The sequence below is a fragment of the Sinohyriopsis cumingii genome, chromosome 6 (genome assembly GCF_028554795.1).
Source record: "Sinohyriopsis cumingii isolate HCF-2022 chromosome 6, ASM2855479v2, whole genome shotgun sequence".
Taxonomy (NCBI): Eukaryota; Metazoa; Mollusca; class Bivalvia; order Unionida; family Unionidae; genus Sinohyriopsis; species Sinohyriopsis cumingii.
Genome location: NC_142966.1, coordinates 39,686,502 through 39,808,397, shown reverse-complemented (window position 1 = coordinate 39,808,397; position 121,896 = coordinate 39,686,502). Strand labels below are relative to the sequence as shown.

Here is a 121,896-nt window from a genome sequence, read left to right as displayed (position 1 = left end):
CAATACTATTTAACTGTGCATTCGGTCTAGACAATACTACTAATTATCTGTGCATTCAGTCTAGACAATACTACTATTTAAATGTGCATTAAGTCTAGACAATACTATTTAACTGTGCATTCGGTCTAGACAATACTATTTAAATGTGCATTCAGTCTAGACAATACTACTATTTAACTGTGCATTCAGTCTAGACAATACTATTTAATTGTGCATTCAGTCTAGACAATACTATTTAACTGTGCATTCAGTCTAGACAATACTACTATTTAAATGTGCATTAAGTCTAGACAATACTACTATTTAAATGTGCATTAAGTCTAGACAATACTACTATTTAAATGTGCATTAAGTCTAGACAATACTATTTAACTGTGCATTCGGTCTAGACAATACTACTAATTATCTGTGCATTAAGTCTAGACAATACTACTATTTAAATGTGCATTAAGTCTAGACAATACTATTTAACTGTGCATTCAGTCTAGACAATACTACTAATTAAATGTGCATTAAGTCTAGACAATACTACTATTTAAATGTGCATTAAGTCTAGATAATACTATTTAACTGTGCATTCGGTCTAGACAATACTACTAATTATCTGTGCATTCAGTCTAGACAATACTACTATTTAAATGTGCATTAAGTCTAAACAATACTACTATTTAAATGTGCATTAAGTCTAGACAATACTATCTAACTGTGCATTCAGTCTAGACAATACTACTAATTAAATGTGCATTAAGTCTAGACAATACTATTTAACTGTGCATTCGGTCTAGACAATACTACTAATTATCTGTGCATTCAGTCTAGACAATACTACTATTTAAATGTGCATTAAGTCTAGACAATACTACTATTTAAATGTGCATTAAGTCTAGACAATACTATTTAACTGTGCATTCAGTCAAGACAATACTATTTAAATGTGCATTCAGTCTAGACAATACTATTTAATTGTGCATTCAGTCTAGACAATGCTACTATTTAACTGTGCATTCAGTCTAGACAATACTACTAATTAACTGTGCATTCAGTCTAGACAATACTACTATTTAACTGTGCATTCAGGCTAGACAATACTATTTAACTGTGCATTCGGTCTAGACAATACTACTATTGAACTGTGCATTCAGTCTAGACAATACTACTATTTAACTGTGCATTCAGGCTAGACAATACTACTAATTAACAGCATGGGCACATCACATTGGCAAAGTTAATTCAGCTTTTCCTGGTAACTAAGGAAAGTGGAATCCTGGTTCAGGTAGGTGGTGATAAATTCTGGGAAATCCCTCTTTGTGACTATTATTTCAAACATTTCTGCTGCAGTTTGTAACTGCTGATAATCGTCTGATTTGATGAATTGGCTTCCTTGCTCCTGGGACCAGTACTGTTCTTTTACTACCTCACTCACCAAATTGTGTACAGTTGCCATGGTAACAACTTCGTCACTGTCTTCAATCCTAGCCCTGTGTCTAACCCACTGCCAAACCTAGTCAAGAAAATAATACACACTGTACAGGAATATCATTACCCACTCATATGACTGATAAATCTTGCAGTTGTGTGGCCTTAAATAATACACACTGTACAGGAATATCATTACCCACTCATATGACTGATAAATCTTGTAGTTGTGTGGCCTTAAATAATACACACTGTACAGGAATATCATTACCCATTCATATGACTGATAAATCTTGTAGTTGTGTGGCCTTAAATAATACACACTGTACAGGAATATCATTACCCACTCATATGACTGATAAATCTTGTAGTTGTGTGGCCTTAAATAATACACACTGTACAGGAATATCATTACCCACTCATATGACTGATAAATCTTGCTGTTGTAAAATAATATGATTACTCATAATGGATTTCCTTGTCTTGGCGTCTGTCACATCACAAACTGTATTAATCTATGATGGAACAAACCTTGAGATCCCACAGGACATAGACCTACTAAATGGTACATCAGAAATTGTATTAATCTATGATGGAACAAACTTTGAGATCCCACAGGACATTGACCTACTAACTGGAACAAACCATGAGATCCCACAGGACATAGACCTACTAACTGGAACAAACCATGAGATCCCACAGGACATAGACCTACTAAATGGAACAAACCTTGAGATCCCACATGACACAGACCTACTAACTGGTACATCACAAACTGTATTATTTTATGATGCAACAAATCTTGAGATCCCACAGGACATAGACCTACTAACTGGTACAACACAAATTGTATTAATCTATGATGGAACAAACCTTGAGATCCCACAGGACCTATATCTACTAACTGGTACATCAGAAACTTAACTGTATCTTGTAAACTGCAAAATTACAAGGTTTTAATTTCACATATCTTTACTTTATTTGAAATTCAAAAGGTAATTTACTGATATTTAGAGACTCCCTGTTTGTTGACTCCACATATTATTCAGGTAAAAAATAAAACTTTAACACCAATCTAACTCTAGGGTTACAGACAGACAGACAAGCAATCAAATGGAAAATCAATCAATCTGTCAAGATTCCATCAACCCCAACTCAAGAATAATACCAAACTTATTACATTGTCCAGATTCTGTCAAGGTAGGCTCAACAAAAGTACCAAACTGATTACAATATCATACATGTCAACCCCCTGCGAGGTATAAGTATGATTATTGCTATTTTAAGTGGCAAAAAAGCAAATTAGGGTGTAAAAAGTGTAATCTATATATTTCATGCCAGAATAACTGAACCAGTGAAAATTATATTTATTTTTACTAGTAACCTGGTTCTGCAGCTGGTCAAAATTTTTGTCACAAAGAGCAAAATGAATTAGAATCAGAATACAAACACAAACTATACTGAAAAAGCATAAATATTCAGCACTCACTTTCATTAGTCTACATGTGCAACTTTCACTGAATGATTGTGAACTGGAATTTTATCATGAACATGATCATGTGCTCAGCTTGCTGCATTACATTACTCTCATATTCGTCTTCTAAAGTTTGTAATGTGGTGTTAATTTTTCCTTTTATCTGATCTGAAATATTTTGAAGTTTGAAAGATCCATGTGCTCTAACATTTTCCATCACTTTATATCCACAAATCACACCATAAAGCATTTTGATGTATAGACTGGTCCACTTCCTAACTAGCTAGACAATGTAATGAATCTGTAATACAAAGTTCAAATTTGAAGAAACCAATCTGTTTTCTTGGAAACTGATCATATACAGTTGCTATAAATAGCAAATAAGGAAAGTACTCTTACACTATTCTTATGCATTAGTCATCTTTTCAAGACTATTCTCAAAATTTTTAGTGGAATTAATGAGATGACAATAAAAATGATCAAAACAACTTTTTATTGCTTTACTTTTATTTATTTGTTAATGTATCAAAAAAGTGTAATCCATATACATGCCAGTGTACAAAATAATTTGGTGAAAAAATGCATAACAATTATGCCAAAAGCATACTGGTTGGCATGTATGCATTGTCAAGATTCTTTCAACTGAGGCAGACTAAAAAAAACTGACATTAATGATCACTACATCAAGCTTCTGTCAAGGAAGGCTTGACAAATCTATGAAATAATAATGAACATAATGTGAAGAGCTTCAAAACTGGAAGCAATGAGGTCCAAATTGTTTCCTTATGTTTTTAAGTATTTTTTAGTTTTTCAAGCTCACGGACAAGAGAATGTTTTATTTGGTGACTATGACACTCATTTGAGTTATCTGAGTGATCAGTGTTGGAGTTATTGAAGATTTAATTTATTTATAAATCTATAAATAAGTACTAGTTGCTCTAAAATTGGTTTCATCCTTCATGGTGAATTTAAAGATTACAACACAGCTCTCCATCATTATAAGGCAGTTTATTCTAATGTGATTCCAGATACAATTTAGTGGTGTAATAGACCCCACAACCCAAATCACAACCATTTTATCATAATATGGGTTGAAAGAAGACAAGGTGAATCTTAGTGTTATACCATTATTTCTTTTTCAAAATACTATTATTTAATAAACTTTTATTTTCTCCATAATATCACAGTTCCATATCTTACAATATTCTCAGTATACTGTGGTTCCAAGCATATTGCAGTTTTGACACATAACATGGTCAGCATTTCAACTAACTTAATTACCATATGTGCACATGATACAAAAAGTCCATGTATATAAAGGAGAATGAATGTTATCAAGTGAAAGACTTTTTTCAGTCACAGTGATATTTATATTTCATCTTTTGACCCTTAAATCAATAGGATTCTTCCTTACCCAAAATGCATGTGATCCACAAAGTTTGGTCAAGGTATGTAGTGTAGAACTCATTTTATCGTTTTAGTTACTTATGGTCGTTGACCTTTAGACTCCACAATCAATATAATTCTTCCTTATCTCTTGTGTACATCATGCATAAAGTATGGTAACTTTAGATGTTGGAGAAACTGAGTTATTGTGTGGAACTAAACTGGTAACAGATGGACTTAAAGAAAAACAGATGGACTGACTAATGAGCAAACAAACAGAGGGATGAACAGACAAAATCATTACATAACACGTTCTTCCATACCAAAATAGGCTTACCAAAATAGTCTGTGCTTTATAACATGGCATATCAATGTCGTCATTCCAACATTTCAAAGATATGTGTGAAAATGCTTGTCACAAGGACAAGCAATATTTAAAATGCACTTGAGTTCTGTTAAATTAACATAAACAAAACTAGAAAGAATTTGTTCAAACTTGTATGCAGCTTATTTTACCTGTCATTGTAACTGAGCATGTATGCTTATTTTATTTGACACTGGAACCAGACATTTCATAAAAAAGATTCATGACCTATTAGTTTTTACAAATTCAATTAAAAACTGGTACAAAATACTGTAATAAGATACTGGTTATTATTTTATGTACTATTAATTAAAACTGAATTAGCATTTAAAATGTAATGCATTTAAAAAGCAAGATGTCTAGCGGACAAGCACCTGGAAAACAAATTTTCTGCTCACAAACAAGCCCTGTAAATTAAACCTTGTTTGTGATAATGATATATGTTACCATGGAGATATAACACCTTGTTTGTGATAATGATATATGTCACCATGGCAATATAAAACTTTGTCATAATGATATATGTTACCATAGAGATATGGCTTGTGTTTTTTCTCACCTGTGATCTGGAAATCTCTGCAGTTGCTGAATCTTCCACTGTCCCATTTAAGTAGAAATGTCCTTGTCCTGGTCAACAAAACAAACATTAATACAGCTTCAAAAAATGTACAGTAAATAATACAGTCTCAAACAAAATGTACTACACTGAATAATACAGATGCAAACAAAATATACATTGAATTATACAGCTGAAAACAAAATGTACATTGAATAATATAGATACAAACAAAATATACACTGAATAATACAGCTGAAAACAAAATGTACATTGAATACAGCTGTAAACAAAATGTACATGTACACTGAATAATACAGATACAAACAAAATATACAATTTGAATAATACAGCTAAAAACAAAATGTACATTGAATACAACTGCAAACAAAATATACATTGAATAATCCAGCTGAAAACAAAATGTACAGTGAATAATAGATACAAACAAAATATACATTGAATAATACAGATACAAACAAAATGTACATTGAATTCAACTGCAAACAAAATATACATTGAATTTTGCAACTAAAAACAAAATGTATACTGAATAATACAGATACAAACAAAATATACATTGAATAATACACATGAAAATGAAATATACATTGAACAATACAGATACAAACAAAATACACGATGAACAATACAGATACAAACAAAATGTACATTTAATAATACAGGTACAAACAAATTATACATTGAATAATACAGGTACAAACAAAATATACATTGAATAATACAGATGCAAACAAAATGTACACTGAATACAACTGCAAACAAAATATATGTTGAACAATGCAGATACAAACAAAATATACGTTGAACAATGCAGATACAAACAAAATAAACATTGAATAATACAGATGCAAACAAAATGTACATTGAACAATACAGCTAAAAACAAAATGTACATTGAACAATGCAAAGAAAATATAAACTGAACAATACAGCTGCAAACAAAATGTACATTGAATAGAGCTGAAAACAAAATATACATTAAATAATACAGCTGCAAACAAAATGTACATTGAATACAACTGCAAACAAAATGTACATTAAATAATACAGCTAAAAACAAAATATACATTGACTAATACAGATGCAAACAAAATATACATTGAATACAACTGCAAACAAAATGTATATTGAATAATACTGGTGAAAACAAAATATACATTGACTAATACAGCTGCAAACAAATGTACATTGAATAATACAACTGCAAACAAAATGTACATTCATTAATGATGCTGCAAATAACATGTACATTCATTAATGATGCTGCAAACAAAATATACATCGAATAATACAGCTGAAAACAAAATGTGCATTGAATACAGCTGTAAACAAAATATGCAGTGAATAATACAGCTGCAAACAAATATACATTGAATAATACAGCTGCAAGCAAAATGTACATTCATTAATGATGCTGCAAACAAAATATCCTTTTATTTTTTGTTTGTTGTTGTTGTGGGGTTTAACGCTTTTTTCAGCACACAATAGGCTATGCATGGTGGCCAGTATTAATGGTGGAGGAAGAACCCAGGAAAACCCTGGGAAGAACCACAGACCCTCGAGAAGCTACTGGCAAGCTTTCTCACATACCCACATTGGCCGAATCCTAGACTCGAACCCACACAGACAGAGGTGAGATGGCAGTGATCCATAATGGAGAGCGATTTAGACTGCTTGGCCACTCAGGGCTCCTATCCTTTTATTAATACAGTTGCAAACAAAATATCCATTTGTTAATACAGCTGCCAACAAAATGTACAAATCATTAATACAGTTGCAAACAAAATATTGCACTTTTGAGATTTCCAGACCTTCCAGTGCTAACAAGACCTTAGTAAGGGAGTCAATACTTTTCTTAAGTTAGACCAATTTTCAGTGAGGTGTAATAAAATAACATGTACTGCCATTGTCAAATTGGAAAATATGCATTTCTAAGGATCAGATATGCAATCTAAGGCAGCATTATGTTCAAGTAAGAAGTTCATAAATTACATGAATGTTGCCATTTTGTTTCACTTTCAGAACTGACCCCATTTTAGTGGAAATTCCTGCTTATAGGCTGTAAAACTACTATTAGAACAATTTCATCATTTGATTTAAGGACTACTTTGACTGGTTAAATATTGTTTAGAAAACTGGATGTTTGCAATTTTATTTAATGCATAGCTTTAGTATGAAACATTTATACGTGTCTCGGGGTTTCCCATCCCTTGGCCGGAAATGCATGTATAAGTGAAAGGGATGGAGAGAGTGGTGTTAGCAATTTATATATGCATCTCTGTGGATACAAGGCTATTTTTAGCATCACATATATGAGTTAATGACAGCTAGTTCAGTCTCAGAAACTGCAGTTCCAGACCCTATCACAGTCAATGGCATATTGCTAGATCTTTTTTTATTACACATGAAGGTGACAATGATATCTCCTGCCATGAACGATGATCAAAACATGACTAGATGACAAATAAATGCAATCGTTGTCTTTTCTGCTTTTTTTAAAAACAACTCCAAGAATCTGAAATTTTGTTTGCATGCTGATTGTTTTGAACTTTTATAGAGGATGATCGTCCCTTTTGCCTTCGGCATGTTTTTATCTGTTGCATTATATTTTTGATAATGCCATAATATAAAAGTAAAAGCTTAATGATACAGACAATCTGTATGACAATGGACAGATTAAAGCAAACAAGGTATTATGTGAAGTTAGACTGGTTTCCTGACCATCTCCACCAAATCTAATATGAAAACCCAGACCCAAACCAGACACAGACAATCAGAATTTGATCACAATGAACCTATTCTCATATTTTTAAAAATTATTTTAGAAGTCCGTATTTTATGGGTCATTTTAATAAGACTTATGGTCAAATCAAGAGAGTTGGTAGGTCTGCCTTTCAGCCTAATCTGCAATGTCTAGCAATAAAGCTGTGTCCCTAATTTAATGCAAATCTATCACTGCAAACTGATGTAAACCTATACTGCACACAATCCCATGTTCTCTTTTCATGTCAATATTACATCTAACACAAAACAATATTTACCTTAAATATTCACTCATATTTTCCAAATTTATTTATTGATTTGCCCACGATCGATGCTGTTGCCATTAAATTGTTTCTAATTAATATCAGAGAATAATTTTTCCTGTGCTTTGAAAATATATTCCATATTGTTTTTAATTTTTTTCCATCTGTACCAAAACCTTACTGTCCCTGTATTCTAAAATCTATAAAAGTTTGACACAAGGATGATCCTTTGATAAGAACATTAGACTATTATACTGTGCTGTTCTTGTGGTGATCATAGAATGCCAGCCAAAAATTATGAGTAAGACCACTCTATGCTATGATATTTCGTAAAAAGAATGTGTTGTTATCATGAATACCGAACTTACAATTGGAAAAACACAATTCTTGTCAAACATCCTTTTCTTTTCTTAAGGAAAATCATTTGTGAAATGTTGGAATATTTGACTTTGTACCTTGAAGGGACTGACATTCAACTGTCCAAAAGGAATGTCCAAGAATTTAAGATAAGACCATCTGCTGAGTGTTGATATCATGCTGGATATTCTTGAGATTTTCAAATAAGCCACTGTGAAAGGACTACTGGATGTAAGACTGCTACTATTTTCATGTACGACAGACTTGACACAATTAAAAGACTTTTGCTGAAACTAGTATGTGCACATGATTCAGAAGAATTAGGAACACAATTTCCAGTATATTAAATGAATGTGGCAGCCATATTTAAGGAAAGATTGGCATCATTTTCATCCAAGACCAATTAGATATCATAGTCTGTCTTCTGGTGAAACCTGATGTTAATGTGACTCTATGTTTAGGAAGAACAGCAATAACTAGATTTTCAAGATGGCTGCCATACTGCCATACTGGATGGTAGATCAGCACCATTTTCATTTAGTACCAAGCAGACATCACAAGTCTTCTGGTGAAAACACAATGTTGATGTGAATTTTCATCTAGGAGGAGTAGGAATAAAATGGTCAAGATAGGCACTATGTTGGCCATATGGAATATTAGATTGGCACAATTTTTATTTAAGACCAACTGGACACTGTATGAAGTCTTCCAGTGAAAACACAAAGCTGATATGACTTTCCATTCAAAAGGAGTAATAAGATTTTCAAGATGGCTACTGTAGTGACCATATTGGAAGTCAGATCTGCACCTATTTATTTGGGACAAAACTGGACATCATAAAAAGTCTTGTATCGAAAACCCCATGTTGATAAGGCCCATCCATTCTGGTAGAGTAGTGATAATAAGATGGCTACTATGGTGAACTATTTTAATTTAGGACCAACTAGAAATGATAAGAGGTCTTCTGATGAAAATGGCATGACTTTCTGTCAAGGAGAAGAAATGATAATGTGATTTTCAAGATGGCAGCCATGGTGGCAATATTGGATGACAGATCTGCACCATTTTCATTTAGGACCAACTAGACATCATGAAAAGTCTTTTATTGAAAACCCCATGTTGATATGAAATACATTTGTTCAGAAGCAGTAATGATAACAAGAAATATAAAGATGATTACTGTGGTGGCAATGCTGGTTGTCTGAAGAGCACTATTTCCATTTCATTTCATTTTTACGGCAATTCTTCAAATAGATCAGAATGAGTAGTGAAAACAGATGGACATAATATGACAGAAAATAAGGTCATCCCATAAGCTCTTCTGGTTTGTGACCCGTAAAGAAGAAGTCAGGGAACCAAATTCTTTTGAAGTCTCATCAATTTAAAGATGTATACCATATTTGGTTCAAATCCCATAATTTCCATAAAAGCTGTTGTAAAAACCAAACAGATGACTGATGGTTTGACTACTTCTAGAGCTCTGACAACGTCATCAAGCGGCACCCTTATAAAGGAGAAAAACATGATAAAAGTCACACTTACCCCTAAGCCAGGCCTGAATGAATAGAATTCCCACTGTAATATTGTGCTTAAGTCCTGCCATAGTCACACTGCCCTGAAAAATTTAAGAGACAAATGTTTAGAGTGAAAATTATTTTCTCATAACCCTTCAACACTGTTTTTGAAGCCTTTCACAAATCAGCAACAACAAAATAATGCTCAAAGAAGGATGTTGATGCAAAAGTTTTTGAGAAAGGAAATCTGTACTAAAATGTTACAAATTGTATTTTGTCTGCGACAACAATTTTCAAATTAAACCCAAACTCACCAGTACGAAACTGAAGCCAAAACGTCTTAAAAGTGCTGACATTAACACTGGAAAATTGATGCCCATTTGTTGTATTACCATAAAGGCTTGACGATAATGGAGACATAAATACCTACATGTACATACTGAAATAAAGTGAAAAAGGATTTACATCTATATTGTCTGATATAGGCATAGCCTAACTGAAGTTTGGGGATAGCAGCCCTGTATTTGAGAATTTTGAGATCTTAAGATATGATATTTTAATCTGCAAATCAAATTTACCTGTGGCATATACATTCTCTACTAAATACCTTAATTAGAGGAATAAAACCAACTGTTTACAAATGGATGAATGTACAATGTAACTAATACAGGGTTCCACCAACTTCAACAGGAACAGCCCTAATAAGTAAAGGAAACAAGGAACACATCTTTGGCAGTAGGGGTTGGTGAGATAAATAAACCAGAATCTGACCTGTTTACCAGAGTGAGAATTATCCTATTAAAGTTTGTGCCATATCAACAGGAAGAAATCTGAACATGCCAGTCTTATGTTTGTAAATACCATAGAATTAGCTTTTGAAACACCTTCCTTATAAATAACAAAACAAAAAAGAAATTGGGATAAAGAATAATTTCTCCATATTCAGTCTTTATTTACACAAACTTCTTCAGGTATTCCATTCTATACTTCTGTAAAGGAGAGAGAGAGAGAGAGAGAATCTGGCTTTGAGACACAGATATACAGGCTAAGAGAGAGGACATAAAACAAACAGAAAAAGACAGACAAAAACTTACAGATGGCTTTTTCAGCAAATCTGAAGCCCCAACAATAACATCTGATTTTGTAACTAGCCACTGGTTGTCATTTGGTGCAAGTTTTTTGAAAAGCTGAAACAAATTGTTGATTAAATATTAGAAATAATCTTAACAGTTTTATGGCACATATATAATGACTGCAGAAAAAAATGATTTAATTTAAACATGAAATAACAAAATGATATTAATTACTGAAAATGCTATTGTTAAATGTTTTAAAATTAGAATATACTGAAAATGACAAATAAACAATAAATAAACTACACTTAAAGCCAAATCATTAATGAAACCTAAAGAACTGATTCCATTATAAAAATTTGTACGTACCTCTTGTGCTGGTTTGACAAGTCGAATGTCATATACCATGAATCCATCCACCCCTGCTTCGACCTCATTCTGCTTGGCACTGAAATTGATATAACATTTCTATCTTTAAAAAGTTATCATGTATCGACCCTTTACCTCAGCCTGTTGCTGTGTAGGCAGATGATACATATGTACCACATGATAATTTATGTACCACATAATATACATGTACCACATAATATACATGTACCACATAATGTACATGTACCACATAATATACATGTACCACATAATGTACATGTACCACATAATATACATGTACCACATGATAATTTATGTACCACATAATATACATTTATCACATAATATACATGTACCAAAGTCATACAGTGCAGTGTGCTATAAACAGAACACCTGTTACCTATATGATCTGATACACAAAGGACTGCCTGTTAAATTTTTATAACAGTTTAGTATTTGTTTAGTTCAACATCAATTTCAACTGTTTTACATTTCTTGTACAGATCTATTATCTAAAGAAAGGTTCAAGAATAAAATTTGATCTTTATAGTTGCACAATTTTTTTAAGGAAGAATTATTTATGTGCTTTAGAATCTTGAGAGAACTCATTCACCATCAAGTCAGTGAAGCAGTGTGTTCAACATTAGCCGACATTTCTCAACCTCGAAATCTAGTTAAATGTCTATGCTTACATTATTAAATCATCTGAATTTGATGAATTATCAAAACTTAGTGTTGCCTATATTGACAACAGAGCCAAGATCTGACAAGATTTCATATTCATAATTATCAAAACTTAGTGTTGCCTACATTGACAACAGAGCCAAGATCTGACAAGATTTCATATTCATAATTATCAAAACTTAGTGTTGCCTACATTGACAACAGAGCCAAGATCTGACAAGATTTCATATTCATAATTATCAAAACTTAGTGTTGCCAACATTGACAACAGAGCCAAGATCTGACAAGATTTCATATTCATAATTATCAAAACTTAGTGTTGCCAACATTGACAACAGAGCCAAGATCTGACAAGATTTCATATTCATAATCATCAAAACTTAGTGTTGCCTACATCGACAACAGAGCCAAGATCTGACAAGATTTCATATTCATAATTATCAAAACTTAGTGTTGCCTACATTGACAACAGAGCCAAGATCTGACAAGATTTCATATTCATACTTATCAAAACTTAGTGTTGCCTACATTGACACCAGAACCAAAATCTGACAAGATTTCATATTCATAATGATCCAAACTAAAGAAATTAGTAATAAACAAAATCCACTGGCCTCCATTTAGGAAAGTGGATAATTTGTTACTTTAAATAGCACAATACTGTCAGTAAGAAAACCAGCTCAAAATGGCTGATGTTTACAATAGGCAGCCAAACAAGCTTCCATGCAGATGGTGCAGAGGCATCCAAACATACCGGCATGCAAATAGTTACAGGTGTCCACAAGTGCTTCCAAGAGAATGGAGTAGAGGCATCAAAATTTAAGTGCTTTCATGAAGTATAGGGTTAAGTTATAACAATAGTACAGTGAACCACACCTAATAACCTTTGTTTAATAGTCTTCCATGCCAATTTCTTCCTTACCTTAACTGTAAGCCATCAACAAAGTTTGGTTTAAATCTGATTAAAACATCACCCTCAATTTAATCGTGCATTTCTTCGACCAACCAACCAGTCAACGATGTGCACATAGCTTGTCTACTCAATAGCATAACATTTCAATCAACTGATGAATCAACAGTACACACACACTCACACAAACAGTCACACACACACACATACACACACACACACACACACACACACACATATATATATATATATATATATATATATATATATATATATATATATATATTATTTCTCACACTGAGTGGTATGAAAATAGCAGGTGGCCAAATCTGTCATATCCTGATAGCTGTCATACTCATGCACATTATTATTTTTTATGATTTTATTGTTTTATCTTCAGTTTCCTTCTCATTTATTGATGCATTCTCAAAATTTGGCCCAGCAGAAAATCAATGGAAATATCAGAATAGTCAACTTCCTAAGGTTTTAAATTAATTATACACTGTGTCTACAAACATAGGAATTTCTTTATTTTTGTCACCATTTACATTTCTAAGTCTTCAGATCTTATAAGTTCCTTTGCAGCTTTTGTATTGTTTCAAATACATTATATTTGTACAAAGCAATTTGTGTTTTGTTCTAACTAATTTATAATGTCTGCTTGCTTGACACATACTTTGTTTGAATCTGTTGCTCATTAGTAGACCTTTTTGGCTAGGTGCAATTTTTTCCCACAATTCTACATTATTTACTGAACCATAATAGGTAACTTGTAGATTTTGCGTTTTTGTAAAGACTTGTATGTAAAAGATAATCTGCACTTCTAAGAAATACTGAAATGATTTTACCAACAATACTATTTATTGATTCCTTTATTTTGCCCTTTCAAGTACCTTATTCTATTATTTGTGAATTCTGTCTATGGAGGCTCTAACAATAATACTATGAAGATTTGGCTTTTGCCTATGATCTACTTTATGTCATTATTCCCAGGCATTGATACATATTTACAAGATTAAATTGATTTATCTAGGTAGTCTGAGTCAAAAAACTCATTCCATCAATGCTAAACAAGTAATTAGCTAAATCTAAATTAGTACTGATTAATAATCTTCTCTTAACATTTAGAATGTTTTTTAAATCATTCTTTTACCAAAGTACCTGATGACTTTCTGCATCACAGGATCATACTGTGGGTGATTCTCAGATGGGGGCAGCAATAAGGCAGCCATACCTCCTGTTGCATGGCAACTGCGCTTGTGGCATGTTTTTATCACCAGGTTCATGTAGCTCTTTAGGAAATCTCTTTCCATGGATACATACTTGTTACGATCAGGAAGAACAAATTCTGGTCTGTGACCTGTATAGAAAATAAAAACAATTGGTGCATTGGATTCTTCGATGTGTGTAAAACACTTAGGGAAAATTGATCCAGTGCAACCAAAACCAGCATATCTATGAATTCATAAGCTAATAATTTCAAATTTGTTTTGCACATGCCCATCAAGCTTTTACCATTACAAAAATAAAAGGATTCCATATCAACTTTAGTAGGAAATATGAAATCCTGTAGTTTTCCTTGCTGTCCAATGGATTGCCACAACAGTAGATAAACAGATTTAAGTGCCACATCCACTGAGAGAGAGTAAATAAAAAGTTTGGGTACTGTGACCATGATTGAGAGAGAGTAAATAAAAAGTTTGGGTACTGTGACCATGACTGAAAGAGAGTAAATAAAAAGTTTGGGTACTGTGACCATGACTGAGAGAGAGTAAATAAAAAGTTTGGGTACTGTGACCATGACTGAGAGAGAGTAAATAAAAAGTCTGAGTTCTGTGACCATGACTGAGAGAGAGAGTAAATAAAATGTTTGGGTACTGTGACCATGACTGAGAGAGAGTAAATAAAAAGTTTGGGTACTGTGACCATGATTGAGAGACATTCATTAGACATATATAAATATTACAATCTCCATTCAGTTTCACAAGATGATGAATCCAGCAGCTGCTGTTGATAATGAAAAGATTTGACATGCAAGAGTGTCATTTTCATTCAAGAGTGGCATGCAAGAGTGTCATTTTCATTCAAGACTGACAAGGCAATATCAAGAAGTCTTCTGCTGAAAACCCAATGTCACCTGACTTTCCGTTTAGGAGGATTTACAAGATTTTCAGGAAGGCAGCTATTTTTGAGGTCAGATCAACATAATTTTCCTTCAAAACTAATTAGATATCATACTTAGTCTTCTGGTAAAATTGCCATGCCAAGATGACATTCCATGTTGGAGTAGTAGCAAAACAAAATTTTCAGGATGGCTACCAGTGGCCATGTTGGTGTCAAACTGGCACCATTTTTCACTTAGGACCAACTAGACACTGTAAGAAGCCTTTCTGTGAAAACATGGAGTTGATATGATCATCCACACAGGTGGAGTAGTAATACAAGTATTTTCAAGGTTTCCACTGTGGTTGCCATATTGGATGTCTGGATGGCACCATTTTTAATTAGGACCAACTAGACATCATACTAATTCCAGTGAGAATCCCATGTTGATATAAATTTCCATTCATGAGAAGTAGTTATAACAAGATTTTCAAGCTGGCTGCTATGGTAGCCATACTGAACATCAGTACTATTTTCAACATTTTCAATTAGGACCAACTGGACATCTTATGAAATCAATGAGTGTAAGCCCAATGTTGATACATCCTTCCATTCAGGAGGGGTAGCTATAACAAGATTTTCAAGATGGCAGCTGTTGCATATTGATGTCTGAGCAGCAACATATTTTATTTAGGACTGATTAATCCTTTGGATGAATGTGTATGTTTTATATCAAGAAGCAGCAATAACAAACTTGTGCAAAAAAGTGTACAGATGTCAGACAATGGACAACAGGCCATCCATAAGCTCTTCTGGAGCTAAAAATAGAATTGTCACAGATGAATGAAAAATGTAATACAGAAAAGCACCTTAGATCCCAATGATTACTTATTAAATTACTATGGCAACAGTCAACCTTTATCACAATACCTTAAACACCTATATAACAGAACAATAAAATGTAGAAATAATTAAATTTTTCATAACAGTGAGTAAACCTGATGTATATCCATAAATGAACACAATTAAAATAGAAACATAAACGTATTATCAAGTTTATCTGTTAATAATCAAGATAATGTTATGCAATATATTGGTTATCTTTTTATTGTTATGCCATATCATGAGTTATCTTCTAATTGTTAAGCCATCTCATGGGTTATCTTCTAATTGTTATGCCATCTCATGGGTTATCTTCTAATTGTTATGCCATCTCATGGGTTATCTTCTAATTGTTATGCCATATAACTGGTCATCTTGTTACTGTTATGTCATACAATGGGTTATCTTGTTACTGTTATGTCATATAATGGGTTATCTTTTTATTTCTATGCCATATAATGGTTTATCTTCTAACTGTTATGATATATAATTGGTTATCTTCTTATTGTTATGCCATATAATTGGTTATCTTGTTACTGTTATGTCATACAATGGGTTATCTTGTTACTGTTATGTCATACAATGGGTTATCTTGTTACTGTTATGTCATATAACGGGTTATCTTCTAATTGTTATGCCACAAAATGAGTTATCTTCTTATTGGTATGCCATATAATTGGTTTAGTTTCTAACTGTTCTGTCATATAATGGTTTATCTTCTATTTGTTATGCCATAAAATGAGTTATCTTCTTATTCTTATGCCATACAATGGGTTATCTTCCAACTTATCCCACATTAGCACAATAGAATTCATGTTCTACATTGGCCAACACAATCATACACATATAGGAATTTGAGAACATATGCATCTTCTACATTCATGGCAGATCATAAGAAAATACAGTAACTGACAAAGAAAGAACTTTTATGTATGTGGTGAAATTTTCAAAAAAATTGGCAGATTAATTACACATATTTATGTTTCATATGTCACACAATGAAATATTTTACAGGTGTCCAAACTGCTTGTACAAAATCAAATATGATGTGTCAATAACAGTGATTTAAAAAGTTCTTGGTGTATTCATAAATAACAATCTTACTTGGTCTATTCACATAACATGTTTCAAAATAGGTTAATTGTTATCTTTGGCTACTGAGGAAAATCAAAACATACATTCCTTTTTGGTACAGGGTCATCTTCTATAAAAGTTGTTATTGTTGCTGTTGTGGGGTTTAACGCCATTTTCAGCACATGACTTTTATAAAAGTTATATTCAGCCATATCTGGACTAATTTAATGTAATTTGGGGTAATACCTCTAATTCAAACATAAGAACACTTAAGATTCCAAAAGAGGGCTTGCCATTTAATTCTTGATCAATGTATAGACAATTTCCAGGATGCAATGAATAATATAAAGATTATAACAAAACATGAAAGTAAATTTCTTAGCAAGGCTGAATTGATGTATACAGTATCCAGAAAAACCATTCCTGTCTATCTAAGCAATATCTTTCACCAAAGAGATGCTGATAGTACTCCAAATTTAAGGTCCATAAGAAGTAAAAGTTACATTATACCAAAGCCAAAGAAGGAATTGTTCAAAAAAGTTTTCAATATACCGGTCCACTGGTATGGAACAACATTCCCAGTGACATAAGTTTGGCTCATAGCAATTCTTCTTTTCATAATCAGTGTCTCAAATGGATGAAATCTTTCGACAATTGAATAGTTCTAGTAAAACAAATACCGACTGCTTTTCTGTGGTTTTTGCATCATTTTCACAGTTGAATTCTTCAATGTTGGATGATATTTTATATTTTATTTATGTTTATGTGTTCACAGATGCCTGTGCATATGTTCCAGGCTTGATACTATGATGAAATCTTTCGACAATTGAATAGTTCTAGTAAAACAAATACCGACTGCTTTTCTGTGGTTTTCGCATCATTTTCACAGTTGAATTCTTCAATGTTGGATGATATTTTATATTTTATTTATGTTTATGTGTTCACAGATGCCTGTGCATATGTTCCAGGCTTGATACTATGATTTTTAAAATCACTGAATTATTTAGTGTCAAGTCAGATTCTTCATATCATGTTGTATATACTGTATATGTTATACATCACAGATAGAAGGCCTCAAGGTAGATTAGTTCTGTAACTAATTGAGTTACCTTATCTAAATAAAGTCTTTATTATTATTATTATTATTATTATTATTAAATATTATTATTATAAATATTTGCGAATAAGATACATAGATAGACAGAAAGATGGAGATAGAGAGATAGCCCACCAAACTTGTTGATTAAGGAAGCACAGTAGTCCCAGATTCCACAGTTAAGCCCCATTGTGTGGTGACGAAGCTCAAACAATATTTCTTCCATCTCAAATGAGGCTAGCACATTCTCAATCAAAACACATGCTTTTGTACAGCCGTATGGCAGAGAAAGCTAGAATAAAAAGCATATTCTTGATATATAAAAGCTTGCATATTTATTTAAACAAAATTAAAAATATTTTGATTCTAAAAAATGGATATACTGCATACAATTTTTTTTATCAAATGAAATAAAACTGTTGCATATATACTCAACAGCAAACACATCAGTGATCTATTTCATCAATTTAACCCTTGACCTCATAGAGCATAGTTACAAAGTGCAGCACGCTATAAACAGAGCACCTGTTACCTATTCAACTCCATATGCATAGGCCTGCCTGTGAACTGTTAAGCAATGTAGTGTATGTTACGTTTAACAACAATTTTAACCTTTTTACATTTTTGGTACACATCTATTATTTGTGGAGAAATTTAAGAGTAAAGTCCGATTGTTATAGCTGTGTAATTATTTTTCACGGAAGAATTTTGTATGTGCTTTAAAATCTTGAGAGAACTCATTCACTGTCAAGTCAGTGAGATAGTGTGACCAACCGTAGCTGCCATTTTTCATACACGAAATTTACAAATTTTTTGTCTGCATCTACATCACTAAGTCATCTGAATTTGATAATTTATAAAAGCTAATTGCTGCCTACATCAATATCAGAGCCTTTACCTAAGTTATTGAATCTTTCGTAGTTGTGATTCTAATGATGAAAACTTCGTAAGTACTGAATGAAATCCGTGACCTCCCTTTTAGAGAGGGGAGATTATGAACCAGTTACTTTAAATAGCAGATATCGACCAGAGCATAAACAGTGACCACATGATCTTACGTAACTGTCATTCGCAGAAATGAATGTAGTATTTAATAAGGGGTTTTCCCCGAAGGTGGCGCTATGAAAACCGGCTTAAAATGGCTGATGTTTACAGCAGACGTCAAAAGGCGCTTCCATGCAAATGGAGTAGAGATGTCAAAAGGTGCTTCTATGCAAATGGAGTAGAGGTGTCCAAAGGCGCTTGCATGAGGTAAAGGGTTAAACAAAAACACAAACAAATAAGGAACTCATATTTTAACAAAGCTTCTTTGATGAATGAAAAGAATGGAAATAGGTCATATTTCAATGAAAATGGGAATAGAAATAAAGGACATTTAAATGGGCAATTGATAAAAGTTCAAGGTGCAAAAATTTCCTTTCCTTTCACTATGAAGTATATTAGTTTCATGTAATCTGCATTGTCTAGTAATGGGCTCTCATATAATCCTACATGTTATGCAGAACTACTCATATAATCCTACATGTTATGCAGAAATACTCATAAAATCCTACATGTTATACAGAACTACTCATATAATCCTATATGTTATGCAGAGAACTACTCATATAATCCTACATGTTATGCAGAACTACTCATATAATCCTACATGTTATGCAGAAATACTCATATAATCCTACATGTTATACAGATATAATCCTACATGTTATGCAGAAATACTCATATAATCCTACATATTATGCAGAACTACTCATATAATCCTACATGTTATGCAGAAATACTCATATAATCCTACATGTTATACAGATATAATCCTACATGTTATACAGAGCTACTCATATAATCCTACATGTTATACAGAACTATTCATATAATCCTACATGTTATGCAGAAATACTCATATAATCCTACATGTTATACAGAACTACTCATATAATCCTATGTTATACAGAACTATTCACATAATCCTACATGTTATGCAGAACTACTCACATAATCCTACATGTTATCCAGAACTACACATATAATCCTACATGTTATGCAGAACTACTCATATAATCCTACATGTTATGCAGAACTACTCATATAATCCTATATGTTATGCAGAACTACTCATATAATCCTATATGTTATGCAAAGAACTACTCATATAATCCTACATGTTATGCAGAACTGTTCATATAATCCAACATGTTATACAGAACTACTCATATAATCCTACATGCTATGCAGAAATACTCATATAATCCTACATGTTATGCAGAACTACTCATATAATCCTATATGTTATGCAGAACCACTCATATAATCCTATATGTTATGCAGAGAACTACTCATATAATCCTACATGTTATGCAGAACTGTTCATATAATCCAACATGTTATGCAGAACTACTCATATAATCCTACATGTTATACAGAACTACACATATAATCCTACATGTTATGCAGAACTACTCATATAATCCTACATGTTATACAGAACTATTCATATAATCCAACATTTTATACAGAACTACTCATAAAATCCTACATGTTATGCAGAACTACTCATAAAATCCTACATGTTATACAGAACTACTCATATAATCCTACATGTTATACGGTTATAATCCTACATGTTATGCAGAACTACTCATATAATCCTACATGTTATGCAGAACTACTCATATAACCCTACATGTTATGCAGAAATACTCATATAATCCTACATGTTATACAGAACTACTCATATAATCCTACGTTATACAGAACTACACATATAATCCTACATGTTATGCAGAACTCCTCATATAATCCTACATGTTATGCAGAAATACTCATATAATCCTACATGTTATGCAGAACTACTCATATAATCCTATATGTTATGCAGAACCACTCATATAATCCTATATGTCATGCAGAGAACTACTCATATAATCCTACATGTTATGCAGAACTGTTCATATAATCCAACATGTTATGCAGAACTACTCATATAATCCTACATGTTATACAGAACTACACATATAATCCTACATGTTATGCAGAACTACTCATATAATCCTACATGTTATACAGAACTATTCATATACTCCAACATGTTATACAGAACTACTCATATAATCCTACATGTTATGCAGAACTACTCATAAAATCCTACATGTTATACAGAACTACTCATATAATCCTACATGTTATGCAGAACTACTCATATAATCCTACATGTTATACAGAACTACTCATATAATCCTACATGTTATACGGATATAATCCTACATGTTATGCAGAACTACTCATATAATCCTACATGTTATGCAGAACTACTCATATAATCCTACATGTTATGCAGAAATACTCATATAATCCTACATGTTATACAGAACTACTCATATAATTCTACGTTATACAGAACTATTCACATAATCCTACATGTTATGCAGAACTACTCACATAATTCTACATGTTATACAGAACTACACATATAATCCTACATGTTATGCAGAACTACTCATATAATCCTACATGTTATGCAGAAATACTCATATAATCCTACATGTTATGCAGAACTACTCATATAATCCAATATGTTATGCAGAACTACTCATATAATCCTATATGTTCTGCAGAGAACTACTCATATAATCCTACATGTTATGCAGAACTGTTCATATAATCCAACATGTTATGCAGAACTACTCATATAATCCTACATGTTATACAGAACTACACATATAATCCTACATGTTATGCAGAACTACTCATATAATCCTACATGTTATACAGAACTATTCATATAATCCAACATGTTATACAGAACTACTCATATAATCCTACATGTTATGCAGAACTACTCATATAATCCTACATGTTATGCAGAACTACTCATATAATCCTACATGTTATACAGAACTATTCATATAATCCAACATGTTATACAGAACTACTCATATAATCCTACATGTTATGCAGAACTACTCATAAAATCCTACATGTTATACAGAACTACTCATATAATCCTACATGTTATACGGATATAATCCTACATGTTATGCAGAACTACTCATATAATCCTACATGTTATGCAGAACTACTCATAAAATCCTTCATGTTATACAGAACTATTCATATAATCCAACATGTTATACAGAACTACTCATATAATCCTACATGTTATGCAGAACTACTCATATAATCCTACATGTTATGCAGAAATACTCATATAATCCTACATGTTATACAGATATAATCCTACATGTTATGCAGAAATACTCATATAATCCTACATATTATGCAGAACTACTCATATAATCCTACATGTTATGCAGAAATACTCATATAATCCTACATGTTATACAGATATAATCCTACATGTTATACAGAGCTACTCATATAATCCTACATGTTATACAGAACTATTCATATAATCCTACATGTTATGCAGAAATACTCATATAATCCTACATGTTATACAGAACTACTCATATAATCCTATGTTATACAGAACTATTCACATAATCCTACATGTTATGCAGAACTACTCACATAATCCTACATGTTATCCAGAACTACACATATAATCCTACATGTTATGCAGAACTACTCATATAATCCTACATGTTATGCAGAACTACTCATATAATCCTATATGTTATGCAGAACTACTCATATAATCCTATATGTTATGCAAAGAACTACTCATATAATCCTACATGTTATGCAGAACTGTTCATATAATCCAACATGTTATACAGAACTACTCATATAATCCTACATGCTATGCAGAAATACTCATATAATCCTACATGTTATGCAGAACTACTCATATAATCCTACATGTTATGCAGAACCACTCATATAATCCTATATGTTATGCAGAGAACTACTCATATAATCCTACATGTTATGCAGAACTGTTCATATAATCCAACATGTTATGCAGAACTACTCATATAATCCTACATGTTATACAGAACTACACATATAATCCTACATGTTATGCAGAACTACTCATATAATCCTACATGTTATACAGAACTATTCATATAATCCAACATTTTATACAGAACTACTCATAAAATCCTACATGTTATGCAGAACTACTCATAAAATCCTACATGTTATACAGAACTACTCATATAATCCTACATGTTATACGGTTATAATCCTACATGTTATGCAGAACTACTCATATAATCCTACATGTTATGCAGAACTACTCATATAACCCTACATGTTATGCAGAAATACTCATATAATCCTACATGTTATACAGAACTACTCATATAATCCTACGTTATACAGAACTACACATATAATCCTACATGTTATGCAGAACTCCTCATATAATCCTACATGTTATGCAGAAATACTCATATAATCCTACATGTTATGCAGAACTACTCATATAATCCTATATGTTATGCAGAACCACTCATATAATCCTATATGTCATGCAGAGAACTACTCATATAATCCTACATGTTATGCAGAACTGTTCATATAATCCAACATGTTATGCAGAACTACTCATATAATCCTACATGTTATACAGAACTACACATATAATCCTACATGTTATGCAGAACTACTCATATAATCCTACATGTTATACAGAACTACACATATAATCCTACATGTTATGCAGAACTACTCATATAATCCTACATGTTATACGGATATAATCCTACATGTTATGCAGAACTACTCATATAATCCTACATGTTATGCAGAACTACTCATATAATCCTACATGTTATGCAGAAATACTCATATAATCCTACATGTTATACAGAACTACTCATATAATTCTACGTTATACAGAACTATTCACATAATCCTACATGTTATGCAGAACTACTCACATAATTCTACATGTTATACAGAACTACACATATAATCCTACATGTTATGCAGAACTACTCATATAATCCTACATGTTATGCAGAACTACTCATATAATCCTACATGTTATGCAGAAATACTCATATAATCCTACATGTTATGCAGAAATACTCATATAATCCTACATGTTATGCAGAACTACTCATATAATCCTATATGTTCTGCAGAGAACTACTCATATAATCCTACATGTTATGCAGAACTGTTCATATAATCCAACATGTTATGCAGAACTACTCATATAATCCTACATGTTATACAGAACTACACATATAATCCTACATGTTATGCAGAACTACTCATATAATCCTACATGTTATACAGAACTATTCATATAATCCAACATGTTATACAGAACTACTCATATAATCCTACATGTTATGCAGAACTACTCATATAATCCTACATGTTATACAGAACTATTCATATAATCCAACATGTTATACAGAACTACTCATATAATCCTACATGTTATGCAGAACTACTCATAAAATCCTACATGTTATACAGAACTACTCATATAATCCTACATGTTATACGGATATAATCCTACATGTTATGCAGAACTACTCATATAATCCTACATGTTATGCAGAACTACTCATAAAATCCTACATGTTATACAAAACTATTCATATAATCCAACATGTTATACAGAACTACTCATATAATCCTACATGTTATGCAGAACTACTCATATAATCCTACATGTTATGCAGAACTACTCATATAATCCTACATGTTATGCAGAAATACTCATATAATCCTACATGTTATACAGATATAATCCTACATGTTATACAGAGCTACTCATATAATCCTACATGTTATACAGAACTATTCATATAATCCTAAATGTTATGCAGAAATACTCATATAATCCTACATGTTATACAGAACTACTCATATAATCCTACGTTATACAGAACTATTCACATAATCCTACATGTTATGCAGAACTACTCACATAATCCTACATGTTATACAGAACTACACATATAATCCTCCATGTTATGCAGAACTACTCATATAATCCTACATGTTATGCAGAAATACTCATATAATCCTACATGTTATGCCGAACTACTCATATAATCCTATATGTTATGCAGAACTACTCATATAATCCTACATGTTAGGCAGAACTACTCATATAATCCTACATGTTATGCAGAGCTACTCATATAATCCTACATGTTATACAGAACTACTCATATAATCCTACATGTTATACAGAACTATTCATATAATCCAACATGTTATACAGAACTACTCATATAATCCTACATGTTATGCAGAACTACTCATATAATCCTCCATGTTATGCAGAACTACTCATATAATCCTACATGTTATACAGAACTGTTCACCTCGTACTACTGAATATACAGAACTGTTCACACCATACTACTGAATAAACAGAATTGTTCACACCATACTATTGAATAGACACAACTGTTCACACCATTCTAGTGAATATACAGAACTGTTCACACCATACTACAGAATATACAGAACTGTTCACACCATACTACAGAATATACAGAACTGTTCACACCATACTACAGAATATACAGAACTGTTCACACCAAACTACAGAATATACAGAACTGTTCACACCATACTACTGAATATACAGAACTGTTCACACCAAACTACAGAATATACAGAACTGTTCACACCATACTACAGAATATACAGAACTGTTCACACCATACTACAGAATATACAGAACTGTTCACACCATACTACAGAATATATAGAACTGTTCACACCATACTACAGAATATACAGAACTGTTCACACCATACTACAGAATATACAGAACTGTTCACACCAAACTACAGAATATACAGAACTGTTCACACCATACTACATAATATACAGAACTGTTCACACCATGCTACTAAATATACAGAACTACTCATATAATCATACTTAATATATAGAACTGCTTACATAATATTTCTAAATATACAGAAATGCTCATACAATTATATAGAATATACAGAACTGCTCATATAATGATACAGAACAGCTCAAATAAGAGTACTTAATTTAAAAAATGCTCATATAAACCTTTAGAATATACAGAACTGCTCATAACATGAACAGTATTATTGCATTCATTAGACAGGAAATTTGTGATTTTTGTTGGAAATTACAATATGATACCAACTGTAAGTAGCCCCTGGTTTGTAGTACATCATGCCAAGTGAACAATGTAGACCCTGATTGGACAATAATTTATTTAAGAGATCTGGGTCTGTGCTCTTCATACATGTATTTAGAATAAGAACCAATTGATATAAGTGCTTTTACCTCTTTCTCACACCAAGTGAAAATTCTGTCCCACAGTCTGGCCTCTAATCTGCCTTCTAACTAAAATGAAAAGAAAATATCAACAAACTTGTGTTCTGTCCCACAATCTGGCCTCTAATCTGCCTTCTAACTAAAATGAAAAACAAAATATCAATGAACTTGTGTTTGTAAAAACCACTTCCCTGCACCCCATCCCCACCCCAAACATCTGTGATTCTCTGTCTAGTTACAGGGGGTAAGAATAAATCCTGTGGTCAATTTTAGTTACAAATCTAAGTTAATCTTTTCATGTCCAGTAAGTGCTTATACAACTATTACATGGGGGTCTCAACAGTTACAATGTTATGACACTAGAACTAAATCCTGGGGTGGGGTAAGTATGACCCCCAGGGCCAGGATCAGTAACATGTGAAGGGTGTGGATTTCTCATCATCTAGAAATTACATAGTGGATGCAAAAATGTTACAAACTGGTAAAAATATTAAATTGACATTATTCTTCTATTCATTGGATGAATGCATTTACCGGTAAACGGATTTTCTAGATTTCTCCTGCTGTCTTGAATTTTACTGTCTTTTATCTTTTTAATATTAAAAGATATAGGTAATAACTATCAGATATTTTAAGGTTAATGCTGTCTTTTACTGCAGGCAAGAATGAGTTCCAACTTCCAAATAACACATTGACTTTTATATGTAAATGTGTGCTAGTTCTTAACAGGACATTACTAGCTATATACGTTGTGCCAAAGAAATGGCAGCAAAGACCCCTTCCTAAAGACATTGAGGCAGCTGACCTGGGCTGTCCCAACTAGGTATCGAACCCACGACCTCTGGATTTAATGTATAACATTCTATAAACTGAGCTACAGCAGTTCCTGACAATGTTTTGAAAAAGCAGAGAAAACAGGCCTTTTTGACATAACAAGGAAAAAATAGGCTATCTTTGATGTAATAGAAAACAATAGGCCTTGTTTGATGTAACAGAAAACAATAGGCTATCTTTGATGTAACAGAAAACAATAGGCCTTGTTTGATGTAACAGAAAACAATAGGTCTTGTTTGATGTAACAGAAAATAACAGGCCTTGTTTTGATGCAACATAAAATAACATGCCTTGCTTTAATGTAGCAGAAAACAACAAGCCTTGTTTTGATGTAACAGAAAATAAGCCTTATTTGATGTAACAGAGAAAACAATAGGCTTTGTTTGATGTAACATAGAAAACAATAGGATTTGTTTGATGTATCACAGAAAACAAAAGGCCTTGTTTGATGTAGAAGATAAAACATCAAGTAACACAAAACAATATGCCTTGTTTGATGTAACAGAAAAGTTTGATAAAACAGAGAAAACAATAGGCTGTTTGATGTATCAGAGAAAACAACAGGCATTGTTTGATGTAGCAGAGAAAACAACTGGCCTTGTTTAATGTAACACAAAACAATAGGCCTTTTTTGATGTAACAGAAAATAGACCTAGTTTGATGTAATAAAGAAAACAATGGGCCTCTTTTGATTTAACAGACTTGTTTACTTGCATGTTCATTGATTCCAATAGTTAATTTCAAAGTACAGTCTAGATATGAATATTTTCCCAGAAAACAAATTCCCCAAAATAGTGCCAAAAACTGAAATAAATGCAAAACCTGCCTAAGTTGTGCTGGATGGATACACTGACAGATGGATGTACAGAGAGAGATGAAGGCATACTGACAGATGGATGTACAAAGAGATATGGAGGCATACTGACAGATGGATGTACAGAGACAGATGAATGTACTGACAGATGGATGTACAGAGACAGATGAAGGCATACTGATAGATGGATGTACAGAGATATATGCTGCAGATGGAGGCATACTGACAGATGGATGTACAGAGACAGATGGAGGCATACTGACAGATGGATGTACAGAGACAGATGAATGTACTGACCGATGGATGTACAGAGACAGATGAAGGCATACTGACTGATGGATGTACAGAGATATATGCTGCAGATGGAGGCATACTGACAGATGGATGTACAGAGATATATGCTGCAGATGGAGGCATGCTGACAGATGGATGTACTGAGACAGATGGAGGTATACTGACAGATGGATGTACAGACAGCTTGATGTACAGAGACAGATGGATGTACAGAGATATATGCTGCAGATGGAGGCATACTGACAGATGGATGTACAGAGATATATGCTGCAGACTGAGGCATACTGACAGATGGATGTACTGAGACAGATGGAGGTATACTGACAGATGGATGTACAGACAGCTTGATGTACAGAGAGAGAGACAGATGGAGGCATACTGACAGATGGATGTACAGAGACAGATGGAGGTATTCTGACAGATGGATGTACAGAGACAGATGGAGGCATACTGACAGATGGATGTACAGATGGAAGCATACAAATACAAAGATACATCAGATTATAAAGCATCTGACATACAATAAACTGTACAAAGCTAGTCATAATGGAGGCTTATCAGGAGTGGAATGTTCAAAATATTAGTCAACATTTTAATGACTTCTTCATTTTCATATCCAATATGAATTTTAATTTCCTTCTAAAACTTTTTACTTCACTAAATATTTGGCATGATGAACATTTTTTTCTTTTGCAATCTTGGGTCTCTATAACATCCTCCAATATATAATCAAGTTGAAATTAGATGATGGGTCTCTATAACATCTTCCAATAACATCCTCCATAACATCCTCCAATATATAATCAAGTTGAAATTAGGTGATGGGTCTCTATAACATCTTCCAATAACATCCTCCATAACATCCTCCAATATATAATCAAGTTGAAATTAGGTGATTCTCAGCTTACAGTATACAATCTAACTGAAATCAGGTGACACTCAGCTTTCAATATACAATCTAATTGAAATCAGGTGACTCACAGCTTTCAATCAACTGCTCCTTGCTAATAGATGACTGCTGATTGAGCATACTGTTGAAGTGTTCTTCCCATCATTGTAGTATCTTTTCATTGTCAGTGAGCAGTGTGGTGATGTCAGCACTCAGTATTGGAGAAGTTCCTGATGACTCTGGCCCATAGATTGTCTTCAAATAAGCATGGAAGATTTCATGTCATTCCTTTCTGCATAGGACAGAATCTCATCAGCCTTATTGTTCAGCTATGAATCTTACAACTACCTTGTTTTGCATTGTAGAATCCTCTTGATGTTTTTGAAGGCTGCCTTTGTAGATCATAAGAATGTCTTCTAAGCAGGCCTTTGATAGCTGATGTTTCTCATTCAGAAGTCTTGTGTGTCAGCATCCTTCTCATCAAGGCAATATTGATGTTTACGTGTAGTGGGACTGTGGGTTTTGGATGCAGTTGAGTACACAGAGTCTTTGAAGGATACACAGTTTTCCTCAACATGTTTAGACTTTACATAGATTGTATCCAGTTGATGCACAGTTCTTCAACAAATGCCTCTTTCAAACTTTCAAGTTTCAATTTGGCAACAATAAGCTTTTTAGGCACTTGTTGGCCTTGTGGTCATCTGCTAGGCTTTGGCCTTGTGGTCATCTGCTAGGCTAAATCCAGATATTGAGCTTGGAGATTATGAATCTGCGGTCAGTCCAGCATATTGTCTTTGTAATTCAGATATCATGCCTGTCTCTTCTGATGATGATGATGTAGTCAATAAAATGCTAGTTTTTGAAGCATGGATGCATCTATGATGTCTTGTTGTGTTTTAACAGGCAGAAGACTCAGTAGGCAGAGTCCACTGTTGTTACATCTGGCAATAGCATTTTTTCCAGTGACACCTGGCCATGTCTGGTATTCTGTACCAAGAATGATCAGCTTGTCTGCCTTTGGTACTTCTGCAATAAGAGACTTCAGCTCTTCATGCAATTTGTCCTTGACCTCATCTGGGTTGCCATGGTGGGTACATATTTTGCTAATGATGGTTGCATGTCTTTTTCCTAACAGTGGGAGTCTCATTTGCATTAGTCTGTCATTTACGCTCATTGGGAGGTTTGTGCGGTTGTTAACTAGCTGTGATTTGATGGCAAATCCAACACCAGCTCCACATCATTCTTCTTTACTTGGGTAACTCCAGAAGGTATAGCCAGTTCCTACTTTGGCAAGCTGTTCTTCCTCAGGACTGCTATTTAGATGCTGAGTCTGGCCAGTTCTGTACCAACTAGAACTGTGGTCTACCTGCTATAATACTGTCCATTAGTGCATGGACATTCCAGGCACCAATGATGAGTTGTGTCTCTTTTGTCTTATTGCTAGGTTTTTGAATACTACAATGGAATTCTTGTCATCTACAGTATTGCTGACCAGGCTAAAGTCAACCAGGCATTGCTTACAGCACATTTTCTAACCTCTCATGCTACAGACGTGAGCAGTGTGATTCTAAAAAGTGCTGCTCAATCTCCAAGGAGGCTCCCAAGTTCCACTGCTGTTTTGGTCCAGTGAAAAATGACCCAGTGCCCTAAGCCACCTATGTGCAGGTCTGTAGATACAGTTCCCAGTGTATCTACAACTCTTGCTGTGCCACTTGTCCATTGCCATAGAATTGAAGGACTGGCAGTGGGAGTGGAGTAGTGTCATTACTTGTGCATGAGTTGGATTTAAGTGAGGGAAAATAACACAAAATTGCCCTCACTCTTTCATCCAAGCCTGTCTCAATTCAGAGGTACAACAGTGTGGAGATGTTTGGAGACAGGTCTGAATGCAGCAGATTGAAATCAGTTCCTACCACACCTGAGCTAATCCCCTGCCCTGTCCACACAACTCTTGCCATGTGCCTTCACAGCTGGGGGATGAGCACATCTGCTTGGCTCCTGATCCACCAGAAAGGACTTAACAGTGAGAGCCAGATGTAACTAGCCACTCAGGATCAACAGCCACTGGTAGTATCATCAACTGTTACTTACTGAAGCATGCAATGCCTGATATGACCTGCAAAAATAGTCACCAATGCAAACATAGATGTCATGTTAGTGTAGAAATTACCATTTGGTTTGAAATGCAAATAACATGACAGTGTTATGGACCCACTGAAGTCAATCAGGTTATAAATAGATTAATGAAATTACTAAGTTTTGTGCATTTTCTTTTTTTAAATTGGTATGAGGGAGCAGGTGAATACCATAGTATATTAAAGATATAAATTACTATAGTATATTACAGGTAAAAATTACTATAGTATGTTTTTTACAGGTATAAATTACTATAGTATATTAAAGATACAAATTACTATAGTATATTACAGGTAAAAATTACTATAGTATGTTGCAGGTATAAATTACTATAGTATATTAAAGATATAAATTACTATAGTATATTACAGGTAAAAATTACTATAGTATATTACAGGTAAAAATTACTATAGGATTAAATGAACATGGTTGGGTATTTATCGATGTGTAAATTTTACCTAATCATTCACAAAGTAAATAATGTCCGAAGGACTTTATGTTAACTTTGTGAGTGATTAGGTCAAATTTACACATCGATAAATACCCAACCATGATCATTTGATCCTTATAATTCCAATTTCATCCTTTCTTCATCAAATCAACTTATTCTCTCAACAATGCATTCCATTTTAAGTAGGACATACTTTCCTTTCATTTGCTGCTTCACATTGCTCCATAATACATAACCTGTACAGAATCACATGGACATATTGACTACTGTCACAGTAACGTTTATTCAGAAACTTCATACTTTACATCTTAGGCAATGGCTACTGATGGTTTCAACACATTTAGTTCATTTACAACATTCTTGTTCAATTTTAGTCAGTCCCATCTGCTACATCAGATGACCATGACATTACATGATAACAGCTGATACGGAAAAACTAGTGTGCTAGGTTAAATTTCCAAATAAACCTTAAATTATAATGGATATTATCAATGAACAACATGGAAATATGAACAAGATGATGCTATCCCTTGCTAACATAAAGGTAACAATTAAATAAATTGTATACAGAAATAACATTTTATATCATTTTCAACAGCAGTAATACATGTGAAGACCCGTTCAGTGATCTAATGTCAAATGAAATGTAACTACTGTCACAGTTATGTTTATTTGGCAGCTTCATACTTTACATCATAGGCAATGGCTACCTGTGGTGTCAGCACATTTATGGATTGTTATATACATTTTTCAATGGCGTTAAGTCACATTGGTGGAGATGGTAGTTTTACCATTTACAAACTTTATTCAGTCTTTGAAAAATGGTCTCATAAATATTTGTTTTTATTTTTGTGTAAGTGGTCATATTCACCAAACCAACAACATCCACACATGTTTCACCTTCTTTTAAATAAAACAAACAAAATTAAAATAAAAAAGTAAAAAAATACCACTGAAAACGCCAATATCCCATTTTGTGCTTTGCTTAGCAGCTTCTGAGTATTGATTTATTTCAATAGCTTTTAAGTCCTCCTCAGATAATTTCTCTAATCTTGGTTTATATCCCTCTGCGGCCTCAAAATTGACTGGCCCAGTTCATACACTATTATTGTTGTTGTTGTGTATGGCTAGGGTGACTGAGATCATGAGGTGCTGTGTGAGGGAATTTATCAATCTCTGTTGTTCTGTTTCATTTTCAGCGTTGGTAACATCTGTCACATTATAGTGAAATCCATTTTCATCTGCTTCAATCACTGCTATTATTTCTTTTAACTCCTTGTCATCTAATTGGTGAAAACACTCCACAGAAAATTGCAGTGAAAAATCACCATAATCGGCCATTTTGCGTGACTATATAGCAGATGAACACCAAATTGTAAACTATGCATTTCAATCAAAGAATATTTGAAAAAGTATAAAAAGGGTATAATTTATATTTATTTGCTGAATACAAAATTTTTTAAAAGATGAAACAATCATTTCACAATGACATGTCTGCAATGTTTATTTATACTGCAAAGAGTATAAAAACCGATAGTAGTCCCAGAATTTACCGAGGTGTAAAAACTTCCAGATCATTATCACGTGACCATTTACAGCCAGTCGTATTGTGGAAAATCTGTTTCATTTATAAAAATTGGAATTATTATAGTATATTACAGGTATAAATTCTACTTTCACTTATTTTCACCAGATGGGTATGTTAAAGTTGATTGTGAACTAGATTACAAAAAATGTAAAATTACAGTTTTCTAAGACATGCATTATGCAAATAAATATATAATGTACACTGTAGCCTCCACTAGAGGAAAACTGAGCTTACCAGAGTTGACGCTTCTGGTATTAGGATGGAGTCAGTTATTAACAGATGGAGTCAATTGTTAATTATACATCTTTTCAATCAGCAATCAGTTGACAGAAATATAAAAGAAAGAATACAAGAAATTTTACCTGGGAACAAAAAAACATTATTACCACAAATCAGACACAGAAAACTCTGGAAAGTGAATATGCTTGAGCATTACATATGAACCAGTTTTGACTGCATTACTTTCGATTCAGAGCTGGCAGTGACCAGAATCATCATGATTTCACACAGCAACAATTAAGTAGATTCTAGTTGCATTGTAATCTAAAAGTCTATCCATTGAAATAGATGTTTACAAAAGTGATTAGTGTGTGACAAATTCTTTCAGAATGGTTTCATCAATGTATTACATTGCCTATCTGTAAATAAGATCTATTCAATGTGGCTAAAATTTCCCATTGGACTGTGATCATCTATCTTTACACTACCATACTTAAATATGAAACACATCAAACACAGCATTCAAATCGTTACCATCTTGAAATCTTTGACTGCAATATACTATTTTTTTAAATTTCATCAAAATTCTATATTAATATTTCTGCAGGACACTTAAGATAAAACAAACCTTTGAAAGATAGAAAAATGGTCCACTTTCAATATCAAGTAGTGTTTTTGCATTATGGAACATCAGCAAACCAAAATCAAACAGTGGACCATGCACTTCTTTACCATTCACCTGAAATTATAATAAAATAAGCCCTCTGTTACTATTATATATAAAACAATTGTGCTGGATAAAAATGAAGCTTCTCAATCATTGTGCTGGATACACATCAAGCTATATCTTTATGAACATAACAAACAATAACCCTATTAACCAGCCTTACATTGATAATACATCAAGCTATACATTTTACAACTGCAACACACAATAACCCTACTTAACCAGCCTTACATTGATAATACATCAAGCTGTACAATTTTATGATTGTAACACACAATAACCCTACTTAACCAGCCTTACATTGATAATACATCAAGCTATACATTTTCATGATTATAACACACAATAACCCTACTTAACCAGCCTTACATTGATAATACATCAAGCTATACATTTTCATGATTATAACACACAATAACCCTACTTAACCAGCCTTACATTGATAATACATCAAGCTATACATTTTCATGATTATAACACACAATAACCCTACTTAACCAGCCTTACATTGATAATACATCAAGCTATACATTTTCATGATTATAACACACAATAACCCTACTTAACCAGCCTTACATTGATAATACATCAAGCTATACATTTTCATGATTATAACACACAATAACCCTACTTAACCAGCCTTACATTGATAATACACCAAGCTATACATTTTCATGATTATAACACACAATAATCCTACTTAACCAGCCTTACATTGATAATACATCAAGCTATACATTTTCATGATTATAACACACAATAACCCTACTTAACCAGCCTTACATTGATAATACATCAAGCTAAACATTTTTATGATTATAACACACAATAACCCTACTTAACCAGCCTTACATTGATAATACATCAAGCTATACATTTTCATGATTATAACACACAATAACCCTACTTAACCAGCCTTACATTGATAATACATCAAGCTATACATTTTCATGATTATAACACACAATAACCCTACTTAACCAGCCTTACATTGATAATACACCAAGCTATACATTTTATGATTATAAGACACAATAACCCTACTTAACCAGCCTTACATTGATAATACATCAAGCTATACATTTTTATGATTGTAACACACAATAACCCTACTTAACCAGCCTTACATTGATAATACATCAAGCTATACATTTTTATGATTATAACACACAATAACCCTACTTAACCAGCCTTACATTGATAATACACCAAGCTATACATTTTCATGATTATAACACACAATAACCCTACTTAACCAGCCTTACATTGATAATACATCAAGCTATACATTTTATGATTGTAACACACAATAACCCTACTTAACCAGCCTTACATTGATAATACATCAAGCTATACATTTTCATGATTATAACACACAATAACCCTACTTAAACAGCCTTACATTGATAATACACCAAGCTATACATTTTATGATTGTAACACACAATAACCCTACTTAACCAGCCTTACATTGATAATACATCAAGCTATACATTTTTATGATTATAACACACAATAACCCTACTTAACCAGCCTTACATTGATACTACATCAAGCTATACATTTTCATGATTATAACACACAATAACCCTACTTAACCAGCCTTACATTGATAATACACCAAGCTATACATTTTATGATTGTAACACACAATAACCCTACTTAACCAGCCTTACATTGATAATACATCAAGCTATACATTTTCATGATTATAACACACAATAGCCCTACTTAACCAGCCTTACATTGATAATACATCAAGCTATACATTTTTATGATTATAACACACAATAACCCTACTTAACCAGCCTTACATTGACACTACATCAAGCTATACATTTTCATGATTATAACACACAATAACCCTACTTAACCAGCCTTACATTGATAATACACCAAGCTATACATTTTATGATTGTAACACACAATAACCCTACTTAACCAGCCTTACATTGATAATACACCAAGCTATACATTTCATGATTATAACACACAATAACCCTACTTAACCAGCCTTACATTGATAATACACCAAGCTATACATTTTACAGTTATAACACACAATAACCCTACTTAACCAGCCTTACATTGATAATACATCAAGCTATACATTTTTATGATTATAACACACAATAACCCTACTTAACCAGCCTTACATTGATAATACATCAAGCTATACATTTTCATGATTATAACACACAATAACCCTACTTAACCAGCCTTACATTGATAATACATCAAGCTAAACATTTTTATGATTATAACACACAATAACCCTACTTAACCAGCCTTACATTGATAATACATCAAGCTATACATTTTTATGATTATAACACACAATAACCCTACTTAACCAGCCTTACATTGATGATACACCAAGCTATACATTTTATGATTATAACACACAATAACCCTACTTAACCAGCCTTACATTGATAATACATCAAGCTATACATTTTTATGATTATAACACACAATAACCCTACTTAACCAGCCTTACATTGATAATACATCAAGCTATACATTTTTATGATTGTAACACACAATAACCCTACTTAACCAGCCTTACATTGATAATACATCAAGCTATACATTTTTATGATTATAACACACAATAACCCTACTTAACCAGCCTTACATTGATAATACACCAAGCTATACATTTTCATGATTATAACACACAATAACCCTACTTAACCAGCCTTACATTGATAATACATCAAGCTATACATTTTATGATTGTAACACACAATAACCCTACTTAACCAGCCTTACATTGATAATACATCAAGCTATACATTTTCATGATTATAACACACAATAACCCTACTTAAACAGCCTTACATTGATAATACACCAAGCTATACATTTTATGATTGTAACACACAATAACCCTACTTAACCAGCCTTACATTGATAATACATCAAGCTATACATTTTTATGATTATAACACACAATAACCCTACTTAACCAGCCTTACATTGATACTACATCAAGCTATACATTTTCATGATTATAACACACAATAACCCTACTTAACCAGCCTTACATTGATAATACACCAAGCTATACATTTTATGATTGTAACACACAATAACCCTACTTAACCAGCCTTACATTGATAATACATCAAGCTATACATTTTCATGATTATAACACACAATAGCCCTACTTAACCAGCCTTACATTGATAATACATCAAGCTATACATTTTTATGATTATAACACACAATAACCCTACTTAACCAGCCTTACATTGACACTACATCAAGCTATACATTTTCATGATTATAACACACAATAACCCTACTTAACCAGCCTTACATTGATAATACACCAAGCTATACATTTTATGATTGTAACACACAATAACCCTACTTAACCAGCCTTACATTGATAATACACCAAGCTATACATTTCATGATTATAACACACAATAACCCTACTTAACCAGCCTTACATTGATAATACACCAAGCTATACATTTTACAGTTATAACACACAATAACCCTACTTAACCAGCCTTACATTGATAATACATCAAGCTATACATTTTTATGATTATAACACACAATAACCCTACTTAACCAGCCTTACATTGATAATACATCAAGCTATACATTTTCATGATTATAACACACAATAACCCTACTTAACCAGCCTTACATTGATAATACATCAAGCTAAACATTTTTATGATTATAACACACAATAATCCTACTTAACCAGCCTTACATTGATAATACATCAAGCTATACATTTTTATGATTATAACACACAATAACCCTACTTAACCAGCCTTACATTGATGATACACCAAGCTATACATTTTATGATTATAACACACAATAACCCTACTTAACCAGCCTTACATTGATAATACATCAAGCTATACATTTTTATGATTATAACACACAATAACCCTACTTAACCAGCCTTACATTGATAATACATCAAGCTATACATTTTTATGATTATAACACACAATAACCCTACTTAACCAGCCTTACATTGATAATACATCCAGCTATACATTTTATGATTATAACACACAATAACCCTACTTAACCAGCCTTACATTGATAATACATCAAGCTATACATTTTCATGATTATAACACACAATAACCCTACTTAACCAGCCTTACATTGATAATACATCAAGCTATACAATTTTATGATTGTAACACACAATAGCCCTACTTAAACAGCCTTACATTGATAATACCTAATTTCCTTGTCTAAACAATTTCTAATCTATGACATACACACCTACCCCATGAGAGGTAGAAGCATAATTATTGCTATTATAAGTGGCCAAAAAAGCATAATTAGGGCCTAAAATCATAATCTATATATTACATGCCATAATTAAAGCACATGTAAAAAGACACATTTATTTTGGCTACTAATCTGGTCCTGCAGCTGGTCAAATTTCTTGTCACAAAGTGCAAAATCCATATGGATTAGAACCAGAATACAAACACAAAATATAATGAAAAGTTATGTATATTCTGCACTCCCTTTAACTAGTCTACATGTGTAACTTTTGCTGAATAATCGTGAATTGGAATTCTGCAATGTACTTGGTCAGGTGCTCAGTGCTGCATTACATTACTCTCATATTCTTCTTTCAAGGTTTGTAAGGCAGTGTTGATTCATCCTTTTTTTCTGATCCGACATGTTTTGAAGTTTGAAAAGAACCATATGTTCTAACATTTTCCATCACATAACATATCAATAAATCACACCATACAACTTTTCGCCATTTTCTTTAAAAGTACAGACTGGTCCACTACCTAACTAGCTTATCAGATATAATGAATCTGTGAGGCAAAGTTCATATTTGAAGAAACCCATCAGTTTTCTTGGAAATGGGTCATATACATTTGCTATAAATAACAAATAAGGAAAGGACTCTTATGCTATTCTTATCCAATAGTCATCTGTTTAAGAATGTTCTCATATTTATATGAATGGAATTAAAGAGATGATAATAAAAATGACACAAAAAACTTTTCACTGCTTTATTTTTATTTTATTTTTTAATATACCAAAAAAGCGTAATCCATACAGAGGTGAGTGTAAGAAAAGTAATTTGATGAAAAAAAGTGTAATGATTATGCCAAAAGCATAATGGTTGACATGTCATGAAGTAGCATGTGGAGAGGATCAAACTAATTTTACTTTCAGTATGTGCCTATAATAGGAATCAAACTATACTTCCTTTCCTATGTGGAAGTCATACAACTTGCAAGACTAAGGCTTACTGATTCTGTTTACTTTCAATATGTGCTACAATAGGAATCAAACTATACTTCCTTTCCTATGTGGAAGTCATACAACTTGCAAGACAAATGCCTGCTGATTCCGTTTACTTTCAGTATATGATACAATAGGAATCAAACTTATACTTCCTTTCCTATGTGGAAGTCATACAACTTGCAAGACAAATGCCTGCTGATTCCGTTTACTTTCAGTATGTGATACAATAGGAATCAAACTTATACTTCCTTTCCTATGTGGAAGTCATACAACTTGCAAGACTAAGGCCTGCTGATTCCGTTTACTTTCAGTATGTGAAACAATAGGAATCAAACTATACTTCCTTTCCTATGTGGAAGTCATACAACTTGCAAGTCAAAGGCCTGCTGATTCCGTTTACTTTCAACACTGTTTTGACTCAGTATGGGCATGCACAGAAAGGGGATGTCATTCATACCAAACATAACTCAAGTAGACCTTTGTATAGACTTCTCTCCAAGAAAACACCTTAACACAAGTAGACTTGTGTGTACACTTCTCTCCAAGAAAACATCTAAACACAAGTAGAACTTTGTGCATACTTCTCTTAAAGAAAACAACTAAACACAAGTAGACCTTTGTGTACACTTCACTCCAAGAAAACACCAAACACAAGTAGACCTGTGTATACACTTCTCTCCAAGAAAACACCAAGCAAACGTAGATCTTGTGTAGACTTCATTCCAAGAAAACACCAAACACAAGTAGACCTTTGTGTATACTTCTCTTCAAGAAAGCACCAAACACAAGTAAATATTTGTGTACACTTAATACTACCATGAAAACAACAAAACATTATATGTTTGTGCCTTTTATTTGTAAGCAAAGATGTAATGCTAGCTAGTCTACATAAGTTGTGTTATATCTGACAAGCATTTAATATGCTGGATGCATCAGTACAAAATACACTCATTACTTTTCTAGACATCATAGTCAGATGAAATACATTTTTTGTACAATTATATGGAAAGCAAGAAAACACTTTATTTTTCAAAGTCTGAAAAACTGGATAAATGATGGCAGTATCAAATTTAAGAATGAACAATACATATATTTCAAGCTTTTTATACCCAGACGAAGATGATGGAGTCTGGAGAATGAAGTGTCAGTTAAACTCATAGTTTTAAGAAAATAACTGTTTCATTATATTTTATTATGTAAAATCAATATTTAAACTGAGGTAAAACAAAGTCTAGTTGATAGTGTAACCAACAGACCAACATACATAATGGTGAGTCTGAAGAATCAAATTGAACATACCACAACATTCAAAAACATAATCCTTCATGACTGATCAAATTTTGTCACCCACTTTGTCTAGGACAAATAGTTTCAGAAAATTCACTTGTCCCAAATTTCCAACCACTTGCACAGATTTGATGAAATGGACATTAGTTCACAGAAAGAACAAAAGAACTACATGACTGTACAACATCTTTTTTTCTTTAGTGATCTTACTTTTCCAAAATGACAGATTGATACAACACATTTTGCTACTTTACCCATCTCGGTTTTAGAAGCTGGATTTTAAAGAGTGTCTGGGGTGCAGACTGTGTTAAGGACAGTTATCATTGTGTCTAGGGTGTATACTGTATTAAGGACAGTTAGCATTGTGTCTGGTGTGTAGACTGTGTTAAGGACAGTTATCATTGTGTCTAGGGTGTAGACTGTTAAGGACAGTTATCATTGTGTCTTGGGTGTATACTGTGTTTAGGACAGTTATCATTGTGTCTAGGATGTAGACTGTTAAGGACAGTTATCACTGCATCTAGGGGATAGACTGTGTTAAGGACAGTTATCATTGTGTCTAGGGTGTACACTGTGTTAAAGACAGTTATCATTGATTTCATTTCATTCTCATTAAGTCTGAGAATGGCCTTTCCTACTATAGTGTAAGCTGAATTTTCAACCCATGCCAGTTTGAGATATTGCTTGCAATAACTGCAAAATACTTTTTGTTAAATTCAAGCTATGGGCAATTTTCCCATTTAAGTTCACTGTCCCTTTTTTTCCACATGTGACATTTTCTGCTGCCAGAGTTTGTCTCATGTGTTATTTATATATATATATATATATATATATATATATATATATATATATATATATATATATATATATATATATATATATATATATATATATATATATATATATATATATATATATATATATATATATATATATATATATATATATATATATATATATATATTAATTTTTGGGGGGTAATTCCTGGTACATGATTTTATCTTATTTTTATAATTTTTATTCATGGCTGTAATGAGTACAAACTATCTTTATTTAAGTTCAGCCTGTGTGACTTGAATCTGTTAAGAGTATAATATTGCATAGGATCTATAAAAAGATTGTATGTGATGACAATTAGTAATAATAATCTTAATAATAAGACTTAAAATGGCACCTATGGTGTAGTTTCTAAGTGACTAATGGAATACTGATGTTTTGAGAATAATTCTGTATCTTCCCATTGCTTGCATGAGGTAATGTGAATGTGCTTAATTCTATGCAAAATCAATAGTGTATGTTGTCACATTGGGTCTCTTGTGAATTACAGTCATAATATATGGTGTAAATATGGAGAGAATTAAGCAAACAGATTCATTTCAATTTTGGAGTCATTCACACTTATTGTGTTCCTGTTGTAAGTCTGCAAATGTGTTTTATGTTGTACTTAGATATTATTCAAGAGGAAAAAACATTTGTTTGGACTGTCCAGTGGAAATAGAAAGTACTCATTCTTTGGACTTCAATATTATTTTGGAACTATTATAAATTATTTGAAGGAATGCCATCTTGACAACATCACAGTTCTTGGTGGACCAGTACATTTGTGGTATTGAAATTTATAAGGAACTTTTCATTCATATAGGACTTTCATAGATCATTATAAGGATTAGTTTGGATTTGCTTCATAATACTTCAAGTTCCTCTCAAATTTATTTATAACCTTGACAATGAAATTGTTGGTTAAGTTTTATAAAACTTGTTGGTTTTGCTTCTTTCCTGTTACTTAAGTTTGTGACCATAGAATCATAATATGTGTCTTTGGAAAATAGTCACCTCAGAATAAGTGGCAACTTTTTGTTTTTTCTCCGTCAACTTTCCTTCTCCAAATCTTTCTTATTTGCTTGCTTGTGAAATTCCACTTAGTAAAGATCACCTCTCTGACAGCTTGTGAAATTTCACATGTAAAGATCTCCTCTCTGACAGCTTGTGAAATTCCACATAGTAAAGATCACCTCTCTGACAGCTTGTGAAATTTCACATAGTAAAGACCACCTCTCTGACAGCTTGTGATATTCAGTAAAGACCACCTCTCTGACAGCTTGTGAAATTCCACATAGTAAAGATCACCTCTCTGACAGCTTGTGAAATTCCACATAGTAAAGACCACCTTTCTGACAGCTTGTAAAATTCCACATAGTAAAATCACCTCTCTGACAGCTTGTGAAATTTCACATAGTAAAGACCACCTCTCTGACAGCTTGTGAAATTCCACATAGTAAAGACCACCTCTCTGACAGCTTGTGAAATTCTACATAGTAAAGACCACCTCTCTGACAGCTTGTGAAATTCCACATAGTAAAGATCACCTCTCTGACAGCTTGTGATATTCCACATAGTAAAGACCACCTCTATGACAGCTTGTGAAATTCCACATAGTAAAATCACCTCTCTGACAGCTTGTGAAATTTCACATAGTAAAGACCACCTCTCTGACAGCTTGTGAAATTCCACATAGTAAAGATCACCTCTCTGACAGCTTGTGAAATTCCACATAGTAAAATCACCTCTCTGACAGCTTCTGAAATTTCACATAGTAAAGACCACCTCTCTGACAGCTTGTGAAATTCCACATAGTAAAGATCACCTCTCTGACAGCTTGTGAAATTCCACATAGTAAAGACCACCTTTCTGACAGCTTGTAAAATTCCACATAGTAAAATCACCTCTCTGACAGCTTGTGAAATTTCACATAGTAAAGACCACCTCTCTGACAGCTTGTGAAATTCCACATAGTAAAGACCACCTCTCTGACAGCTTGTGAAATTCTACATAGTAAAGACCACCTCTCTGACAGCTTGTGAAATTCCACAGAGTAAAGATCACCTCTCTGACAGCTTGTGATATTCCACATAGTAAAGACCACCTCTATGACAGCTTGTGAAATTCCACATAGTAAAATCACCTCTCTGACAGCTTGTGAAATTTCACATAGTAAAGACCACCTCTCTGACAGCTTGTGAAATTCCACATAGTAAAGATCACCTCTCTGACAGCTTGTGAAATTCCACATAGTAAAGATCACCTCTCTGACAGCTTGTGAAATTCCATATAGTAAAGACCACCTTTCTGACAGCTTGTGAAATTCCACATAGTAAAATCACCTCTCTGACAGCTTCTGAAATTTCACATAGTAAAGACCACCTCTCTGACAGCTTGTGAAATTCCACATAGTAAAGATCACCTCTCTGACAGCTTGTGAAATTCCACATAGTAAAGACCACCTTTCTGACAGCTTGTAAAATTCCACATAGTAAAATCACCTCTCTGACAGCTTGTGAAATTTCACATAGTAAAGACCACCTCTCTGACAGCTTGTGAAATTCCACATAGTAAAGACCACCTCTCTGACAGCTTGTGAAATTCTACATAGTAAAGACCACCTCTCTGACAGCTTGTGAAATTCCACAGAGTAAAGATCACCTCTCTGACAGCTTGTGATATTCCACATAGTAAAGACCACCTCTATGACAGCTTGTGAAATTCCACATAGTAAAATCACCTCTCTGACAGCTTGTGAAATTTCACATAGTAAAGACCACCTCTCTGACAGCTTGTGAAATTCCACATAGTAAAGATCACCTCTCTGACAGCTTGTGAAATTCCACATAGTAAAGATCACCTCTCTGACAGCTTGTGAAATTCCATATAGTAAAGACCACCTTTCTGACAGCTTGTGAAATTCCACATAGTAAAATCACCTCTCTGACAGCTTCTGAAATTTCACATAGTAAAGACCACCTCTCTGACAGCTTGTGAAATTCCACATAGTAAAGACCACCTCTCTGACAGCTTGTGAAATTCCACATAGTAAACACCACCTCTCTGACAGCTTGTGAAATTCCACATAGTAAAGATCACCTCTATGACAGCTTCTGAAATTCCACATAGTAAAGATCACCTCTATGACAGCTTCTGAAATTCCACATAGTAAAGATCACCTCTATGACAGCCTCTGAAATTCCACATAGTAAAGACCACCTCTCTGACAGCTTGTGAAATTCTACATAGTAAAGATCACCTCTATGACAGCCTGTCAAATTCCACATAGTACAGATCACCGCTCTTGACACCTTGTGAAATTCCACATAGTAAAGATCACCTCTCTTGACAACTACTTCCAAGTTGTACATAACATGTAATACATTTTGTCACTTAAATATGAACACATAAAGCTCCATAATTATATTTTAAACTTAAAACTTCAACACTGCTGGCTACTATATTTTTCAATGCTAACATAGATAAGATAATATGTACGTGGTTTAGTGATGTCAGAACAATGCTGTCTACATAGTGTCAATTACCTTACTGGAGTACCTAATTTGAATAATTGCAAATAAGAGAAATATTTAATCAACAGCAACTAAAACAAGCATATTTTTATATTTATTTTCTAAAACATCACCAAAGACTGACAAAGCCCAGAAGATTTTACATTCAGTTTTGAATTGTCCCCTTAAACATGTATTTTTAAAGTTGAGTTGGTAATATTATAGTTGGAACTGTTGCATGGGCTGTTACATATATGTATGGGGGTTGTTTCAAAATATATTTAAAATTTATGGGGGTTGTTTCAAAATTTATTTAAAATTTATGGTGTGATTTGTGTTGTGATGTGATTTTGATTTTTAACGTAGCTTTAACAATTTTTCAGTCATATCGCTATGTTGTCTGCAATGCGGCAGTTTATAGTGATGTCTAGCACTGGGGCATCATGCCGCAGACATGTAGCATGATGTCCCACCCAGTCACATTATCCTGACACCGGGCCGACCAGTCCTAACACTAACCTCTTAATGCTGAGCGCCAAGCGAGGCAGCTGTTAGTACCATTTTTGTAAGTCTTTGGTATGACTCGGCTGGGGATCGAACCCACGACCTCCCACATCTGAGGCTGACGCTCTAACCACTAGGTCACTGGAGCGGTACAAAATTTATGGAGGTTGTTTCAAAATATATTAAAAATGTTAAGAAATTTGTCATTTTTTTATATGTTAGAAACATACAAACAAAACTGCTTGTTCTAGTGGCAGTTCATTAAATGTTTGTACCTATTCATAATTACAGTGTATAGTTTCTGCTATGCTCATATGAAGTCACATGGTCCAAGCACATGGTAAAATTACTGAAATGGGCATATAAGCCATGAACACCATGCTGCCCATCATAAAGACCTGAATTTGCTTTGAATACTAAGGAAATTTTGGAAAAAGTAGGAAAAGTAAGAAAAACAAGGGATGCTGGCAAGACTTTATTTCATTTAGAGTAACCATTGTGATTGGTGTTTGAGCTGGTCTGACAAGCTTCCAACCTGGCTGTAATTATGTAATGATCACAATACTGACAAGCTTCCAACCTGGCTGTAATTATGTAACGATCACAATAATGACCAGCTTCCAACCTGGCTGTAATTATGTAATGATCACAATACTGACAAGCTTCCAACCTGGATGTAATCATGTAATGATCACAAAACTGACAAGCTTCCAACCTGGCTGTAATTATGTAATGATCACGATACTGACAAGCTTCCAACCTGGTTGTAATTAATGTAATAATCTCAATACTGACAAGTCATCAATCTGGCTGTAATTAATGTAGTAACTACAAGACTGACAATCCATCAATCTGGCTGTAATTAATGTAATAACTACAATACTGACAAGCTTTCAACCTAGTTGTAATTATGTAAAAATCACAATACTGACAAACTTTCAACCTAGTTGTAATTATGTAAAAATCACAACACTGACAAGCTTTCAACCTAGCTGTAATTATGTAATAATCACAATACTGACAAGCGTCCAACCTGGCTGTAATTAAGTAACAATCACAATACTGACAAGATTCCAACCTTGCTGTAATTATGTAACAATCACAACACTGACAAGCTTTCAGTCTGGCCTTAATTATGTAATAAACACAATACTGACAAGCTTCCAACCTGGCTGTAATTATGTAACAATCACAATACTGACAAGCATTCAGTCTGGCCTTAATTATGTAATAATCAAACTACTAACAAGCTTCCAACATGGCTGTAATTATGTAATGATCACAATACTGTACTGACAAGCTTCCAACCTGGCTGTAATTATGTAATGATCACAATACTGACAAGCTTCCAACCTGGCTGTAATTATGTAATAATCACAATACTGACAAGCATCCATCCTGGCTGTAATTATGTAATGATCACAATACTGACAAGCTTCCAACCTGGCTGTAATTATGTAATGATCACAATACTGACAAGCATCCATCCTGGCTGTAATTATGTAATAATCACAATCCTGACAAGCATCCATCCTGGCTGTAGTTATGTAATGATCACAATACTGACAAGCATCCATCCTGGCTGTAGTTATGTAATAATCACAATACTGACAAGCATCCATCCTGGCTGTAATTATGTAATAATCACAATACTGACAAGCATCCATCCTGGCTGTAATTATGTAATGATCACAATACTGACAAGCTTCCAACCTGGCTGTAATTATGTAATGATCACAATACTGACAAGCTTCCAACCTGGCTGTAATTATGTAATAATCACAATACTGACAAGCATCCATCCTGGCTGTAGTTATGTAATGATCACAATACTGACAAGCATCCATCCTGGCTGTAGTTATGTAATGATCACAATACTGACAAGCATCCATCCTGGCTGTAGTTATGTAATAATCACAATACTGACAAGCATCCATCCTGGCTGTAGTTATGTAATAATCACAATACTGACAAGCATCCATCCTGGCTGTAGTTATGTAATAATCACAATACTGACACAGTTTCATTATGGCTGTAACTATGTAATAATCACAATAAAGTCAGTGATAGCAGTGGTCAGTTATCCATTGGTAATGTTTAACAACTGACAGATGAGTGGATCCATTAATTCAATAAGTAGTTGATGTTTGCAAGAGTGAATACTACTTATCATCATATCTCCCTATCAACTATATAATTATACTTATCATCATATCTCACTATCAATTATATAATATTACTTATCATCATATCTCACTATCAACTATATAATTATACTTATCATCATATCTCACTATCAATTATATAATTATACTTATCATCATATCTCCCTATAAATTATATAATATTACTTATCATCATATCTCACTATCAACTATATAATTATACTTATAATCATATCTCACTATCAACTATATAATTATACTTATCATCATATCTCCTTATCAGCTATATAATTATACTTATCATCATATCTCACTATCAACTATATAATTATACTTATCATCATATCTCACTATCAACTATATAATATTACTTTTTATCATATCTCACTTTCAACTATATAATATTACTTTTTATCATATCCTGGAACTGAGAACTGAGTTTGAGGGATAGTGTGTGTGTGTGCGTGTGTGTGTGTGTGTGTTTGTGTGTATGTAAGCTAAAACTGCATCGATTTACCAGCATATTGTGTTCTACCATGTTCCATGCCCTGGGCCTTAACATCAGGATGGGGGCATCTTTTATGGAAGGAACATCTATAATAATAATAATAATAGCAATAATAATAATAATAATAATAATAATAATAATAACAACAATAATAATAATAAAGGGGAATTCAATGATTTATAATTCAAATGTCCAGACTTCACACTCTGTATCAAAAGTCTGATATGAGACAATTTCACATTACACTATCTACATGCATCAGATGTCTTCAGGCTATGATCAGACATATAATACTGACTTTATTTAAAGAGGGATGTCTTCAAGCTATGACTAGACATATTATAAAGACTTTATTTAAAGAGGGATGTCTTCAAGCTATGACTAGACATATAATAATGACTTTATTTAAAGAGGGATGTCTTCAAGCTATGACTAGACATATAATACTGACTTTATTTAAAGAGGGATATCTTCAAGCTATGACTAGACATATAATACTGACTTTATTTAAAGAAGGATGTCTTCAAGCTATGACCAGACATATAATACTGACTTTATTTAAGAGGGATGTCTTCAAGCTATGACCAGACATATAATACTGACTTTATTTAAAGAGGGATGTCTTCAAGCTATGACTAGACATTATAAAGACATAGACATATATTACTGACTTTATTTAAAGAGGGATATCTTCAAGCTATGACTAGACATATAATACTGACTTTATTTAAGAGGGATGTCTTCAAGCTATGACTAGACATATAATACTGACTTTATTTAAGAGGGATGTCTTCAAGCTATGACTAGACATATAATAATGACTTTATTTAAAGAGGGATGTCTTCAAGCTATGACTAGACATATAATACTGACTTTATTTAAAGAGGGATGTCTTCAAGCAATGACTAGACATATAATAATGGCTTTATTTAAAGAGGGATGTCTTCAACCTATGAGTAGACATATAATAATGACTTTATTTAAAGAGGGATGTCTTCAAGCTATGACTAGACATATAATAATGGCTTTATTTAAAGAGGGATGTCTTCAACCTATGACTAGACATATAATACTGACTTTATTTAAAGAAGGATGTCTTCAAGCTATGACCAGACATATAATAATGGCTTTATTTAAAGAGGGATGTCCTCAAGCTATGACCAGACATATAATAATGGCTTTATTTAAAGAGGGATGTCTTCAAGCTATGACCAGACATATAATAATGGCTTTATTTAAAGAGGGATGCCTTCAAGCTATGACCAGACATATAATAATGGCTTTATTTAAAGAGGGATGCCTTCAAGCTATGACCAGACATATAATAATGACTTTATTTGAAGAGGGACGTCTTCATCCTATGACCAGACATATAATACTGACTTTATTTAAAAAGGGATGTCTTCAACTTATGACCAAACATATAATACTGACTTTATTTAAAGAGGGATGTCTTCAACCTATGACCAGACATATAATACTGACTTTATGTAAAGAGGGATGTCTTCAACCTATGACCAGACATATAATAATGACTTTATTTAAAGAGGGATGTCTTCAAGCTATGACCAGACATATAATACTGACTTTATTTAAAAAGGGATGTCTTCAACCTATGACCAGACATATAATACTGACTTTATTTAAAGAGGTATGTCTTCAAGCTATGACCAGACATATGATAATGACTTTATTTAAAGAGGGTAACACAAGTAGCTAAGATCTAATCTACCCTGTAGCCCTCATACAAATGAATTTATTTATTTTAGCTGCATTTCTGAAGCCACTGGATATATTGGGTTTGGAAGAAGGAAATAGAGTGGGCATTTCTAATCTCAACTGGAATACATTTCCAGAGTATTGGAAACTTCTTTTATATAATTCCTTATTTGGTTTGGGAATTTTGTACTGTTTGGTAGAAATGGATTGCCGCGGGGGAGTATTACCAAGTAGCCTATACTGGAGTTTAGTCAGCAAATATGTGACTTAACTGATATCATTAATTATAAAGCATGAGAGTTTTCCAGTGGTTATTTGATTAAAAGTAGACCTGAAAGCCCCATATTACTTACGTCTAACTGAATAAGAATTTTGATTTTTGTAGAGTCAAAACGTTCACTCCAAACCCATATACAATTTTGGCAGTTTCCATGACTCAAGTCCTTGTGATGTCATTGGGGAAACCTTGTATTGCTAATCTTGACTATTCTATCATTATTGATTGCGATCACAAAAAATGATTATCATCAAATAGTGTTTTGATTATAAATTAAATGTCAAATGAAAATGCAATGCATAAAATCAGCAAATTCTTTTGTGAGTGAAACTGGCAATGTAAGACTGCATTCAAGACTGCTAAGATATCAAAAGATGTAGTGATATTTTCACAGTAGAGTACATTTAATCTTGTCCCATAAAGATGTCACAATCAAAACTAACTTTATTTCTTTTCAGATAAAAACTATAAATAAGAGAGTGAATGCTGTATGAGGAAGTTTCATGTGCAGCCACTATTTTTAACAAATGCATGATCAAATTCCTTAAGTAAAACATGGTTCTCTTTACAATTAAAACTGTCTGAAGTAGACATACTGATAATAAAGTCCTATTATTGGGAAGATGTCATTAAATTACAATGTATGAAGCAGATGCATTGATGTTAAAGTCCTATTCTTTGGGAAGATGTCTTTAGCAAGATAATAATGTATTTACAGTGGCATTAAAAAAAAATAGGTTCTAGTCACAACAGGAAAAAAGAGAGAGCGAGAAAGAGTCATTTTAAATTAACCAGGATCCAGAAAAGTACAACTAAACCATCAAAATAAAAACAGATGAATTAAATTGAGGGCTAAACCAGTAGGTGCATGCAGTCTCAACATAATCAAAATAAATTTTATATCAGCTAAAAGTCAACTGACTGGCCCAATTTACCAAATTTCCATCTTTCTTACTTAAGGAGAAGACCTTTATATAGAATTTCCAGACAGACTAAAGCATCAGATGAAAGAATTTCCAGACAGACTACAGCATCAGATAAAAGAATTTCCAGACAGACTGCAGCATCAGATGAAAGAATTTCCAGACAGACTACAGCATCAGATGAAAGAATTTCCAGACAGACTACAGCATCAGATGAAAGAATTTCCAGACAGACTACAGCATCAGATGAAAGAATTTCCAGACAGACTACAGCATCAGATAAAAGAATTTCCAGACAGACTACAGCATCAGATGAAAGAATTTCCAGACAGACTACAGCATCAGATGAAAGAATTTCCAGACAGACTACAGCATCAGATAAAAGAATTTCCAGACAGACTACAGCATCAGATGAAAGAATTTCCGGACAGACTACAGCATCAGATGAAAGAATTTCCAGACAGACTACAGCATCAGATGAAAGAATTTCCAGACAGACTACATCATCAGATGAAAGAATTTCCAGACAGACTACAGCATCAGATAAAAGAATTTCCAGACAGACTACAGCATCAGATGAAAGAATTTCCAGACAGACTACAGCATCAGATGAAAGAATTTCCAGACAGACTACAGCATCAGATAAAAGAATTTCCAGACAGACTACAGCATCAGATGAAAGAATTTCCAGACAGACTAAAGCATCAGATGAAAGAATTTCCAGACAGACTACAGCATCAGATGAAAGAATTTCCAGACAGACTACAGCATCAGATGAAAGAATTTCCAGACAGACTACAGCATTAGATGAAAAAATTTCCAGACAGACTACAGCATCAGATGAAAAATTTCCAGACAGACTACAGCATCAGATGAAAGAGTTTCCAGACAGACTACAGCATCAGATGAAAGAATTTCCAGACAAACTTCAGCATCAGATGAAAGAATTTCCAGACAGACTACAGCATCAGATGAAAGAATTTCCAGACAGACTACAGCATCAGATGAAAGAATTTCCAGACAGACTACAGCATCAGATGAAAGAATTTCCAGACAGACTACAGCATCAGATGAAAGAATTTCCAGACAGACTACAGCATCAGATGAAAGAATTTCCAAGACAGACTACAGCATCAGATGAAAGAATTTCCAGACAGACCTCAGCATCAGATGAAAGAATTTCCAGACGGACTACAGCATCAGATGAAAGAATTCCCAGACAGACTACAGCATCAGATGAAATAATTTCCAGACAGACTAAAGCATCAGATGAAAGAATTCCCAGACAGACTACAGCATCAGATGAAAGAATTTCCAGACAGACTACAGCATCAGATGAAAGAATTTCCAGACAGACTACAGCATCAGATGAAAGAATTTCCAGACAGACTACAGCATTAGATGAAAGAATTTCCAGACAGACTACAGCATCAGATGAAAGAATTTCCAGACAGACTACAGCATCAGATGAAAGAATTTCCAGACAGACCTCAGTATCAGATGAAAGAATTTCCCAGACAGACTACAGCATTAGATGAAAGAATTTCCAGACAGACTAAAGCATCAGATGAAAGAATTTCCAGACAGACTACAGCATTAGATGAAAGAATTTCCAGACAGACTACATCATCAGATGAAAGAATTTCCAGACAGACTACAGCATTAGATGAAAGAATTTCCAGACAGACTACAGCAGCAGATGAAAGAATTTCCAGACAGACTACAGCATCAGATGAAAGAATTTCCAGACAGACCTCAGCATCAGATGAAAGAATTTCCAGACAGACTACAGCATCAGATGAAAGAATTTCCAGACAGACTACAGCATCAGAAAGAATTTCCAGACAGACTACAGCATCAGATGAAAGAATTTCCAGACAGACCTCAGCATCAGATGAAAGAATTTCCAGACAGACTACAGCATCAGATGAAAGAATTTCCAGACAGACTACATCATCAAATGAAAGAATTTCCAGACAGACCCCAGCATCAGATGAAAGAATTTCCAGACAGACCTCAGCATCAGATGAAAGAATTCCCAGACAGACTACAGCATTAGATGAAAGAATTTCCAGACAGACTACATCATCAGATGAAAGAATTTCCAGACAGACTACAGCATCAGATGAAAGAATTTCCAGACAGACTACAGCATCAGATGAAAGTATTTCCAGACAGACCTCAGCATCAGATGAAAGAATTTCCAGACAGACTACAGTATCAGATGAAAGAATTTCCAGACAGACTACAGCATCAGATGAAAGTATTTCCAGACAGACCTCAGCATCAGATGAAAGAATTTCCAGACAGACTACAGTATCAGATGAAAGAATTTCCAGACAGACTACAGTATCAGATGAAAGAATTTCCAGACAGACTACAGTATCAGATGAATTTAAAGCATGATCAGATTGGTGGTCTAACCCACCAGCCTCAACAAGAAATCACAAGCAATTTCAGATCTTGGGGAGCCCTCACCTTAACTGAGACAGAGTGAGAGATTAGTACTGAAATCACTGCAATCTTCCATCATTATTATATTTCAACAAAAACTTTAATTCATTTTTTACAGACAATTTTCAGTAGTAACAAACTTCCACAGTTAATTGCTGGGCTACAACTTGGGCTATTAAATATGGTATAAAACCTAATTGCTGGTGTACAATTGGGGCTATTAAATATCATATCCAGCTTCCACTGTTTTTGTTTGTGTTTGAATTGTTAACATAGCTTTACAAATTTTCAGTAATATCACAATGTGGCAGTTCATAGTGATGTCTAGCACTTGGGCATCATGCCGCAGACATGTAGCATCATATCCCACCCAGTCACATTATCCTGACACCAGGTCGACCAGTCCTAACACTAAACTCTTAATGCTGAGTACCTAGCAAGGCAGCTGTTAGTACCATTTTTATAAGTCTCTGGCACGACTCAGCCATGGTTCGATCCTGCAACCTCCCACATCCGGGGCAGATGCTCTAACCACTAGGCCACCGAAGCAGTCCAACTTTTACTGTTAATTGCTGGGGTACATTTGGGGCTATTAAATATGATATCAAACTTCTATTGTTATTTGCTGGGCTAGAATTGGGGCTATTAAATATGATATCAAGCTTCTCCTGTTATTTGCAGGGCTACATTTGGGGCTATTAAATATGATACTCCAAGACAGATGGCTTTATGTAATATAAATGACACTTTCCCAGGCAGGATCTGAAATTATCAATTCTCAATTGTCCAATTATCAGACTTCTGCTGTGAATCAAATGCTGGATTTTAAGTGACGGCTTCAAGTAATTGAAGTGACACCTAAAATACACATGTACTGAATACACAAGACTCTTCTGAAATTATCTCCTTGTTGTTCAAAATGTATAAAACAACATAACGATGATTAATTCATTACTTGGTATCCAGCAATTACTATTGTACAAAATGTTTGCATGCCTTTTTGGTCAAGAAAATAATTAAGAAACACATAAATCATCTTCTGTTTAATTGTAATTGGGGCATGATTTTGAAATAGGTCTCAGAAGAATTCAACCACACTTAATAGGAAAATAAACATCATTTAAAAATGTTACAAAGTGACAATGACTTTTGACCTTTTGACCAAAAGATTCATTGACTTCTTCCTTATCCCAAGTACAAGCTATCTACAAATTTTGTTCAAGGTCTGTGATGTAGAACAAATGCTATTGCATGGAAACCATTTTTCTTCTTTCAGTCACAGAGACCTTGACCTTTCATCCTAAAATCAAAAGGATTCTTTGTTACAAAAGTTCAAACCATCCAAGATGTCTGATTCAAACCATCCACAATGTCTGATTCAAACCATCCAAGATGTCCGGTCCAGGTCTATGCAGTTTCACAAATATCAATGTGAGGATAATATATTTCTTCTTTTGTCACAGTAAGCTTGACCTTTGGCACCAAAACTGATATACTTCTTTCTACTGTGAAGAAGAACTAACCTATAAAGTTTGGTGAATGTAGGTGCTTAGACCTCAAATTATCATTTGGAAATGGAAAAATGAGAAATACACCAAGTTTCACCTCTTTATCTCCGGCAGCTCGAGGCAGAAGGAAAAGTGCAATGGAAAACAAAAGATTGTGCTGTGACCTTGACATTGTAAACTGCAAACTCCAATCATTTATTTGATAAGCCTTCTAGCAATAACATATAATTATTTCATCGCAAAAATGGCCTTAAAATTATTGACATTTTGGAAAGCATGACAATGGATGGGCAAATGAACAAGCAGATGGAAATGCAGTGTCCATTCCCCACACCTTACATTGTTTAAATCAAAGATAAATAATTGGCTAGGACTCTGGTCTCTTGCTAAATAAAGTATAAATAACATTCAATCTCTAAAAAAACATTAATAAATAAATAACTTAAAGAGACAATATCTAAAAACTTATAAATAACATAACGTAGGAAACACACCCTAAACACATCGACTAGTAATACCATAATAACCTTGAAAATCTCTCTTAATACATGCTTTCTACTAACGACCTTAATAAACAGCATAGAACACACACACCCCTTTTTAGAACATTTTGAAAAAAAGAAAAAAGAAACACCAGGCAAATGCAACAAGAAACCAGCGATGTGAAGCAAGCAGGACCGTTCCCGAGCTCTCCTTCCCACTAATGACAGCCAACCATTCAACTGTAAGGGACCTATATGGACCCATAGATTGAGGCCAAACTATCAGGGTTCCTTGAACCCATAAAAGCCTGGGGGAGGTGGCACCATTCCCTTCCCCAGGAACAACTAGCAGGCTGCGGTGCAGTCAGAAAAAAGTGGCACATGCACAATGGTGCGCACGCCACTATAATTAAACTCAACAACAAAAACAAAATAAGACAAAATGCTGTCTTGATACCACATTACATATTGTAAGACTATCAGGGACCATAACTCCACCAAATCAAAATGCAGAATTATTGCAAGCTTATTCCAAGTCTTGTTAGTACAAGTTGGAATAGCAACTTTTTTTTTAGACAGAAAATAGACATAAAGAGATCTAAAGTTATAAATGATAGTGGCTTAATGATTGATCAAGGGCAATAACTCTAACAAATGATGTGTAATGCTGAGAATTTATGGAATGTATCCAAGATCTTGTGACTATAAAGCTGTACACACAACATGGTTGAAATTCAGTTTTAATAATTTACTGCACTGAAACACTCCAGAACAAAAGAATGGAAATGTCCAACTGAATATCTATAATTTTTTTCCAAAAATAAAAATAAGATACAAGTAGAAGGCAGTGAAGGAGGATGTTAACCATAAATTTTGAAACTGTGTTCTGGATCAAACATCAGCTCTTAGACAGATGGACATATAAACAGACAGACAGGTAGACAGCTATATTCAATTCCTATAAACATCACCTTTCATCCTGTCATGCACAACAAGGTAAACATTGTACAACCCCTTCAACTGGTTTGACCAGGTAGGACAATGACCATCATCAAAATCAACCTGCAATGATAAATGTCAGGTGTTAACTACTGACACATTTCTGACATCCTCCATATAATTACATGCAGAATATATATCTTGATTATTTGTATTAGTTAACAATACCTGGCATAAAGTGCATTACAGATTGCTGCATTTTCTTGCTAGGATCAGTGAAAATATGAAAGGATAACTATGCACTGAAGACTTCTACAAGGAAAACAATACACGTCAAGTAGAACTGTTAGAAAACAATACATGTCAAGTAAAACTGTAGATATCAGATGTCAAACAGAACTGTAAACATAAATATGCATGTCAAGTAGAACTGTAAACAAAACATGTCAAGTAGAACTGTTAACAAAACATGTCACATAGAACTGTAAACAATACATGTCAATATTTTAGTAAAATTCATAATTAAGTATCATTTAATATGTCATTGCACTGACTACATTTAAAAGAGTAAGTAATGTTATTATCATCATCATCATCATCGTTACTGAAATAATAGATGACAGAAGACGATTGGTTTTTTTACCAGATCAATGATGAACATAAAATAAAATAGCTGATAATTTTTATCATAATTTTAAAATTAAGAAGTTTTATCAGATTTTGAAATAAAGAATTTTAATAATAATTTATGTTTGTCGGACATTTGCACTTAAATTAAGTAATTATCTGTACTGTTTTTGCAACAGCTACAAAAATAATAATAATAATAATGTATGTTATTGGCATGCTAAATGCAATCTAAATAAGAATTAAACATTTCAATGGTGAAGACATTTCTGTTCATACAGTATTATTGTTGAACGTTTAGCATATAATATAAAGATAAGAAAAATATATAATCTACTCATAACAAATATATATGATTTAGTTATTTTCGTTATTGTTGTTTTGTATTTCTTTATAAAAGTATTAGACATGGTGTATACAGTATAGATCAACATGACAACCATATCAGTTTTTATTTGTATTCATCACTGATTCGGTTCATACGGCATTATTTTTGAATGTGTGGCATATAATTAAAAAAAGAAGTCTTTATTCTGCTTAAATTACATTATTTTTTTTATTCAGAGAATTTATTTCACTGTGGTTTCATCCCCATTTTTTTATTTTAGCAGTTTTTGTAGTTGGTATCTTGCATGCTGTATTATTAGTATGATACGAAGGTCAACTTGAATAAAGTTTACGCATGTAATACTCTGTAATATCCAATAATTTTGTGGTGGTTTCTTCAAAGTAAAGATGGCTGCAAATAATTAACAAAATTACTTGTATTTTGGAAGAGCACTGTCTGTGACTGCTGTCTGTGATTGGTGAGTGGGAATAGCTGATGTGAAGTTTCCATTGATGATGTTCAATACAATGTGGATGTTACTTATATTGTCATGTGTATTAATTGACAGCTGTTTTTAATATACAATGTGGATGTTACTTCTATTGTCATGTGTATTAATTTGACAGCTGTTTTTAATATACAATGTGGATGTTACTTCTATTGTCATGTGTATTAATTTGACAGCTGTTTTTAATATACAATGTGGATGTTACTTCTATTGTCATGTGTATTAATTTGACAGCTGTTTTTAATATACAATGTGGATGTTACTTCTATTGTCATGTGTATTAATTTGACAGCTGTTTTTAATATACTGAAGAAACATTTGAAGCTCGGAAAGGTTTGTGCAAGATGGGTACTGCATTTATTGATGGCTGATCAACAACAGACTCAGGTTCAAACTGCCAAACAGCTACTTGCCAAATACAAAAATACTGATGACAGATGTTTTAATGAGATTGTCACAGTTGAGGAATCAGGTTCAAACTTCCAAACAGCTACTTGCCAAATACAAAAATACTGATGACAGATGTTTTAATGAGATTGTCACAGTTGAGGAATCAGGTTCAAACTGCCAAACAGCTACATGCCAAATACAAAAACACTGATGACAGATGTTTTATTAGATTGTCACAGTTGAGGAATTAAGTTCAAACTTCCAAACAGCTACTTGCCAAATATAAAAATACAGATGACACATGTTTTAATGAGATTGTCACAGTTGAGGAATCAAGAATTTAGCTTTATGAATCTATCTGACTTGACTGAAAATAAAGATTGGATTGGTTAAAAAAAGTGGAAGCCACAACTGATGTTGTAGTCAAACTGTTTAGAGTTTTATATGCTGTGTGTAGTCAAACTCTCTCGAGTTTCATATGCTGTGTATAGTCAAACTCTCTTGAGTTTCATATGCTGTGTGTAGTCAAACTGTCTAGAGTTTTATATGCATCATTTTTCATACTTTCCAATCATCCTACTATGCCTGACTATGCTAGTGTGACAGGACATTCTTATCAGTTCAAAGTGACTGGACATTCCGATCAATTCAAAGACACTGAACATTCTTATGAGTTCAAAGTGTTACCCCAAAATTATGGAATACCATGAAACAACCTGTTACTCAAGGCATCAATATACTCCAAGACAGCACACTGGAATATCACCAAACAACCTGTACTCAAGGTATCCATTTCCTCTAAAACAACACACTGGAATACCAACAAACAACCTGTACTCAAAGCATCCATGTCCTCCACAACTGCACACTGGAATACCACCAAGCAACATGTACTCAAGGTATTCATGTACTCTAACACAACACACTGGATTACCACCTAACAATCTGTACTCAAGGTATCCATGTAACTCCAAGACAGCACACTGGATTACCACCTAACAACCTGTACTCAAGATATCCATATACTCCTTGACTGCACACTGGAATACCATCAAACATGTACTCAAGGTTTTCATGTACTCCAACACAATGCACTGGATTACCACCTAACAACCTGTACTCAAGGTATCCATATACTCCAGCACAAGATGCTGGAATACCACCAAACAATCTATACTCAAGGTATCCATGTACTCCAAGACAGCACACTGGAATACCATCAAACAACCTGTACTCAAAGTATCTATGTCCTATAAGACAGCACTCTGGAATACCACCAAACAACCTGTACTCAAGGTATCCATGTCCTCTAAGACAGCACACCGGAAGACCACCAAACAACCTGTACTCAAGATATACATGTACTCTAAGACATCACATTGGAATACCACCAAACAACCTGTACTCAAGGTATCCATGTACTCCAAGACCGCACACTGGAATAACAACAAATAACCTGTACTCAAGTCATCCATGTCCTCTAAGTTAGCACACTAGAATACCATCCAACAACCTATACTCAAGGTATTCATGAACTCCACAATAACAAACTAAAAAACCACCAAACAACTGGTACTCAAGGTATCCATGTCCTCTAAGACAACACATTAGAATACCACCAAACAACCTGTACCCAAGGTATCCATTTACTCCAACACAACACACTAAAAAACCACCAAACAACTGGTAATCAAGGTATCCATGTCCTCTAAGACAACACATTAGAATACCACCAAACAACCTGTACTCAAGTCATCCAGGTACTCCAAGACAGCACAATGAAATATCCCAAACAATCTGTACTCAAGGTATCAATTTACTCTAAAACAACACACTGGAATACCAACAAACAACCTGTACTCAAAGCATCCATGTCCTCCACAACTGCACACTGGAATACCACCAAGCAACATGTACTCAAGGTATTCATGTACTCTAACACAACACACTGGATTACCACCTAACAATCTGTACTCAAGGTATCCATGTAACTCCAAGACAGCACACTGGATTACCACCTAACAACCTGTACTCAAGATATCCATATACTCCTTGACTGCACACTGGAATACCATCAAACATGTACTCAAGGTTTTCATGTACTCCAACACAATGCACTGGATTATCACCTAACAACCTGTACTCAAGGTATCCATATACTCCAGCACAAGATGCTGGAATACCACCAAACAATCTGTACTCAAGGTATCCATGTACTCCAAGACAGCACACTGGAATACCATCAAACAACATGTACTCAAAGTATCTATGTCCTATAAGACAGCACTCTGGAATACCACCAAACAACCTGTACTCAAGGTATCCATGTCCTCTAAGACAGCACACCGGAAGACCACCAAACAACCTGTACTCAAGATATACATGTACTCTAAGACATCACACTGGAATACCACCAAACAACCTGTACTCAAGGTATCCATGTACTCCAAGACTGCACACTGGAATAACAACAAATAACCTGTACTCAAGTCATCCATGTCCTCTAAGTTAGCACACTAGAATACCATCCAACAACCTATACTCAAGGTATTCATGAACTCCACAATAACAAACTAAAAAACCACCAAACAACTGGTACTCAAGGTATCCATGTCCTCTAAGACAACACATTAGAATACCACCAAACAACCTGTACCCAAGGTATCCAATTTACTCCAACACAACACACTAAAAAACCACCAAACAACTGGTAATCAAGGTATCCATGTCCTCTAAGACAACACATTAGAATACCACCAAACAACCTGTACCCAAGGTATCCATTTACTCCAACACAACACACTAAAAAACCACCAAACAACTGGTAATCAAGGTATCCATGTCCTCTAAGACAACACATTAGAATACCACCAAACAACCTGTACTCAAGTCATCCAGGTACTCCAAGACAGCACAATGAAATATCCCAAACAATCTGTACTCAAGGTATCAATTTACTCTAACACATCACACTGGAATACCATCAAACAACCTGTACTCAAGGTATCCAAATACTCCAAGACAGCACACTGGAATAACACCAAACAACTTGTACTCAAGGTATCTGGCTGCGTGCCATGCCCTCTAAGACAGCACACTGGAATACCACCAAGCAATCTGTACTCAAGGTATACATGTACATTAGGACAACACACTGGACCACCAAACAACCTTATTCAAGCTATCCATGTACCCCAAGACTGCACACTGGAATACCAGCAAACAACCTGTATTCAATGTATCCATGTACTCCAAGACAGCACAATGGAATACCACCAAACAACCTATACTCAAGGTATTCATGAACTCCACACTAACACACTAAAAAACCACCAAACAACTGGTACTCAAGGTATCCATGTCGTCTAAGACAACACATTAGAATACCACCAAACAACCTGTGCTCAAGGTATCCATTTACTCCAACACAACACAATAAAAAACCACCACATCACACTGGAATACCATCGAACAACCTGTACTCAAGGTATCCATGTACTCCAAGACAGCACTCTGGAATACCACCACACAACTTGTACTCAAGGTATCCATGTACTCCAAGACAGCACACTGGAATACCACCAAACAATCTGTACTCAATGTATCCATGTACTCCAAGACAGCACTCTGGAATACCACCAAACAACCTGTACTCAAGGTATCCAAATACTCCAAGACAGCAGTCTGGAATACCACCACACAACCTGTACTCAAGGTATCCATGTACTCCAAGACAGCACACTGGAATACCATCAAACAACCTGTACTCAAGGTATCCATGTCCTTTAAGACAGCACACTAGAATATCACCAAACAACCTGTACTCAAGGTATCTATTTACTCCAACACAACACACTGGAATACCATCAAACAACCTGAACTCAAGGTATCCATGTACTGCAAGACAACACACTGGAACTCCATCCAACAACCTGTACTCAAGGTATCCATGTACTTCATGACTGCACACTGGAATACCACCAAACAACATGTACTCAAGGTATTCATGTACTCCAAGACAACACACTGGCACATAAATCAACTATCAGGTCAAGATTTTCTGAAGAAGTACAGCATCGAAGCTTTGCCATATCCTCCATGCAACCAGATTGAGCCCAAAGTAGGTTTTGTCTGAATTCTGTTATCAAAGTTTTGCTGAGGAACAGTCAATTTGAATGCAGCCTTGCAGCTGGAGGTGCAATGTTCCAGGACATGATCAACATAACGAACAAAGACAACAAAAATGGAACTGAATAATTGGACAGTCAAAGAAATTATGTACAAGTCAATGGGGAATACTTCGATGGGATGCACGGATATACTGCTCACTGATAAAGAACATTTTGTGCAGTACACTAATATTCAAAACTATTAAATAACCCTCAGTTAAAATCTCAATTATTTTAAAATACTTATTATCATATTATTTAAGTGACATGCGATAATATGTCATCATTCCATTTACTTTTCTATGCACTTATCTTTGTCTTAGGATACAATAACAGGTCACAGTAACCTTTAAATTTTTCCATGATGCTACATTCGTTTGACACTTTATTATGCAAAAATATTTTTTTTTGTCCTGAAAGTTTACATTTGTGATGACTGATTAGCAATCATCCATAAACAGGTACTTCTGTTTCCTGAAACTCAAAAAATGCCTCATCAGAACTGTCAAATGTCACACAAATGTAAAATGGTTCTGTACAATATATGAAATGGTCCCTTGCTATAAAGTCCTACTGTTTACTGCTCTCTTCTGGATATGGTCATGGATTTCATTCAATTGACTGACTCTGCTCTAAAATTACTACTTTCTTTACTTCATATGATTTTAGTCTTTTGCTAAATTTAGATCAATTATCCAAGAGCACAACCTTGCTGGAACATGCCCTATTTATTGTTTTTATACACTGTAAGAGCATAACCTTGTTGGAACATATCCCATTTATTGTTTTATACACTATAAGAGCATGACCTTTTTGGAATAGGCCCTACATATTATTTTTATACACTATAAGAGCACAACCTTGTTGGAACGTATCCTATTTATTGTTTCATTCACTGTAAGAGCATGACCTTTTTGGAATAGGCCCTATTTATTATTTTTATAACTGTAAGAGCACAACCTTGTTGGAACATGCCTATTTATTGTTTTCATACACTGTAAGAGCACAAGCTTGTTGAAACATGCCTATTTATTGTTTATATACACTGTAAGAACACAACCTTATTGGAACATGTCCTGTTTATTGTTTGTATACACTGTAAGAGCACAAGCTTGTTGGAACATTCCTTATTTATTGTTTATATACACTGTGAAAGCACTACCTTGTTGGAACATACCCAATGTATTGTTTTTACACACTATTATGACACAACCTTGCTGGAACATACCCTGAGGACAAGGCAGCCTCCCTTATAAAGCATGTCATTTTATGGTTCCCATGAGCAGCATTATAAAGAGGGAGGACTTTAACATTACCGCCAGCCAAAAACAAAAACAGTATCCATACTATTTATACTACATGAAAAAAAGAGAGAACTCAGGCTGATCAACCAGTGGGAAGTTTTATTCATACTGAACAAAAATGAGAGGCCTCAGATTGATGGGCCAGTGGTAATTTTGATTCATCCAATATGAAAATTAGAGTCCACAGATGATGGACCACTGGTAATTTTGATTCATACTACATGAAAATGAAAGGCCTCAGACTGATAGACTGGTGGTAATTGTGACTCATACTGCATGAAAAAAGAGAGAACTCAGACTGATGGACCAGTGGTAATTTTGACTCAAACTGGATGAAAAAGAGAGAACTCAGACTGATGGACCAATGGTAATTTTGATTTATATTATATATGAAAATGAGAGGCCACAGAAGATGGACTGGTTGTAATTTTGATTCATAATACACGAAAATGTGAAGCCTCAGACTGATGGAATGGTGGTAATTTGATTCATACTATTTAAAAATATTGGCCTTGGTATTATGGACCACTGGAAATTTTGATTCATTCTACATGATAATGAGTGACCTTGGAATGATGGACCACTGGAAATTTTGATTCATTCTACATGACAATGAGTGGCCTTGGAATGATGGACCAGTGGTAATTTTGATTGATACTTGATGAAAATGAGTGGCCTTGGACTCATGGACTGGTGGTAAGTTTGATTCATACTACATAAAAAAGAGAGGCCTCAGACTGATGGAATGGTTGTAATTTTGCAAGCAGGTATGCTGTATCCAGTTCTACTTAATGAAAAGAAGAAATGTAGTTCTCAGATGAGTGCAAAGTTCACTTACTGAAAATAAAAACTTTAGTTCTCAGAAAACTGCAAAGTTCACATTCATGGAAGTATTATGAGAAAAACAATTTTTTCAAGCATGTATTAAAGGTTTGAAAAGAAAGGTCACACTGACCTATTTTTGGTACAGTAATGAATCCAAATTGAAATAGGTAGATAGGTGTGTAGCAAGAAAGGTAGGTGTGTAGGTAAATATTGAGGTAAGCAAATTGTATGTGCTTGTTGTTGTTGCTGTTGTTGTTGTTGTTTTTGTAGGGTTTAACACCATTTTTCAGCACACAATAGGCTATACATGGCAGCCAGTGTTAATGGTGGAGGAAGAACATGGGAAATTCCCCGAAAGAACTATCGACCCTCAAGAAGCTACTGGCAAGCTTTCTCACATACCCACATTGGCTGAGTCCAAGACTCAAACCCACACAGACAGAGGTGAGATGGCAGTGATCTGTAACGGAGAGCGCTTTAGACCACTCGGCCACTCGGGGCCCCGTATGTGCTTATATGTCTGCCTATCCATATGAAAGCAATAAGTATGCAATACGTATGCATAATGGGTTAAATGATTCCTCTCTACGTCTTTAATTTTGCTGTTATGACAAACACATCTATACAAATTACTGAGGATTGATACAAAATAATACTTATATGGAGAACTGATACAATACCAGACCTATTTACTGCCACCCTCCCATCCCATAAGTGTAGTTTTACAAACCCAAATGTGTAGTTTAGGACACGCATGTGTAGTCAAAGTCCTATAAATAAACATTACTTCTGGCAGTAGTGACCGCTGTGGTTGCATGAAAATTTGGTATTGCATATCACTGGATGAAGCAAAGACTGAAGCTCTGACTCAAATGAACTGAGAAAGACCAGAAGTTAAGGTTAACCAGAAACAGTCAAAATTAGGCTGTGGATCTTATGGTTTATGGACACAGTCAAAATTAGGCAGCACATGTTACGATTTACAGACAGAGTAAAATTTAGGCTGTGCATCTCATAGTTTACTGACACAGACAAAATTAGGCTGTGCATCTTATGGTTTATGTACACAGTCAAAATTAGGCTGTGGATCTTATGGTTTATGGACACAGTCAAATTTAGGCTGTGCATCTTATGGTTTAAGGACACAGTCAAAATTAGGCTGTGCATCTTATGGTTTATGGACACAGTCAAAATTAGGCTGTGCATCTTATGGTTTATGAACACAGTCCAAATTAGGCTGTGCATCTTATGGTTTATGAATACAGTCAAAATTAGGCTTTGCATCTTATGGTTTAAGGATACAGTCAAAATTAGGCTGTACATCTTATGGTTTATGAACACAGTCAAAATTAGGCTGTGCATCTTATGGTTTATGAATACAGTCAAAATTAGGCTTTGCATCTTATGGTTTATGGACACAGTCAAAATTAGGTTGTGCATCTTATGGTTTATGAGAACAGTTAAAATTAGGCTTTGCATCTTATGGTTTATGGACACAGTTAAAATAAGGCTGTGTATCTTATGGTTTATGAGCACAGTTAAAATTAGGCTGTGCATCTTATGGTTTATGGACAAAGTCAAATTTAGGCTGTGCATCTTATGGTTTATGGACACAGTCAAAATTAGGCGGTGCATCTTATGGTTTATGGACACAGTCAAAATTAGGCTGTGGATCTTATGGTTTACGGACACAGTCAAAATAAGGCTGTGCATTTTATGGTTTACAGACAGCCAAAATTAGGCTATGCATCTTATGGTTTATGAATACAATCAAAATTAGGCTTTGCATCGTATGGTTTAAGGACACAGTCAAAATTAGGCTGTGCATCTTATGGTTTATGAACACAGTCAAAATTAGGTTGTGCATCTTATGGTTTATGAATACAGTCAAAATTAATCTTTGCATCTTATGGTTTATGGACACAGTCAAAATTAGGCTTTGCATCTTATGGTTTATGGACACAGTCAAAATTTAAGGCTTTGCATCTTATGGTTTATGGACACAGTCAAAATTAGGTTGTGCATCTTATGGTTTATGAGAACAGTTAAAATTAGGCTTTGCATCTTATGGTTTATGGACACAGTTAAAATTAGGCTGTACATCTAATGGTTTATGAGCACAGTTAAAATTAGGCTGTGCATCTTATGGTTTATGGGCACAGTTAAAATTAACCTGTGCATCTTATGGTTTATGGACACAGTCAAAATTTAAGGCTTTGCATCTTATGGTTTATGGGCACAGTTAAAATTACGCTGTGCATCTAATGGTTTATGAATACAGTCAAAATTAGGCTGTGCATGTTATGGTTTATGGACACAGTCGAAATTAGGCTGTACATCTTATGGTTTATGAATACAGTCAAAATTAGGCTGTGAATCTTATAGTTTATGGACACAGTTAAAATTAGGCTTTATATCTTATGGTTTACTGACACAGTCAAAATTAGGTTGTGCATCTTATGGTTTATGAGCACAGTTAAAATTAGGCTGTGCATCTTATGGTTTATGGACACGGTCAAAATTAGGCTGTGTATCTTACGGTTTATGAGCACAGTTAAAATTAGGCTGTGCATCTAATGGTTTATGAATACAGTCAAAATTAGGCTGTGCATGTTATGGTTTATGGACACAGTTGAAATTAGGCTGTACATCTTATGGTTTATGGACACAGTCAAAATTTAAGGCTTTGCATCTTATAGTTTATGGACACAGTCAAAATTAGGTTGTGCATCTTATGGTTTATGAGCACAGTTAAAATTAGGCTTTGCATCGTATGGTTTATGGACACAGTTAAAATTAGGCTGTGCATCTTACAATTTATGAATACAGTTAAAATTAGGCTGTGCATCTAATAGTTTATGGACACAGTCAAAATTTAAGGCTTTGCATCTTATGGTTTAAGGACACAGTCAAAATTAGGTTGTGCATCTTATGGTTTAGGAGCACAGTTCAAATTAGGCTTTGCATCTTATGGCTTATGGACACAGTCAAAATTTAAGGCTTTGCATCTTATGGTATATGGACACAGCCAAAATTTAAGCCTTTGCATCTTATGGTTTATGGACACAGTCAAAATTAGACTGTGTATCTTATGGTTTATGAGCACAGTTAAAATTAGGCTGTGCATCTTATGGTTTATGGACACAGTCAAAATTTAAGGCTTTGCATCTTATGGTTTATGGGCACAGTTAAAATTACGCTTTGCATCTAATGGTTTATGAATACAGTCAAAATTAGGCTGTGCATGTTATGGTTTATGGACACAGTCGAAATTAGGCTGTACATCTAATGGTTTATGAATACAGTCAAAATTAGGATGTGCATGTTATGGTTTATGGACACAGTCGAAATTAGGCTGTACATCTTATGGTTTATGAATACAGTCAAAATTAGGCTGTGCATCTTATAGTTTATGGACACAGTTAAAATTAGGCTTTATATCTTATGGTTTACTGACACAGTCAAAATTAAGCTTTGTATCTTATGGTTTACTGACACAGTCAAAATTAGGTTGTGCATCTTATGGTTTATGAGCACAGTTAAAATTAGGCTGTGCATCTTATGGTTTATGGACACGGTCAAAATTAGGCTGTGTATCTTACGGTTTATGAGCACAGTTAAAATTAGGCTGTGCATCTAATGGTTTATGAATACAGTCAAAATTAGGCTGTGCATGTTATGGTTTATGGACACAGTTGAAATTAGGCTGTACATCTTATGGTTTATGGACACAGTCAAAATTTAAGGCTTTGCATCTTATAGTTTATGGACACAGTCAAAATTAGGTTGTGCATCTTATGGTTTATGAGCACAGTTAAAATTAGGCTTTGCATCGTATGGTTTATGGACACAGTTAAAATTAGGCTGTGCATCTTACGATTTATGAATACAGTTAAAATTAGGCTGTGCATCTAATAGTTTATGGACACAGTCAAAATTTAAGGCTTTGCATCTTATGGTTTAAGGACACAGTCAAAATTAGGTTGTGCATCTTATGGTTTAGGAGCACAGTTCAAATTAGGCTTTGCATCTTATGGCTTATGGACACAGTCAAAATTTAAGGCTTTGCATCTTATGGTTTATGGACACAGCCAAAATTTAAGCCTTTGCATCTTATGGTTTATGGACACAGTCAAAATTAGACTGTGTATCTTATGGTTTATGAGCACAGTTAAAATTAGGCTGTGCATCTAATGGTTTATGAATACAGTCAAAATTAGGCTGTGCATATTATCGTTTATGGACACAGTCGAAATTAGGCTGTGCATCTTATGGTTTATGAATACAGTCAAAATTAGGCTTTGCATCTTATGGTTTATGGACACAGACAAAATTAGGCTTTGCATCTTATGGTTTATGAGCACAGTTAAAATTAGGTTTTCCATCTTATGGTTTATAGACACAGTCAAAATTAGGCTGTGCATCTTATGGTTTATGAACACAGTCAAAATTAGGCTGTGCATCTTATGGTTTACTGACACAGTCAAAATTAGGCTGTGCATCTTATGGTTTATGAACACAGTCAAAATTAGGCTTTGTATCTTATGGTTTACAGACAGAGTCAAAATTAGGCTGTGCATCTAATGGTTTACTGACACAGCCAAAATCAGGTTGTGCATCTAATGGTTTATGAATACAGTAAAAATTATGTTGTGCATCTTATGGTTTATGAATACAGTCAAAATTAGGCTGTGCATCTTATGGTTTATGAACACAGCTAAATTAGGCTGTGCATTTTATGGTTTATGAATACAGTCAAAATTTAAGGCTTTGTATCTTATGGTTTATGGACACAGTTAAAATTAGGCTTTGCATCTTATGGTTTATGGACACAGTTAAAATTAGGCTCTGCATCTAATGGTTTATGAATACAGTCAAAATTTAAGGCTTTGCATCTTATGGTTTATGGACACAGTCAAAATTAGGTTGTGCATCTTATGGTTTATGGACACAGTTAAAATTAGGCTGTGCATCTAATGGTTTATGAGCACAGTTAAAATTAGGCTGTGCATCTTATGGTTTATGGGCACAGTTAAAATTAGGCTGTGCATCTTATGGTTTATGAGCACAGTTAAAATTAGGCTGTGCATCTAATGGTTTATGAATACAGTCAAAATTAGGTTGTGCATCTTATGGTTTATGAGCACAGTCAAAATTAGGCTGTGCATCTTATGGTTTATGGACAAAGTTAAAATTAGGCTGTGCATCTAATGGTTTATGAATACAGTCAAAATTAGGCTGTGCATCTTATGGTTTATGGACACAGTCAAAATTAGGCTTTGCATCTTATGGTTTATGCAGACAGTTAAACTTTGGCTTTGCATCTTATGGTTTACGGACACCGTCAAAATTAGGTTGTGCATCTTATGGTTTATGAACACAGTAAAAATTAGGCTGTGCATCTTATGGTTTACTGACACAGACACAATTAGGCTGTGCACATTATGGTTTATGAACACAGTCAAAATTAGGCTGTTCATCTTATGGTTTATGAGCACAGTTAAAATTAGGCTTTGCATCTTATGGTTTAGAGACACGGTCAAAATTAGGCTGTGCATCTTATGGTTTATGAACACAGTCAAAATTAGGCTTTGTATCTTATGGTTTATGGACACAGTCAAAATTAGGTTGTGCATCTTATGGTTTATGGACACAGTCAAAATTAGGCTGTGCATCTTATGGTTTATGAACACAGTCAAAATTAGGCTGTGCATCTTATGGTTTACTGACACAGTCAAAATTAGGCTGTGCATCTTATGGTTTATGAACACAGTCAAAATTAAGTTTTGTTTCTTATGGTTTATGGACACAGTCAAAATTAGGTTGTGCATCTTATGGTTTATGGACACAGTCAAAATTTAAGGCTTTGCATCTTATGGTTTAAAAATTAGGCTGTGCATCTTATGGTTTATGAACAGAGTCAAAATTAGGATGTGCATCATATGAATTACCCACACAGTCAAAATTAGGCTGTGCGCCTTATGGTTTATGAACACAGTCAAAATTAGGCTGTGCATCTCATGGTTTATGAGCACAGTTAAAATTAGGCTTTGCATCTTATGGTTTACAAACACAGTCAAAATTACGCTGTGCATCTTATGGTTTATGAACACAGTCAAAATTAGGCTGTGCATCTTATGGTTTATGAACACAGTCAAAATTAGGCTTTGCATCTTATGGTTTACTGACACAGTCTAAATTAGGCTGTGCATCTTATGGTTTATGAACACAGTCAAAATTAGGCTGTGCATCTTACGGTTTATGAACACAGTCAAAATTAGGCTGTGCATCTTATGGTTTATGAACACAGTCAAAATTAGGCTGTGCATCTTATGGTTTATGAACACAGTCAAAATTAGGCTTTGTATCTTATGGTTTACGGACACAGTCAAAATTAGGTTGTGCATCTTATGGTTTATGGACACAGTCAAAATTTAAGGCTTTGCATCTTACGGTTTAAAAATTAGGCTGTGCATCTTATGGTTTATGAACACAGTCAAAATTAGGCTTTGTATCTTATGGTTTATGGACACAGTCAAAATTAGGCTGTGCATCTTATGGTTTATGAACACAGTCAAAATTAGGTTGTGCATCTTATGGTTTACAGACACAGTCAAAATTAGGCTTTGCATGTTATGGTTTACAGACACAGACAAAATTAGGCTGTGCATCTAATGGTTTATGGACACAGTCAAAATTTAAGGCTTTGCATCTTATGGTTTATGGGCACAGTTAAAATTACGCTTTGCATCTAATGGTTTATGAATACAGTCAAAATTAGGCTGTGCATGTTATGGTTTATGGACACAGTCGAAATTAGGCTGTACATCTTATGGTTTATGAATACAGTCAAAATTAGGCTGTGCATCTTATAGTTTATGGACACAGTTAAAATTAGGCTTTATATCTTATGGTTTACTGACACAGTCAAAATTAAGCTTTGTATCTTATGGTTTACTGACACAGTCAAAATTAGGTTGTGCATCTTATGGTTTATGAGCACAGTTAAAATTAGACTGTCTTATGGTTTATGGACACGGTCAAAATTAGGCTGTGTATCTTACGGTTTATGAGCACAGTTAAAATTAGGCTGGGCATCTAATGGTTTATGAATACAGTCAAAATTAGGCTGTGCATGTTATGGTTTATGGACACAGTTGAAATTAGGCTGTACATCTTATGGTTTATGGACACAGTCAAAATTTAAGGCTTTGCATCTTATAGTTTATGGACACAGTCAAAATTAGGTTGTGCATCTTATGGTTTATGAGCACAGTTAAAATTAGGCTTTGCATCGTATGGTTTATGGACACAGTTAAAATTAGGCTGTGCATCTTACGATTTATGAATACAGTTAAAATTAGGCTGTGCATCTAATAGTTTATGGACACAGTCAAAATTTAAGGCTTTGCATCTTATGGTTTAAGGACACAGTCAAAATTAGGTTGTGCATCTTATGGTTTAGGAGCACAGTTCAAATTAGGCTTTGCATCTTATGGCTTATGGACACAGTCAAAATTTAAGCCTTTGCATCTTATGGTTTATGGACACAGTCAAAATTAGACTGTGTATCTTATGGTTTATGAGCACAGTTAAAATTAGGCTGTGCATCTAATGGTTTATGAATACAGTCAAAATTAGGCTGTGCATATTATCGTTTATGGACACAGTCGAAATTAGGCTGTGCATCTTATGGTTTATGAATACAGTCAAAATTAGGCTTTGCATCTTATGGTTTATGGACACAGACAAAATTAGGCTTTGCATCTTATGGTTTATGAGCACAGTTAAAATTAGGTTTTCCATCTTATGGTTTATGGACACAGTCAAAATTAGGCTGTGCATCTTATGGTTTATGAACACAGTCAAAATTAGGCTGTGCATCTTATGGTTTACTGACACAGTCAAAATTAGGCTGTGCATCTTATGGTTTATGAACACAGTCAAAATTAGGCTTTGTATCTTACGGTTTACAGACAGAGTCAAAATTAGGCTGTGCATCTAATGGTTTACTGACACAGCCAAAATCAGGTTGTGCATCTAATGGTTTATGAATACAGTAAAAATTATGTTGTGCATCTTATGGTTTATGAATACAGTCAAAATTAGGCTGTGCATCTTATGGTTTATCAACACAGCTAAATTAGGCTGTGCATTTTATGGTTTATGAATACAGTCAAAATTTAAGGCTTTGTATCTTATGGTTTATGGACACAGTTAAAATTAGGCTTTGCATCTTATGGTTTATGGACACAGTTAAAATTAGGCTCTGCATGTAATGGTTTATGAATACAGTCAAAATTTAAGGCTTTGCATCTTATGGTTTATGGACACAGTCAAAATTAGGTTGTGCATCTTATGGTTTATGGACACAGTTAAAATTAGGCTGTGCATCCAATGGTTTATGAGCACAGTTAAAATTAGGCTGTGCATCTTATGGTTTATGGGCACAGTTAAAATTAGGCTGTGCATCTTATGGTTTATGAGCACAGTTAAAATTAGGCTGTGCATCTAATGGTTTATGAATACAGTCAAAATTAGGTTGTGCATCTTATGGTTTATGAGCACAGTCAAAATTAGGCTGTGCATCTTATGGTTTATGGACACAGTTAAAATTAGGCTGTGCATCTAATGGTTTATGAATACAGTCAAAATTAGGCTGTGCATCTTATGGTTTATGGACACAGTCAAAATTAGGCTTTGCATCTTATGGTTTATGCAGACAGTTAAAATTTGGCTTTGCATCTTATGGTTTACGGACACCGTCAAAATTAGGTTGTGCATCTTATGGTTTATGAACACAGTAAAAATTAGGCTGTGCATCTTATGGTTTACTGACACAGACAAAATTAGGCTGTGCACATTATGGTTTATGAACACAGTCAAAATTAGGCTGTTCATCTTATGGTTTATGAGCACAGTTAAAATTAGGCTTTGCATCTTATGGTTTAGAGACACGGTCAAAATTAGGCTGTGCATCTTATGGTTTATGAACACAGTCAAAATTAGGCTTTGTATCTTATGGTTTATGGACACAGTCAAAATCAGGTTGTGCATCTTATGGTTTATGGACACAGTCAAAATTAGGCTGTGCATCTTATGGTTTATCAACACAGTCAAAATTAGGCTGTGCATCTTATGGTTTACTGACACAGTCAAAATTAGGCTGTTCATCTTATGGTTTATGAACACAGTCAAAATTAAGTTTTGTTTCTTATGGTTTACGGACACAGTCAAAATTAGGTTGTGCATCTTATGGTTTATGGACACAGTCAAAATTTAAGGCTTTGCATCTTATGGTTTAAAAATTAGGCTGTGCATCTTATGGTTTATGAACAGAGTCAAAATTAGGATGTGCATCATATGAATTACCCACACAGTCAAAATTAGGCTGTGCGCTTTATGGTTTATGAACACAGTCAAAATTAGGCTGTGCATCTCATGGTTTATGAGCACAGTTAAAATTAGGCTTTGCATCTTATGGTTTACAAACACAGTCAAAATTACGCTGTGCATCTTATGGTTTATGAACACAGTCAAAATTAGGCTGTGCATCTTATGGTTTATGAACACAGTCAAAATTAGGCTTTGCATCTTATGGTTTACTGACACAGTCTAAATTAGGCTGTGCATCTTATGGTTTATGAACACAGTCAAAATTAGGCGGTGCATCTTACGGTTTATGAACACAGTCAAAATTAGGCTGTGCATCTTACGGTTTATGAACACAGTCAAAATTAGGCTGTGCATCTTATGGTTTATGAACACAGTCAAAATTAGGCTTTGTATCTTATGGTTTACGGACACAGTCAAAATTAGGTTGTGCATCTTATGGTTTATGGACACAGTCAAAATTTAAGGCTTTGCATCTTATGGTTTAAAAATTAGGCTGTGCATCTTATGGTTTATGAACACAGTCAAAATTAGGCTTTGTATCTTATGGTTTATGGACACAGTCAAAATTAGGCTGTGCATCTTATGGTTTACGAACACAGTCAAAATTAGGCTTTGTATCTTATGGTTTATGAACACAGTCAAAATTAGGCTGTGCATCTTATGGTTTATGAACACAGTCAAAATTAGGTTGTGCATCTTATGGTTTACAGACACAGTCAAAATTAGGCTTTGCATGTTATGGTTTACAGACACAGACAAAATTAGGCTGTGCATCTAATGGTTTATGGACACAGTCAAAATTAGGCTGTGCATCTTATGGTTTATGAACAGTCAAAATTAGGCTGTGCATCTTATGGTTTATGAACACAGTCAAAATTAGGCTGTGCATCTTATGGTTTATGAACAGTCAAAATTAGGCTGTGTATCTTATGGTTTATGGGCACAGTCAAAATTAGGTTGCGCATCTTATGGTTTATGGACACAGTCAAAATTAGGCTGTGCATCTTATGGTTTACAGACACAGTCAAAATTAGGCTGTGCATCTCATGGTTTACAGACACAGACAAAATTAGGCTGTGCATCTAATGGTTTATGGACACAGTCAAAATTAGGCTGTGCATCTAATGGTTTACGACACAGTCAAAATTAGGCTGAGCATCTTATGGTTTATGAGCACAGTTAAAATTAGGCTGTGCATCTTATGGTTTATGGACACGGTCAAAATTAGGCTGTGTATCTTACGGTTTATGAGCACAGTTAAAATTAGGCTGTGCATCTAATGGTTTATGAATACAGTCAAAATTAGGCTGTGCATGTTATGGTTTATGGACACAGTTGAAATTAGGCTGTACATCTTATGGTTTATGGACACAGTCAAAATTTAAGGCTTTGCATCTTATAGTTTATGGACACAGTCAAAATTAGGTTGTGCATCTTATGGTTTATGAGCACAGTTAAAATTAGGCTTTGCATCGTATGGTTTATGGACACAGTTAAAATTAGGCTGTGCATCTTACGATTTATGAATACAGTTAAAATTAGGCTGTGCATCTAATAGTTTATGGACACAGTCAAAATTTAAGGCTTTGCATCTTATGGTTTAAGGACACAGTCAAAATTAGGTTGTGCATCTTATGGTTTAGGAGCACAGTTCAAATTAGGCTTTGCATCTTATGGCTTATGGACACAGTCAAAATTTAAGGCTTTGTATCTTATGGTTTATGGACACAGCCAAAATTTAAGCCTTTGCATCTTATGGTTTATGGACACAGTCAAAATTAGACTGTTTATCTTATGGTTTATGAGCACAGTTAAAATTAGGCTGTGCATCTAATGGTTTATGAATACAGTCAAAATTAGGCTGTGCATATTATCGTTTATGGACACAGTCGAAATTAGGCTGTGCATCTTATGGTTTATGAATACAGTCAAAATTAGGCTTTGCATCTTATGGTTTATGGACACAGACAAAATTAGGCTTTCCATCTTATGGTTTATGAGCACAGTTAAAATTAGGTTTTCCATCTTATGGTTTATGGACACAGTCAAAATTAGGCTGTGCATCTTATGGTTTATGAACACAGTCAAAATTAGGCTGTGCATCTTATGGTTTACTGACACAGTCAAAATTAGGCTGTGCATCTTATGGTTTATGAACACAGTCAAAATTAGGCTTTGTATCTTATGGTTTACAGACAGAGTCAAAATTAGGCTGTGCATCTAATGGTTTACTGACACAGCCAAAATCAGGTTGTGCATCTAATGGTTTATGAATACAGTAAAAATTATGTTGTGCATCTTATGGTTTATGAATACAGTCAAAATTAGGCTGTGCATCTTATGGTTTATGAACACAGCTAAATTAGGCTGTGCATTTTATGGTTTATGAATACAGTCAAAATTTAAGGCTTTGTATCTTATGGTTTATGGACACAGTTAAAATTAGGCTTTGCATCTTATGGTTTATGGACACAGTTAAAATTAGGCTCTGCATCTAATGGTTTATGAATACAGTCAAAATTTAAGGCTTTGCATCTTATGGTTTATGGACACAGTCAAAATTAGGTTGTGCATCTTATGGTTTATGGACACAGTTAAAATTAGGCTGTGCATCTAATGGTTTATGAGCACAGTTAAAATTAGGCTGTGCATCTTATGGTTTATGGGCACAGTTAAAATTAGGCTGTGCATCTTATGGTTTATGAGCACAGTTAAAATTAGGCTGTGCATCTAATGGTTTATGAATGCAGTCAAAATTAGGTTGTGCATCTTATGGTTTATGAGCACAGTCAAAATTAGGCTGTGCATCTTATGGTTTATGGACAAAGTTAAAATTAGGCTGTGCATCTAATGGTTTATGAATACAGTCAAAATTAGGCTGTGCATCTTATGGTTTATGGACACAGTCAAAATTAGGCTTTGCATCTTATGGTTTATGCGGACAGTTAAACTTTGGCTTTGCATCTTATGGTTTACGGACACCGTCAAAATTAGGTTGTGCATCTTATGGTTTATGAACACAGTAAAAATTAGGCTGTGCATCTTATGGTTTACTGACACAGACAAAATTAGGCTGTGCACATTATGGTTTATGAACACAGTCAAAATTAGGCTGTTCATCTTATGGTTTATGAGCACAGTTAAAATTAGGCTTTGCATCTTATGGTTTAGAGACACGGTCAAAATTAGGCTGTGCATCTTATGGTTTATGAACACAGTCAAAATTAGGCTTTGTATCTTATGGTTTATGGACACAGTCAAAATTAGGTTGTGCATCTTATGGTTTATGGACACAGTCAAAATTAGGCTGTGCATCTTATGGTTTATGAACACAGTCAAAATTAGGCTGTGCATCTTATGGTTTACTGACACAGTCAAAATTAGGCTGTGCATCTTATGGTTTATGAACACAGTCAAAATTAAGTTTTGTTTCTTATGGTTTATGGACACAGTCAAAATTAGGTTGTGCATCTTATGGTTTATGGACACAGTCAAAATTTAAGGCTTTGCATCTTATGGTTTAAAAATTAGGCTGTGCATCTTATGGTTTATGAACAGAGTCAAAATTAGGATGTGCATCATATGAATTACCCACACAGTCAAAATTAGGCTGTGCGCCTTATGGTTTATGAACACAGTCAAAATTAGGCTGTGCATCTCATGGTTTATGAGCACAGTTAAACTTAGGCTTTGCATCTTATGGTTTACAAACACAGTCAAAATTACGCTGTGCATCTTATGGTTTATGAACACAGTCAAAATTAGGCTGTGCATCTTATGGTTTATGAACACAGTCAAAATTAGGCTTTGCATCTTATGGTTTACTGACACAGTCTAAATTAGGCTGTGCATCTTATGGTTTATGAACACAGTCAAAATTAGGCTGTGCATCTTACGGTTTATGAACACAGTCAAAATTAGGCTGTGCATCTTATGGTTTATGAACACAGTCAAAATTAGGCTGTGCATCTTATGGTTTATGAACACAGTCAAAATTAGGCTGTGCATCTTATGGTTTATGAACACAGTCAAAATTAGGCTTTGTATCTTATGGTTTACGGACACAGTCAAAATTAGGTTGTGCATCTTATGGTTTATGGACACAGTCAAAATTTAAGGCTTTGCATCTTACGGTTTAAAAATTAGGCTGTGCATCTTATGGTTTATGAACACAGTCAAAATTAGGCTTTGTATCTTATGGTTTATGGACACAGTCAAAATTAGGCTGTGCATCTTATGGTTTATGAACACAGTCAAAATTAGGTTGTGCATCTTATGGTTTACAGACACAGTCAAAATTAGGCTTTGCATGTTATGGTTTACAGACACAGACAAAATTAGGCTGTGCATCTAATGGTTTATGGACACAGTCAAAATTTAAGGCTTTGCATCTTATGGTTTATGGGCACAGTTAAAATTACGCTTTGCATCTAATGGTTTATGAATACAGTCAAAATTAGGCTGTGCATGTTATGGTTTATGGACACAGTCGAAATTAGGCTGTACATCTTATGGTTTATGAATACAGTCAAAATTAGGCTGTGCATCTTATAGTTTATGGACACAGTTAAAATTAGGCTTTATATCTTATGGTTTACTGACACAGTCAAAATTAAGCTTTGTATCTTATGGTTTACTGACACAGTCAAAATTAGGTTGTGCATCTTATGGTTTATGAGCACAGTTAAAATTAGACTGTCTTATGGTTTATGGACACGGTCAAAATTAGGCTGTGTATCTTACGGTTTATGAGCACAGTTAAAATTAGGCTGTGCATCTAATGGTTTATGAATACAGTCAAAATTAGGCTGTGCATGTTATGGTTTATGGACACAGTTGAAATTAGGTTGTGCATCTTATGGTTTATGAGCACAGTTAAAATTAGGCTTTGCATCGTATGGTTTATGGACACAGTTAAAATTAGGCTGTGCATCTTACGATTTATGAATACAGTTAAAATTAGGCTGTGCATCTAATAGTTTATGGACACAGTCAAAATTTAAGGCTTTGCATCTTATGGTTTAAGGACACAGTCAAAATTAGGTTGTGCATCTTATGGTTTAGGAGCACAGTTCAAATTAGGCTTTGCATCTTATGGCTTATGGACACAGTCAAAATTTAAGCCTTTGCATCTTATGGTTTATGGACACAGTCAAAATTAGACTGTGTATCTTATGGTTTATGAGCACAGTTAAAATTAGGCTGTGCATCTAATGGTTTATGAATACAGTCAAAATTAGGCTGTGCATATTATCGTTTATGGACACAGTCGAAATTAGGCTGTGCATCTTATGGTTTATGAATACAGTCAAAATTAGGCCTTGCATCTTATGGTTTATGGACACAGACAAAATTAGGCTTTGCATCTTATGGTTTATGAGCACAGTTAAAATTAGGTTTTCCATCTTATGGTTTATGGACACAGTCAAAATTAGGCTGTGCATCTTATGGTTTATGAACACAGTCAAAATTAGGCTGTGCATCTTATGGTTTACTGACACAGTCAAAATTAGGCTGTGCATCTTATGGTTTATGAACACAGTCAAAATTAGGCTTTGTATCTTATGGTTTACAGACAGAGTCAAAATTAGGCTGTGCATCTAATGGTTTACTGACACAGCCAAAATCAGGTTGTGCATCTAATGGTTTATGAATACAGTAAAAATTATGTTGTGCATCTTATGGTTTATGAATACAGTCAAAATTAGGCTGTGCATCTTATGGTTTATGAACACAGCTAAATTAGGCTGTGCATTTTATGGTTTATGAATACAGTCAAAATTTAAGGCTTTGTATCTTATGGTTTATGGACACAGTTAAAATTAGGCTTTGCATCTTATGGTTTATGGACACAGTTAAAATTAGGCTCTGCATCTAATGGTTTATGAATACAGTCAAAATTTAAGGCTTTGCATCTTATGGTTTATGGACACAGTCAAAATTAGGTTGTGCATCTTATGGTTTATGGACACAGTTAAAATTAGGCTGTGCATCTAATGGTTTATGAGCACAGTTAAAATTAGGCTGTGCATCTTATGGTTTATGGGCACAGTTAAAATTAGGCTGTGCATCTTATGGTTTATGAGCACAGTTAAAATTAGGCTGTGCATCTAATGGTTTATGAATACAGTCAAAATTAGGTTGTGCATCTTATGGTTTATGAGCACAGTCAAAATTAGGCTGTGCATCTTATGGTTTATGGACACAGTTAAAATTAGGCTGTGCATCTAATGGTTTATGAATACAGTCAAAATTAGGCTGTGCATCTTATGGTTTATGGACACAGTCAAAATTAGGCTTTGCATCTTATGGTTTATGCGGACAGTTAAAATTTGGCTTTGCATCTTATGGTTTACGGACACCGTCAAAATTAGGTTGTGCATCTTATGGTTTATGAACACAGTAAAAATTAGGCTGTGCATCTTATGGTTTACTGACACAGACAAAATTAGGCTGTGCACATTATGGTTTATGAACACAGTCAAAATTAGGCTGTTCATCTTATGGTTTATGAGCACAGTTAAAATTAGGCTTTGCATCTTATGGTTTAGAGACACGGTCAAAATTAGGCTGTGCATCTTATGGTTTATGAACACAGTCAAAATTAGGCTTTGTATCTTATGGTTTATGGACACAGTCAAAATTAGGTTGTGCATCTTATGGTTTATGGACACAGTCAAAATTAGGCTGTGCATCGTATGGTTTATGGACACAGTTAAAATTAGGCTGTGCATCTTATGGTTTACTGACACAGTCAAAATTAGGCTGTGCATCTTATGGTTTATGAACACAGTCAAAATTAAGTTTTGTTTCTTATGGTTTACGGACACAGTCAAAATTAGGTTGTGCATCTTATGGTTTATGGACACAGTCAAAATTTAAGGCTTTGCATCTTATGGTTTAAAAATTAGGCTGTGCATCTTATGGTTTATGAACAGAGTCAAAATTAGGATGTGCATCATATGAATTACCCACACAGTCAAAATTAGGCTGTGCGCTTTATGGTTTATGAACACAGTCAAAATTAGGCTGTGCATCTCATGGTTTATGAGCACAGTTAAAATTAGGCTTTGCATCTTATGGTTTACAAACACAGTCAAAATTACGCTGTGCATCTTATGGTTTATGAACACAGTCAAAATTAGGCTGTGCATCTTATGGTTTATGAACACAGTCAAAATTAGGCTTTGCATCTTATGGTTTACTGACACAGTCTAAATTAGGCTGTGCATCTTATGGTTTATGAACACAGTCAAAATTAGGCTGTGCATCTTACGGTTTATGAACACAGTCAAAATTAGGCTGTGCATCTTATGGTTTATGAACACAGTCAAAATTAGGCTGTGCATCTTATGGTTTATGAACACAGTCAAAATTAGGCTTTGTATCTTATGGTTTACGGACACAGTCAAAATTAGGTTGTGCATCTTATGGTTTATGGACACAGTCAAAATTTAAGGCTTTGCATCTTATGGTTTAAAAATTAGGCTGTGCATCTTATGGTTTATGAACACAGTCAAAATTAGGCTTTGTATCTTATGGTTTATGGACACAGTCAAAATTAGGCTGTGCATCTTATGGTTTACGAACACAGTCAAAATTAGGCTTTGTATCTTATGGTTTATGAACACAGTCAAAATTAGGCTGTGCATCTTATGGTTTATGAACACAGTCAAAATTAGGTTGTGCATCTTATGGTTTACAGACACAGTCAAAATTAGGCTTTGCATGTTATGGTTTACAGACACAGACAAAATTAGGCTGTGCATCTAATGGTTTATGGACACAGTCAAAATTAGGCTGTGCATCTTATGGTTTATGAACAGTCAAAATTAGGCTGTGCATCTTATGGTTTATGAACACAGTCAAAATTAGGCTGTGCATCTTATGGTTTATGAACAGTCAAAATTAGGCTGTGTATCTTATGGTTTATGGGCACAGTCAAAATTAGGTTGCGCATCTTATGGTTTATGGACACAGTCAAAATTAGGCTGTGCATCTTATGGTTTACAGACACAGTCAAAATTAGGCTGTGCATCTCATGGTTTACAGACACAGACAAAATTAGGCTGTGCATCTAATGGTTTATGGACACAGTCAAAATTAGGCTGTGCATCTAATGGTTTACGACACAGTCAAAATTAGGCTGAGCATCTTATGGTTTATGAACACAGTTAAAATTAGTCTGTGCATCTTATGGTTTACAGACACAGACAAAATTAGGCTGTGCATCTAATGGTTTATGGACACAGTCAAAATTAGGCTGTGCATCTAATGGTTTACGGACACAGTTAAAATTAGGCTTTGCATCTTATGGTTTATGGACACAGTCAAAAGCAATAATTTAAGGCAATTATCTCTAAAGAAAAACCTGAATGCCTTGGGCAGAGGACTTCAGTGCTGCTACAAAATGGGAGATATTACTAGGAGATACATCACCAAGATCTACATGACGACACTGCAGTCGCTGTGGTAACTGCCCGATCTTCCAATTGCCATGGAGAATTTCATGATCCACCTTGAAATCTGGAAGACCACCTGTTTTGTCAAGTTCCAGTTTATAAACAGTTCTCTCCCTGAGGATCTGCAACAAAAAATATTATACAAATAGAATCCTATGTTTATAAAATATGTTTCCCCAAACATCCCATTTTGCCCTCTACCTGGACATTTGTGCCTTTGGGTCGCCCCCTGGTGGCATGAACTGCTACCTGGGCAAATGTCATTTGGCATTAATCTTTCCATGCCAATTAAGGATGCACAGTTATATGGTTTGGTTGGTTTTGTAATTTTATGACACAGAAACACATGAAACAATGATTATGCCAAGGTAATTGAAGTAAAGTGATGTGGCAAAGGACAATTCACAATAGTTGACCTGGGCTGATCCATGTGTCTTGCCCAGGGACACACCACAGTAGATGATTTAAACTAATCCTAATGTCTTCCACAGGAATACACCACATTCAATGACTCAAATTAACCCTAATGCCTTTCATGGGAACACACCACAGTAGATGACCCAATCTAATCCTAATGCCTTACATGGACACACCACAGTAGATGACCCAATCTAATCTTAATGCCATACACAGAATACACCACAGTAAATGACCCAATCTATAATAATGCCTTACATGGACACACCACAGTTGATGACCCAATCTAATCCTAATGCCTTACATGGACACACCACAGTAGATGACCCAATCTAAACTTAATGCCTTACACAGAATACACCACAGTAGATGACCCAATCTAATCCTAATGCATTACACAGAATACACCACAGTAGATGATCCAATCTAACCTTAATGCCTTACACAGAATACACCATGGTAGATGACCCAATCTAACCTTAATGCCTTACACAGAATACACCATGGTAGATGACCCAATCTAACCTTAATGCCTTACACAGAATACACCATGGTAGATGACCCAATCTAACCTTAATGCCTTACACAGAATACACCACAGTAGATGACCCAATCTAACCTTAATGCCTTACACAGAATACACCATGGCCGACGACCCTTTATCTAATCTTAATGCCATACACAGAATACAACACAGTAGATGACCCAATCTATAATAATGCCTTACATGGACACACCACAATCTAAACTTAATGCCTTACACAGAATACACCACAGTAGATGACCCAATCTAACCTTAATGCCTTACACAGAATACACCACAGTAGATGACCCAATCTAACCTTAATGCCTTACACAGAATACACCATGGTAGATGACCCAATCTAACCTTAATGCCTTACACAGAATACACCATGGTAGATGACCCAATCTAATCCTAATGCCTTACACAGAATACACCACAGTAGATGACCAAATCTAATCCTAATGTCTTACACAGAAACACCACAGTAGATGACCCAATCTAACCTTAATGCCTTACACAGAATACACCATGGCCGACGACCCTTTATCTAATCTTAATGCCATACACAGAATACAACACAGTAGATGACCCAATCTATAATAATGCCTTACATGGACACACCACAATCTAAACTTAATGCCTTACACAGAATACACCACAGTAGATGACCCAATCTAACCTTAATGCCTTACACAGAATACACCACAGTAGATGACCCAATCTAACCTTAATGCCTTACACAGAATACACCATGGTAGATGACCCAATCTAACCTTAATGCCTTACACAGAATACACCATGGTAGATGACCCAATCTAATCCTAATGCCTTACACAGAATACACCACAGTAGATGACCAAATCTAATCCTAATGTCTTACACAGAAACACCACAGTAGAGGACCCAATCTAATCCTAATGCCATACACAGAATACACCAAAGTAGATGACCAAATCTAATCCTAATGCCTTACACAGAATACACCACAGTAGATGACCCAATCTAAACTTAATGCCTTACACAGAATACACCACAGTAGATGATCCAATCTAACCTTAATGCCTTACACAGAATACACCACAGTAGATGACCAAATCTAATCCTAATGTCTTACACAGAAACACCACAGTAGAGGACCCAATCTAATTGTAATGCCTTACACAGAATACACCACAGTAGATGACCAAATCTAATCCTAATGCCTTTCGTAGAAACACCACAGTAGAGGACCCAATCTAATCGTAATGCCTTACACAGAAACACCACAGTAGACCACAGTAGATGACCCAATCTAATGCTAATGTCTTACACAGAATACACCACAGTAGATGACTCAATCTAATGCTAATGTCTTACACAGAATATACCACAGTAGATGACCCAATCTAATCCTAATGCCATTCACAGAATACACCACAGTAGATGACCCAATCTAATCCTAATGCCATACACAAAATACACTACAGTAGAGGACCCAATCTAATCCTAATGCCATACACAGAATACACCACAGTAGAGGACCCAATCTAATCCTAATGCCATACACAGAATACAACACAGTAGAGGACCCAATCTAATCCTAATGCCATACACAGAATACAACACAGCAGATGACCCAATCTAATCCTAATGCCTTACACAGAATACACCACAGTAGATGACCCACTCTAACCTTAATGCTGTACACAGAATACATCACAGTAGATGACCCAATCTATAATAATGTCATACACAGAATACAACACAGTAGCTGACCCAATCTAATCCTAATGCCTTACACAGAAACACCACAGTAGATGACCCAATCTAATCCTAATGTCTTACATAGAATACACCACAGAAGATGATCCAATCTAATCCTATGCATTACACAGAAACACCACAGAAGATGATCCAATCTAATCCTAATGCATTACACAGAATACAACACAGTAGATGACCCAATCTAATCTTAATGCCATACACCGAATACAATACAGCAGATGACCAAATCCAATCTTAATGCCTTACACAGAATACAACACAGTAGATGACCGGATCTAATCTTAATGCCTTACACAGAATACAACACAGTAGATGACCCAATCTATTATAAATGCCTTACACAGAATACACCATGGTAGATGAACCAATCTAATCCAAATGCCTTACACAGAATACAACACAGCAGATGACCCAATATAATCCTAATGCCTTACACAGAAACACCATGGTAGATGAACCAATCTAATCCTAATGCCTTACACAGAAACACCATGGTAGATGACCCAATCTAATCTTAATGCCTTACAAAGAATGCACCACAGAAGATGATCCAATCTAATCCTAATGCATTACACAGAATACACCATGGTAGATTACCAAATCTAATCTTAATGCCTTACTCAGAATACAACACAGTAGATGACCCAATCTAATCCTAATGTCTTACACAGAATACACCATGGTAGATGACCCACTCTAATCTTAATGCCATACACAGAATTCATCACAGTAGATGACCCAATCTATAATAATGCCTTACACAGAATACAACACAGTAGATGACCCAATCTAATCCTAATGCCTTATACAGGAACACACCACTGTAGCTGATGCAATCAAATCTTGTCTTGCCCAGGGACACACCACAGTAAATGATCCAATCTAATTCTAAGGCCCTACAAAGGGACATACAATCACAGCAAAGCTGAGGTAATCCAGTGGTAGAATCAAAACCTGTGTGACTCTGGTGGTGACTCTGGCATGCTAATCAGAGAATTACTAGACCTGTGTGACTCTGGCATGCTAATCAGAGAATTACTAGACCTGTGTGACTCTGGCATGCTAATCTGAGAATTACTAGACCTGTGTGACTCTGGCATGCTAATCAGAGAATTACTAGACCTGTGTGACTCTGGCATGCCAATCAGGGATTTACTAGACCTGTGTGACTCTGGCATGCCAATCAGAGATTTACTAGACCTGTGTGACTCTGGCACGCCAATCAGAGAATTATTACAGTTTCCATTTGTTATAAGGTCAGTATCTGAACAATTTCATCACTATGACCCAGCCTTTGGAAATAAGGATGGACCTTCTTTTCATGGTCAGTATGACCCAGCCTTTGGAAATAAGGATGGACCTTCTTTTCATGGTCAGTATGACCCAGCGCTGAGGAAATTGGGAAATAAGGATGGATCTTCTTTTCATGGTCAGTATGACCCAGCCTTGGGAAATAAGGATCCACCTTCTTCTCATGGTCAGTATGACCCAGTGTTCAGGGAACTTGGGAAATAAGGATGGACCTTCTTTTCATGGTCAGTATGACCAAGTGCTGAGAGCCTTGGGAAATAAGGATGGACCTTCTTTTCATGGTCAGTATGACCAAGCGCTGAGGGCCTTGGGAAATAAGGATGGACTTTCTTTTCATGGTCAGTATAACCAAGCACTGAGAGCCTTGGGAAATAAGGATGGACCTTCTTTTCATGGTCAGTATGACCCAGCGTTAAGGGCCTTGGGAAATAAGGGCTGACCTCAATCTTTTCATGGTCAGTATGACTCAGTGTTGAGGGCCTTGGGAAATAAGGATGGACCTTCTTCTTCTGGTCAGTATGACCCAGCCTTGGGAAATAAGGATGGACCTTCTTTTCATGGTCAGTATGACCAAGCGCTGAGGGCCTTGGGAAATAAGGATGGACTTTCTTTTCATGGTCAGTATAACCAAGCGCTGAGAGCCTTGGGAAATAAGGATGGACCTTCTTTTCATGGTCAGTATGACCCAGCATTAAGGGCCTTGGGAAATAAGGACTGACCTCAATCTTTTCATGGTCAGTATGACTCAGTGTTGAGGGCCTTGGGAAATAAGGATGGACCTTCTTCTTCTGGTCAGTATGACCCAGCCTTGGGAAATAAGGATGGACCTTCTTTTCATGGTCAGTATGACCCAGCCTTGGGAAATAAGGATAGACCTTCTCTTCATGGTCAGTAAACATAAACATAGCTAATTTTATATTAAAAATTATGAGATACATATAACTACTGAAAGAATTTATGTTTCTTTGAAATTTGTGCTCAATAATATATAAGCATTTATAATTTCTTTTACTCACTGCTTCTACTTCTGAGTCAAACTGTTCCACCAATCTAGCAACAAAACTGACTGCTTCTGGTGTCAGAACTGTCTGATAAGCAACCTCAAGGTCAACAGCAGGTGGCCCCTTGATTTCCAAATTGTTGCATCCAAGCTGTGAAAATATGAAAAAATCTAAAATTATATATATATATATATATATATATATATATATATATATATATATATATATATATATATATGAAATTTATCAAGACCCTAGACAATCACATTAAAACAAACTAAATTTGTCTTCTCTACTGAATGAAACATAAATTATTTGCTGCATATAGGTAATGAATAAGTTCTTATAGAATTTCTGAAATTATGTGCTGCATAGAGATAATGAATAAGTGAATAAGTTCACTTCTAGGTAATATTGTCTGTAATTAACAATTCCGCTGCAATGTATACTAGTATTTTGGCAAAATGGAACAAAAATTAAATTCTACTGAACAAGCACTCTGTAGGACACTATGCCATACTTCATACACAGAGCCTGACATTAATTTTTTAGATAACCTACCAAATCACAGAATCTACTTGCCCAGACCAATGCATAATTTGCCAGACCTGCCTTGGTTCAAAATGAAAATTGAAAGATGTAGTAACAAACTATCATGATACATGATGACTGAATTAAAATTAGCTTAATTTATTTAAATGTAAAGTTAACAAGGATATGAAGTGAATTTTTGTCTTCAACATATGACAATTATATCAAAAGAGTTTACAGTCATGAATGTGGCTTTTAAGACAGCTTTACAGTCACTGGGCAGGCAACAAGCATGCCAAGTTTCATTGCCCCATCATGAACATTAGAGCAGTCATGCAGAAATAGGTTTAAAAAATTTGTGACCACTGCCCTTGACCTCAATCATGAAGATACACCTTGACAGTGATACACTGTATCTAAGATGCCATCAAACCAAGAAATTTGAGTCCAAAAAGAGTTATCCCTGTTTTTCAAAGAGATTTTATGATGTAAAGTAGAGACAAAGGAAACCTTTTAATACAGAGCTGTGACCTTGATCTTGAGTACAAGAACTCAAACTGCCATGCAATGTATCTTTCAGTAGCAAGCTTCACTCATTCACTTTAAAGAACTATTAAGCTAGAAAGCAGAAGGGGAAATGTAACCAAAACCTAAATTATTGACATGTGACCTTGACCTTGAAAACAGAAATCCCAATGTGTAAGTGACTTAAACAATGGAATGGAAAATGTACCAGAAAAATGCAACATATTGCACCACACTGACCTTGAAGATCCCCAATTTGGTACAAAATACATCTGCTAATTATAACATATAAACATACCAAATTGCATCACCTAATCTCAAACAGCTCTGAAGTTGCCATGGAAAACAAGACATATGAAGTCATGACCTTCACCCCAAAGACAGCACCTCCAATGTGGTATAAGACACACCCTTCTTGCCATGAAGTATAAGTATATTCAGCTTCATTCTTATCAGTATCAAATGCTTCCACATTTATACTGAGCTACTTCCACACTTATACTGAGCTACTTCCACACTTATACTGAGCTATTCTACATTTATACTGAGCTGTTTCCACACTTATACTTAGCTACTTCCACACTTATACTGAGCAGCTTCCACACTTTTACTGAGCTACTTCCACACTTATACTGAGCTATTATACACTTATACTGAGCTATTTCCACACTTATATTGAGCTACTTCCACATTTATACTGAGCAGCTTCCACACCTATACTGAGCTACTTCCACACTTATACTGAGCTATTCCACATTTATACTGAGCTGCTTCCACACTTATACTGAGCTACTTCCACACTTATACTGAGCTATTCCACATTATACTGATCTACTTCCACACTTATACTGAGATACTTCCACATTTATACTGAGCTACTTCCACATTCCTACTGAGCTGCTTCCACACTTATACTGAGCTGCTTCCACACTTATACTGAGCTACTTCCACACTTTTACTGAGCTACTTCCACACTTATACTGAGCTATTATACACTTATACTGAGCTATTTCCACACTTATATTGAGCTACTTCCACATTTATACTGAGCAGCTTCCACACCTATACTGAGCTACTTCCACACTTATACTGAGCTATTCCACATTTATACTGAGCTACTTCCACACTTATACTGAGCTACTTCCACACTTATACTGAGCTATTCCACATTATACTGATCTACTTCCACACTTATACTGAGCTACTTCCACACTTATACTGAGCTATTCCACATTTATTTTGAGCTACCTCCACACTTATACTGAGCTACTTCCACACATATGCTGAGCTACTTCCAGATTTATACTGAGCTACTTCTACATTTATACTGAGCTGCTTCCACACTTATACTGAGCTACTTCCACACTTATACTGAGCTATTCCACATTTATACTATCCTGTTATTTCAACACTTATACTGTGCTAGTTTCCACAGATATTGAACTGCTTCAATACTTATACTGAGCTATTTCCACACTTATACTGAGCTACTGCCACACTTATACTGAGCTATTCCACATTTATATTGATATACTTCCACACTTATACTGAGCTTTTTCCACATTTATACTAAGCTACTCCAAATGTATACTGAGCTACTTCCACCCTTATACTGAGCTATTCCACATTTATACTGAGCTACTTCCACATTTATACTGAGCAGCTTCCACACTTATACTGAGCAACTTCCACACTTATACTGAGCCATTCCACATTTATACTGAGCTATTCCACACTTACACAGAGCTACTTCCACACTTATACTGAGCTATTCCACACTTATACTCAGCTGCTTCCACATTTATACTGAGCTGCTTCCACGCTTATCCTGAGCTACTGCCACACTTATACTATCCTGTACTCAGTTATTTCAACACTTATACTGTGCTAGTTTACACACATATTGAACTGCTTCCACACTTATACTGTGCTAGTTTCCATACATACTGAACTGCTTCCATACTTATACTGTGCTAGTTTCCACACATATTGAACTGCTTCAACACTTATGCTGTGCTAATTTCCACACATACTGAACTGCCTCAACACTTATACTATGCTAGTTTCCACACATACTGAACTGCTTCAACACTTATGCTGTGCTAGTTTCCACATATATTGAACTACTTCAACTTATACTATGCCAGTTTCCATGCATATGGAACTGCTTCCACACTTACACTTAGCTACTTCAGCACTTACAAAGCTAGTTTGTTATGACTCTTGGTCTTAAAATATGTTACAGAAAGAAAATGAAAAAAACAATTTAAGTAAAATCAACAAGAAATTTATTTCTCTATAATACAAAACTTGAAAATTCAAAAGATTTAATATTGTAAATAAAATCTCAAATAATTCTAAATATTTTATCACAGGTCCAAAAATACAGAATGCTCCATATGAATTCCTAGTCTTAAATGTCCTGATATAACACAATGATGCAATCCAGAATACCTTAAAATACATTCACAAAAATCCAAAGTGATGTGTTGATGAGAACTTGAATAATTCCAATGAATATTTTAAATAAATAATTCCTCTCAATTATATGACATACTGATATAAGACAGGAATGCATTATTTAATCAAATCCCTATACACATTTTCACTTGACCTACAATGTAATAAAATGCAATAATTTCTAACTGTGAACAAATCTGTCTCTTAACTCTTGTTATGTAAAATTCTGCTTACAACTTGCAATCATGGACAAATTTTAGCTATATAAACATTCTGTTTAAAACTTACAACCATGGACTAAAGATTGACCCACAATATAAATTAAATTTACATCACAACTTCCACACTTATAAAGCTGTTTCCACACTTATACTAAGCTTTTTCAAGACTTACAATGAACTACTTCCATGCTTATTATGAGCTACTTCCACTTATACTGGACTACTTCCACTTATAATGGGCTACTTCCACTTTAAGTGGGCTACTTCCACTTATAATGGGCTACTTCCACTTATAATGGGCTACTTCCACTTTAAGTGGGCTACTTCCACTTATAATGGGCTACTTCCACACTTTTATTAAACTTCAACTCTTATTATAAGCTACTTCCATTTAAATGTAGCTGCTTATGTGCTTATACTGAGTCACTACCACACTAATACTGAGCTGCTTCCACACTTATACTGAGCTGCTTCCACACTTATACTGAGCTGCTTCCACACTTATACTGAGCTACTTCCACACTTATACTGAGCTACTTCCACACTTATACTGAGCTGCTTCCACACTTATACTGAGCTGCTTCCACACTTATACTGAGCTGCTTCCACACTTATACTGAGCTACTTCCACACTTATACTGAGCTGCTTCCACACTTATACTGAGCTGCTTCCACACTTATACTGAGCTACTTCCACACTTATACTGAGCTACTTCCACACTTATACTGAGCTACTTCCACATTTATACTGAGCTACTTCCACACTTATACTGAGCTACTTCCACACTTATACTGAGCTACTTCCACACTTATACTGAGCTACTTCCACATTCCTACTGAGCTGCTTCCACACTTATAATGAGCTGCTTCCACACTCACTTATACTGAGCTACTTCCACATTCCTACTGAGCTACTTCCACATTTATACTGAGCTACTTCCACACTTATACTGAGCTACTTCCATGCAGCAAAATCTGTAAGTCTGAATTATAACTGAAACCTCTAGGTAAATAGCTTCATGTCACAAATATATCTGATGCCTCTTTAATCACATATATGACATCCTCACATCTAAAAAGCTGGTGTAGATCAAGATAGTCAGTTAAGGCACCACATATTACATTCTAAGTAGGCCTTTGTTCTGAGTAAAGAATGAAATATTTCAAATAAAAGTATTATTATTATTAATTATTATTATTATTATTATTATTATTATTATTATTATTATTAAGAGTACAATGGAAAAATGGTGGGTAATGAAGATTTAATTTACTGCAACATTTAAACCACAATTTATACAAACATTAACTTTTATCATGTTCACTAGTAAACCTACAAAACACATGCCTGATCAGAAGAGCACTTTTCACTTTCATTTGCTTTGAACTAAGTTTCACTTGACAAAGGCACTCAGGTAAACCATTAAAGCTGAGCCCTGATTTATTAAACACACAAAACACAACCCAAATCCACTTGAGGTAAGCTGTCCAAATATCAAAGGGCACAACCCTATCACTCCATTATGCCATCCAGGAGCATGATTTGAGTGCATAACCCAATTACCACATGATGCCAACCAGGGGCATGATAAGAGGGCATAACCCATTGCCCAGTGCCAACCAGGGGCATGATCTAAGGCCATAAGCCCATAATGCCATCCAGGGGCATGATCAAAGTGCATAACCCTATTACCCCATGACCACAACCATGGGCATGATCAAAGGGAAAGAATGCTACTATAAGCAAGGAAGCATATGATGCATACATGTTAGTGCAAGTTGGATGAGAAAACATTATAACCAAAAACATGATCATAATAGTTGACCTAAAGGCCCCATGCAAAGATATATAATCAAACAGCAGAAGTGATACAATTTAACCACAGAAAAACTGAGAGACAGGGAGATATATATTCAAACTGTGAAATGAACTGAGGTAGAAGCTATTTGAAATTAAGCCAAAAAATTACTTCTTATCCCCCATGGCCTCACCCATGGACATAACCCAGTTAACAACATAAATAGGGACAAAGTTTGATTCAGGTCTGTGATGTAGAACTAAAGTTATTGTGTAGGAATGGTCCAGGTCTGTTTGTGCAGGAATGGTCCAGGTATGTACTTTAGAACTAAAGTTAATGTGCAGGAATGGTCCAGGTCTGTGATGTAGAACTAAAGTTATTGTGTAGAAATGGTCCAGGCCTGTGATGTAGAACTAAAGTTATTGTGCAGGAATGGTCCAGGTCTGTGATGTAGAACTAAAGTTATTGTGCAGGAATGGTCCAGGTCTGTTATGTAGAACTAAAGTTATTGTGCAGGAATGGTCCAGGTCTGTGATGTAGAACTAAAGTTACTGCACAGGAATGGTCCAGGTCTGTGATGTAGAACTAAAGTTATTGTGTAGGAATGGTCCAGGTCTGTGATGTAGAACTAAAGTTATTGTGCAGGAATGGTCCAGGTATGTGCTTTAGAACTAAAGTTAATGTGCAGGAATGGTCCAGGTCGGTGATGTAGAACTAAAGTTATTGCACAGGAATGGTCTAGGTCTGTGATGTAGAACTAACGTTACTGCACAGGAATGGTCTAGGTCTGTGATGTAGAACTAAAGTTATTGCACAGGAATGGTCCGGGTCTGTGATGTAGAACTAAAGTTATTGCACAGGAATGGTCTAGGTCTGTGATGCAGAACTAAAGTTATCATGCAGAAATGGTCCAGGTCTGTGATGCAGAACTAAAGTTATTGTGCAGGAATGGTCCAGGTCTGTTATGTAGAACTAAAGTTATTGTGTAGGAATGGTCCAGGTCTGTGATGTAGAACTAAAGTTATTGTGCAGGAATAGTCCAGGTCTGTTATGTAGAACTAAATTTATTGTGTAGGAATGGTCCAGGTCTGTGATGTAGAACTAAAGTTATGCAGAAACCATCACAATGACCCTGAACTTTGACACTCTAACCTCAAAACCAATCATCTTCTGCTTTACTGCAAGTGAACATCAACAAAATTTGCAATGTTGAGATGCTGGGGTTGTTGAATTATTAACCAGAAATTATTTTTCTTGTTGAATTATTAACAAGAAATTATTTTTCTTCTTTAAGTTATGATGATCTTCGAGCTTATGGTTCTGAAATCAACAGAGTTCTTCCCTACCCCCAAGTGAAAGCTGTGCACAAAGTTTGGTTGCTGCAGATGATGGAGTACTCAAGTTACTGTCTGGAAATGAAACTGGTAACAGACAGATGAAAAATATTTTCACTTAACATGCTCCACCATGCAGCAAGTATACAAAAGGGGGCATAACTCCTCTGATAATAGTACAAATACAATGACTGGTCAATACATTATGCACATCTTCTGATGATAACCATTACATATATATGTCAAAGATGGATAATATCTCTTCCATAAATCTTGGGAGTACAAACATATGCAAATGTGTGCATATTTAAATGATGACCAAAACATGTACCAGATTTCACAGCAATCCATAAAATACTGAAAATAAATCGTGTTCACAAGATTCTGTCTTACACTGCCTTTAAAAGTAAGAAACATTTAAATATGCCTGACTGACAGATTTACAGCAAACTCCGCTCTTGAACTTGTCTGCTTAATAAATGATAATAGTGCCTTTAACAAATGAAGCATAGTTTCTTGAAAAGAAAAAAAGCGGTTTCAACTGACAAAACAATAATTTTTGTATCACTGATGACCTGAAAATAATACACATAATATACTAAAAAAACATGAACTTCATTCTCTGTAACATTTACAATGAATCTTAGATACGAAAAAACAGATTCAATATATATAATATTTAACAAGTTTTACCACCGATATGCAAAACTATTTACTGTCCATATATTCTTCAAGTCATTAAAGTATTTCCGTGAGTTTAATGCCTTTCTTCTCCCCCAAAATGCATATACTAAGGTTAGGGGTTAGCTATATTTCTTACTTCTACATGGGCATGAATTGCAAGTGCCATTTGGATTTGACAAAATGCATTTCAGGTGCCCTTCTGATCAGACAATACAGTGCCCTTCTAATCAGACAATACAGTGCCCTTCTAATCAGACAATACAGTGCCCTTCTGATCAGACAATACAGTGCCCTTCTGATCAGACAATACAGTGCCCTTCTGATCAGACAATACAGTGCCCTTCTGATCAGACAATACAGTGCCCTTCTGATCAGACAATACAGTGCCCTTCTGATCAGACAATACAGTGCCCTTCTGATCTGACAATACAGTGCCCTTCTGATCTGACAAAACACTTCATGTGCCCTTCTGATCTGACAAACACTTCATGTGCCCTTCTGATCTGACAGTATTGACTGCATGTTCCCTTCTGATCTGACAGTATTGACTGCATGTTCCCTTCTGATTTGGCAGAATGCAATGCGCCTCTCACCAGGAAATTTAGCATTAAAGTCAGATTCCATTCTGGGTACCTATTCATCATACCCACTTCAAGTTTTTTAGGAAACATTAAGTACCCATGAAAATATACAATCACATGGGATACACGATGTAGGGTTTTTTCTGGCCCTGTTGAGTCTGTAAAAATGTAAGCAAAGTACATGGCCTGAATATCATCTCTCTAACCCCTTAGAGATGAAAATAAGCACTTAAGGTTTCACCTTGCCAATGAACCAAAAATCTCAATACCTTCTTTAGTTCCCTCTGAAGACTGACAACAGCACCTTCTTTCAGATCCCAGGACCTGCAGATATTTCCTTCAACTTGCCAGCATATTCCATGTGATGAACTGACAGGTAACTTGTTCATTTTTAATTAAAAGTTTCCTGAAAATTAAAAACCCATTTCACAAATGCAAAATAAAAGTTTAGCATCACTTTGAATTACAAAATAGATACATCAGCTGTAATAATAATAATAATTGTGAAATCCATCCATCAAAAATTAAGCCCAGATTTAGGACTGCACTATTTACTCACCAAATAAATGGGCCAGACAATTTTAGGAATGTTTACAATGATGAATAAATCTCTAGACACAGTTAAGTATAATCTTTTTTGTACAAGATTTGTAACCCTAATGCATAAAGGGAAATATGTGTTCTGGTTAATGTACAAGGTCACGGTTCCATCTGGTCGGGATATCTTTACATATGTTTAGCATTCATCCTTGCTATATAATACATCAATCAAGCTTTAAATTTATGGTGCAATAATCAATAGTCAAGGACTGTATGTATTTTTGGTCCATTTACCACTCTCATTTTTGCAGAAGATTCAGTGCTTATAACTGGGGACTTACACACACTGCTTATAAACAGGACTTACAACATCGACTTGCATTCATTTTATCATCATAATATTCCATATCCATCCAACAAGGAATTAGTTAATGTTTCTGTGTTATTACTATACATGTATACCACAGATGAACAGGTCAAAGAAAAAAATATGAAAATTCAGAATTTAAACTTTAGAGGAAAAACAATATTGGACTTAATGAATTTACAAATATGGCAGATAAATGTAGATTTTTGACAAAAATTCCAGTTGGAATATCAATTCTACTTTTGGAATAATTATTAGCAATTATTAATCACCAATATCAGTCTAGATAAGTACTTTCTTTGTGTGATGTTTGATTTTTCAATAAAACTGGTCAGGAATATGGTAACACTTGTGTAAGGAAGTAAATAATTACACCAGAATAGTATTAGTGGCAGGAAAACAGTTAATTAACATGTCCTGCAGACAGAATAGTATTAGTGGCAGGAAAACAGTTAATTAACATGTCCTGCAGACAGAATAGTATTAGTGGCAGGAAAACAGTTAATTAACGTGTCCTGCAGATAATGAATGAATCCTGTTATTTTACTTTTAAAAGTGAATCACTCCTTTGTTTTGGGTTTTGTAGCTAATCTGCATAGAGAATACAATAAAAACTGAGAATATCCCTTACTACAGTGGGCATCCAACCCCTTTCCATAAGATATGAATATCCCTTACTACAGTAGGCATCCAACCCCTTTCCTTAAGATATGAATATCCCTTACTACAGTGGACATCCAACCCTTTTCCTTAAGATATGAATATCCCTTACTACAGTGGGCATCCAACCCTTTCCTTAAGATATGAATATCCCTTACTACAGTGGACATCCAACCCCTTTCCATAAGATATGAATATCCCTTACTACAGTGGGCATCCAACCCCTTTCCTTAAGATATGAATATATCTTACTACAGTGGGCATCCAACCCCTTTCCTTAAGATATGAATATCCCTTACTACAGTGGGCATCCAACCCCTTTCCTTAAGATATGAATATCCCTTACTACAGTGGGCATCCAACCCCTTTCCTTAAGATATGAATATCCCTTACTACAGTTGGCATCCATCCCCTTTCCTTAAGATACGAATATCCCTTACTACAGTGGGCATCCAACCCCTTTCCTTAAGATATGAATATCCCTTACTACAGTGGGCATCCAACCCCTTTCCTTAAGATATGAATATCCCCTACTACAGTGGGCATCTAACCCCTTTCCTTAAGATATGAATAATCTTACTACAGTGGGCATCCAACCCCTTTCCATAAGATATGAATATCCCTTACTACAGTGGGCATCCAACCCCTTTCCTTAAGATATGAATATCCCTTACTACAGTGGGCATCCAACCCCTTTCCTTAAGATATGAATATCCCTTACTACAGTGGGCATCCAACCCCTTTCCTTAAGATATGAATATCCCTTACTACAGTGGACATCCAACCCCTTTCCTTAATATATGAATATCCCTTACTACAGTGGGCATCCAACCCCTTTCCTTAAGATATGAATATCCCTTACTACAGTGGACATCCAACCCCTTTCCTTAAGATATGAATATCCCTTACTACAGTGGGCATCCAACCCCTTTCCTTAAGATATGAATATATCTTACTACAGTGGGCATCCAACCCCTTTCCTTAAGATATGAATATCCCTTACTACAGTGGGCATCCAACCCCTTTCCTTAAGATATGAATATCCCTTACTACAGTGGACATCCAACCCCTTTCCTTAAGATATGAATATCCCTTACTACAGTTGGCATCCATCCCCTTTCCTTAAGATACGAATATCCCTTACTACAGTGGGCATCCAACCCCTTTCCTTAAGATATGAATATCCCTTACTACAGTGGGCATCCAACCCCTTTCCTTAAGATATGAATATCCCCTACTACAGTGGGCATCTAACCCCTTTCCTTAAGATATGAATAATCTTACTACAGTGGGCATCCAACCCCTTTCCATAAGATATGAATATCCCTTACTACAGTGGGCATCCAACCCCTTTCCTTAAGATATGAATATCCCTTACTACAGTGGGCATCCAACCCCTTTCCTTAAGATATGAATATCCCTTACTACAGTGGGCATCCAACCCCTTTCCTTAAGATATGAATATCCCTTACTACAGTGGGCATCCAACCCCTTTCCTTAAGATATGAATAATCTTACTACAGTGGGCATCCAACCCCTTTCCTTAAGATATGAATATCCCTTACTACAGTTGGCATCCATCCCCTTTCCTTAAGATATGAATATCCCTTACTACAGTGGGCATCCAACCCCTTTCCTTAAGATATGAATATCCCTTACTACAGTGGGCATCCAACCCCTTTCCTTAAGATATGAATATCCCCTACTAAAATGGGCATCCAACCCCTTTCCTTAAGATATGATTATCCCTTATTACAGTGGGTATCCAACCCTTTCTTTAAGATATGAATATCCCTTACTACAGTGGGCATCCAACCCCTTTCCTTAAGATATGAATATCCCCTACTATAGTGGGCATCCAATCCCTTTCCTTAAGATATGAATAATCTTACTACAGTGGGCATCCAACCCCTTTCCTTAAGATATGAATATCCCTTACTACAGTGGACATCCAACCCCTTTCCTTAAGATATGAATATCCCTTACTACAGTGGGCATCCAACCCCTTTCCTTAAGATATGAATATCCCTTACTACAGTGGGCATCCAACCCCTTTCCTTAAGATATGAATATCCCCTACTACAGTGGGCATCCAATCCCTTTCCTTAAGATATGAATAATCTTACTACAGTGGGCATCCAAACCCTTTCCTTAAGATATGAATATCCCTTACTACAGTTGGCATCCATCCCCTTTCCTTAAGATATGAATATCCCTTACTACAGTGGGCATCCAACCCCTTTCCTTAAGATATGAATATCCCCTACTAAAGTGGGCATCCAACCCCTTTCCTTAAGATATGAATATCCCTTACTACAGTGGGCATCCAACCCTTTCCTTAAGATATGAATATTGCTTACTACAGTGGGCATCCAACCCCTTTCCTTAAGATATGAATATCCCTTACTACAGTGGACATCCAACCCCTTTCCTTAAGATATGATTATCCCTTACTACAGTTGGCATACAACCCCTTTCCTTAAGATATGAATATCCCTTACTACAGTCTATATCCACCACCATTTTCTGAAGCATTGATTATAACTTTGTACTTGCAGCTATAAAAATGACAGAAATAGAGCAGATTTGACTGGCACAAAGAGTGAGAAGGGATGAATACAGTTAAGCATACAAGATGGAAATATATGTTTAAAAAAATCAATACTTTTTCAACCATTTTATTTTATTAAAATGTGAATAAAATTATTCAACTATCTTCTAAAGCAGCTTGAAAATTTTGTAATATATTTCAATAAAGTGACTTTACTACACAAGAACATTATTTGCACCGCCAAGCCATGTGTCATTTTCACTGTATTTTGTCATTTAATTTTAATTAACTCTTATTTTTCAGAATTGTTTCAACTGACACAAAATTGTCATTTCATTTATGTATAACTGCATTCATCCTAATAGCAAAAAGTCCGACTAGTATCATTATAAAACACTTCTAATAACTGTCAACCACAGATGGTATATAGACTTACCTGTGTAATGTAACTAACATCCATGTACTACAACCACTGATACTAGGTCAATTATTCTAAATTATGGGATCTTATACAATAAACTGCACTGACATAATTACATACAGCACTCAGGGTACACAAGTAAAGGCAGTGACTGATTACAAGTTATGCAAGCACAGGACTGGGACTAATTTCTAAAACAATCATGCCTAAAATTTAACCTAATATTTCTCATCTGGAGCTTTACACACAGCAACACAAGTAGGTTTATTTTGTGCCAAGGTGATTGGACAAACACACAGCAACACAAGTAGGTTTATTTTGTGCCAAGGTGATTGGACAAACACACACCAACACAAGTAGGTTTATTTTGTGCCAAGGTGATTGGACAAACTAATATGTGAAAACAGCATATTATATTTTCTTCCATTACATTATTTCTTCCCTAAATCCCAACTATTTTTTAAAAATAATTCCTGTTTATTAATTATATTATGATGTTATCTATCCATCTGCTACCAATTTCATTTCTCAACTTGTCCAAAATCTACAGTTACCAATTTCATTTCTCAACTTGTCCAAAATCTACAGTTACCAATCTCATTTCTCAGTTTGTCCAAAATCTACAGTTACCAATTTCATTTCTCAACTTGTCTAAACTATACAGTTACCAATTTCATGTCTCAGCTGATATGACTGAACAATTGTTAAAGCTACATTAAAAATCCAAATCACACACACACATACAAATTGCCCAAAGTCTACATTTACGGATTTCATTTCTTAACTTGTCCAAAATCTAGTTACCAATTTCATTTCTCAACTTGTCCAAAATCAAGTTACCAATGTCATCTCAAGTTGTCCATAATCTACAGTTACCAATGTCATTTCTTAACTTGTCCAAAATCTACAGTTACCAATTTCATTTCTCAACTTGTCCAAAATCTACAGTTACCAATTTCATTTCTCAACTTGTCCATAATCTACAGTTACCAATTTCATTTCCTAACTTGTCCATAATTTACAGTTACCAAAATGTGCAGATACATGTAACTTGAACGTGGGCTAAGAAAGAATCCAACTGATTTCAGTGACAAATCTCAAAGCCAATATAACTGAACAAAGAAAACTGGTTTGGTTTTTTCTATACCATTCAGTCATGGAACTATGTGGATGGCTTGCACTTGGCACAAGGAAGAAACAAACTGATGTTGAGGTCAATGGTCAAATTCTGTGACTTAAAAGAAGATAAACTGTTTATGCACAGTTACATTATTTCTACATAAGAGACCTTGATCAAACTGTGTTGCTGTTGTAGGGTTTAACACCATTTTTCAGCACACAATAGGCTATACATGGCGTCCAGTATTAATGGTGGAGGAAGAACCCGGGAAAACCCCGGAAAGAACCACCGACCCACAAGAAGATACTGGCAAGCTTTCTCACATACCCACATTGGCTGAATTCGAGACTTGAACCCATGTAGACAGAGTTGAGATGGCAGTGATCCATAATGGACAACGCTTTAGACCACTCATCCACTCGGGGCCCCTGACCAAACTTTGTAGATGGCTTAAACATGAGGTATGAAAGAACCCTGTTATTTATCACTGTGACTGAAAGAAAAAATGGCTTCTGCAAAATAACTCAAGTTTAATTATGTCTACAGTTACCAAACTCTGAATGGCTTGCACTGGGGTCAGGAGAAAAACAATCAAATTTTGGAGTTGAAAGGTAAAAAATCAAGATAACTGTGACAGAAAAACAAAATAATGGTTTATGCACAACTTTAGTTCAACATCACATACTTCGACCAAACTTTGTGGATTGCTTGCACTTTGGGTAAGGAAAGAAGATTACTGAATTTGGGGTCAAAAGCTCAAAGGTCAAGGTCACTGACCCAAAGAAGAACATGAGCCTAGACAACAAAACTTTTGTAGTTTTTACTCCAATAACCATTATAAGCATTATCATGCATGAAATAAATTCAAACTAAAGTTATTGTGTCCATTTTCTAAATAAATTAAAAATCTTTAATCCTTCTATTTGAACTGTGAATCTTTATAAAATTTAAAATTTTAACTTTAAGCAGCACTATATGCCCAGTATTGTGCTGACATACTGTGAAACCACCTGCCTACCTACCTACCTACTTACCTACCCATTTACTTAACTACTATGACAGGGCAAAAAGGCATAAAACAAAAAATGAATGTTCTTTGCTGAGATACAAGACTGTGTTTCTAAAATCCAGTCATAAATGTTGTTTGGGATTTATCTAATCATTATTTTAAAAATAACTTAATAAGCTGTCATTATTGCCCACCCCTAGAATTCAGATTTTACTAGATAAAGTCACAGGTAACTTTGGAATGACAGCCATCAGTACAAACATGGTGAGGTCTGTCATGAAAAGCATGCAGCATGCAGTCCATGCATCCTATGCCCATTTACAATATGCAGTTAACACAATACACAATGTAGTCCATGCATCCTATGCCCATTTACAATATGCAGTTAACACAATACACAATGTAGTCCATGCATCCTATGCCCATTTACAATATGCGGTTAACACAATACACAATGTAGTCCATGCATCCTATGCCCATTTACAATATGCGGTTAACACAATACACAATGTAGTCCATGCATCCTATGCCCATTTACAATATGCAGTTAACACAATACACAATGCAGTCCATGCATCCTATGCCCATTTACAATATGCAGTTAACACAATACACAATGCAGTCCATGCATCCTATGCCCATTTACAATATGCGGTTAACACAATACACAATGCAGTCCATGCATCCTATGCCCATTTACAATATGCAGTTAACACAATACACAATGCAGTCCATGCATCCTATGCCCATTTACAATATGCAGTTAACACAATACACAATGTAGTCCATGCATCCTATGCCCATTTACAATATGCAGTTAACACAATACACAATGTAGTCCATGCATCCTATGCCCATTTACAATATGCAGTTAACACAATACACAATGTAGTCCATGCATCCTATGCCCATTTACAATATGCAGTTAACACAATACACAGTGCAGTCCATGCATCCTATGCCCATTTACAATATGCAGTTAACACAATACACAGTGCAGTCCATGCATCCTATGCCCATTTACAATATGCAGTTAACACAATACACAATGCAGTCCATGCATCCTATGCCCATTTACAATATGCAGTTAACACAATACACAATGCAGTCCATGCATCCTATGCCCATTTACAATATACGGTTAACACAATACACAATGCAGTCCATGCATCCTGTGCCCATTTACAATATGCGGTTAACACAATACACAATGTAGTCCATGCATGCTATGCCCATTTACAATATGCAGTTAACACAACACACAATGCAGTCCATGCATCCTATGCCCATTTACAATATGCAGTTAACCTAACACAATACACAATGCAGTCCATGCATCCTATGCCCATTTACAATATGCAGTTAACCTAACACAATACACAATGCAGTCCATGCATCCTATGCCCATTTACAATATGCAGTTAACACAATACACAATGTAGGGTCCTTAATACTGACAGCATACCACTAAGTGAATATGTTTTTTTTCCTCCTTGGATATCACTGTTCAAAAAGGTCAACCTATGTCATTGTAAACACAAATACTCAACCCATACTAGTAAAGCATAAAACAAGTAAAAGTGACCTTTGGTTGTAAGACAGGTAAATTAATAAAACAGATGCACCTAATTATCAAATTTTATGACTGGAACTTAAACAGAACCCAAAGAATGAAATTTAAATGAAAACACCAAAGCATGAAATACAGATCACAGTAACCTCTTTTAGCAAAAAGTATATAGAACTTGTCAAGATGCGTTCCATCAATCAAGTTCCATGATTCTAGGAAGGATAGTATACGCATACCAAAAACACATTTTGGCAAGAGCTACAAGCAAAAACCTAATCAACTCAGTAAAAGATGAGAGACTGGTAAGGATGAGCCTCTTTTTTGTAAGTGTAGGCAGTAAAAGATGAGATATGGGTAAGGATGAGCCTCTTTTTTGTAAGTGTAGGCAGTAAAAGATGAGATATTGGGTAAGGATGAGCCTATTTTTTGTAAGTGTAGGCAGTAAAAGATGAGATATTGGGTAAGGATGAGCCTCTTTTTTGTAAGTGTAGGCAGTAAAAGATGAGATATTGGGTAAGGATGAGCCTCTTTTTTGTAAGTGTAGGCAGTAAAAGATGAGATATGGATAAGGATGAGCCTCTTTTTTGTAAGTGTAGGCAGTAAAAGATGAGATATTGGGTAAGGATGAGCCTCTTTTTTGTAAGTGTAGGCAGTAAAAGATGAGATATTGGGTAAGGATGAGCCTCTTTTTTGTAAGTGTAGGCAGTAAAAGATGAGATATGGGTAAGGATGAGCCTCTTTTTTGTAAGTGTAGGCAGTAAAAGATGAGATATGGGTAAGGATGAGCCTCTTTTTTGTAAGTGTAGGCAGTAAAAGAAATCCATATAATCAGCAATTTTATTATTATAGCATGAATGGTACCTGGGAAATAATCATCAAACACAAAAATGTAACCAAACCCAGTGAAGCATATAATACAGGCCAAAAAAAGTACAAGCTAAATGCAAAAGACTCGACCTACCTAGGCCCATAAAATGTAGCATACTATGACTATACTTTGGTCACAGTAAGTTGAATGAGAAAAATTGGGTCCTGCACATCAAGTTAAAGACAACATATCTTCATCAAAGATTTTAAAGACCCACTGGTCAATACCTTCCCCTAAGTCGATCATCCCATACTTGGATTGAGGGCTGTGAAAACACTGGCTGGCATATAATGTGCCAATCAGATTACTCTTGTGTTTCCCTAAATTTTCAGTTTTAGAATAAACCCGCAAGTTGGACAATTTAAAATATGTAGTCAATTGGCTAAAGAAACTTTTACAGTCATTCCAAGTGACCATATATGGAACCTAAAATTGTGTTACTCACATAACCTCCCATCCCCACCTCTGGCCAATATATTTAAGTAAAAAATCCTTCAGTTCTGGATTAATTACCCATGGTCACCTGCAGCTACACCTTTGATATCATGTGCATAGTACTGATAACTGAACTTTAATCCCTATTAGCACATGGTGGCAGTATGGTATATATGGATTCATTGGCAATACAGTATATATGGATTCATTGGCAATACAGTATATATGGATTCATTGGCAATACAGTATATATGGATGCACTGGCAGTATAATATATATGGATTCATTGGCAATACAGTTTATATGGATTCATTGGCAGAACAATATATATGGATTCATTGACAATACAGTATACATGTATATGGATTCATTGCCAATACAATATATATGGATGCATTGGCAGTACAGTATATACACATACACTGGCAAGAACAGTACATATGAAGACATTGACAATACAATAAATAGGGATGCATTGGCAATATAGTAAATATGGATACACTGGCAATACGGTATATACATATATATATATATATATATATATATATATATATATATATATATATATATATATATGCATTGGCAATACAGTACATATGGATGCATTGGAAATACAGTATATATGGATTCATTTGCAATAAAGTATATATGGATCCAGTGATAATACAGTATATATGAATTCACTGGCAATATAGTTTGTATGGATTCCGTGGCATTACAGTATATATGGATACATTGGCAATACAGTACATATGGATTCATTGGCAATACAGTACAGATGGATACATTAGCAATACAGTGCATATACATTCCTTGGCAATACAGTACATATGGAATACACTGGCAATACAGTACATATGGATACACTGGTAATACAGTACATGTGGATTAATTGGCAATAAAGTACATATGGATTCAATGGCAATAAAATACATATGAATTCATTGGCAATACAGTACACATGGATACACTGGCAATACAGTAGACATGGATACATTGGCAATACAGTATATATGGATTCATTGGCAATACAGTATATATGGATGCACTGGCAATACAGTACATATGGATTCATTGGCAATACAGTACATATTGATACACTGGCAATATAGTACATATTGATACACTGGCAATACAGTACATATGGATCCACTGGCAATACAGAACATATGGATACACTGGCAATACAGGACATATGAGGCACTAGCATTACAGTACATATGGATACACTGGCAATACAGTATATATGGATACACTGGCAAGTACAGTATATATGGATACACAAGTAGGTATAGTATATATGGATACAATGGCAAGTGCAATATACATTGATATACTGGCAATACAATACATATGGATACACTGGCAATATAGTACAGATGGAAACACTGGCAATACAGTACATATGGATACACTGGCAATACAGCATATATGGAAACACTGGCAATACAGTATACATGGATACACTGGCAAGTACAGGAACAATATTCTGATCTTTATAATATGCTGGACACTTTCTGAGTGCCTTATTATTTGGAGGAGGGGGGTTAGCTTGGTAATGGGTTTCATAAATATTTTTTTAACATAAGTGTCTCATCTCTCTTCTCTATATCTGGATAGGTTTGGTCTCATGTTTCTATCCCATCTACTTCACTGATAAAGTGTGGTAACGCCATCGCTTGATGACAACACAGTTTAGTAAGAGTATTGCTCAATGACTACATTGCTCTTATTACAGAGTGTGTATGTGTGTGTGTGTGTGTGTGTGTGTGATTTTGATTTTTAGCGTAGCTTTAACAATTTTTCAGTCATATAGCTACGATGTCTGCAGTGTGGCAGTTTATAGTGATTTCTAGCACTGAGGCATCATGCCAAGCGAGGCAGCCGTTAGTACCATTTTTGTAAGTCTTTGGTATGACTCGGCCGGGGATCGAACCCACGACCTCCCGCATCTGAGGCGGGCGCTCTAACTACTAATCCACCAGAGCAGTTGACTACACAGTATAATAACACCATGACTTGATAACTATACAGTGCACAAACACCATGACTTGATCATTACAATGTAGTAACACCATTGCTAGATGATTACACAGTGCATAAACACCATATTTTAATGACCACATGGTGTAGTAGTAACACCATGACTTGATTGACTACACAAATTGTTTTGGACCCCAACTTAAAAATCAATTAATTTACCTACCTTTCAAAGAAAAACAACAGACAGATAATACCTTCTCAATCTAAACAAGTTTATGGCCCGAATTGACAGAAGCGGTTTTGGTCACTACCAAACACACGTGAAACCTCCCGTCCACCTCATCCCCCTTCTCCGTTACCCTTTTATTTTAGCATTCTAACCTCCTGTATAAATTTTCAGCTCAAGTACATGCACTTTTCAAGCTTGAATATAATTTATTTTCAGAAACTTCCAATGTCTGAATTATGCATTTTATTCTAATTTAAGAAATTCGATCCTTTAGACATGACTATCAATATAAATGCAGCGGGGGGAGCGACTGTTCCGTTTGTGTGAATGTATTGGCAAGAATTCGCACACCTGCCTGTTCCATTTTAAAATGAAACTAATCAATGATAAAACAAAAGTTTGTAACTTTATTCATTAATTTATAATTTCTAACCCGACTGTTGTCAAGCAGCTGGATCCCTAACACCACATGGGCTCGTTCCAAAGAAAATTAGGACTATACGCTAAAATTCGGGCTATACATTAAAATTAGGCCCATACGTTAATGATTAGATGGCGCGGGGGGGGGGGGGGGGCAACCTGTAGCAATAACGTTATACTATATATGCTGGACCTCCCAACCTTCTATCCACTGACGTTATACTCTTTAGCAAGCCCCATTGTCTAACACTGTCAACATGTTGGTACTTCAAAACAAATGAAAGTTCTCGATGTAAGCAGACGGACTGCTCGTTCTCTCCTGGTCTCTACAACAGTCCATTTTACTAATTAAAAATAAAACGTGTCGTATGCGTATAATATTTACAATATCAAGTTTAAATATTATATTTTAAAAATTTAACGAATAAATAGGGGGAACTCTTGTACCGAATTTTCTGGCGTATAAGTCGATACTTTTTGACTTGAAAGTTCGGTCTTCGTCTTATACTCTGAATCGACTTATATATGGATTGTGTCATTGAAACTGCATCGACTTATATATGGATTACAGTATCCGGTATGCTATTGACATTGCTCTATAATCGGCATAATCGAAAACAGGTCACATAGAAGTACAAATTCATGTTAAATTACTATGTCAATAAATTGTCATAAACTAATATGACTGCGTTTATATTTGTAAGTTTTGTCATTATTTATTTTGCATTCTGCGTGTTTTTTCTTATTTCTCAAACATAAAAAAAAAAACAATTTACCGTACCGGTAAAAACTTCACCGGGCCGCATAGCACACTTACGGTCTATACTCTATAGTGTACTGTACTAATTCAAAGCATATTGTTTGTTCCTAAAAAAAAGATATGAAATAACTGGTCCATTAATATTTGATTTTCCAGTATAATGTTGGACACACGTGAGCAATTACCAGCATAGCTTTTTCATTGATCCAATTGATCCTACAAAGGGACGTAATCCATATTAACTCGAGCGTTCTATGATTATTTATAAAATAATGTAGATCATGCATTCTACTGAATCCCCCAAATCATATGTTTCTAATTGTATTTGACAAAGTTTCTCAAATAAATTAGGTTTAAACTACACTAAAATCAGATAAATAGATGGACTACCAGTACTCATAGATCATCAGTGATCCATGATTTTTAGTTTCGCAATTCAGTTTAAAGCAAATTGTAATGTCAACACTTCACCTACATTCATTCTTAACCAGCTGACGATTCGGTGTCTCTCTTTGATTATACCGGTTGTTGATAAATTGGTCTTTGGTTTCCAACAACAATCAAAGCCAGTTGCCGCAATTGTTTAGACCTTGATATTGGCTTTAGCTACCGATACTAGTTACCATATTACCGGTACCCCATTGTTCTTTATCATTAATCCGCATCAATTACGCTACCTGTTTTTAATATCAATGGGATTAGGTACAACAGGAAATGATGCCCACTCCCTTCTCTAGATGTAAATAATGAATTTAGCCATGGGCGTTGTTTTCATTGCTATAGTACGGGCACATTTTAATGAGTTCGGTATATTTTGATCAATCTTTTCAGTCATAATCATTCATATAAATATCCCCGTACAAATCATACAACTTATCTCACAATGCCTCCCGTCAAATCACGCAAGTTTTACACAGCGGCTTTTAAGCTGGAAGTTGTAAAGTTCGCTGAAGAGAAAGGTGGGAATATGGCTGCTCACAGGAAATATGGTGTAAGTGAAAAATGTGTCCGGGATTGGCGTAAAGCTAAGGTTGCATTATGCGCTACAAAAAAAAAAACAAAGAAAGCAAATCGTGGCTGCAAAGCAAGATGGATTAATATTGAGGATAAATTAGAAGAATATGTTTTGACACAACGTGCCGCGTGTCGTGGAATGAACTTTGTTGATCTCAGACTCGAGGCAAATGAAATCGCAACTGAATTAGGAATTGAAAGTTTTAGTGGAATTGTGTCATGGTGTTATAGGTTCATGTAAAGATGGGGACTTAGTATAAGACAACGCACTACTATGACACAGAAACTACCAGTAGACTTTCTGGAAAAATTGAACAATTTCCGTGAGTATGTCCAAGTCAAGATTAAGACTGACAATTTTGAAATGTCTAACGTGATAAACACGGACGAAGTGCCGTTAACATTTGACATTCCAATGAACAGAACAGTTGAGCTTAAAGGATCTAAGACTGTTACTATTAGGACAACAGGTCATGAGAAGTCAAACTTCACTGTAGTTCTCTCCTGTAGTGCCGATGGCGGAAAGTTGCCCCCAATGCTGATTTACACATGTTCAAAGTTATGCAACTCCAACATTGATGAAATGATTGAGATTATCAAAGACAAAGAAACAACATCACATTTCTTGCTTGAAAACAAAGACGCCCATGCAATTAATGCCACTGCATTACTAAAAAAAAACTCCAGTTTGATTCGAAACGCTAACAAGCTGTGTTTGGGACCCTATAGGAACAGTCAGGTTAAAAATTAATAACTGATGAATTAAATGACTATGTTTTCGTGCATTTTTTAAAATATCCTTGATGGGTTTTTTGTGTTATTTTTCATTTATAGAAATTATGTTTTTATGCAGTTCTAACCTAATTACTAACTATTATGGATGCAACCAGATTCAGCGTGTGAGTCCACACACTCTTAAGGATTTACGCTTAAGTTGCCAATTTTGTATGCATTTTTATAGGTATGTACCAGTCAGTATACACGCGGGCTTTCACGGTATGTGTGTCTCTGTGTTTGACAAAGTGAGTTAGTTGTAAAAAAATGTGAAGTGGGATTAGTTTAACCGGAAGCAGGTCAAAATGTACCCAAGTCAAAACGTACTCGGGTCATAACTTACCCAAGCCAAAACGTACCCAGGATAAAACATACTAACGTCAAAACGTAACCAAGACAAATATACACAAATTAAATCAAGTCACTACACGCTGAGATTCGGAGATTTACTGTTTTATTTTTGTATGTTACAAATTCCATATATCAATCGATACTACTTTTCTGTAAGTTAGGCAGGTTGGTTTTTAGATTGATTTTCTTCATCAATGTAGAAACGATACATTAAATAATGTAACAACAACTTGGTTTTTGAAATTTCGCTTTATATGCTCTTTAAATAATGTAACCTCGAATAACTCAACACTACACTCTAACTTGCAAATCAATCCATCTTAAGGGAAAAAAATATATACAAGCCAAATCTGATAGATAGATCAAATGAGATAGCATCGGACACTATACCTGTGAAGCAGATCTGGCAATTGAGAAGGCAAATTCAACTGAAAACTTGTATTGCACCTAAATTAGTGTTTATACTGCAAAACACAAAATATAACAAATACGTGTTACTCAGATATCTACGAAAGTAGTGAATAGGGATTAGGGATACCCTAGGGACAATGTGAATTAGCATTACAGACCCCCCCCCCCCCCGGGACAATCTGGGGACTATGGAAATCTAACATGGAAAAAATCGTGGGACAATCTGGGGACAAGAGGAATTAGCATTACATGGGAATAGAGTTTGGGACTGTCTAGGGACAAGGGGAAATTGAACATGGGGGAATAAAGTGTGGGTCTGTCTAGGGACAAGGGGAACTGAATATGGGATTTTTTTTTTTTTTTAATTTTGAAAATAAATTTTTTTTAAAAAAGGGGTAGGCAATTGAAAAGTCATTCTCTTTTCGAGAAATATGGGTGGCCCTGAAAAGGGCCTTTGGGTTTATGTTAATGTATCCATTAACATAAAGGGCATCTGCGGCATCTTCTTGTCCTCAAGCTGCGTCTTACTCGAGGGCCATAAATCAGTGTCCTCTTGAGGCAACCTTGTCTTTCTACGTATACTCTTCGTATCCACAGACTGGTGTCTGACTTGTCGACAATGGTCCACTTGGACCGGACATACATGAGTATGTCCGTCCTAAACATCATGGAAGACACAAGGGTGGATGATTCGACTGTGGTCCACATCTTGAAGCGACGAGAACAGGTGAATCAATGCAGTGAACTGCGCTTATTTATAGGTACAGGAAGGATTGAAACGGATTGAGTTCATTCACCAATCCGAACACGCGTTACAAAATTCAGTCAGCCCGCATCCAATCCGAAGAGAGCAGTCTGTGACGTCACGTGGTCTATATAGATTCGCTAGTGCTTGTGTGCATTCAATCTATGTGACAGTGATTCAACATGACGGAAACTCAGAAAACGATTCATTGGGGTGCACCAGCAGTGGAGACCGCCCAAGGGAACCCGGACTTGCTTTCAGAAGAGGTAAATTGGGATTTTGTGGATTTTCTTACCTCGCAAGAATTTGTTCCGGAACCTTCGTTACCTTCTTCATTACCGCAAGTGGAGAATTTTAGACAGAGACAGAAAGAAGAATTGGAGAAATTTATACAACGACAAAAGGAAGCGGAACAAGCTTTTCTCCTACAGCAACAGCAGCAAGAAGAAGAGGTAAGAAAAAAACAACAGCAAGAAGAAGTAGCAGCAAAGAAACAAGAGGGTGAAAATCAAACGGTCACGGTACTGTTGGACATTTTAGCGGAGTTAAGAAGTCTGAAACAAATGTATCAGACTTCTTTATTACGACCGAAGAGAATACGACCTTCCCGAGCTAAACACGTCAACTCTGTGACTAAGCCTACCGTACCACCCTTAGTAATTTCAACCCAATCATCATCATCAACGTTACGCAGACCAGAAGTAGGCCTTGGTCGTGGCAAAGGCTTAAGACAGTTAAAGTTGATTGCTTAAACTCACCCCTACACCAAAATAAAAAGGCCCTTTTCAGGGCCACCCTCATTTCTCGAAAAGAGATAGCCTTTCAATTTGTCAATAACTCAAAAAAAAAAAAAAAAAAAAAAAAAAACACATTTTACCCCCATAGTACGTGTCTGTGTATGAGTGCGTGAGTGTAGCTTCTTATTTTAAAATCAAAACTCAAAGACACTTACCTTATATCATTAATTTATTCTTTTATCCATTGTTACAATCCAATTCACAATTCACAACAAAACACTTTAACATAAAGTTCATTGACTTCTTCTTTCTCCTTGTTTAGTCTCTCTGTTTTTTGAATTTCTTCACCGTCTTTTCCTCTTCTTTCTCCTCATTTTCTTCCCTTCTTCTTCTTTTCTTCTCCTGTTTCTTTGCCTCTTGTAAATATAATTGTCTTCTTTCTTCCTCTTCTTCCTCTGAAGAATCCCTCTCTTCCTCTGAAGAATCCCTCTCTTCTTCTGAAGAATTCCTCTTTTCTTCTGATTCCTCTTGTTTCTTTTTTGGGCAATATGGAGACCAATGTCCTTTTTCTTTACAATAATAACAGGTATCTTGACTTCTGTCTTTTTTAGCCCCTGTTTTTGTTCTTTTTTGACGGTCTGGACACTCTGAAGACCAATGTCCTTTCTTCTGACACATATAGCAAGTATCTTGACTTTTATCTCGAAAGGAAGGAGAGTAGTCCGTCGGCTGGTCTGAAGAGAATTTTCTAATGACCCCTCGCAAAGCTCTGACGAAACGTTCGATTTGGCTAGTCTCTTCCATCGTTGTGCTCGGCTTGAGAGTGAAATGAATAGTGAAAGGACAAGACACACACCCTTTTATATACGCTGGTCTGCCATGACTATAAATTAGTCTATGGTGTTTAAACTTGAGTCATTTGATGTTTTGCACTCAAGATGAAACGATCCTATTCATTCGAGAAGAAAGAAGAAGAAAGTAAGAGGCAGAAATGTGATCTATCGCCTCGTACCAGGGCTGAAGTCCTGGCACAAATTCATGCCAGTGATTTTGAAGAGGACATGAGTGAACCAGAATCCGAACCCTCTAAACCAAGTTCACCACCCTTAGTCACCCCTGAAAAATACTATTCCATTCGAGAGACGGAAAAGCGCTCCTCTAGAAAATTTAGAACCACGGCTTACAAATACACGGTGAAGTTTAAAGATTTCAAGGCTGAAGTGCCGTTAGAGAAAGCAGAAGTGTTTATCACTGGGGTGTGGGATTCTTTGCTCACCGCACTCAAGCGACAATGTCAACCCAAAGAAGACGATCGCTTGAGACTTTCCATACAACACGACGGTTTGAAATCCCCTCTTTGGATCGAGTTTAGCACCCCTGCAGAATTGACTGCTTCCAAAGTCATGGACAAGATTCAACACGTACAACAATCTAATGATCAGTTTGACATCACCGATGGTAAAGCCACACTGGACATGACCCACGTCTCTCCTCCTCAAGGGACTGGACGCAAAAAGATGTTATTGGTGGACGACCTTCGCAACACCAAAACAAGTCTCGTCCGAATTAACAACCCTCAAGACCAGATGTGTTTAGCCCGTGCCATCGTGGTGGGACGAACCTATGCCAACAAGAACGACACGGTAGAATGGAAAAGAACCTGGGAGAACATTCGAAAATCGAACCGAGCCAAACAACGAAACGAAGCAGAACTCCTGTTACAACAAGCCGGACTGTCCAAAGACACACCGTGTGGCATTCCTGAGATGCAAAAATTGCAAGATGCCCTAGCTCCACGATACACCTTGAAAGTGCACCCTCAAGAAATGCGCGGGCCTCTGTTGTTTCGAGGTCAAGATTTTAAGGATGGAAAATACATTCATGTTTATTATTACGAAGACCATTTCGATACCATTACCAGCATCACTGCATTCCTGGGATACGGTTATTACTGTGAGAAATGTGACCATGGTTATAACAATCGAGAGCAACACAAGCATTGTGGATTGAAATGCCCAGGATGTTTGGCCTCTCCACCCTGTCTGAGCGAAGAACCAGTGCCTTGTTCAACTTGTTTGCGCACGTTTGTCAACCCTACCTGTTACCAACAACATTTGAAGGCACAAGGTTCACAGCAGAAATGTGCTTGTCAACTCCTGAGATTGTGCCCTACGTGTGGACAAGGCATACTTACCAATAATGCCAAGGCACACGTATGTCGAGGAAAGAAAAAATGTCACATTTGTCACCACATCGTGGACTTGCAACACCAATGCTACGTGCAAAAATACCAACCCCCACCAGAGAAAGAGGACGGTCACAAGAAGAGAGGCAATTTCATCTTTTTCGATTTCGAATGCATGCAAGAGACCGGCATGCACATTCCTAATTTCTGCGTGGCTCATCGAGCGTGCGAGAAGTGCATTCAAGAACCTATCTTCAGTCATTGCCCTCACTGCAGCAAGATTCCTGGAGGACGTGAAAAAATCTTTCGGGGACCGAACACGTTAGCCGATTTTGCCCAATGGGTTTTAGACCCCGTCGACAAAACGTGGAGCCAAGAGGACATCGAACGTTACGGAGATTGTCATCGCCATGCCACGGTGATGGCTCACAATTTCTCCGGATACGATGGACAGTTTCTTTTGAGATACTATACGGAACAAGGCACCGAACGTCCTAAAGTGACTTTGAACGGAGCCAAAATCATTTTCATGCAAGTGGGACAAGTACAGTTTAAAGATTCAATGAGCTATTTGGCCATGCCTTTGAGTCGAATGCCTAAAACGTTTGGAATGACAGAAATGGCTAAAGGGTACTTTCCACACTTTTTCAATACGGAAGCCAATCAACACGCCGTTCTACCCCATTTACCTGAGGCTCATTATTACGACCCCGACAACGTGCGTACCGAACAACGAGAAGCTTTCTACGCTTGGTACCAGGCTCACGCCTCGGACCCTCTCGACTTTCAGGAAGAAATGCTAAAGTATTGTCGTTCCGACGTGGACATTTTACGACGTTGCTGTGGAAAATTTCGAGAACTGTTCATGGAACACGGAGGGGTCGATCCTTTGAAAGAAGCTTGCACCATTGCCAAAGCGTGTTCCTTAGTGTATCGACAACGATTCATGCCTGAAAACACCGTGGCTGTCATCAGCCCTCAAAAGGCCAACTTTGTCAAACGTCAATACTCGGTCAAAGCCCTACGTTGGTTACATTACTTGTGCGACAAGGAAGACAAGTGGATTCAGCATCCCTGCAACGGAGGGGGTGAAAAGACCATCGGAACGTATTCGGTCGATGGCTGGGACTTAGAAAACCCCAAGATCGTGTACGAGTTTAACGGTTGCTTATTTCACGGATGTCCCGTCTGTTACCCTGACCGTAGCACAAAAAATCAGTTTTTACAACGAACCATGGAAGACTTGTACCAGGACACATGTCAGCGGCGCTTAAAGTTGGAACAGCAAGGATACCAAGTGGTGGAAATGTGGGAACACGAATACGATCACCGTATGAAAACCGATCCCGAGTTTAAACTCCTCGTGGAAAGTTACCAGTTCAAGGACCCGCTGAACCCTAGGGATAGTTTGTACGGAGGAAGGACCAATGCCACCTGTTTGCTGTACCAAGCCGACGAAGAGAAAGGAGAAGAAATCAAATACTTGGATGTGTGTTCGCTGTATCCCTACGTGTGCAAATATTGTCGCTTTCCTGTAGGGCACCCGCAATTGCTGACGGAACACATCGACCTGGTCAACATTCGACAATACGAAGGCTTGATCAAGTGCAAAGTTTTGCCTCCCACGAACCTATACCATCCCGTCTTATCTCACCATTGTCAAGGCAAACTGATGTTTCCCTTGTGTCGTACTTGTGCCGAAACGTGCAACCAAGACCAGCCTTGCCATCACACCCAGGAAGAACTGGCCTTGACGGGGACGTGGGTCAGCGTGGAATTGTTCAAAGCTCTGGACATGGGATACCAACTGCTAGAAGTGTACGAAATTTGCCACTTTCCCAAGACACAACAATACCACAAGGGTGATCCCAGTCAGAAAGGCATTTTCGCTGACTACGTGGATGCCTTTTTGAAACTGAAACAAGAAGCCAGCGGCTATCCTTCCTGGTGTCACACTCCCGAAGACCAAATAGAATTCAAAGAGAAATACTATGAACAAGAAGGCATAACTTTAGACCACATCGAGAAAAACGAAGGCAGGCGGTCGTTTGCCAAAGTGATGTTAAATTGCTTGTGGGGTAAAATGGCACAACGACCGTGTTTACCCAAGACGGAATATTTAACAGAACCTTCCCGCTACTTCCAAATGATTCACGACAAAACCAAGTACATGAAACACGTGGACGTCGTTCGCGAGGATTTGATCTTGGTCAATTACGAAGAAGATCTGGACTTTGTACAAGACGACCCTTTTGGAAATGTCATCATTGCGGCTTACGTGACAGCTCATGCTCGTTTAAAATTGTACGAAGCTTTAGAACTGCTAGGGGAACGCGTCCTGTACTTTGACACGGACAGTTGCATTTACATCCATCACCCGAGTCAACAGCACCCTGACATCGAAAGAGACCGTTTAGGAGCCTGGATAGACGAGCATCCCTACGACAAGATTCTAAGTTTCGTCAGTGGCGGTCCCAAAAATTACGGCTACGAATACCGGGACAAACAAGGAGAAGTGCACACGACGTGCAAAGTGAAAGGACTGACTCTGAATCATCGTACCAGTCGAGTGGTCAACTTTGGGGTATTGAAAGAAGCCTTGCAATCCGGAGAGGATGGAAACTTTAAAGTGACCACCTATCAACCGAACAAGATTGTACGTTTACCCACTCATCACATCGTCAGTCGGCCCTTGGAAAAAGTCTATCAAATCGTGTACCAGAAGCGAGTGCGACTTCCCAATCATTTCACCTTACCGTATGGACACGTTGGTATAAAACATTGGTTGTAAGAGGATAGTCACCTGCTAGAAGGATGACTTCGCCACAGCAAGAATCGAGTGAGAAACCCGATGAGAACTCCAAGTTCAAACCCTACCATTTTCCAGTCTTCTTACCTGACTATTGTGATTGTGCCCGTCGATTGGACACGTTTCAGAAATGGCCTACGGATAGGGAAGGATTACCTTCTTCGCATGTTTTAGCTAGAACAGGATTTGTCTACTTGGGACCTGAGTCAGGATTGGGATACGAGGTACAGTGTTTCGCTTGCGGAGTGAAGTTACGAATGGCTCTATGTATCTTTAAAGATTCAGCTATTCTGGAACATACTCGATGGTCTCCGCACTGCCCTTACCTTTCTATGGACTTTCCACCCATCACACTACGGTACAATGTTGACGGTACCTTAGAGACCGTACCTTCCAAAACAGGACATAAAAAACGTAAAAAAGGAAAGATGTACAAGCTGGAGACTGCATTGCGACTAGTATAAAAAGGGGCTATGGTCAAGATCGATAGTTCATTGTGACTACCAAGACTGAGCGAACAAGATGAATACTTTCAGAGAAACACAAAACAAGTTGTTTAGAAAGGCACAATTCAAGTGTGAGGCTTCTGAAGTGGAATGCGATTGTGAGCCTTGCGATGGGTACGATGCTGTACGTTGTGACCTTAGCGATGCCGTAAAGCATCATGGGAACTTTGTTCTCACGACCCCTATCATGGAAAGTGATGCTGTGCGTGTCAAACCTGAGGGATGCGAAAGTGATGCCGCTCGTCCTCTTGGACATTTTACTGGGTTTCGTTTTAAAGGGGAATGTTCACCTTCACGTCTACCCCCCTACGGATGTCATCCAGCCCTGAGCAAACTCCTGTCCATGTCACCCAACCCTCATCGAAACGAACCTGTGAAAGAAGAATATTTGTTTCCTGTGCGTTTGTCGGAATACTGCGACTTTGAAAATCGTCTTCAATCGTTCAAAGGAAAATGGCCTAAGTATCTGGGAGGACCGACCCCCGAAGAATTAGCCAGAGCCGGATTTTTCTACTTGGGCGAAGGAGATAAAGTCAAGTGCTTCAGTTGCGGTGTGTCACTTCACCACTGGGAACCGCAAGATTCGGCCTACGTAGAACATGCTCGATGGTCACCGAATTGTCATTACTTACCCTTAGTGGGACCGAGACATTGAAGTAACTTACCATAATCTGTTCATGGATCCTTTACACGAGAACATTCGTGCTTTGCCTGTGGAGTTGAGAGAACGCATTTACCGAGAGCTGGTCAAAATACAAGTGAAACGTAAAGAACAATTGCATCCGTTACGTCACCGGTGTTTGAACCACTGGTACCTGAAGGCTATACAAGGACTGATTGAGTTGAAAGTGTTCCATTGGACAGACATTGATCAACGACCCCCTGGTTTTAAAAAGGAATGGTTTGGTATGGACGATTCTATCTACTACATTGTAAACGTACTGCATCGAATTCCAGAGGAAGAGTTAACGAATTACCAACATCTTGTACGCAATGTCAACTTGGTGAAAGAGGAAACTTCTGAACGAATTGTAACGTGTAAATTAGTAACTAAACGATTTAGATTCGACAATGAATTGAAACCATGTCTGTGCAAACAGTACATGTCTTTTGTCAGACCAAAGAGGATTTAGTATGACCTATTCATGGATACTTTACAAGAGAACATTCGTGCTTTGCCTGTGGAGTTGAGAGAACGCATTTACCGAGAACTGATCAAAATACAAGTGAAACGCAAACGCAAAGTTATTCAACCGTTTTTAAATTATGCTCTGTTCCAAAGTACAAGAAGACTGATTATGAGTGGATATTACATTAGGCACAAAGTTAAACGAGGCTATTGGCCACCACCCAACGATTCCAAAAACAGTGTATATACTTATGGATACTTTACAACAGAACATTTTGGGCTTGCCTGAGGAGTTGAGAGAAAGGATTTACCGAGAGCTGGTGAAAATACAAGTCAAACGTAAAGAACAATTGCATCCGTTACGTCACCAGATCTTTAACCACTGGTACCTGAATGGTATAAGAAAACTGATTCGTCAGAAATTGTTTCAGTGGTCAGACATTGTTCAAAACTTTGACGTCGCCAATGATGTACATGTTCATAATTTTGGTTACTTCGATATTCACTTACTGCAACGTATTGAGGAAGACGAGTTAAAGGATTACCAACATTTGTTACGTGGAATCTGCTTAGCGGAAGACGAAACTTCTAAACGAACTCTGACGTTTCGGTTACAGTATGTAACATTTAAATTCCCTACTGGAGAACGAAGATCTCTGGCTAGAAAGTACGTGTATTGCATCCGAAAAAAAGAGAATATAAAAACAGGCTGCCATGCCACGACTTATGTCACATGTCATTGAACAGATTCCGTGGAAGGAACTCAATGACCATATTCAAACCGTGGATCATTACCATCGATTATTACAAGAACTCTATCCATTCAATTTGGGACGACAAGTGGTGTGTGTCTTACTGACTTGTTTTCTGGGATTTCGTTTACCAGCCGATTCCTTGTGGACTCTTTACGATCAGTACTTACCACCTCAATGGCCTTAAATGGTCACGAAAAACTCCCTTTGCTCAAAGCCTTGCGGTTTCATCTGGATACTTCTCGACCTCTACGGGAAAAAAAGATTCGTCAAACTTTTAGCTACCCAAGACGTGTATGACGATGTGTGTGTAGCTTGTGACTTACATCCCCATTGGACAGATGTCCGTGCCTGGAAAGAATGGGATTTTGAGGCTTGGACCCAAGAAGTGGCCCAGTATGCACGAGAGTTGTTCAAGGAAAAAGGTTACTTTTCAACCCGTGTTAGTGACGGTGACAGAAGAACCCGTCACCCAGGACGGGACTGTCGTGGACAGGCCTGAAAGACCCTTTCGGGAGGACACTTGTGTGACCTTACCCCCTACTATAAAACTGTTTAGAACATTACCCAAAACATGTTGTACAGACACTTGTGTTTATTCCACGTTAATGGTTATCATGTGCCTTTTATCCTTGTACTTAAGCCTTTGGCTTTTATGTATTTTTGTCTTTCGTATTCATGTTTGAAAAAAAAAAACATTCAATAAACGTGTTCTGAAAAAGTATATAAACTCTTGTCTTGTTTGTTTTCGTGTCACAAGTGACATTTCTCAGACTATGGCTACCTCTGCTGTCTCTGCTCCCTCTTCCTCCACTGTCAAAGTCATCGACGAACACTTAGATCGTGCCAGTTGGGAGGCTTTGTATCTTCGCCATCCCTTTAACATGCTCATTGCCGGACCTAGCGGTTCAGGCAAAACCGAATTCGTCAAATATTTGATCGAACATAAACATCATTTGATCGATCGGCCACCTCAACGGATCGTGTTGTGTTACAAAGAGTGGCAATCGGCGTACAGCCTCTTGCGAGAAAGTCAAGGCGATTCCATCGTGTTTGTGGAAGGCATTCCTAAAGAAGACGACGGCATCGTCTCTGACTCTCGTCAGACCCATTTGGTCATTTTCGACGACATGTTAGGAGAAGACGAAGAAGAAATTAAACTGTGGTTCACGCGCAAAGGGCATCGCCGTAATGCCAGTGTCGTTTACATCACCCAAAATTTGTTTCAACAAAGTAAAGCCCATCGCACCATCAGTCTCAATGCGCATTACGTGGTCTTGTTTAAAAGTCCTCGAGATAAATCTCAAGTGCAAGTCTTAGCCAAACAGATTTAGTCCGTTGCGTACCCCTGCACGACGTGTCATGCCTGTCCTCAAACTAATACGACGTAAAGACAATCAGTGGCGACGCGTTCCAGTATAAAAAAGACCTGTGACCAAGTCGGGGGTATCAGTGTTTTTTGGTGCTCCTGAAGACTCAAAGATGTCACCCTCCAGAAAACCCAAAGGAAAGAAAAGAAAAGGACTACCACCACGTTTAGTCAAACATGGGGACATGTTATCTGTC

General features: G+C 35.6%; 1 protein-coding gene across 1 annotated transcript; it reads right to left on the bottom strand.

Annotated features, from left to right (window-relative positions):
- Positions 1–803: 803 nt before the first annotated feature.
- Positions 804–96,410, bottom strand: LOC149796754 (ureidoglycolate lyase-like). Its single transcript, XM_089960270.1, has 14 exons — positions 96,254–96,410; positions 87,865–87,999; positions 82,740–82,952; positions 56,854–56,944; positions 48,529–48,605; positions 34,361–34,471; positions 26,517–26,576; positions 18,444–18,600; positions 14,315–14,513; positions 11,560–11,638; positions 11,212–11,304; positions 10,146–10,218; positions 5,200–5,267; positions 804–1,501 (listed from the first exon to the last, which is right to left on the bottom strand). Exons 1-14 carry the CDS (start codon positions 96,371–96,373, stop codon positions 1,226–1,228), a joined length of 1,752 nt encoding a protein of 583 aa, XP_089816396.1. The 5' UTR covers positions 96,374–96,410; the 3' UTR covers positions 804–1,225.
- Positions 96,411–121,896: the final 25,486 nt, after the last annotated feature.

What these genes read in the sequence shown, in the direction of transcription:
- LOC149796754 (XM_089960270.1), bottom strand. Translation starts at nt 96,373, where the DNA reads ATGAACAAGTTACCTGTCAGTTCATCACATGGAATATGCTGGCAAGTT. An exon ending in TTCCTTAATCAACAAGTTTG is followed by an intron (nt 14,514 to 18,443) that starts GTGGGCTATCTC and finishes TTTTCTATACAG; the next exon opens with GTCACAGACCAGAATTTGTT. An exon ending in CAGAGATTTCCAGATCACAG is followed by an intron (nt 1,502 to 5,199) that starts GTGAGAAAAAAC and finishes TTTCTTGACTAG; the next exon opens with GTTTGGCAGTGGGTTAGACA.